Raw genomic sequence first — 144,179 nt, 5'->3', positions numbered from 1 at the left:
AGGTTTCATCTTCCACAATAGGCCACTGGCTACGGGCTGCAATAGCGAAAATGTATCAGATTCAATCATTACAGGTGCCCAGGGGCATAACAGCTCATTCAACAAGGAGTGCTGCAACATCAGCAGCATGGGCCATGCAGGCACCAATAACTGAAATTTGTTGAGCCACAACCTGGGCCTCTCCATCGCCCTTCATTAGGCATTATAAAATGGATGTGTTTGCATCTGCTTAGGCCTCCTTTGGCAGAAGAGTTCTGCAACAGATCCACAGGGACCAGGAGGGGATTCCAAGCCAGACGGAGTCCCTCCCATAGGACAGGCCAAGCTTTGATATGTCCCACTACTGGATGCTCTGAATAGCTCATAGGAGAAAGGGTGTTGGTACTTACCTGATACGCCCATTCTCTTTGAGCTGTGAAGAGCATCCAGCTCCACCCTTTTCTCCATCTGGTGGAGTCCCGTTTCAGCCAACGAATCGTTAATGCATTGAGGACAAGGGTGTTTATTCTCTCATCTTCACCAAAACTTGGGAATGCTGGGAAGGAGTCCCATGGAGGAGGAGGAACATTCCAGAAATTAAGTCCAGCCTAGACGTGCAGAGACTGAAGCACCTCCCACTACTAGATGCTCTTCACAGCTCAAAGAGAACGGGTGGAAAAGGTAAGTACCAACGCCCTTTCTAGCAAATAGGTGCAAACATACCCCTGGGTATGACTAATGCTGTAACCTAGTTTATACTTTCTCCATCTTACTAAAAAGAATGTTATAATCAAAAAATAATAATGGCAGTAACTTTCCTGGCTGGGACTTATAGCAATGAAAATGAACATATTACCCAGGATAAACTTGTACATTTCAAGTAGTACAAATCCATATCCCACACAAAAATCTACAGGATTGGCAAAGAGCAATCAACAGATTTATATGGAGTAGAAAAATACAAAAATAAGATTTGAAAATTTGCAAGACTCAAAAGAGAAATAGAATGTTGGACTAGAATTTCTCAGACTACATTATATAAAAATGTCTAACCTGAAACAGAACAGAACAGATAACATTTCCTAACAGAATAACATTAATTATTGAAGAAGCACGTTAACCAATGGAATTCATAAATATCTATATTGTACAGAAAAAACATAAAAACTTAAAGAGATACAAGAAAAAATGGTTAAAATTTGGAATCCCTTGAAAGTAAGGCTACCTCAAATGATTCACACTAATATTTCCATCAAACCATTTTTTAAAAATTTCAAGGTTAATTATATTATAAAGAAAGAGGTGATCTTAGATGCCAGTATGATGCATTTGGACTTCAGAATAACTAAAGGCACAGTAAGAATTGCTTAATGAAGGTAGGAAACTACCAGGTTAATATAACTGGAAAAATAAAAAGCAATAAAAAAAAGCAATCTGAAATGCTTATTTAGAGCCAAGACCATTTATTATGATATATCATAGGGAGACAGAACAAATCAAACACTTCATGATAAAAAATTGATGGAACATTTTAAGAAGTAATAGTGGAATAATAGAAAAAACTGTGCAAAAAACCAATAATATTTACCTCAAGGCACAATGTGATGGACCAATCATACAGCAATAAATCTGGGGATGCTACATCAAAGAAGGGTATATATCATCATATATAGTGGCTGTGTAAAAGGAATTAAATATTGGAAAGAAGTACACCAAAACACCCAGAAAATTCTGAAAATAAAATTCAAATTGAGACCACAAATATTTTTACGATGAATGATCCTAGGAAGTACCAGTGATAAAAATCACAATTTATTAAGATATTTACAAACAGTGGCATGAATTAATCTGGCATAATGTTTGAGTTTTTGCTTTCATTTAATTAAGAAAAAAGAGGGAGCACAATACATCAAAATAATATAAAAGGCTTCTCTTCCTAACCAAAAATTCTTATTGAGAAAAAAAATCTACTATGAAATGTCCTTAATTACTTTTGCAAAAATCAAATGTTAAGTTGACCTAAAGCTGTTGAAATACTTGCAAGCCAGTTTGGTACTGCTTTTAAATAAATATAGAGAAAGATTATACATATTTTTAGTTCACTAATGACATTTTTGAAGATATTTAGGGAAAAAATGCAGTTCTTTTCTGAATTCTCTGTATGCCCATGACTGCATTCACCAGCAAATTGTCACAGCATGAGAATTCACTCCAAAAGCAATAAACAGTTGACAAGCCATAAAGACATATTGTGACAGTCTATTGAAATATTTTTGAATGGATAGAGCAGGATGATGAATCTACACTGTGTGGAATATTAAATAGTGAAACTTAGATGGTACTGAGTGTGAGGTCAAGGCAAATGCATGAATAATTTGTAATACAAAGAGTCAATGAGAATATTGGAGCAAAGTAAAACCAGATATAACTAACAGTGCTGTAATTTAGCTTTCTTGATTAGATCATTTGTTATAGACTGCAGTGACAGCAAATTTGTGACAAACTTCCTTAGTTTGTGTCCCTCTCATAGCCAAAATAGGCAAGGTGGTTTTTCCAAAGACCCTAGTTAAGGTAAGTATCAGAGATTTGAACCAGGTCCACCCTGTCAAAAGATGATGCTCTAACTACTGCACTATCCAGCTGCTTGAATATAGTACATTTATTCCCACTGCTATTTTACTGATCTTGTAGCTGTTGCACATTCTCTGCTGTCAATCCACCTTTTCTTTTCTTCTTATAAAGATAAAGGTTTGCCCTGTCCAGTAGTGTCCAACTTTAGGGAACGATGTTCATCTCTGTTTCTTAGCCAAGGGAGCCACCATTGTCTGAAGACACTTCCATGGTCATATGGCCAGCACGATTATACACTGAGATGCACGGAATGCTGTTACCTTCCCACTGAAGTGGTACCTATATATCTATCCACTCACATTTGCATGCTTTGAACTGTTAGGTCTTATATAGCAGTTCAACTGCATTTGATTATTTAGATATTTTGTTTGTGTATACATAGAATTGTGTTATTTCTGACAAATATATCACAGTATTAAATGCTGCATCTATGTATAGAAATGCAGAGACCAGCTTCAACAGACTATTTTTGAAGCAGCAAAGACCACATTTCCTACTTTTGAGAACAATTTGAATGGAGGACTTCTTTTCAGAGTTTCAGACACTCCTCTGACAACTCAACAACTCCTCTGACCAGTTGCTGTTCTTGTTGTTTTTAACTGAAAGTGTAAAAAAAAAAAGAATTCCAGGTCAGCTGAGCATATTTGTATTGATTTTTGGTCTGCAACGAGATTTGCAATCCCTTGGAATGTTATTTCCTCTTCTATGTAAGGTTGCATTCGGGGTGGATGACAATATATCCATTTATGCTACATTATCTATATCCCAGATACATTAAAATGCATTATCAGTTTAAAGTATCTTCTCAGCAGGGCCAAGAAGATATTTGCGGGCAGTTAAATGACTATTTTTTTACTATGATATTAATATGTGTCCGTCTTCTTCCTCTTTAGTCATTCAATTCCATTTCATAGTTTCTCTCCTGAGACTGATTCAGTCTGCATCAATAAAGTTTCCCTTTGGAGTTTACTTCTGCAAATTTCAGAATGCTGGTGCTTCCTTTTTGGGCTTGGATAGTGCAATATTGGCTATATTTCCACCACCACAGAATAATAAATCAAATCAGAAGTAACAAACATAACAGACTGTTGTCTAAGAAATATTAAGTCAAATTATTGTTAGAAATCATCTCAATTCTTTTTAGATATTATATGAGATAAGTAAAGGGTAGAAGCTTGTTTTTTCTTTTTTTAAAAAAAATTCAGGATGACATTTGTATTTCAGGAATATTTACAGTATTATTCTAATATTTTAATTAGTCAGATGAATCTACCAATGCTCTTGAATTCCTATCTCCAAATTAGCATAGCTTATTCCCAAGGCAGCCAATCATACAAAGAGGAGTTTATTTCTTTGCATCACTTTCTTGAAGGCATGAATACAAAAGCCTGACCATCCCGTGGGAGCTGTATAGAAATATAACCTTCTACAAATCAAGTTCCTTTTCTACAAAGACTTCTGACTTTGTGTTAGATGTGCACTGTGACTTGCATAGTTATTTTTACACAACAGAAAAGAGACACACTGCACATGTTAACAATTCAACAGCAAGTAGATGCAACCACTGAACATTAACAAACGGGTTCAATTTTTCCTTCAAATTCTCTGATTCTCTGTCTAAGGAGATTACACATTCTGCTACCTCATTGCTTTTGCTTTTAAATTACAATGACTTTTGTTTAGTTCTTGAAGGTCAATTTCAAAGCACGGAGCTATAATTATAAGGAGACACACAAGCCAAAACAGTACATCCCATACCAATTTCTTTGAATTCTGGTGGCCAAAGAATGCCAAGAATATATAATTTCATTTTTAATATTTTTTAAGAAATTAAAGTGACACAAATTGTTTATAGTAGTATACAAATGTAGCAAATAAACAAATCTGCCAATAGAGGTCCTCCCCCCTCTAAAATTAAGCCACAAATTTGTATGCTTCAGTTGTAAGTCAAAATAAACAGACTCCGTTCAAATCAAATCAGTCTACATATCTGTACAACGTATAGTATAGTATAGTATAGTATAGTATTAGTATTAGTATTAGTATTAGTATTAGTATTAGTATTAGTATTAGTATAGTACATTTTCATATATTTAAACTAGTTTACTACCATGGACATATGTACCAAAATAATTTGCTATATATTTTTGTAGAAGCATATTCATAAATTCAAGCTAAAGGAATTGGACTGCACCTGCTAGGCTATGTGCTGATGTTCAGTGAATGTGTATAACTACTTAATGGGAAAGCCATGTCCAGTTGATCAGAAAGAAAGTACTGTACCTCTATATAGCTCAGTTTCATCAGTGCTGAATATGGACTGAAAAGAGATTGGCATTTGTGGAGCATAACTAGAAATACCAATTTTCTTGCCTTCTATGCTGGAAGGTCATATCTGAATGACTGTGTAGTTCTGCTGCAAACAGAGAAAATATATTTATTATTTTCTTGGTATTATGACACATCTTTATTTTGCATTCTTATTTCTAGACAATGAGGCATCTTTGCCTTTAGTATACAAAAGCAAAAAAGCAAACTCTGAATTTCCTGTGTAACAGTTTATTTTCTGAACTGAAAGTGCTAGTAAAAGGCATATAATGCTATTTTAATATACCATCAAATAAAATCTAACAAGGGAATAAAGCAATTCAATTATTTCTGGCAAGTTATTTTGATTCCCAACTCCAATGTGAATAGGCATTTTCTAATTTTGCTAAATGATGAAATTTTAAACTACTTTGGACAGACTGGCAAGCATAACTGAATCAGCATATTCATATTCATTGGCTACTTTAAGGATATAGATGTATTATTAATTGCCTGGCATCAAGCTGTCAGAACAGAAGAAAAACAAACAAAGCTGGATTTCTTGCTGTGGAGTCATTAGTAACATTTTTTTATAGCACTGGGACCAAAAAACTGCCCTTCAGGCTACCAATTTGTGAGTTAAGACAGTTGTGTTAAGGGGGCAGCTGTGACTTTCAAACCTAACAGAAAACTATTAAGCAAACACCCAGACTCCCTAAATTACCCATGTCTTTGGGCCAACAACCTCTCCAATTCAGAATGTTTTTAAATTGATGTCTATACAAATTTGCGAAATTTCTCTGGATTAGAGATGGTGCCCAAGTTATATGTTATACGTTAGATCTTTAATTAGTTGGTAGGACTATAGTGCATGAGTTTACTTTGAAAGATAAATTTTAGTGAAGAAAGTTCCTACTGTTGATTGCAGATGAATTTATATGTTCCTTAACAGATTCCATTGTTTATGTCTGCTCTGGACTGAATAACCAATTCAAATAGAGTCCATAATGATGAAGGAAGCAAAGAATCCAGGATCCTGTTGAGCTTTTAAAAACAGAGAAAATGGATACAATTTTCTATGGACTAAATTTTGTCATCTATCTATATCCATCTCCCTCTTGACTCCTTCAGATGGCTAGATACAGTCTGAGCAACAGGATAATAGAGAAAATCGGCCTGTCTTTGAGGGTGAGCATGGTGCCACTTGCCTTTAAAGTGGAGGTGACAATGCAAATTATCTTGAATAAGTCTTCTTTTGACTCAGTTATATTTAACAACATTTTCCCCAGGGGATGATTATAGACTATGGAAATCAGCTATAGAGATCCTATATAAATGACTTATTGGATACTATTTAGTCAGGATTCAAGTCTGATTGGGACAGAAATATAATTAATCAGTGGTGTTAGGAATAACAAGGTTACCTAACGTAGTTTGGGTAAAATAATATATATAAACTATGATAGTAAGTTTAAGTGTGTGTCACTTTAAACTGCAAAGCATGTAATTTTGGGTGCGGTGTTGAACCGCCATAAGAGGGAGCTAGAGAACCTGTTGGCTTGCTGACGATTGCTGACGATTACTGTTTTGATGGATTGATGGTTTGTTAACTGCATGTTTCCCTACTGCTGAGTTGCTGAACACTGGAAGAAGAAAGGAGGCGTGACTTCTTCATATCTCTGCTGCGAGGAGATATATTCCTGGACTGATATTTGTAAGTTTACTGACCTCTTTTTCGAGACTGGAATTTGCAACTGAATAATCCCTGGACGGACTGAACTAGTGAATGATATATGGACTGTTTGACTATGCTATAATTCTTGCTGGAATAAACTATTTAACTAGAACAGTGTATCTGTTTTACTGAGTGTAAGCTACAAAAACTTTTATCTCACATATTTTGCCTGCCTGCTTGACTGTCGTGAAGATTCTGCTAGGGTGTATCCCTAACAAGTGGCACCCACAGAGAAAGTCTTTTTGGACATGAAAGTCAATATATGTACTGAATCATTCATTCTCTTCAAAAAGTTGTGATGGCATTTTGCCACCCTGCCATCTTGTCTCTTTAATTGCAGATGCCACCAAGTTGGTTGCGCTTTAGATTATCTTTGTTAAAAACTAGTTGGAGGACTGTTCCCCACCCATTTTCTATTAGAACTTTTATTAATGTTCAGTACCATTAACCATATTATCCTGGATCATCTACAAATTCTGAGAGTTGTGAGCACCATTGTCCAATGTTCCTTCTGGTGGTAATGGAGGAGGGCAATGTTGAGCCCTTTGGAGCTTAAATATGGGGTTTCCCAGGCTTGGTTGTCTCTGCTATATTATTTAACAGACACATGAAAAAAGTGGAAGGTTATTCATTGGCTTAGAATGAGGTGTTATCAATATGCTGATAATACCAACTGAATATCACCATGCTAGGCTATGTTGGACATGTTACAGAAATCCTGAAGCATCAAGAAATATCAGATTTCTCATTTTTCTGAGTTATATTATTACTGATACCTTTAAAGTTTTTATAGTACAGTGCCAGGATGTGTCAGACAATATTAAATATTCCTGATATGTGGACCATATTGGCTCCCACTTTATGTAAGAGCTTTTCCAGAAATAAATATGGCTCAAATCCTCCTTGCTATTGTTAGCAAATTAAAATCATACTATTTAACCATGTTTGACTCTTTAATTAAGCTGGACATCCATAAGTAGACTGTATCTTGACATATTGTTGCTACCATGGACATATTGTTGCTTCCATGGATTTGGGCACGGTATAAATATTGTTTAAACAAACAAATCTGATTTTTCTTTGAGAAACAAAGTCTTTCCTTCCTTCTCAGCAAACATAATTAGCAAAGATGATTGTTTAATCTAACAGCCAAGCACAATATCAATTCTCTTAAAGTGATCAGGGCTATTTAGGTTTGCTTTTTTAAAGATTATATTAAAAAATTTTTTTTTTGCGATATCTCCATCCTTGTTGTATATACTAGGAATTCCAAGATCTATGTTTGTAAGTTAGCAGCAGTTTCTATGCTCATCAGATTTAAAAAACAAACAGAACTTGGACTGCATCATCATGACCTTCACTTTCATTTTTTTGACCACACCCTGAGGACTCTCCTGCCTGACAGTTTCCCATAAATATAACACTTTTTTGTATGTTACTTTTTCCATGTTTTCAAAAATAAAAAAATCCTTACCTTTATCAATCTTTTCCTTTCAGCTTGTTTGTTTTTTGTATGCAGTGAATAACTGCTTTGGACTTAGAAAGGATTATTTTTATATATTTTGACAGTAATATAGAGTTACACAATTTTCATTTAGATGTGAGAGGGTCAAAATTTTTACACATCCTGTTTTTCTGCAATTGGACCCTTTGAACCTTTTTAACTTTCCTATTTTCAACCAACAAGCCAAAAACATCAAAACTGCATTATTCAGTTGCCTACTACCAATTTTAGGTATGGTTAAAAGCCCTCTCAAAGTAAATGGGTGATTGCTTTTTGACTGCATGCTGCCAAATTCTTTAATAAGGAGTAGTAGAGACCGTACTTTCCAAATCTCATTACAGAGGCATTTCTAACAACATGCAACACGAAGCAACATAAGATAATATTGTCTATTGGAGTTAGTCCAAGTTAGTGCAATGACTTACTTAAGCAATTTGGGAGGAAAGAAGAAAGGGAAATAAAAGATCTAATTGGCCTTCTCTTTTGTACTGGCCAGCTCTTCTATTAGATGTCTTGTCTTCACTTTATTAGCCCTACATTTATAGCCCTGAAATAGGGCAAAATATTATTTATACAGTGAGACTGTCTGATCTCTTTCAAGTCGGTATGAACACTAGTTCAGTTAATACTCTATAAATTACTTTAACCTAAACATAAAAAGATAGTTGGGTATAATCAACAATATACCTCCCTGCTTCCCAATTCTTCATTATTCTACTTTACAAAAGCAATACCAATGGAAAACAAAGTCCAATATAGCAAGTCCTACCAGAGCAGATTGTACCTGTTCACTTCAAAATAAGTCAATTGAAGCTAGAAATATTCTGAAAAGCTAGATGGTCTCACACTTTTGAGGCATGGTAATATCCAGGTAGATTTGTTGAAAGAGTCAGTTGTTGTGGCTTTTTATTCATGAGAACACCATCTTTTTTCTTAATCAAAATGATTCAAAAATGATTTGAATCAAATATTGAGAGATTTTCACATTTGTAGTTTGTATTGTCTTGACTAAAATCGACACAGGCAAATCTATGTAGTACTCTGGTCATGTCCAAACATACAGTATATATTTCAGTTTATGTTCTTCAACAATACTTCATGTTTTAGAATTCCTGATAATGACCAAGTTTCCATTAGATCAGGGTCCCCAAATCCCAGACTGTGCCCCATTACTTAGTCATGACCCGTTTGGTATCAGGTAATGCAAGTGGCAGGAGAATACACATGTGTGCGCAACCCCACTTGTATGAATGGTGGGCATTTGTGTTTGTATATGCAGTTCCACTCATGTGAGGGGCAGATGTTTGCACTCACATACGGAGCTCCACTCACGCGAGTGTTGGGAGCTTGTGTATGTATGCAAACCTGCGACTCACACAGAACTATCACCCCTCCTCCCCCATGCTGGGCTGCCAAGCCAGAAAGGGGACTGCAGCATTAGATGGTCGACCAATATTGATCAAATTTGACCAAAAGCTCAAATTGTTCTGGATTTGCAGTATATCCAAAATATTTTTCATGTTCATATGTTGATAGTCAATAACTACCAGCTCAATCCAACAAAGAGCAATATGTTATCTACCAGATGTCTTTGAACATGCTATTTGGAGATGATGGGAAATTCCTGATGATACCACACTAAAGAAGTCAGGTATTGGGGCTACTGGGAGAACAAGGAGTAAATGCTAGCTGATGAGTAGGAAAGCAGAAATGACCTGCTGAAGAGTTGTAGTAAAAGAAAAAAGATTTTTTTTTATACTTTTTAGCTTTCTATATGTAATTTTATTCCGTTCTATTTTTATGATTTATAATTATTGTAGCCCACAGTCCTTATGCTCATCTTTGACAATAATAAAGGTTTGATTTGATTATTTTCAGTGTATAATCAGACACTGTATTCTTCTTCTTCACTGTGTTTAATGCACAGTTAAGCTTCAAAGACTGAAGCTTTGATTCAACATTTCTACCCAGTCTGTCCTACTATAAGGGAGAAAACTCATGCTAAGAATTTAGCAAAGGCATTAATGCCTTGAGGGGTTTTTCTTTAGATCTTAGAATTGTACTAATTAGTAGGTAGATGATTGATCTGAACTTCTTTCAGCTCATTGACTTGATTGAATTGTAAATGAGGACATTCTTACTGTGCCATTTGATCTTTTAAAAATCCTAGTTAGTGTGCTGTTGGACAACATAAACGTATTATTTTATGATTAAAAGGATAACATCATTTGTCCTCAAACCAGAGCTCTGCTCAAGATGCTGAACTGTAGGGAAACATCTGCTCAAAATTAACAATGCAGTGAATTAATTAAAGGAAAATAATTAACAAATGTACAAAGCAGTACTAAAGTAACAGTAACAAAACACATATGGCTCAGAGCACAATATATTTCATGGCCAAAATGTCTTTGCAATCTCTCTCTCTCTCTCTCTCTCTCTCTCTCTCTCTCTCTCTCTCTCTCTCACACACACACACAAACACACACACACACACACACACACACCATCTCTTATCTATTTATCTGAAAGTTATGAGTTGTAAGATGATGGACATGAACATCTTGTAGGAATAGTAGGAAAAATAAATAAAATAAATAAAAAATAAATAAAATAAAATAAATTTTGAGTTGGGTTCCTAGAAAACCCTAACATGCTATTCTCCCAAGAACAATCTCATCACCATGATTAAAAAATTTTGGTTTGAGGGATTATCTGAAGTCCTGCAGATTATTTATACTTCCAACCCCTTTTTGACTAATGAATCAAGTGATGTCTTGATTTCAATTACATTTTCAAATGTAGCAATTACTTCATTGCTAATCAGAATGAATAATCAGCTTCTATAGAATGATTTCATACCATTTCATACCATTCTGTCTGGAATGAGAAGAAACTTCAGTTACACGGTCCTTAGTTGCTTTCTTAAAAACATGTAGTGTGTAGTTTTTCCTCTTTCACATGTTAATTTATCTTCTCTAGTGAAAGAATTGTAAATGATTCATAATGGTTCACAAGCATTGATGCAGATGGTTTTGGATCCAATCCCAGGAATCTCTGAGTAAGGACAAAAATTCTCTGCTTGAAATTCTGGAGATTTGGTGCAAATTAATGTTGATAAGACTGGGCTAGAACAGTGTTTGTTGCTTCCTCTATTCACACATTATATTCATAAATAATATAAACAGGTTTGTGTCATAAGTGTAGTATAAGGCGATTATACTAAATAAATCTTGATGACTACAAAAGTTAGTCAGGATTGTATCAGTCCCAAACCTGGTTTAGGCAAGCAATATTGCACTGTTAACTTTGGCCCAGGTTGGTTTGAAAAAGGACTTGTGGTCCCTTGCAAAGTATTATACAAAGTGTTCTGGACTAGCAGGCTCGAAAGCCTGCAACTCTGATTGGCCCGCGAATAGCAAATCGTGATTGGTCACTGCAGACTGATCTGATTGGCTAGTAAACGGGCTGCCATGATTGGCCCAGCCAAGAGCGGCAAACTCAAATCGCCTTCATTGGCTGCCTAGCCGCAGCCAGCCCTACATAAGTTTGGGCTGCTGTGGCTGGGATAGTTCGCTCAGATCTGAAGTCACTAATAAAGAGCTGTTGTTGTTATCTGAGTCTTGCCTCCGTTCTTGAACCATCCTCCCAGACCTAACACTGGCGATGAGGATGGGATGCGGAGGCAACGAAGTCTACTGAATTGAGCTAGCTGAAGGAGCACGTGGCTGACAGAGCGCAACAACAGCGACATGGCCAGCAGCGCTATACCACCTGCCCCATTCGATCCAGCTAGCGAGGACTGGGACTCATATATGGACAGGTTTCAAATGTTCCTAGAGCCCAACAACCTCAAAGATGCCACGCCCAGCAAGAAACGAGCCATTTTTCTAACGCATTGTGGACCTGCCATTTTTAAGATGGCTAAAGCACTAGCAAAACCAGCTGAAGTTAAAATTATGGATTGGGACACCCTTGCTCCCATCCTGCACAACCACTATGCCCCAGCAGTACCAACTCTCATTCGCAGACATGAGTTCTATCAGAGGGACCAGCGTGAAGGTGAGAGCATCGGGGATTTCGTGGCAGACCTGAGAAACCTGGGCGGTTTATGTGGCTTCGCCAATCTCGAAGAAGCTATGAGAGACTGAATCATCCTTGGCCTTAGAGATCCAACTGTCCAGAGCAAGATCATGGCCAAGGGAGACATCTCACTTGCAGATTCCATAGCAGACACCACCGCAGCTGAAGCCACTCGTAAATCAGCAGCACGGATGTGCCGAACCAGCGGGACCAACCGCCAACCCACCAACAATGCTGGCAAACCTTCAGACAAGTACACATCGGCCACCCATCATGAAGATGTCGAGTCATCCTCCGACAGCGAGGAGGAAGAAGTCCACAGACTCCGGTCAGAACGTGAGCAACGGGACCAGCGGGGTCGTAAATCCAACTACCAATGCACCGGATGTGGTGGAAACCATCCTCAATCTGAGTGCAGATTCTTAGACGCCATGTGTCATTTTTGCAAAAAACGTGGGCATATTGTGAAAGTATGCAGAAACAAAAGAAATTCCAGTCCTAGACAGAGAGGGAGCAGCCCGAAAAGAATGATGGCAACCCCACCACACAGAGGGACCGCCCTAGCAACCAGTGGAACCAGAACAGCAGACCCCGAAGGTTTAATGGCACGCCCAGACGAGAAGAGGCTCATCAAACCATCACCATCGGCCACGCTTCATCGTTAGATGCTAAGAAAATCCGTGTAAAGGTCACCATCAAAAATAAACCTTGCATCATGGAAGTAGACTCTGGGTCCTCACTATCCATGGTATCCTGAAAAACCCTCAAGCAACTGATTCCCAACATCCGACGCCAAGACCTCAGCAGTCAGAGACTCATACTGAAAGATTATCAAGGCAACCGGATTCCAGTCGCAGGTACCCGCCATTTCCAGGTCTCTTTCAAAGGACATAATGCAATTCTACCACTCACCATTGTAGACAGAGACCGGCCAAGTCTTCAGTGGTTCGCGCCATTGGGAATCAGAATGGCTGGCATCCATCATACTGAAGACGATGACTGGGAAGCAGCCCTCGTCCACGATTTCCGAGAAGTTTTCAGCGAAAACTTAGGCAAGTACAAGGGGTCCCCTATTTCATTTAATCTTCGCCCTGACATTGCGCCCATTCGCCTAAAGCCACGCCGAGTTCCCTTTGCTCTCAAACCCAAAATTGATGAGCAACTGGACAAATTAATTGCACAAGGCGTGTTAGAGCCCATTGACCATGCCCGACGGGAGACACCAATTGTCACCCCCATAAAGCCTGATGGGTCCTTGAGAATCTGTGGTGACTACAAGGCCACCCTCAATCACGCACTGCAACAGAGCGCCTATCCGGTACCAGTCGTTCAGCATCTCCTACATTCACTTGGGGGTGGCAGAATATTCGCAAAACTAGATCTGGCCCAAGTGTATCAACAGCTGCCAGTTGATACCGAAACTGCAGAAGCCCAAACTATAGTTACACATCGTGGTGCATTCAAATGTAACAGGCTCCAGTTTGGAGTAAGCGTAGCCCCAGGCATTTTTCAAAGCCTGATGGAGAGACTATTACAAGGCATAAAAGGGGTTGTGCCCTATTTTGATGATGTACTGATAGCAGCCCCAACAAAAAGTCAATTAGAGAAACGCCTCAGAACAGTCCTACCAAGGTTCAAAGATGCTGGCCTCAAGGTTAAGAAGGAAAAGTGCCAGTTATGCACAGAAAGGGTGGAGTTTCTTGGCTACCTTCTTGACAAACAAGGAATCTACCCTACAGAAAAGAAATTGGCAGCTATCAAAAATGCCCCAAGACCCAAAAACAAAACTGACCTCCAAGCCTTTCTGGGACTTATTAACTTTTCTAACATTTTCCTACCCCAGAAGGCAACTGTTGCTGAGCCCCTTCATAGACTACTTGATAAAAGGGCCTCCTGGATTTGGGGACGTCGGGAGGAACATGCCTTCCAGCAAGTCAAGGACCTCCTCACCTCTGATGCAGTGCTAATTCAATATAACGAGACACTCCCATTGACTGTTACTTGTGACGCCTCACCATTTGGGGTGGGGGCCATCCTGAGCCACGTCCTACCAAATGGCTCAGAGGCACCAATTGCATTTTTCAAGAACTTTGTCAAAAACAGAAAGAAACTATAGCCACCTAGATAAGGAAGCCCTTGCTATTGTCTCTGCGATTAAAAGGTTTCATGAATATGTATATGGGAGACCATTTTCCATTATCACGGATCATAAGCCATTACTTGGCATTCTGGCGGGCGACAAATTACCCCACACATTCTTTCCCCCAGAATGACGTGATGGTCGGAATTCCTAGCTGCCTATGACTATCAACTAAGATATCGCCCGGGAAAATCTATTCCTCACGCTGATGTCTTGAGCCGCTCGCCACTACCCGAGCCACAGGAAGACCCAGCTCCCACGCTCCCAATACTACAAATCAAGACAATTCCCTCACCTCCACTAACGGCCCAGGACATCGCCTTTGAAACCAAAAGAGACTCGTGTTTGGCATGAGTTCTTGGCTGGGTGGAGAGGGGATGGCCAGAATACGAGCCCAAGGAAACCTTTAAACCATTCAAAAACAGACAGACAGAACTTTTCTCACAAAGAGGGTGCGTTTTATGGGGAGACCGAGTCGTCATACCAACTAAACTACAAAAAAAAGTCCTGCAAATGCTACACGATGGACACCCGGGTAATCGTGTGTATGAAAACGCTGGCAAGAAGCTACACCTGGTGGACAGGTATGGACAAACAAATTGAAACCTGGGTCACCTCCTGTAACAGATGCCAGGAAAACCACTCAACCCCACCAAAAGCTCCACCAGCAGAATGGGAAACACCCAGGGGTCCCTGGTCATGCATTCATATTGACTTTGCGGGACCTACTAGAGGCCACACTTTTCTAATAACTGTAGATGCGTATTCTAACTGGCTCGAGGTCAATAAAATGAAAACAACCACTACAGAGGCAGTCATCAAGAAATTAAACAGACTCTTTGCCACACACGGCCTACCCGATGTCCTGGTTTCCGACAATGGGCCCCAATTTACTGCCTTAGCCTTTGAACAATACCTAGCTGAACGGGGCATCCGACATGCACTCACATCGCCGGCTCATCCAGTGGTGAATGGTAGGGCTGAATGAATGGTTCAGTTCACAAAGAAAACCCTGCAGAAAATGGAACAAGGTAACATCCATGATAAAGTCACTAGAATGCTGATTCTCCAGCACATCACACCCAAAAGCACCACTAACAAGAGCCCAGCTGAACTCCTGATCGCCAGGAAACTCAGATCGCCTCTAGACCGCTTGCACCCTGCCTACACCCTGGAAAAGCCCCTGGGTTCCAGCAGCAAGCATCATGCCTTTAAGGTAGGAGACCTTGTATTTGCAAAAAAAATTTCAGCGGATTCCCTCTGGATTCCTGCTCAAATAACTCAAGTCACGAGTCCCCGTTCCTACCGTCTACTGACCACTGATGGCAGAGCGTGGAAACGCCACATTGACCAGCTGCGCTCCAGACTGACCACAACTTCCATCCCTGACCTCAGCCTCGACACCAGGGGGAGGGAAACCGCAAGCCCGGAAATAGAACCAACACCTGTTTCTTCAGAACTAATCCGAAGATCACCACACCATAGCTTACAACACTCACCAGCCGTAGTTGAACTTGGGCAGATGAACACTTCACCAAGAAGCAGCAGCCAAGCAGGTTCAGCAAGCCCGGAAAATCATAGCGGTAGCAATGAAGCTGAGGACTCAATCACCCCGAGGGCATCAGGAGAGAGTCCCAACTATGGCACCGGTTCACTGTTCCAGCTAGATCCAGTAAGCAGTCCATCTGAACCCGAATTTGACCATGGACAAGTGGAATTACGTAAGTTGGGTAGACAGGTACAAAGACCTGCCTACCTGCGAGACTATATAACTCCACCCCTTAAACGGAACCGAGAGGGGAGGGGTGTTCCGGACTAGCAGGCTCGAAAGCCTGCAACTCTGATTGGCCCGCAAATAGTGGATCGTGATTGGTCACCGCAGACTGATCCGATTGGCTAGTAAACGGGCTGCCGCGATTGGCCCAGCCAAGAGCGGCAAACTCAAATCGCCTTCATTGGCTGCCTAGCCGCAGCCAGCCCTACATAAGTTTGGGCTGCTGTGGCTGGGATAGTTCGCTCAGATCTGAAGTCACTAATAAAGAGCTGTTGTTGTTATCTGAGTCTTGCCTCCGTTCTTGAACCATCCTCCCAGACCTAACACTGGCGATGAGGATGGGATGCGGAGGCAACGAAGTCTACTGAATTGAGCTAGCTGAAGGAGCACGTGGCTGACAGAGCGCAACAACAGCGACATGGCCAGCAGCGCTATACCACCTGCCCCATTCGATCCAGCTAGCGAGGACTGGGACTCATATATGGACAGGTTTCAAATGTTCCTAGAGCCCAACAACCTCAAAGATGCCACGCCCAGCAAGAAACGAGCCATTTTTCTAACGCATTGTGGACCTGCCATTTTAAGATGGCTAAAGCACTAGCAAAACCAGCTGAAGTTAAAATTATGGATTGGGACACCCTTGCTCCCATCCTGCACAACCACTATGCCCCAGCAGTACCAACTCTCATTCGCAGACATGAGTTCTATCAGAGGGACCAGCGTGAAGGTGAGAGCATCGGGATTTCGTGGCAGACCTGAGAAACCTGGGCGGTTTATGTGGCTTCGCCAATCTCGAAGAAGCTATGAGAGACTGAATCATCCTTGGCCTTAGAGATCCAACTGTCCAGAGCAAGATCATGGCCAAGGGAGACATCTCACTTGCAGATTCCATAGCAGACACCACCGCAGCTGAAGCCACTCGTAAATCAGCAGCACGGATGTGCCGAACCAGCGGGACCAACCGCCAACCCACCAACAATGCTGGCAAACCTTCAGACAAGTACACATCGGCCACCCATCATGAAGATGTCGAGTCATCCTCCGACAGCGAGGAGGAAGAAGTCCACAGACTCCGGTCAGAACGTGAGCAACGGGACCAGCGGGTCGTAAATCCAACTACCAATGCACCGGATGTGGTGGAAACCATCCTCAATCTGAGTGCAGATTCTTAGACGCCATGTGTCATTTTTGCAAAAACGTGGGCATATTGTGAAAGTATGCAGAAACAAAAGAAATTCCAGTCCTAGACAGAGAGGAGCAGCCGAAAGAATGATGGCAACCCCACCACACAGAGGGACCGCCTAGCAACCAGTGGAACCAGAACAGCAGACCCCGAAGGTTTAATGGCACGCCCAGACGAGAAGAGGCTCATCAAACCATCACCATCGGCCACGCTTCATCGTTAGATGCTAAGAAAATCCGTGTAAAGGTCACCATCAAAAATAAACCTTGCATCATGGAAGTAGACTCTGGGTCCTCACTATCCATGGTATCCTGAAAAACCCTCAAGCAACTGATTCCCAACATCCGACGCCAAGACCTCAGCAGTCAGAGACTCATACTGAAAGATTATCAAGGCAACCGGATTCCAGTCGCAGGTACCCGCCATTTCCAGGTCTCTTTCAAAGGACATAATGCAATTCTACCACTCACCATTGTAGACAGAGACCGGCCAAGTCTTCAGTGGTTCGCGCCATTGGGAATCAGAATGGCTGGCATCCATCATACTGAAGACGATGACTGGGAAGCAGCCCTCGTCCACGATTTCCGAGAAGTTTTCAGCGAAAACTTAGGCAAGTACAAGGGGTCCCCTATTTCATTTAATCTTCGCCCTGACATTGCGCCCATTCGCCTAAAGCCACGCCGAGTTCCCTTTGCTCTCAAACCCAAAATTGATGAGCAACTGGACAAATTAATTGCACAAGGCGTGTTAGAGCCCATTGACCATGCCCGACGGGAGACACCAATTGTCACCCCCATAAAGCCTGATGGGTCCTTGAGAATCTGTGGTGACTACAAGGCCACCCTCAATCACGCACTGCAACAGAGCGCCTATCCGGTACCAGTCGTTCAGCATCTCCTACATTCACTTGGGGGTGGCAGAATATTCGCAAAACTAGATCTGGCCCAAGTGTATCAACAGCTGCCAGTTGATACCGAAACTGCAGAAGCCCAAACTATAGTTACACATCGTGGTGCATTCAAATGTAACAGGCTCCAGTTTGGAGTAAGCGTAGCCCCAGGCATTTTTCAAAGCCTGATGGAGAGACTATTACAAGGCATAAAGGGGTTGTGCCCTATTTTGATGATGTACTGATAGCAGCCCCAACAAAAAGTCAATTAGAGAAACGCCTCAGAACAGTCCTACCAAGGTTCAAAGATGCTGGCCTCAAGGTTAAGAAGGAAAAGTGCCAGTTATGCACAGAAAGGGTGGAGTTTCTTGGCTACCTTCTTGACAAACAAGGAATCCACCCTACAGAAAAGAAATTGGCAGCTATCAAAAATGCCCCAAGACCCAAAAACAAAACTGACCTCCAAGCCTTTCTGGGACTTATTAACTTTTCTAACATTTTCCTACCCCAGAAGGCAACTGTTGCTGAGCCCCTTCATAGACTACTTGATAAAAGGGCCTCCTGGATTTGGGGACGTCGGGAGGAACATGCCTTCCAGCAAGTCAAGGACCTCCTCACCTCTGATGCAGTGCTAATTCAATATAACGAGACACTCCCATTGACTGTTACTTGTGACGCCTCACCATTTGGGGTGGGGGCCATCCTGAGCCACGTCCCACCAAATGGCTCAGAGGCACCAATTGCATTTTTTCAAGAACTTTGTCAAAAACAGAAAGAAACTATAGCCACCTAGATAAGGAAGCCCTTGCTATTGTCTCTGCGATTAAAAGGTTTCATGAATATGTATATGGGAGACCATTTTCCATTATCACGGATCATAAGCCATTACTTGGCATTCTGGCGGGCGACAAATTACCCCACACATTCTTTCCCCCAGAATGACGTGATGGTCGGAATTCCTAGCTGCCTATGACTATCAACTAAGATATCGCCGGAAAATCTATTCCTCACGCTGATGTCTTGAGCCGCTCGCCACTACCCGAGCCACAGGAAGACCCAGCTCCCACGCTCCCAATACTACAAATCAAGACAATTCCCTCACCTCCACTAACGGCCCAGGACATCGCCTTTGAAACCAAAAAGAGACTCGTGTTTGGCATGAGTTCTTGGCTGGGTGGAGAGGGGATGGCCAGAATACGAGCCCAAGGAAACCTTTAAACCATTCAAAAACAGACAGACAGAACTTTTCTCACAAAGAGGGTGCGTTTTATGGGGAGACCGAGTCGTCATACCAACTAAACTACAAAAAAAGTCCTGCAAATGCTACACGATGGACACCGGTAATCGTGTGTATGAAAACGCTGGCAAGAAGCTACACCTGGTGGACAGGTATGGACAAACAAATTGAAACCTGGGTCACCTCCTGTAACAGATGCCAGGAAAACCACTCAACCCCACCAAAAGCTCCACCAGCAGAATGGGAAACACCCAGGGGTCCCTGGTCATGCATTCATATTGACTTTGCGGGACCTACTAGAGGCCACACTTTTCTAATAACTGTAGATGCGTATTTTAACTGGCTCGAGGTCAATAAAATGAAAACAACCACTACAGAGGCAGTCATCAAGAAATTAAACAGACTCTTTGCCACACACGGCCTACCCGATGTCCTGGTTTCCGACAATGGGCCCCAATTTACTGCCTTAGCCTTTGAACAATACCTAGCTGAACGGGGCATCCGACATGCACTCACATCGCCGGCTCATCCAGTGGTGAATGGTAGGGCTGAATGAATGGTTCAGTTCACAAAGAAAACCCTGCAGAAAATGGAACAAGGTAACATCCATGATAAAGTCACTAGAATGCTGATTCTCCAGCACATCACACCCAAAAGCACCACTAACAAGAGCCCAGCTGAACTCCTGATCGCCAGGAAACTCAGATCGCCTCTAGACCGCTTGCACCCTGCCTACACCCTGGAAAAGCCCCTGGGTTCCAGCAGCAAGCATCATGCCTTTAAGGTAGGAGACCTTGTATTTGCAAAAAAAATTTCAGCGGATTCCCTCTGGATTCCTGCTCAAATAACTCAAGTCACGAGTCCCCGTTCCTACCGTCTACTGACCACTGATGGCAGAGCGTGGAAACGCCACATTGACCAGCTGCGCTCCAGACTGACCACAACTTCCATCCCTGACCTCAGCCTCGACACCAGGGGGGGAGGGGAAACCGCAAGCCCGGAAATAGAACCAACACCTGTTTCTTCAGAACTAATCCGAAGATCACCACACCATAGCTTACAACACTCACCAGCCGTAGTTGAACTTGGGCAGATGAACACTTCACCAAGAAGCAGCAGCCAAGCAGGTTCAGCAAGCCCGGAAAATCATAGCGGTAGCAATGAAGCTGAGGACTCAATCACCCCGAGGGCATCAGGAGAGAGTCCCAACTATGGCACCGGTTCACTGTTCCAGCTAGATCCAGTAAGCAGTCCATTTGAACCCGAATTTGACCATGGACAAGTGGAATTACGTAAGTTGGGTAGACAGGTACAAAGACCTGCCTACCTGCGAGACTATATAACTCCACCCCTTAAACGGAACCGAGAGGGGAGGGGTGTTCCGGACTAGCAGGCTCGAAAGCCTGCAACTCTGATTGGCCCGCAAATAGTGGATCGTGATTGGTCACCGCAGACTGATCCGATTGGCTAGTAAACGGGCTGCCGCGATTGGCCCAGCCAAGAGCGGCAAACTCAAATCGCCTTCATTGGCTGCCTAGCCGCAGCCAGCCCTACATAAGTTTGGGCTGCTGTGGCTGGGATAGTTCGCTCAGATCTGAAGTCACTAATAAAGAGCTGTTGTTGTTATCTGAGTCTTGCCTCCGTTCTTGAACCATCCTCCCAGACCTAACACTGGCGATGAGGATGGGATGCGGAGGCAACGAAGTCTACTGAATTGAGCTAGCTGAAGGAGCACGTGGCTGACAGAGCGCAACAACAGCGACATGGCCAGCAGCGCTATACCACCTGCCCCATTCGATCCAGCTAGCGAGGACTGGGACTCATATATGGACAGGTTTCAAATGTTCCTAGAGCCCAACAACCTCAAAGATGCCACGCCCAGCAAGAAACGAGCCATTTTTCTAACGCATTGTGGACCTGCCATTTTTAAGATGGCTAAAGCACTAGCAAAACCAGCTGAAGTTAAAATTATGGATTGGGACACCCTTGCTCCCATCCTGCACAACCACTATGCCCCAGCAGTACCAACTCTCATTCGCAGACATGAGTTCTATCAGAGGGACCAGCGTGAAGGTGAGAGCATCGGGATTTCGTGGCAGACCTGAGAAACCTGGGTGGTTTATGTGGCTTCGCCAATCTCGAAGAAGCTATGAGAGACTGAATCATCCTTGGCCTTAGAGATCCAACTGTCCAGAGCAAGATCATGGCCAAGGGAGACATCTCACTTGCAGATTCCATAGCAGACACCACCGCAGCTGAAGCCACTCAGAATCAGCAGCACGGATGTGCCGAACCAGCGGGACCAACCGCCAACCCACCAACAATGCTGGCAAACCTTCAGACAAGTACACATCGCCACCCATCATGAAGATGTCGAGTCATCCTCCGACAGCGAGGAGGAAGAAGTCCACAGACTCCGGTCAGAACGTGAGCAACGGGACCAGCGGGTCGTAAATCCAACTACCAATGCACCGGATGTGGTGGAAACCATCCTCAATCTGAGTGCAGATTCTTAGACGCCATGTGTCATTTTTGCAAAAACGTGGGCATATTGTGAAAGTATGCAGAAACAAAAGAAATTCCAGTCCTAGACAGAGAGGGAGCAGCCCGAAAGAATGATGGCAACCCCACCACACAGAGGGACCGCCCTAGCAACCAGTGGAACCAGAACAGCAGACCCCGAAGGTTTAATGGCACGCCCAGACGAGAAGAGGCTCATCAAACCATCACCATCGGCCACGCTTCATCGTTAGATGCTAAGAAAATCCGTGTAAAGGTCACCATCAAAAATAAACCTTGCATCATGGAAGTAGACTCTGGGTCCTCACTATCCATGGTATCCTGAAAAACCCTCAAGCAACTGATTCCCAACATCCGACGCCAAGACCTCAGCAGTCAGAGACTCATACTGAAAGATTATCAAGGCAACCGGATTCCAGTCGCAGGTACCCGCCATTTCCAGGTCTCTTTCAAAGGACATAATGCAATTCTACCACTCACCATTGTAGACAGAGACCGCCAAGTCTTCAGTGGTTCGCGCCATTGGGAATCAGAATGGCTGGCATCCATCATACTGAAGACGATGACTGGGAAGCAGCCCTCGTCCACGATTTCCGAGAAGTTTTCAGCGAAAACTTAGGCAAGTACAAGGGGTCCCCTATTTCATTTAATCTTCGCCTGACATTGCGCCCATTCGCCTAAAGCCACGCCGAGTTCCCTTTGCTCTCAAACCCAAAATTGATGAGCAACTGGACAAATTAATTGCACAAGGCGTGTTAGAGCCCATTGACCATGCCCGACGGGAGACACCAATTGTCACCCCCATAAAGCCTGATGGGTCCTTGAGAATCTGTGGTGACTACAAGGCCACCCTCAATCACGCACTGCAACAGAGCGCCTATCCGGTACCAGTCGCTCAGCATCTCCTACATTCACTTGGGGGTGGCAGAATATTCGCAAAACTAGATCTGGCCCAAGTGTATCAACAGCTGCCAGTTGATACCGAAACTGCAGAAGCCCAAACTATAGTTACACATCGTGGTGCATTCAAATGTAACAGGCTCCAGTTTGGAGTAAGCGTAGCCCCAGGCATTTTTCAAAGCCTGATGGAGAGACTATTACAAGGCATAAAAGGGGTTGTGCCCTATTTTGATGATGTACTGATAGCAGCCCCAACAAAAAGTCAATTAGAGAAACGCCTCAGAACAGTCCTACCAAGGTTCAAAGATGCTGGCCTCAAGGTTAAGAAGGAAAAGTGCCAGTTATGCACAGAAAGGGTGGAGTTTCTTGGCTACCTTCTTGACAAACAAGGAATCCACCCTACAGAAAAGAAATTGGCAGCTATCAAAAATGCCCCAAGACCCAAAAACAAAACTGACCTCCAAGCCTTTCTGGGACTTATTAACTTTTCTAACATTTTCCTACCCCAGAAGGCAACTGTTGCTGAGCCCCTTCATAGACTACTTGATAAAAGGGCCTCCTGGATTTGGGGACGCCGGGAGGAACATGCCTTCCAGCAAGTCAAGGACCTCCTCACCTCTGATGCAGTGCTAATTCAATATAACGAGACACTCCCATTGACTGTTACTTGTGACGCCTCACCATTTGGGGTGGGGGCCATCCTGAGCCACGTCCTACCAAATGGCTCAGAGGCACCAATTGCATTTTTTCAAGAACTTTGTCAAAAACAGAAAGAAACTATAGCCACCTAGATAAGGAAGCCCTTGCTATTGTCTCTGCGATTAAAAGGTTTCATGAATATGTATATGGGAGACCATTTTCCATTATCACGGATCATAAGCCATTACTTGGCATTCTGGCGGGCGACAAATTACCCCACACATTCTTTCCCCCAGAATGACGTGATGGTCGGAATTCCTAGCTGCCTATGACTATCAACTAAGATATCGCCCGGGAAAATCTATTCCTCACGCTGATGTCTTGAGCCGCTCGCCACTACCCGAGCCACAGGAAGACCCAGCTCCCACGCTCCCAATACTACAAATCAAGACAATTCCCTCACCTCCACTAACGGCCCAGGACATCGCCTTTGAAACCAAAAGAGACTCATGTTTGGCATGAGTTCTTGGCTGGGTGGAGAGGGGATGGCCAGAATACGAGCCCAAGGAAACCTTTAAACCATTCAAAAACAGACAGACAGAACTTTTCTCACAAAGAGGGTGCGTTTTATGGGGAGACCGAGTCGTCATACCAACTAAACTACAAAAAAAGTCCTGCAAATGCTACACGATGGACACCCGGGTAATCGTGTGTATGAAAACGCTGGCAAGAAGCTACACCTGGTGGACAGGTATGGACAAACAAATTGAAACCTGGGTCACCTCCTGTAACAGATGCCAGGAAAACCACTCAACCCCACCAAAAGCTCCACCAGCAGAATGGGAAACACCCAGGGGTCCCTGGTCATGCATTCATATTGACTTTGCGGGACCTACTAGAGGCCACACTTTTCTAATAACTGTAGATGCGTATTCTAACTGGCTCGAGGTCAATAAAATGAAAACAACCACTACAGAGGCAGTCATCAAGAAATTAAACAGACTCTTTGCCACACACGGCCTACCCGATGTCCTGGTTTCCGACAATGGGCCCCAATTTACTGCCTTAGCCTTTGAACAATACCTAGCTGAACGGGCATCCGACATGCACTCACATCGCCGGCTCATCCAGTGGTGAATGGTAGGGCTGAATGAATGGTTCAGTTCACAAAGAAAACCCTGCAGAAAATGGAACAAGGTAACATCCATGATAAAGTCACTAGAATGCTGATTCTCCAGCACATCACACCCAAAAGCACCACTAACAAGAGCCCAGCTGAACTCCTGATCGCCAGGAAACTCAGATCGCCTCTAGACCGCTTGCACCCTGCCTACACCCTGGAAAAGCCCCTGGGTTCCAGCAGCAAGCATCATGCCTTTAAGGTAGGAGACCTTGTATTTGCAAAAAAATTTCAGCGGATTCCTCTGGATTCCTGCTCAAATAACTCAAGTCACGAGTCCCCGCTCCTACCGTCTACTGACCACTGATGGCAGAGCGTGGAAATGCCACATTGACCAGCTGCGCTCCAGACTGACCACAACTTCCATCCCTGACCTCAGCCTCGACACCAGGGGGGAGGGGAAACCGCAAGCCCGGAAATAGAACCAACACCTGTTTCTTCAGAACTAATCCGAAGATCACCACACCATAGCTTACAACACTCACCAGCCGTAGTTGAACTTGGGCAGATGAACACTTCACCAAGAAGCAGCAGCCAAGCAGGTTCAGCAAGCCCGGAAAATCATAGCGGTAGCAATGAAGCTGAGGACTCAATCACCCCGAGGGCATCAGGAGAGAGTCCCAACTATGGCACCGGTTCACTGTTCCAGCTAGATCCAGTAAGCAGTCCATCTGAACCCGAATTTGACCATGGACAAGTGGAATTACGTAAGTTGGGTAGACAGGTACAAAGACCTGCCTACCTGCGAGACTATATAACTCCACCCCTTAAACGGAACCGAGAGGGGAGGGGTGTTCCGGACTAGCAGGCTCGAAAGCCTGCAACTCTGATTGGCCCGCAAATAGTGGATCGTGATTGGTCACCGCAGACTGATCCGATTGGCTAGTAAACGGGCTGCCGCGATTGGCCCAGCCAAGAGCGGCAAACTCAAATCGCCTTCATTGGCTGCCTAGCCGCAGCCAGCCCTATATAAGGGGCTGCTGCGGCTGGGATAGTTTGCTCAGATCTGAAGTCACTAATAAAGAGCTGTTGTTGTTATCTGAGTCTTGCCTCCGTTCTTGAACCATCCTCCCAGATCTAACACAAAGGATTTTTTTGTATTACTTTAATTAAAAACATTTAAAAAGAAAATACAAACCACAACTCATACAGAATAAAGAAACAAAAAAAGAAAAGAAGCAAAGAGAAAAAAGTAAAGACTGAGTGGCAAAAAGGGTAAAAAGAAATAAAGAAGCTTCTGATTTATTTGCATACAAATGAAATACAAAGATGATTATAAAATTACCTTTTAATCTATGGTTACCCACCTCACTTTTTCTATTATTTTATTTTTTCCCCATAAAAATCAAAACACCAAGTCAAAAAAGTACCATTTTGTCTGTTGCAGCTCCAGTCTTCCATATATGTAGAAATTGTCTTTAATCTTTTTGTGAGCATAAAGAGATTAGATAAAAGAGAAATAATAATCTTTCTGCAGTTGTTTTACACACACACACACACACACACACACACTCTTCATGGCATTTTTCTAGCTGTCTATCCATTAGTCCCCAAAGAAAAGCCTCTGGATTCAATTGTACATTAGTGCACAGAGGAAATTTTAGAGAATAATTGCAATAAGATCAAGATTACAGTATTTGCAAAATGCCCCAAAGTCCATAGATGGAAACTAAATGGGCATAAGCCACACCATGTCCAATTATTTTAATAATTGAGTATAGTCTTCCATGTAACAGGAAGCCATTTATAGTAAAATGCAAAAAGATCAAGCTTAGATATTCAAGCCCTTTATAAACCTTGAGGAACAGCATGTATTACAATGATGTTAATTTAGCTTTTTAAACTGCTTTTTGCTAAATAATGTGTGAAACTTCTATATGGAATCAGATAGGATGCTGCAAAAATATGTCATTGGTGGTGTGAGGTACTATACATTACATAGTATATTTAAATTCCCAATAAATATCTTTCAGGTAGTTCTGTTTTCAAAAATTATCCTGCTAAAAGATGATGTAAATAAAACTGAAACCATGATGAGGGCTAATACGCTAAATTATTAGCTAAAATAGTTTTCCACGCCATCAGATTAATTTCTTCAATTTCATCACCAGAAAACTACATCTTGAATGCCAATAGGGATCTACTTTGATGTTCAACCTTCTAGTTGTGCAAAACAGATTGAAATAACTAGATACAGATGTGCTCTGATGGCATATTTTAAGATTTAAGCAATTGCAGTATCACTTTTTTGTGGTCTGCCTTTTTTTTTTTTACAGGAATATCCATGTATGCTTTTTAACTCAACAATTAGCAAAATTGAGAGCAACAAATCAGTACAGAGCCAGACTTGACTCATCCAGAAAGTAATTTAGAAGTACCTAACAAAGATTCATGTTATAGAGGCAACATGATTCCTTTCAATGAAACAAGGATGGGATATGACTCACCTTGATGAAGCATGGCTGTTGCGTTTAACTACTTTAGCACCAGCACTAGCACTTAGGCTTATATGCTCCACTCATAGTGCTTTACAACACACTCTAAGCGGTTTACAGAGTCAGCATATTCCCCCCCCCACAAAAAAAATCTGAGTCTTCATTTTACCGATCTCTGAACGATGGAAAGCTGAGTCAGCCTTGAGTTGGTCAGGATTGAACTCCTGGCAATGAGCAGAATTAGCCTGCAATGCTGCAATACTAACTACTGTGCCACAACTTGAGACCAATGCTGTAGATGGCTTCTCATCTGTCTCTCCCAACTCTGATTGAAATGCTTTCAGCTGGACAACTTGGGGACATGCGAGAACTGCAGTTAACACTGTAGCAGTAGGTTCCTTTATCCTTCACTGTAGAACTAGTCTTTCAGTCCTCCTGCATAAGCCAAGTTCTGCAGACGATGTCTTAGAGCAGGGGTGTCAAACTCATGTTGTCACGGTGGTGTCATGTGATGTATTGGGACTTCCCCCCTTTTTGCTAAACCGTGCATGGGTGTGGCCAGCACATGATGTATCTAGACTGTGGGCCAGAAGTTTGACAGCCCTGTCTTAGAGGGTCTGCAAAGCTGAGCAACATAAAATTACATTCCACTCTTAAAAGCAAGATGACCACATTGCTACATAAAGCAGCTTTAAGGAATTATTTTGCTTGAACCATCAGGGTGAAACGGTTCTTTAAAGTATTGCACAGACTTATTAGAAAGCTAGTCAGGTTGGACCTGGGGGGTATAATTTCCATTAAGTGAATTCAGCATTTTTGCCAGGAGCCATCATATGGCCTTCTCTTCTTGCCTAAGCTTTCTTCCATGCTATAGCTTACCCTAAATACATAATGATGTTAAGCAGGGAAAGAGGGAAGAATGAGTTAATGCAGAGACAGTAAGTTAAATAATGAAAGAATAGCTCTAAATGGGTTGAAGCAGCTGTGACAAGAAAATACTATGATTTCCTGACCATCAAACCAAGCAGCAGAGTCTAACAGCTGTCTCTAATGTAGCAAGGCAGCAGGCATGGTTAACTTCTGTTTTTTTATGGCTTTATCATCTTTTCTTGGTTTATAGAAGCATCTTAAAAATTTATCCAGGGGTGGGATTCTCCTGGTTCGGACTGGTTGTTCCAATGACCATCTGGCTCCAAACCAGTTCACTGTGGGTCCGCCCACCCCTGCTCTTTCCTGTACTTTATTTCCTGTTTTTAGAGCACAGTTGATTGGCGTGGCAGAGCAGTTTGCCACGGCTCAGCTGTTTTATTCACAGGGGCTGCAGTTGAAGTAGAAAATGGGCTTTTAAAAATGTGGATTGTACTCAAAGAGGGTGCATTTGGTGCTCAAGTGCGTGAAGCGTGCATGCATGTGTGAAGCACACGCTCACCTGAACCAGTTGTTATACTGGTTGAATTGCACCCCTGAATTTATCTTTGTGGGGAAATGCATAGAATTTGTTTCATGTAGTAAGTAGAGCACAAGCCTAATGTACAAATATAGCTATTTCCTTCAATATTCACTCCTTGGATGTTTTAAAGACTGAAATTCCTAGAATCTGTCATTTAAAAATGGCTTGGCGAAAGTTCAGATAGAAATTTTGGGAGCTGTAGTTCCATCTTATTGAGGGATAATAGGTTGGGAAAACTGTTTGCTATGCATCCATTTCCTTTTATATAAAACTGTTTAATGAATTTTTAAGAGGTTCTGACAGGTTTCTTTATTAGAACATCTCTTACTTGCAAATTATTTCTAGAAGCATAAACCACTCACTAAAATAATAATTGTTTCAAATAGAAGGGAGTAGCTCAGCGTTGAACTATGAACTCTCTGGATTTGTTTACTTGCAGATGCTTTGTTACATAACTTCCGTGCCTGTGAGTGTGAGGTTTGCTCCCTGTTTATAAACAGAGCCTTTCCATGCTACTATCAGTGGGGATGTGGTTTTTTTCCTTATTGGTTCCTGGATTGGAGTTCGTTTTCTGCCTGATCTTTTGTCTATTATTTGATCCCTGCTTATTTCAGTGTTGGCTGTTGGAAGAGCTATGTTATAGTCTTTTTCTTTCTGTTCTTTTTTAATTGTCACTTTTTGCATGGCTTTGTCTGAACGCCAGATTTCCAGGATGTTAGGGATATCAATACCATGCAAACAGACAGACATAAAACAATGTTTGGGAATTCAGATGATCACCTAAACTATATCAAATAGTTTGGTTAATATGTTATTGGTTAATATATATATATATATTTCTTTAGTGTAGTAGAAGCCTAATTCTAATTGAATCCATCAAAACCAAACTTAGCTTCCACCCTTCTTATCTATTTAGTTTTGGAAATCCATGGCAAGTTAAAAATAATTATTTCTGGATCTGTCAACTACATACATACTTCTGTACAGGCTGGAGGGTGTGTGGTGGAATGAAACTTCCATGAAGCAGAGGATTGCAGAGAGATTGAAGCCTCCTCTTTATGTATGGAGTAGCTTTCATTAGATAGGTCAGGACTGTCAGACTCGCGGCCCATGGGCCGGATGCATCGCATACTGGCCCAGCCTCCACCCAGTTTAGTGAAGGGAAAAAAAGTCTGGATACATCATGTGAAAATGTTGTGACATAGGTCCCATGTAATCAAAATCATATAGATCACTAAGTTTTATAGTGATCACCTATAGATCACCTTTGCAGAATTATTACTTCGATATTGGAAAAAGAAGCTATTATGTCATTACTGTCTTTAGGTTTTTCTTTTGAACATCCAGACCAGGAAAAAAAAGCCTGTGGTATTTAGAAGGCAAATTAAGTTCTGCTCAAATAATCTAATCTCCCTCTGCATGCAAGATAGAATGTTTCAAGTTGTGGGAGTGCAAAGTCTAAGCCTTTTTGTTCAGTATTCTCTCATACACATTTCATTTTTAAAGTGACTAGATAAAGTCAAATAAAACAGTGAAACTCTGACTGTAGCTGTACAGCTTCTATTAGCCTGAATATATGCATCCATTACACAAGTAATGGCCAACTCATTATGTTTGAGAAATTATAGCTCTGGCAAAATTGCTGGCATTACATTGTAAGGATGTGCTGAAATTACATGGGACCACTTTCAACAATTAGCTCTGATGTTTCCTGTTAGACATCCAACTTACGTGCTTGGTTACATGCATTTTGTTGTTCTTACCAGATTGCTGACTTTTAATCTGCACCATGGATCAACATTAAACACCAGAATCAAACAGAATGACTGTTCAGTCTTCTATTTTGCAGAAAGAGGCAAAAATGAACAAAAATGTTGAAGACATACAGCATATTCTAGGTTGATTAAATTTGAATTATTGATTTTGTAGAACAGAACTTTAAGCAATGGCTCCTTTGTCAAACTGCAGATTATACCAATAGGCACTAGTGCACATCATTTGAACATAACTATTAAAATGAATCATCTGCTTTTAAGTGGATGCCTGGAGTATGAAAGCACTTATTAGAATTGCCACTAATTTTATTTATATGTACTCTAAGATTCAATACAGATTGGATGTTTACTTACAAAAGCTGATTGTTCATCACTGTGTGAGACATTCCAGAGCAAAAGTAAGTGTGTGTGTGTGTGTGTGTGTGTGTGTGTGTGTGTGAGAGAGAGAGAGAGAGAGAGAGAGAGAGAGAGAGAGAGAGAGAAAGAGAACTTATATCTATCAGGCATCCAATTTGCTAGGAGGCAAGGTGGCTCAATGGCTTAAAGATGCTGAAAATGACCTCTGCTTCAGCAGTTTGAGTCCTAGCACCATGTGGCAGAGCAAGTTTCCATCACTTGTCTCAGCTTCTGCCCACCTAGCAGTTTGAAAGGATGCTACATGCAAGTAGATAAATAGGTACTACTTTAGGGAGAAACATGGTGGTGTTTCATGGAGATGGTCGGACCCCTGTCGGTGTTGGACCTGCTCAGATATGATACTTGACTGCAAGGAGACATCAGTGGTGAAAGAAGCCTCTGGATGATGCCATAGGATGCCACTCATCTTTCTGGTGCAGAGCTAGTTTCCCCCCTGTGGTGCACCCCTGGGTAACTGCGTGAGCACAAACTAAATGGACTAGTACTATTTGGCAGCCAAATAACTACTATGTATTAACATTGTAGTCTCCTTGTTAATTGTACCATTGTCATGTGTTAAATAAATAATGCAATTTGCTGTTCAGTGAGCCTACAAAGATGAAGCTTTTGCAGAAGGGACCAAACTGGTAGGGAAGGGGCAGTTAGAAAATATCCAGTGGTCACCGGTCATACTTGTGTGTTGCTATATCCGAATAACTGATCGCTCAGTAAAATAGGGTGAATGTTTTGCCCTTCACCATGATTCAAATATTCAGATAATTCTCCACTTAAAATCACAACTGATCCCAACATTTCTGTTGTTAAGTGTTAGGTGAGTCATACCCTATTTTGTAACTTTTTTTTTTGCTATAGTTGAATCATGCAATAGTGAAATAAATCATGCATTTGTTAAGTGAACCTGGTTTTCCCATTGACTTTGCTCATCAGAAGCTCCCTAGGAAGGTTTAAAATGACAATTCCAGGACCCTGAAATGCTACAACCATTGTACAAACATGCTGTTTGCCAAGTGCCCAAATTTTGATCGTGTTACTATTGGGAAGCTACAACAATCATCAGTGTGAGAATAGGTCATAAGTCACTTTTTTCAGTGCCATTATAACTTCAAATGGTCACTAAACTAACGGTTGTAAATTGTGGACTATCTGTATTGGCCTACAATAGGAGGAGAAAAAGCAACTGGAAATTGAGGGTGTTATCACTGAGCTGTAAATCCTTCTGTCTTGTAAAGAGTGTTTAGAAGCCATTTAAATTCATTTCCAAACCTTTAAAACCTTCCTTCACTCTGACCTGGTTAGTTATTGGTAAAAAATGCAGACTACATGCAATAAACAGAATGGGAAGAAATAGAGCCATTTATTTCCATGACCTTAATATTTCATGCTCCTCAACCTAAGAGTCAAAGATTCTATAAATTACAGTGAAGACTGATGAATGGAGAGAGAACACAGGATTTTAAATGAGGAAACAAATAATTCAGAAGTTAAAGCAACAATGGAATGTAGTTTGACAAAGGTATATGGCAGTTTGACCGAATGGCAAAGCTATAAGTGAGCTACAGACAACAGCAAAGGTAATCCCACTGTCTTCCAATGTCCTATGTAGCAAGGACATTTTTTTGGTGCTTAATGCACATTTTCAAGACTTTTAATGGAGGCAAAAAGGCATGAAACATTCGTTAATTCACATGCTGAGCTGTTGGTTAGCATTAACAAGGAATTATACAATTACTATGAATAAGATCTACAGGGTTCTTTGCTATTTTACACGGCAGCAATTACACACAGAGCTTTAGAAAACCTTGGAGAAAATTGTTTTTCGATAGAAATTATGGCAGGAATAGGTGCCAGCTTTCTAAACTAGTAGATGTAAAACAGCTACACTTTATTACATGATTAAAAACGTTAAAATTCATTGCCGTGATCCTAATTAGTTAGAATAACATTCATTTTAAGATGAATTTCATTTCATTGTTAACAAACCTCTGTATTCATAAAGATTCATTTATGTGTGAGCCGTCATTGTAGTTACCTCAATTTGTAGACCTAGTCTTAATCATAAAAAAAAAAATTACTAAATTCCATCTGTCCTCCAAGAAGTCAAGATAGCATCCTTACAATTTGCTTCTTCCAATTTTTTTCTAATACAATTCTGTGAGGTGAAATGAATTAACAAATATTAACTGGTCCAGAGTTGAGATTTGATCTGAGAATCATCTAGTCCACTCCCATAGACTAGATTTCGATTTCAGTCTTTCTGTTTCTAGTCAAATACTTTTAACTGCTCCATAAAAATAGGTTAATATGAGAAACCCATCTAGTTAATTGTGTCCTAGCATGCAGTCTATTGATTTTGGACGTTACAGGTTATTTTTTTTAAATGAAAACATTTCATCTTAATATATCAGAAATAGAAACTCGTAGTGCCTTGATAATTGTAGGTTTTAGCTGAAACTTGATATAAATAATATCTGGTAAATAATAATAGGTTAAGTGTCTACTTCTATCTTTCCTTGGGTTGTTTAAATATGTGGAGAGCACCAGTTTAGAAATGTTGTTCTAACTGAATCAATTATAATTGCTTCAGTTTTACAGACATAATATTTAAGATCAATAGGAGTGATACAGTATGTTTCATTTAAGTTCTGTTGCATTGTCTTTCTTCTATATTTTCCCTCTCACTTGCACACTTCTACATTTCTACAGATGGCTTGGTGTCTTACTGATTAAAACATTCAGACAAACATTTAAATGTTGGATATTTTTCAGTTATCAAAACTAGAAAAAAAAGTAGGTATGAGCAACATTTTGGGTGGCGGTTGTGATGGCCTGGAGTTTTGAGAACACTTTAATAAAATGATTGGCATGGTGACACATCTGGTCCTAAACCCTATTGTTTTGATCTGCCCCCACCCCAAACCCTGTTATCATTTTCTGGAACTCCATAGAATGCTCCATCTCAGTCTTTCTTTTGTCTTAAGCAGATCGAAACACTTCAGAAGTATTGGGGTGTATCCACCCACTTTTTATAAAAAAAAATGATGTCTATATGCCTCATAGCATTTAATGAGAACAGATGATAGTAGTGTTGCTCAGTTTTGCAATATTTTGGTTTTAATAATTGTTGAGTCACCCAGGGTTTTTGTTCTAAGATGGGTATCTGTATAATTCTTATAAACAAAGTGGCTCACTTAAAAGCTGAACATCAGCCAATAATCAAGTCTGCCTTTGCAACAACTTTTTTATAACTAAGCCTTACCAGCAGATTTCAGAATTCCACATTGAAAAGCCACATTGAAAAGCCATTAGCTGTTTTTAACATAAAAGAGAACTTGTTGTTTACCACTGAATCTTGGACAGTTGTGAAAATGTGTTCACACAACTCACAATTGTATGTAACCTGTTCTAGATCTTGTTGCATGTGAAAATATTTATTATGAAATGTGATAGTTTCCTGCAAGGACAAGCCTGTTGAAAACAACTGAGACTCCTTGCATTGAGAGCAATAAATGTACATACAGGTAAAATTGGTACATTGCAGTATAAGGATTATTCTCACTTATGTAAAATTCATGGCAAGCATTATGAGGGCCAATAAGAATTTTTCATTTTCCATCAAAAACAATTATTTTTATTAGCTATTTACTTTTTCTTTACTTTAAAAAAAGACTGTTATTTATTAATACCAACCTTTGGATTAATGTTTGAGCATAATCAACTGATTTTGAATTCAATAATGTCAGATGACCATTGGTCTGTTACATCCCTGGTTGCAAACTTACTTTTTAACATACACGTTCGTTTATTTCATCCTTCATCTTGGATAGAAATAAAATAATTATTTTTATTTACTTAAATTAAATTCAAATTTTCTGCTATGATAATTTGTTCAGGTAGATAACCAAATGTTAAAATGCAAGCAGAATATACAACATTTAGCAATACAAATTAAACTTATCCATCGATTAAGTATTAAAATCACCCTAAATCAGGGTTGTCAAACTTGTGTTGCCATGGTATCTTCACAAGACGTATCACGACTTTCCTCCCCTTTGCTAAACTGGGTGTGGGTGTGGCATGTGACAAATGCGGCCTGCGGGCCATGAGTTTGACAGCCCTGCTTTACATCTTATGAAATAAATACATCTTTACAGAGTGGGCAAATCCCAAAGGCAGTACCATATAATCTGACAGCTCTCTCCCACTCACCATAAAAGAAGCTTCTGATAAACGAGGCATCTTCATTCAAGCCTCATCACTGATGATATTTTATTTATTAAATACATATGGCCACTTATCTCACAGATACCGTGTAGAACTGAATGTATAGAACTGGCACTATGATGAAGATGAGTACTTCCATTAGAAGAGCAAACTTGCTCTCAAACTTTAGGACCCATTTACTTTCATTGTCTACTATCAACCAGAGTCACCTTTGAGAGTCACACTACATAAAAATGTATACAAATAAAAGACAATAAACTACTGAGAAACCGAATAATGTTAAATTATATAAACATAAAAATAACAAAACTGAAGATTCAATGCTCGAATACCCTCAGAAAAAGATCTTCTTTGAGCAATTTAAGGAAGGCAGTGAGAGTGATCAACTGTTTACATGGAGGTTGCTCCACAGAACCAGAACAGTTACTGAAAAGTAAATTGACAATATTGAACCCCAAACCATTAAGATGACCTCTCCCACCAAGTTAATATTTAAATATTTAAAAAGGAGAGAAAATAGGATACAATGCGTGACATTCAGAATGATCTCCCCCCTGCCCCCGGAGCACAATGACTGCAATACAATTCCCCAACCTCCAATTCCTGTAGGCAGTTCAGAAGGATGGTTAAGTGGTTAGATTTGTTCATTTGGAAATTGTTGGTGTACTCTTGATACTTTTTTTTTACTGTAAATACCATCTTTGAAATTGGATAGCATGGACATCAGATAAATAAATGAACACACACATTTTTACTGATTGTTACTATAGTAAAATAGTTTAGAAGAGAAATAGAAAGTTAAAAATGTTGTGTATTTACAATAAAAACAAGTGGGATTTCCAAATTTGGAATTAGCCTTCATAAAGAGCTTGTGTTTTTAAATGAAAATTATTTAATTTTATTAAACAAATCCAACACATTTCTAATTCTAATTTGATAAATGATTTTGGAGTGAGCAGAGAGGAACTAGGCTAACTAGAAAATAACAACATGAACGAGAACAACAGTTTTCGTCTTAAAGTTGCTAGGGACAGTTAAGGATGTTTAATAGAACTGCTAAGTGAGACATTGAGAAACTACTTTATCAAGGAATCAATTTATGCATAACCAATGTCAGAGTTCAGCCATCATAGTCTTTTATCTAATATAGTTTATTATAGGCACTGTACATAGAATTATTATGTACAGAGCAAATAGATACTCAATTATCCTAAATGAGATCAATGCAAATTCAACTTTGTTACACCATTGTATTTCCAAGATGTGCCACATTGGGCACGGAGGATAACATGATGATCATCTTAAAATAAACAGAAAAAGGTCTTCTAATTCAGTAGAATTATTTAGTGCTATAAAGAGCCGCTGTGGTGCAGAATGCAGTACTGCAGGCTACTTCTGCTGATCACTGGCTGCCAGGAGTTTGGCAGTTTGGGTCTCACTGGCTCAAGGTTGACTCAGTCTACCAACCTTTCGAGATCGGTAAAATGAGGACCCAGATTGTTGGGGGCAATATGCTGATTTTGTAAACCTCTTAGAAAGGGCTCTAAAGCACCGTGAAGCGGTATATAAGTCTAAGTGCTATTATGATGGAAGCTTATCCAGTAATGTTATTTTTTTAACCAGCACTATTAGTAACTTTTTTAAAAAAAGAAAATTAAATTCATATGGCTGCCCATCTCATATACAGTACATGATTCTGGGCATCTAACAATTAAAACATACTAAAAGCATTAGAACAACCAAAATTAAAAGCAATAGATATAGCATAAAACATCAGCCAAGAAGACTCATAGCAAATTAACAATGAAACAGGCTCACCCACATTTTCAGGGGCCTGAGTTGCCTGTAAAAAGGTCAGCAGGATAGGGTCAAGTTTGATTATGGGGGTTTGGAGTTGGGGAATGATATTCCAGACAGTGGGAAGCACTGATTGCAACAGAGGACTCTCTCTCATGGATGGAATCTGGAATACATCTCCTGCCAGATCTAACAGGATGGATAGCCACCAGTTGTTTGGTAAAAACTGGTGGTTACTGGGCATAATTTTCTGCAGATCATTCTAAGATGCATAATACCCTTGAGTTCAACAATACTTAATGCTTTGCTCATTTTTATAAACAACTTTGTTGTTTAATTTTTAATTTTTCTGTTTGTTTAGTTGATGCATTCTCTAACTTCTACTTCATTGCCCCAAAGCAGCAAACTATACTGAAAAATGACATTTAGTGTTCCTACAATTACATACTAATTAGGAGCATTATTTATTTTAAATATTTATATGCTGTCTATTTAGCTACCAAACCTCCAGGAGAGATTATTATTTTTAAAAGGGCAATAAACATTGTTAAAAGAGTGTTTAAAAGGCAGCAGATTCCACAAGAACAATTGTAAAAGCAAATTCGGAAACATATCCAGAGCATGGCTTTTGAAATTCTTTCTAATCTTTTATCAGCAGTAGACATAGGGGGTGTATTTTTTTTTTTTTTTCTGTTCCACAAGAACAATTGTAAAAGCAAATTCGGGAACATATCCAGAGCATGGCTTTTGAAATTCTTTCTAATCTTTTATCAGCAGTAGCCATAGGGGGTGTATTTATTTTTTTCTTCTGTGTAATGAAATTATGAATTTTGCCCTTTTATTTTACTGCTTTTCCCTTTGGTTGTATCTGAGTATGTGTGCACTGGGAAATATTGGGTGGACTGCAAAAGTTTCATTCTGGGTTTCTTGTCTAGGTGGGCAGAGTGCAGCAATCAACAATATTCCAACAAAAACTTCATTAAGGCCAGGTTTCCCCCCCCCCGCAAAAAAAACCCTGTATCTGGCTAATTTTTTAACCTCCCACAACCGTATCAATTTGAACTTGTCCTGTTCAGTTTTTGGAAGTGTCCTACTGACAGACAGGAGTCCTATGTTCCTTTCCTCCAACTCTTCTTTTAAAAAACATTTCATTGGAATGCAAGTTTAAAAATAAATAGAAGATTGAAGAATTTAAGTGTCAGAGTTGTGATGGATGCCCTAATTAATTCATGAGCTCGAGCCAAGTTTCCAAAGAAATCCAATTATTTATTAGGAGCAACATGTCGGCACATTCCCAAGTGCAATCAGTTCTGCCCCACATAATTTACTACCCACCTACAAACCTATTTCTCCCCTTCTCCCAGTGTGTGTCATAAATCACATTCTCCAATGGAGCACTTTTGTGAACTGTAGAAAACATGCCTCTCGGGCTTGCTCTAGTAACCTGGGATACAATCTGGAGAAAGATATGCATGGAATGTGCTTCTGGTCATAGCAACCAAGCTGCTCCATCAGTTCTCTCCCCTCCTGCCTATCGCAACTCAAGAGCAGTCCAGGAATGCTTTACAAGTTGACATTAAGATTGTTTAAATATGACATAAAAATGAACAGCAACTATGCTTAACAAATGTGTGCAAGCTTTTGTTTCCATATTACCCAAACTCACAAAATTCCATATTATCCAAAGTTAATGCCATATTACCCAATGTTCCAAAAGTATCCATGATTATTTTAACATAAAGTTACAAAATACAGCATCAGTTATAAAATGCATTTTAAATTATTACTACCAGCAACACATTTAATTTCCATAATCTGGTGTGAACTTAATATATATTAGTTCATGTCAGACTGAATTATATCTATCCAAAAACTCAAAGCCATTATGAATGAAGGAGAATATAGGTGTCCCAGGATATTGCAGGATCCAATATGGGTCAGTCACAGAGGTTTTGTCTTCCAAGGTTTTGTACTTATGCTGTATCCCATCTTCAGGGAACTTTTTTTTAGCCTAGCTCAGGGGTCAGCAATCTCAAAGAGCCATTTGGACCAGTTTCCCACAAAAAACTCTGGGAGCCACAAAACCCTTTTGACATATAAAATGAAGATAACACTGCATATGTCATTTTTATCTTTATGCTACGTATAAAAAAATCTATAGAGTTGCATTTATGAAATCCAATTTTTATTTCTGTATGCAACAAAAACATTTTGAACTCTGAAAAAAAAGATGCTGGGTTGAAGGTTACTTTGAAATAAAATACTCAGTGTCTATTCGAGTCCTCGTATTTATGAAATAAAAAGCCGAACTTAAATTATCCACCTTCAACAAACCAAAAATGCCACCTGCTTCTGTGTGCCATCATCCTTTTATCACATATACTGGAGGGTTAATGTGATTTTTGCTTCTGAACCTCAGCGCACAGCATCTGCACATCAGGGCTGTAAGATGTGCAGCCTGTATGAAGATGAAGTGTCTGCACTTCACACAGGAATGTAAGCTGTCGTCTGAGGCTTGAGTGATTGTTTTTAATATAGTAATAGTTCATGTTGGAGAAGACCTGCTCACATAGGTATATAAATCTGAAGATCAACGGGACTCTAAATGCATACTTTTTCATATTCATATAAGTATCAGGATGGCATTCCATGTTTTAAACATGTTTGTTCGGTTTGGGAAGGTTTTCAATATCAGTCCATTTGTGATAATGAGCAAGAATGGGCTTCTGATGGGCAACACCTTCAAGATTAGCTGTCAAGCATTTGAACTTGGACACCCATATATCTTTGTCAACTATGTTGGCCAGTTTCATCTCAAGATCGGGTTGACTTACACCTGCAAATGCAGTCATATTCAATAGGGATGGATCGATGGTCAGGGGAATGACAGGGAAGGATGTATATTTTTTCTCTCTGAACTCACGGAAATCATTTCCCAAATGATATTTGCATTGAGATGATCAAATTTATCTCAATTTATCATGTTGTGAGCTTGTTGGAACATTCTCAAAGAGGGGAAGTGAGACAGTGTACCTCTCTATAAATCTCTGACAAACACTGTCAACTTGTGCTTGAATGCCAAAATCTCGTCCAGCATGTGCAGGGCTGTGCCTCTTTCCCCCCGAAGAATTATGTTCGGCGTATTTAAGTGTGCTGTCATATCTACCATGAAGTGTAGCTTTTCCAGCCACTCTGGCCATTCCAGCTCAGGAGTGAGCCTTTTGCTGCTCAGGTAAGTTTTCACCTCTTCCAGACACATGGCAAAGTGTTTCAGCACCTTCCCCCTGGACAGCCACCGGACTTTGTTGTGCAGTAGATCAGAACACATGCTTTCCACTTCGTCCAATAGCAAATGGAACTGACAGTGATTTGCCATTATTTTATTGACAGCCTGAATGACAACATTCATTACTTCTGTATATTCAGGAGGAAATGTTTGAGCACACGCCTTTTGATGCAGGATAGTGAAATGTCAGCAGCAACTTCTGCAGTAAAGCCACAAAGCCCTTCTGTGCTCCTGTCATACTCAGTGCCCCATCAGTAGCCACTAACACCAGTTGGGTGTGATTATTTCTTTGGTTCTTAGATATTCCAAGACAGCCTCACAGATGTCCTTCCCGTGTTTGGTCTTTTAATGGTATCAACTCAATCAGTTCTTCCTGTGGCCCAGCAGAGTTCACATATCAGCAGAACAGCGCTATTTGTTCAATATCACCTTTTTCTTTGGACTCATTACAGGTAATTGGCACACCAGTTTTACTGGAGTCTTTAATTTGCTGTCTGGTGATATTTTCTGCCATTTTTATGGTTCTGTCTTTGACAGTCTTCGTAGAGACATATCTGATCTTCTACACAATTTCACTCTTGTTTTTGAAGTCTGAAAATAGATGTTCTGAAATCTTAATGATTCTTTTATATAATGTCCATCTGTGAACGGCTTCCCATGCCTATTTCCTGAGCGGCCACAAAACTAGCATATGTACTTGCATTTGCAGACTTCATCCACTTCTTGAAATGGTTTTTGCTCAGATCAACCTTCCACATCAGTTCCGAAATGGCTTTTTTTCTCTCATTTCTATCCAGATATTTTTCAGCAAAGGCTAAGTGTTTATTCTCTAAATGTCTTGCAACATTCAACTTTTTGTTGTTTGCCAATTTCTCACATGTTAAGCACACTGGTAAATCAGTCTCGTCAGCAGTGAAAGCAAATGAATCTGCCCATGTACCATTAAGAATTGTTTTCTTCTGAAACTTTTTTCTGGGATTTATAAATGGTTGGCCTACCAGGGGTCAAAAAGCTCAATAAATTGCGTGCCGGCGATTTATAAATCTACTAGTTGGCACATAAAATCAAGAATTAAATAACCACGTGCCATTCATTTTTTAAAATATTGGGCAATACGTAATTTTGCACATGCAATTCATGTCTTCAATTGAATGTTGTGATAACTGCACTTGCATCCAAAATACCACTGCATTCCTTACTCGATTTACTAGTAGTTACAGGAACATGATAAGGTCAATTTAGCTTTAGGTATTATTATAAATCTTCATTATTCTCATTTTGTTTGACTACAGAAAAAAAGAAAAATGTGAAGGACTGAACTGGTCCATAGAAATAAAGGTCAAAGTTGCATTGGTGAATTGGGAGCATTTCCCAAAACATTTCCAACTTTTCTTTTCCTTCATTTGAGTATAATGAATATCTACTGCAACTATTAATTCAGACCATGCACATTTAGAATAGTTGAATTAAAAAACTCTATCTAAACGTTTTGTCTTGAAATAAATTATATAAATGCAAATACATGTTCTTGATTTAATTCAGAATCCATATTACAGCTTCAGGCTAATAAAATACAAACATATTTTTAGTATTTCAACAGAATGCCAACACTTAACTCCTTTTTTAAAAATGTCAAATTAATGTTTTTCGAAAATGTGCATTATGTTCCAAATTCTCTTATCTTCCTATAACTTTTCTATACATTTTTCCTTAGTCATGTATTTGTACTACAAAATCATATAGGCAAACCTAGTAGATACTATAGTATTGTTCATGCCTTTCCACTATATACCAGTTAAATCATATATTTATGTTATCCTTACATATATGCTAGTACTTGATTTATATTTCAAAGTTATTTTGTAATTTATTCTAGTTATCTTCAGATATACACTCAAAACTGTTCAAAAGCTATTTGCATTTCTATAAACTCCATGAAACAACATCATACAATAAGAAAACCAACAAAAAAGCAGCATAATGTAGGTGTCTGGGTCTATATTTCTGTCATTACCCTGTTACTATCAGCATGAAAAAAACCTTCCCCATTTGTGTTTGTCAATCTATAAGAAGAAAAGGCACACTAGGTGAAGTTAATCTTAAACTATACTGAAGAAGCAAAGTAACTGCTGGATGTTTCTTGCAGTGGGATGTAAACACTGAATGTGGCAGCTTTTTATGCGTATGAGATTATATACTATTGTGTTAGGATTAGCACAGAATAAATTCATATGGAAAACAGAAGAAATGCTGAATGAAATTGGGCTGCCCATTAAACGGTTTCCCACCCTCAATTCAATGACTGCACAAACAAAAACAACTTATACCTGTTATCCTTACATTTTGCATATTTTTTTTCCTGGAACACTTAAAATTTTTCTTTTAATCTCCAACTGTTATTTCCAACATGGGCAACGCATGAGCTTTTAAAAATAATTTATATTACAACTAATTCTAAAAGTTTCAATCCATAGGTTTAAGTAATAGTACTGTATTTTTGAAGATATGACAAGGTATGTTGGCCAGTGTCAACCCTACATTAGCAAAAGGGAACAAGTATAGTTGATATATGAAGTGGGCAGCACTTATCAATATTTGCATGACACACAAACCATTTTTTCCTGAAGCAAATAACTGTAGTCAGGGCTAAAACTAATATCAAAAGAACCCCATGTTCTTACTAAGAATGGGATAGGTCTGTGATGGCGAACCTGTGGCACATGTGTCACACAGAGCCATTTGTGCAGGCACACAAGCGTCAGCTAAACTTACCTGCATTGCGCACGTGCGCATCTCCTAGCTGATTTTTGGCCCATTTGAGGCCGTTTTCGCCCTCCCAGAGGCTCGAGAGAAGCCTCTGCAGTCTCAGGAGGCCAAAAAAACGGCCTTCTGGAAATACCAGAAGCGCTGAAATGGGCCCGTTTTCAGCTTCCTGAGGCTGCAGAGGCTTTCCTTGAGCCTCCGGGAGGGCGAAAACAGCCTCAAATGGGCAGAAAATCAGCTGGGAGGGACACGCGTGCAGTGCAGGTAAGGGGGCAAGGTGGGGGTGTTGCGCACGCATGCACAGGGGGGATGGAACACATTTCATTGGGGGTGCCGTTGTGCGTGCTTGCACTTTTGGCACACCACAACAAAAAGGTTCACCATCACTGGTATAGTTTAACAACTATGCAAGACCAGGAAAACCTATATAGAAGGGAGAAGAATGCTATGCTAATAAATAAGGTTTCAGGTAGAAATAATTCAGGGGAATAGGTAGAAAAGATTCTATCCATTGTTATACGGACATATAATTAACAGATAATAAACTGACATTTCCTAAACTGAATAAAGAATGGTTGATGACATACTTTAAACATTTATATTTTTTCACAAAAAAGCAAACCACTAACTTAAACACAGAGATTATAAAATGTTAGGTAAAATTATGATTAGACAAAGTAATATATCTTTCAACATTAGTTCACAAACAATCATACATAATGTTCCCTGGGATTGATATATATTCTTCCATTGCCTATATTTGGATGTTTCTTATTGATCCAATCTTTGCAATTTGTTTCTTTTGATGCTGGGTACTTTTGTTGATCTCTGTTTTGAGATGCAGGATTTTCATCTTCATAGCTAAATCGGCTGCAATTTATCATTTTCTAGGGGAAAAAGGACAAATGGATATCATAAATCAATCTTTTTTGATCTTTCATGTTTCACTTTCCTTTTTTAGATTTTGTTCCTGCACCACAATAATACTGTTATTGGATTAGGTGGCTTTTAAGAAGCTTAGGAAAACTAATGGCAACTAAGAAACTACTTGTGACAGATACATTTTCCTGGAGAAGACGCATCTGCTTAAAGAAGCTGCAATAAAATGTTGTATGTGAATTCAACATAGCTCTTTGACAATTTTCCGTTTATGATGTTCACTGGTAGACCAAAATCACCATTGAGATTAGGAACGCCATATCAGTTAGATTTCTAATCTAACCATAAGTTATAATTTTTATTTATAACTTATTTTAATACTACTAAGATCATTAATACAGCCTTCCGCCATCACTTTCCAGTAAAGCCCTAAAACTTTTCCCACCCCTCTGGCATGTCTGGGAATCCTCTTATAAGGAGCCCATGCGTTGCATTATGTGTAATATTTTTCCACTATGGTTTTGTTTCCTTTTGTTTATAGTTTTAATTATTTTAATAATTTTGTAGCATGTTTAATAGGTTTTATTGTACACTTCCCAGAATTATTTTGGGTGAAATAGTGACTATATAAATTTGACAAATATTTTTGTTATTAGATGCTAATTTGTGTCTTTATTGAAAGGTCTTTTAAATGAAAAATTTAAAAATGCAGAAATAATTATGGTATATTTTATATATTAGTTCAATAAATGATTACAATTATAGACCATAAACTAAAATAAATACGATTGTTTTTCTTATGTGCAAAATGTTTTAAACTGAAATACCTTGCAACCTTTTTCAAACACAGAACAGGTCTCTTACAGAAAAGCCATTTGAAAATGTCTAATTTCACATAACAAAACTGTACTTTGCACTCAACATTGGAAATTTTGAATTTGAGATGGTTTGATTAAAATATTTTACACACTATTCTTCATGCCTGTTTGGATTTTAGTAAACGTTAACTGTAAAAATGTAAAATTAGCAATATTAAAGTACTAATTTATAACCTTATCAAAGCCTTTAAAAATTAAATGGTTTATTATTAGTACATATACAACGTGAAATCATAGCTGCCAGTTCTTTAGATAGTGCTGGCCTTCATTCCCATCAAGTTCTTCCCAAGAATTTAGGGTGTCCTCATGTATTAGCATAGTATATGTGCAGATATTAAGGTTAGGGTTGCACTTTAAATCATTTGATTTTTTTAAATTCTGACCTTGATTGGATTAATTTGAACAACTTGCTCTTTGGCAGCCAAAATCAAATCTTTCTTCCAGCTGTAAATCATTGTCAAGTTTTATCCTTATCTACTTTCCATTTGTAGAAATTGATCATGTAATGCTTTTCCTTAGTCAGCATTCTATTCATGTTATTATGATGGATCAGTCAGCCTGATATTTAGAGTTGATACTTTTTTTTAGAGTTGATATTTTTATCCATCTATGAAGCCCTTCCAAAGAATCTGCAACACCTGCGAGGTGGGTTGAGCCGAGTCCTAAATCACTCAAGTGACTTCATACCCAAGAAGGCCTAAAACTCAGCCTTCTGGTTTCTAGGCCAGCATTTTAAGTACTACACTAAGCTTGCTCTCTACATATAAGCCCGTCTGCCAATAAGTTGGCCTTCAACTTTTTTACTAAAACATTATGTCCCCACCTGCAGATAAACTGAGCCTTAACAATTGTAATGGTCATAATTGATTTAACCATTTTTCAAGTATTTGCTTAAAAATTGGAGTCAGCTTATCCATGGATACCCAAGGATACCCATGAGTACATGTAGAGTATTATGAGTACGTTAGATAAGTGTTACCATAGAACCTCAATTGTGGTAATATTTTGTCACCTAAAATTCTCTTATTCATGAGCATGATTTTTTTTTTTTGCAAATGTGCCATTTAATAACACATAGGAAAGGTGTTCTAAGTAATAAAAACTTCAAAATAGGATATTGATGCAAAATATTAGTTTGATAACATTTGCTTTAGATGCAAACCTACCTACTGAAAAAGCATGCAACTCCCGTATCTTTTCCTTTCGGCTCCGGTTTTCATTGAGCCAACCGGCTCTTTTCAACGAGCTTGTTTCTTGCACATAGTCCTGTTTGAAGAACTGAATTTGTAAAAAGATGCCTGGGTACTTCAGAGGCCCATGGAGAGGGCTTTTATTCCACTTCAAGACATCCAGGAGTTAGCCTGGCTTACGGTGTCTATGCTATGAATTGCCTGGCATAGCTTGAGTTGAAATGTTACCTCAGCAATGCGGATGGGAGAGAATTAGGCATCTGATGTTGCTGGCTTCTGCTTCTTCCCTTGCTAGTCTGATTCTTGGATAGAAAAGAAGTGAGCCCATTACTGGCCACTGCTTCTGGTGCTGTAGCTATTCAAGGTAAGAAACCCATCTAGAATACCTAAAAGCTACTTCTTCCAATCCTGACCTTCCATGTTTGGTTCAGTTATAAAGAGTTTGTCTGACATGTTAAAGGTCAGTGTTAACAATGTAATTACTGTATATCAGGAGAAAAAGGGAAAAAGATGGTGCTAACTACACTTTATGAACATATCACATCCCTCAATAACAATTCTTCAAATAACTTGGGACAATCCCAGTAAGTCTTTCTTAGTCTAAATTTTTAGTTAATCAGCTACAGACTCATAGAAGATGTAGATGTCATTCAAGTGTTAACTACAAATGAAATTATAAATTCCAAATATGGGATATCGTACACTGCAGGAGTGTACTGAGTCCTTAGAAGTGTGACCTTTAATTAACAACTTACTGCATTGATTATTTCTTTCTGAGAACGAGAAATATTTCTTTTCTCATAGGAAGATGTAGGCTTGTGTGTTGGTGGAAGATCAATCCTAAATTTAAAAATGTATGATTTAGTAATTATCACTGCTTGATAAAAAAAATCAATTCATATTAGAGTTGAAATTGAATAAATACTCCTCTTTTCTAATGTAGTAGTATAATTTTACATTGATGGAATCTTGCAAATTCTGTATTTGATCTTCTTTTAAACTGGCGTAACAAATATCAACCAAAACAACTGAAAACAATGTAAGAAATTAATGAAATTGGAGAAAATGCACTTAGAATTTCATCAGAAATATTCTCATATATTTTCAACAATCATTATGTATGGGTTTTATTTTTAATGCAACTGCCTCACTTAAATAAAGGAAATAATATCTTGGAATGATTCTAATATATTATTTAACAGCAAATATAACAATTTGGCTGAGATTTTCCCTAAATCACCTCAGTAAAGCTACACTTCACTCACTCCTCCATTGTTCTATACAATAGCAAAACGTCATCAAAACTTTTTGAAAAGATTTCTGCAATTCTGCCCTTTATACTCATCTAAGAATTTCTCATTGTGTGAGGTCTCTTTCATTAGCTTTTTATGGATCATAATAATAATGTGCAAAGAAAGAACTATACCAATTCAACATTTTTGCAATGAAATCATTAATTGCCCAATCATTTCCTATCTAATACAGTTGAGTAACATCTGCAAAATTCTGCAGTAAGAAAAGCCTTCAAAAGCCTACTAAGGATTCATGCCTTTACTTCTATGTTGCTCCATCTTTTGATAATTATTTTTAATGTTTTTAACAGTGCATGCTGCTCAAGAGAAATTTTGAATTGGACAACTTTTATAAGCAGTCTAATTCTGATGCCTAGTCATAACTTTACTTTTATAAGAAATTACATGCACATAGCATTGTAGGTCCGTCCCCCCCCCAGCTCTCTTGAACTTTTTTGTAAGAGATATAAAAGGCTAACTTTACATAGAATAGGCAATTACCTTTCACTGCTAATACAATAATTGCCATTTGCTTAAGGAAAACCAAGTAACTGATCTCTACAAAGCAGGTACTGTACTTCAGAGTAAGATAATTTCTACGACAAACAAACCCATTCTGACTTATGCATTACTAATTTTAGTATCTGGGTTTCCGAACCCAATATGAATTCAGGATAAAAGTGAAAGCATGTATTTAAAGCAGAGTTTATACTTTTACAAACAAGAACTTGAATAAAGTTTGGAAAAAAATACCACAAACTTACATTTTGTCCAAATAAGATGATCGCTTTTTTCTGGGAGTCAGTAACACTATTATAAAGATGGTAATGATAAAGAGAGCAAGTACTGCGCCTATTACAGCCCCAGCTACAGCTACTGATGATGACTGCTTATATGGCACATCTGAAATGTAAGTCACCAATTGTTACAAACAATGTGGTTAATGTATCTTAAAAAAAAACTAAATAAAATGTAGTTTTCTGCCTTTAAAAATATTTCACAGAATCTACAATTGTTTTTGTTGCATTTGCATTAAGTCTTGTACTATAAAAAAAATTTGTTTAGGTCAAAAATTTAAAATGCTGAAAATAAAAAAATGGGGGAAAAATTCAGTGCCAAGCCTACAAAACATTGAGAAAATTGCCTTTACAAATTTCTAGTATATTTTAACTTAGCAAAAATTTGGATTTTGATATATATATATATTGCATGAGACACTGAAATATTTGAGAAACCATTATATTAAATTTTATAAACAAAAATATACAAAGCACTAGTTATATTTAACCAACCAATCTTTTTTATTCATTGTCAGCAAAATCATTGTTATTGTATCTGAATTATCTACTTTCTATCATATCTATATGTATATTCTTTATCCATATAACAGATATGGATTTTCACAAATTACCCTATTTCCATAAATATATGAAGATAGTACAGTATTTTGGTAACAAAGTTTGGTGTTGTACTAACTGAAAATATGGATTAACTTTACAGTAATGCATTTACAGGTGAAACTCGAAAAATTAGAATATCGTGCAAAGTTCATTTATTTCAGTAATGCAACTTAAAAGGTGAATATATGAGATAGAATCATTACATGCAAAGCAAGGTAGTTCAAGCCGTGATGTGTCATAATTGAGATGATTATGGCTTACAACTCATGAAAACCCCAAATTCACAATCTCAGAAAATTAGAATATTGTGAAAAGGTTCAATATTCTAGGCTCAAAGTGTCCCACTCTAACCAGCTAATCAAGCCATAACACCTGCAAAGGGTTCCTGAGCCTTTATGGTCTCTCAGTCAGGTTCAAGTAGGAATCACAATCATGGGAAAGACTGCTGACCTGATAGTTGTGCAAAAAACCATTGACACCCTCCATAAGGAGGGAAAGCTTCAAAAAGCAATTGCAAAAGAAGTTGGATGTTCCCAAAGTGCTGCATCAAAGCACATTAATAGAAAGTTATGTGGAAGGGAAAAGTGTGGAAGAAAAAGGTGCACAAGCAGCAGGGATGACTGCAGCCTGGAGAGGATTGTCAGGGAAAGGCCATTCAAAAGTGTTGGGGACTTTCACAAGGAGTGGACTGAGGCTGGAGTCAGTGCATCAAGAGCCACCACACACAGATGGATCCTGGATATGGGCTTCAAATGTCGTATTCCTCTTGTCAAGCTGCTCCTGAACAACAAATGTCAGAAGCAACAGAACTGGTCAGTTGCCTCAGTGGTCCAAAGTCCTCTTTTCTGATGAGAGCAACTTTTGCATCTCATTTGGAAACCAAGGATCCAGTCTGGAGGAAGAATGGAGAGGCACACACTGCAAGATGCTTGAAGCCCAGTGTGAAGTTTCCAGTCTGTGTTGATTTGGGGAGCCATGTCATCTGCTGGTGTTGGTCCACTGTGCTTCATTAAGTCCAGGGTCAACGCAGCCATCTACCAGATTTTGGAGCAGTTCATGCTTCCTTCTGCAGACAAGCTTTATGGGGATGCTGACTTCATTTTCTAGCAGGACTTGGCACCTGCCCATACTGCCAAAAGCACCAAAACCTGTTTCAATGACCGTGGGATTACTGTGCTTGATTGGCCAGCAAACTCGTCTGACCTGAACCCCATAGAGAATCTATGGGTCATTTCCAAGAGAAAGATGAGAGACATGAGACCGAACAATGCAGAAGAGCTGAAGGCCGCTATTGAAGCATCTTGGTCTTCCATAACACCTCAGCAGTACCACAGGCTGATAGCTTCCATTCCACGCTGCACTGAGGCAGTAATTGCTGCAAAGGGGGCCCAAACCAAGTACTGAGTGCATGCTTATACTTTTCAGAGGTCCGATATTGTTCTATGTACAATCCTTGTTTTATTGATTTCATGTAATATTCTAATATTCTAATTTTCTGAGATTGTGGATTTGGGGTTTTCATGAGCCATAAGCCATAATCATCACAATTATGACAAATCACGGCTTGAACTATCTTGCTTTGCATGTAATGAGTCTATCTCATATATTAGTTTCACCTTTTAAGTTGCATTACTGAAATAAATGAATAAAAGTTCAATATTCTAATTTTTTGAGTTTCATCTGTATAAAGGTAAAACATTATTTTTAGAATATAAATATATAAGTATGAAAATTAGAGCCTAAGTAATGTATTAGAGAGCCTTACATTTACTAAATGGGCACACATAATTTGCAATCAAATTTTCCCTATCATTCTTCAGAATATTTTAATATTTGCTCTAATTTTGGATTATGGAAATAGCATATTGTATTAAGTATTATATAGGCAACATTCAAGTAATCTAGTATTTTCAAATTTCAATACTATCATTTATAAAGAATACTTTGATCTTTTAAAAACATCCCATATTATATGAGCATATGCAGAATGCATTTCCTATGTTAAACTACCCAAGCTGATAAATGAACATCTAATGACAATTTTACTACAGAAGCTGAACAGAGATCAGACTGTTTAAAACTATTTGAATAGGATAGTTATGTGCAAGCTTCAAGTTCAGCACTTTTGAGGAATTGGAATATGTGAAATAAATAACTACAGGATTGTTCATTAAGATTCGACAAATTACATATTCCTTCTATGAATTTTTATGTTTTGTAGATAGTTCCTATTGAGCATAAGCTGGCAATTTTGTGTGTTCTTTAAAATGAAACTTCTAGTAGCACTATTTTAATAACGCATTCTGAAAAGGTTACCAACTTACTAAAATATAGGTAATATAGGTTTTATAATAGTCTACTTCCTACATTTTCTGCAAAGACAATTGCCACTTTTGTTTCAAATCCTAGGAGAAACTAAATAAGAATGCCATTATATAAATTCACAGAGGATACATTTAACAATGGCTATTTTTCTATCATAATACTTCTAAAGTACATTTCAACAATTATTGTTGGACAATACAAACAGGAAAAAGCTATTGTGCTCATGTCCTGCTGGTGGTATGTCTGCTCATCTATATAGCCCAAATACAGAACTTGCTTTCTTTTTATGTGTTTGAAGATTGTTAAAATTTTACCCATGGGTGACTTTCTTACATGTTTTCCTCTTCATTTAAAATAGTCAACAAATAATTATACTAAGAATGTTTAACAACAGCATTAAAAAAAAAACACTTCTTCTGTGCAACAGTGTAAATTATGTAAAATTCAACTATATAAGTGGTTTCCAGAATTGTTTAATAACTTCTTCATAATTGCCATATTTAATATATGCCAAAATACTTGAAACTATTTTTCTATATTATTCTATGGTTTTCCATCCTACCCCACTTGCTGAATATAGATGTTTTATTTATATGCATTTCAGTCATTTATGCATATGACCTACATTCAAGAAGTTAATTTAACAAAAGATTTATTTGACACAACTATTCATACTTACAATAAATTTCTCTATTTACACCAAACATACATTAAGAAACACTGCAACATTGAACACTGTAAACCTATTATGAATCTGTTCATATTCAACTGTAAAACTCTTGATAAATTTAACAAATTATAATAAAAAAACAGAGAATATTGGATACTTCTAGATTTTTGTGTTACAAAACAGCATTTAGAGGGCATACAGAGCATATTACAATGGAGATGTTCCTAGGACCACAAGTTATGTTCAAATCCAAAAGGGAAAAAAATCCTTCAAAACAAAATCCAAAACCAAATTACTGCCTCCTCCAACCAAGCAGAGTTTAGAATCTACTGTTAGCTTTAGCATCTGACTAAAGGCTAACTTTAATTAGAAATAAATCACAAAAAACTCACTTGAGTTCACAGAAAATATGGTGTAATAATTTAACTTCCAAAAACACTGAAAAGAGATTTTGGTCAAGTAAAATGTTAACACTTGAATTAGCAATGTGAGAGAGATATGTAGAGAACCAGTTTAATGAATAACTACTAAGCTGCAGTCGCATTTTTAAAGACATAGCAACCAAATCACAGTGTACTGTCAAAACTGCACCTTTATAGATACCATAATTGCTGAAAAGCTCTACAATACTGTGGATCTGTTTGTAATGTGTTCATAATAATCCAAGTATATATTGGAAAACAGTTGCTAAGCAGCGCCATTTTTTCATATATTCATGCTGTCAAATTCAACTAATATTTTAAAGTTACTTCAACTTCTTTAAACACACTCACCTTTTCAGTTTTATAGTAAACAAAAAGAAAAATTCCACTGATTTCAATGGATTTTGCTTCTAAGCACATATGCTTAAAACTACTATTTGATTCTTATTGATTGCACTGCATTATCCTCTGTACAATGAACTAAGTTCTAAATTTATTGATAGAATTTTTAAAACACCAGAGTTACTCTTTTTCAACAGAGATCATATATCCTTTCTGTTATATATCTCTGCTCCTCCCATCTATTCAACTCCTTAGGTAAGCTTCTACAACCTTTTTTTTTTTTTTTCAAACAACATACATTTCCCCAAATATCTCACAGGAAATTTACTTTAGGAAATATTTCTCTTAAGCAATATTTTTTGTCTGTGTTGCCTTTTCATTCTTTTTTCAAATGACCCAAGACTGCAGCTTACCATACACATAAAGTTACTCTTGCATTTAAAGTGGCCCCTGCTCTGTAAGAACTGTTTATATAGCCCATATATGTCTTGAAAAACCACCAAATTCTGTGATAAGTCAAATGTTTATTTCTTAAAATGCACCTTCATAGAATATAGAAGCTGCATTTGAGATTCAATGCATTTATAGGTTTGTGCTTAACAAAATATTCAGTAGAATGGTTAGGGAAACTTAAGTCTTTTCTGAACAATATTTAAGGAAAACGGTTTGATTGAAATAATATATAATAAACCTTATGAAAGGGATTGTTCTGGAAATTTAACTAAAAGATTTGAATTCTCATATTCCAGTGCTTGGAAATAAGATGCAATGTAAAAAAATATAATGTTCCTGTTACATTGCAAGTTCTGTTCACTGAAATGTCCATTGCAGCAGGTTCAGTGCAACAAGTCATCTGTAAAAGGTACAGTATCTAATTATGGCAAGGCTCAAAAATGTGGAGGTATTACATTCTGTGCAGAAAACCTAACAATAAAGCTTTGAAAAAACTGTGCCATCTGATTATTTTATATATATAAGTCATTTCTGTAAACAAAATGTCCCTTAGATCAGCTCTGATTCCGAATCACCATCAGGTTGCCATTAAGTAGAACTATAGTTCAGAAAGTTCTATCAAGGTCATTTTTATCATAAATTTACAATAACAAGACAGCTGTTTCAATTCAAACTTTTTATAAGAATTTCATTTTTTAAACGTAGCAGGTTGTTCTTATCTTGTGCTATACGCCAAATACAGCACTATATTAAATTCATTTTTATGAAAGACAGTAGTACAGCATTGAGAAAAAAAATCATAAAGCAGCTTCAGTACACTTAAATGAGGTTTTTACATTTCAAGTTAGAATATAAAAAGCTTGAAAATCAACTTGGAAAAGCTTTTCCTCAAGAAAAAGTATAAACAATCTGAAAGTGATCAGCTAACGAAGGAACTTTATATATATAGTCAAGACACGAAAGTGGATGTTACCATTACACATACCACTCCTTCCGAGATATTACAGAGCCATCTACATGTGATACTAAGTCATCTTCATTTTCATCATAACATTCATCACCCAAGTATTTCATTCCCAGAGTTCCGCTTTCATAGTAATCCATTGGTCTTTCATACCTGTCCTGGTATCTGTTAATAGTATCTACTTTATTCCAGTCTGTTTTTTCAGTTTCTCCCATGTAGTCTTTATTTAAGAGACTGTTCACAGGATGTTTTATTTCTTTTTTCACACTGTCAGGGTAAGAATCCACATCCTCAACCTGCAGGGTATCTATCTGGGACTCCTTTTGCATATCTGATGGTGGAATGTAGTTCTTAGCGAAGTAGTCACCACGGAACGTCCTCCTTCTCCTATACCAGACAGCTCCAACCAGGACACACACAAGTATCAGGAAAAGAGCCCCGCCCACTGCACTACCGATGATGGTGCCCCAATTGTCTTCCTGTATTTCTGGCCATGATGATGTTGGAAAAAGCTTTAGTTTTGGTTGAGTTGCTAAACCTGTGTTTCCATCAGTTGAAGGAAGCCATGGAATCGTGAATGGTGAAGTGGTAGTAGTGGGAGGATCTAATGAAAGAGCAAAGAGATACACAAGACAGAAAAGGCAGAAAATGTCAATGCAAACTATTTTAAGTTAAGAGCTGATAAGAAAGCACAGTTGATGAGTAAGAAAATGTACTTTAACATAGTTTTTCATTCTTTATTTTATTGTAAAACTGTTTACCATTGGTGGAAAATACAATTATGTACAGCTTCTGGGATATAGATATATATATATAGTATTAAAATAATTTAATCAGGCAATGCTTCCATGCCGTTTTGTAGCAAACATGGAACAATTCCATCCGCTGAGAAGTTAGTCAATTTCTTATTATCCTAGTCAGGGTTCAAAATAAATTAATGAAAGCCCTCATGGATTATATATTCCTTAGAAAATATTAAAGAATGAAAAACTTAAAAATAATAAACTGCATGCTAAGTTAGCTAAACGTAATTTAAACCTTGCCTCCAAAATATAGTATGATTTATAGTTAGGATTTAGAAATCAGTGCATTAATGGTTGGTTGGTTGGTTGGTTGTTCACTGCAATGCTTCTGATATTCTTGCTGTCTGTTTAAATAGTTAATCAAACACAAAAACTAAAACTAAACCTTAGGAACAATTATAAAATTAAAATCATTTTTAAAGTTTATATGAAATGTATATAATGTCTACCTGACATAAAACAAAGGCTTTTCTAGTGTGGGAATGTTGTTTTAAGTCTAAGAAATACATAGAAACAATGTGGAGTATCAGCATTGCTCCGGTTTATCCGCGACTAATTGTGCAAACTGAATGCATACTTAAATTGAAGTATTGGAATTCTTTTCTATGTTTAGATGGTATGTTAAAAGCTAAAGATACAAACTAGAAAGCTATGCACATATGAAGCAATAGCTCTGTTATAAGGCTATATGACAAAAGAATGTTACTTTTATTAGTCTATGACATTACCAGTATATCTAAAAATGGATTAAAATATGCTAAACATGCCAGCAAATTTTGGATCTCTAGTATCTATTGAATATTAACAATTATGATTCATGTAAAACTAAATTGTACATATTATGGAAAGTATTTTGAAGAAAATACAAGTATTAAAAAAGGATGACGGTCATTTAGAGAGGTTTTATAAATAATTTTCTGAGCAGCAGGATATTATTAACTGTAGAAAGCTATTAGTAAGTGTTAAGAATAATGTTTAAACTACATTCAAAGGTATAATGAGCAATGTAGCAAGACAAAATCCAAGCTCAATGTAAGAAACCAAGTTATTTTAATTACTGGGATGATTATAACTGAATTTAACATATACCAAATATTTCACTTAATCCAATTCAATATTTCATTTCATTGAACAGCCTATTGAGCTTATTTTTGTAATGCCTTGCTATAAAGTTAAAAAATTCATAGTAAGTTAAAAATACATTTCATTAAAAATTGTTAGGTCTATCTACACCATATATAACTTAATCATCCTCATTATGTAATTTGTAAATTATGCCCATATTAAACTGTATTAAATGAAAAATAAAACAGATGAATGGAGATACTACAAAAGTGAATGGGTCTATAACATGTTTAATTTTAAAAAATGAATGAAAACAACTGATTCCCATCACCATCTTACAACTGAAAAACAAGCAAAACTCAAAACCTAGCTGTCTGCATTTTCTTCAAACAAAAGTATCTCAAAAGTTGTCTCTTAAAAAAAGTGACAAACATGATCATGATCTTATAAAAATATTCTATTAATCACATGGTTCCATCATTGTTAACAGTCTTTAAACAACCAAATGATACCTCTATACATGGATATAGTACAAATGTAGACTAAATGAAATTGACTATATTATTGGAGTAAGGAGATGGGAAAACTAAGTTATAACAGTCAAGACATGGCCAAGATTGACTGCAGAACAGATTTTGAACTGTTTATATACGTGTTTCAACCAGAAATCCATCATTTTCAAGAAGAATATCAGAAATGGTTTCAAAGTTCTGATTCTCACTGATGGTCTATTAAGGATCAATATGAAAAGAGATTGCCAAAAAGCAAGAAATAAAAGAAGACAACACAGATGTCAGAATACAAAGTGGAAATTACCACGAAGAGGAAGTCAAAGCTAAGTAAGACAAAGAACTCAGAAAGCAACACAGCAAAACATTTCAGAGTGTTGTTAGAAAAAAATAAGGAAAAAAATGGCAATAACATTTGTAAAGACATTGATTATGGGGGAAAATACTAAAAAAAAAAAGAATATTCTTCCAGTGATTGCAAGATTAGGAGAAAATTCCAGCTTCTAATTGGTTTGCATTCCATTCTAAAGGATGCCAATGGACAGTCACTCACTGAAAGAAGAACAAATTGAGATAGTCGTCTACTGAAATTATGTATAGTAGAGATGTCAACATTCAAGATAAGTTAGGAGGTATTTCCTGGTAGTAGAACATGAGGCCAGATAGCATTATCAAGTTGAAGTAGGTAAAACTGATGGAACATCTGAAAAATTACAGAAAATAACACAAGAAGAAGCTATAGTTTCAAAGCATATTAAGTCAGCAAATCTGAAGAATGACAGTGTCCAACAGCCTGAAAGAAGTTGGTCAACATATCAATCCAAAGAGAGATTTAACACTGTGTACAAACTATGAAGGCAAATTAGAGCCAGGCATGGAAATAGAGTGGCCAGAAATTTAGGGTGGGTTTTAATAAGACTAAGGAACATGGTAGATTTTATTGCTGATATACATTAGATAATTAATAAAATCAAAGAATACCAAAAAGAAGTCAAATACATGCTGCATTGATTACACAAAGGCCTTTAACTGTGTGAACCATGTCAAATGTGAAATGTCCTTAGGAAAATGGAATCAAGAAGCTAGACAAAAGGAATACTAACACTTTTGAATTTTGGAGAAAACTTACACCAAAAACAAAAAAGAGTATAGTGACTAGCCAAGGATAGATTTTAGAACATCTAAAATGCAAAGATTTTAAAACATCTAACTACTCCCACTGAAGGCAAAAATAATTAGGCTCGATTATATTTTGTACACATTATGAAGAGACCCGCCCACTGAGAACTTTGTATTGCAAGGAAATAGAAAAAAAAAAGGCCAGCAATAGGATGGACTTGGTTACAATGATAATGAGCGTGTTTTTGGGAAAAGCCAGGTTGGAGAGTCATCATTGTGGAGAATGTCTATCCTATGTGGTTACCTCTTTTGAAAATCTTTCTATATGACCAGTAAGAGTTAACACTGCTCAGGAAGTACATAATTAATCAACCAATTAGGGCATTAATAGATTTAATTTACAAAGCAATAGATACCCTGATACTTTAACAGAAGTCCCATATGTAAAGTATTAAAAGTATATTCTGGATAACTGTAATGGAAAAAAAAATAAGGGAATGGGACAAAAAAGAAAATAACCTATGAAAACGTCTTAAAAGAAAACTGACTTCAGAAAGAAGTTCTAAAGCGGCAATTTATAAATAACGTAAATACACTCTTGAGCTCCTTAAAAATAACATCTATTTGTTACAAGCTTTTATGTTCTGCTATATCTTATAAGCATAAAGCAGTATTCTTATTTGTCAAATTTGCAGATTATACCATTTAAAAGCCACAAAGAAGCATGATGACTAATAAAGTAATAAAATAAAATAAAACATTTTTTTTTGCTTTTTGTCCTCCTATCTTTCAAATTGCTTTCTTTTCCAGGTAAGTCACACTACAGTACATTATCTATTAGGTGTCATAATTCTGTTGCTCTCATCTACCCTCTGATTCTAACAGAAACTGATAAACAATGGCTAACTATCCAGTCTTTCAAATCTGTCTTATAGTTCAAGATATTTAAATATTTAAAAGGCAGAAGTGTTAAACAATGGGAAACAAGGTTACTGAACATTTCTGGATTGTATTTGTATGGTGAGGACTACAGATGAACCGTTAAGACGCAACAGGAACAAGCAGGACCAAGGGACAGATTTACAAAGAAGTTTAACACGTAGAAAGGACTACAATTTTTGGAAAATATTTATGAGAACCCCCCCTCCAAAATATGCCAGAATCCCCAAAGCCCCAAAAGCAATGTTTGCCTCTTCTGCTCCCTTTTCCACCACTATCTATGAGTGACACCCTAAGTAAAAGTACTGAGAGAAATTGCTTGAGTAAGGGAGGAGTGAAACAGAAAAGAGTCTCTGAACAGCTCTAGTTAAAGCTATATAAAACTACTATATAATGGTAGTTTGTTATGTCACTTTATCTATTAAAAACACGTTGTTTACTTAAAAACATCAAAAAAATATCCATTGCAATTTAGAAAACAAGGGGCTAGGTTACCTAATGAACCATCTTCATTCAGTTACATCAACCCAGACAGTGAAGACATGTAGTGGACCCATTAGCTAAATAATTCCAACTAGTGGGGTCCAGGAAGAGAGGTTTCTCAGCCATTGCTCCTGAGCCTGTGGGCGCCATTTCTGCCTTCTTTTGGGTGTCTTCCTGTCCTCTAGCCCACAATTTGTCTAGAGCCTTGTCTCTGCGCCTCTCAACATGCTCTGCTGCCTTGGAGCTCTTTCGAGCTCCTGCATCTCTCTCTCTTGACTTGGGGCTTTCAGAGGAGATTGATCGATCTGGGGCTATAGGGCTAAGAGAGCATGATGGCCTGCAAGCTGTCTTCTCCACTGTCTGATTTGCGCAGCTAACGGTTTGCTGAGAATCCACCATTTTGTCCCCCGATGCTAAATTCGGGCTTTTCTAGGATGTTATAGCCTCAGCTTTTTTACTATGGTGCTGGCCGGAACATCTGGTCAAATTGAGCACTCAAAGCTGTAAAATGCTTTTTACTGTTGTGGCTAGTCTTCTGCCCCCTTTACTGGTAGCTGTGATAATAAAGGCTTCTGAGGCGGCCGTATAAGGCGCCAAAAGCCCTCCCAAGCCAAACGTGGGGTAATGGTGTGGATGGTATTTCTACATACCTCCTGCTGAAATACCTTTACATTGTAGATTAGCCCTCAGCTGATCTGTCATCTGACGGATTGGGCCGAAGCCCCGACCGAGCTGTCTTTGACAGCTGTCAAATGGGTAGACCGGTTCTTAGTGGAAGATAAAATTCAGGATTGGTATTTTTCTCTAATTTTTGAAGTATTTTGGTTTTAAATTTGAATATTTGTAGGAGCAAAATTAACACGTCGTCCAGCTAGCTGACTGAGTCAATTTCTGGGACGTCCCTAGCAACAGGGAGAGTGTCTTCAAAGATTTGACAGATTCAGTCCAATCAGCAAGAGGTGACTGATTACCAAATTCTGAATGCTACCTCCACCACAATGGAAAAGGGCCCCCACTCTCCTGGCCTTCCGTAAAGGCATAAAAACATGACAGATGAGCACACAGCTGTGAGGTTGATACCCTATCTTTTAATCATTTAACAACCATTTCCTTTTAAAAATTTTATATACGCTTTTATATTTTATTGTATATTTCACAGAGTTCCTCTGTGAGGAAGATAGGCAGTTCTCAAATATGACAAATTAATAAATATGCAAATAAATAGTGCATGTTTATGAAAAGTAGCTCTGAACAGGATTCATATATGGGCATAAAACAGAGGTCGGATTATGCAAATAATTTCTGCCATACTTAAAATCTGGAATTAAAAAAGAGAAGAATGCATGCTTAGTAGACAAATGGGTAGCATGCAAATTCAATAAAGTAAATAAATAAATGGGGACCGTAACATACCTAGAGCATACAAATGCTCCTTTTCAAAATCTTTCCTCCTTGAGATTAGCTAGGCTATCTAGAATTCTTCATTATTATGCAAACAGATTTCTGCTTAACAATTGAATTTCCCATTATTCTCCCCTTTCCATTCTAAAAGCACTACAAATCTATTTCAAATAACCCTCTAATTTACTAGACTAGATTGGATATGGTAGGAGTTAAAATGCTGTTTCATAGGTGAAACAGTTAATATTTCCATTCTTTAAAATCTGAATTTAATATCCTATTATTATACACCAAATTTATCTCAGGAATTATCTCAAGATGGGTAACATACCCCAAACTCAGAATTTCATTAAGTGCCATCCAATTAGATTCTAGTCTGGGAGAATTTCAAATTGAAGTTAAGAATAACCAATATACTAGAAAAAAACTATGTTCGCCTTTTATATGTAACATTTCTTTGTTATCACTATCGCATAAATAATATGATTTTTAAAAATTATTTGATTTAGTTGCCAGAATTCCTAAATTAACATATCAGGAACTGAAACAAACATCTTAAAAACAATGTTGAAATAATTTCACACAATTAATTTCTTTGTATTCTGCTGAATTTTTAGAAAAAGATTTGTGTTGCAAACAGTTAAATTTCAATTAAATTGAAACTGATTTTATTATAGATCTGTAAGAATGTGTTATAAATTTAACTAAAAACCTTAATATAAATTTTAATTCTAACAAAAGCTTACAGTTATACAATTATTTCTTCATCATTTCAGGAATTACCTATGAAGACACTAATCCTTCCCTCCAAATAAATTTCCAGGAAAGATTCAAAAGGACATTGTAGTATACAATATAAAAGTAGCAGCAAACAGACAAGACAAAAAGATCATATAAAAATCAAATAGTTGAAAAGTCATAAGAATAGATCTACTGGATTAGGTCAAAGGTTTAAGATATACTGCCTTTGATTCAAGAAGCAGTCATTATAATCAGAATTGTTTAACAGTGAAATGTTACCAAGGTAACCAAATTTCAAATTAATATGGAGGGGTAAAAGAAAGAGGGGGGGAATCCCTTCCCACTCACTGTAAATAAGCAGTCATTTTCTAAATTTAAATGCATATATTGTAGCCTTTTTTTAAAAGTACAGGAAAAGTACCCTTACATTATTTTTATTTCCCACTTCTTTGTGAAAGAATGCTTGCTGATTTTGCAGCTAATACGAGAGAATAATTTTCTCTATTGATACTTTCTGCTCTTGTATCACTAATGTATTATCTCCATATTTTAAATACTAAGGACATTTCCAAGCATGGAACTTGATTCAATCATTATATCAGATGCATTAAGGATGCTTCTGGCTTTCAACATTCAACAGATGTGAAAGCCTTATTTTCATCATCCCAGCAGAGGGGATGCTGTTAAAAGAGCAACGTGGATTAGGCATCCAGGGAAAGATTTATTTGATTCCTTATCATTGCTATGTAAAGAGTGGAACTAGAGCCCAATTATGTTTTTGATGGCATTGTTTGCTACGTGATATTTTTAGGTTTGGCTTAGCAGTAATGGGTCTCTTTTTTGATTTAATATAAAGTGATGTTAGATTACTTTAGTCTGGTGACATATAAAACCCAGAAAAACTCATCCACTCCTACTATTTTATTTGCATTTTGAAATAGTCTATAATTCATTCTCTGGTCTCATGTTTTGCTTATATCTCACTGGGAAACAGAATAGACAAAATAGATGCTGATCTGAACAAGCAGGATTCCTGTCAGAGGAAGAACAACTGATAGGGAAAAAAGCTAACATAGTTCAAGATTTTAAAGGATATTATTGAACACTACATTACATTATATCCACACTTTATGGATGAAAATTCAGCACATAATATTTCTTCGTTTAACTTCCAGCTCATGCACAAAGTTACTAAATAACCTTCCACATAGGCTGAAAAATGGTGGAAGAAACCATGCTGTTTCATATCCTACCTGCCTGGAATCTAAAATAAGTTATTTACTTGAAGATTTAGCACAGGTTTAAAATATTTTGCATATAGTATCTTGTCATATTTTTATAACTTAGTAAAACAGATCAACTGTATATCATTAAATGTGAAAAATATTTTGCTTTTATATGTGCAAAATTCTGCATGTTTGGAAGTTGAAAGTCCTCTTTTTAGTGCAAAAGGCATTCAAATATTGTTTTGAGCGTAGAATAAATCAGTTTGAATCTGAAATGTTTCCATAATATTTGAAATGATCCTTTTCATGTCATGCTCATTTTCACACCCAATTATCCCTATGTTTACTTAAGTAGTGGGGCTGAAACTGAGACAGACTGGCTTGTTAATAATTGAAATAAAGACAGAATTAACTCCTGGTACAAATATTTTCCATTTCATATTTCAAGTAGCCTTATGCTACACTAGTTTTCTACTCAAGAGTGTACACATATTTGTGATCTGCTTTTTGTACCAGTACTGTAATGATAATTACGCCATTTCTGTCATTGTTGTGTAGAGATATACATACTTTTAAAATAATAATTAGGTTGAAGTAAACCTGACGTCATGCAAGAAGAACAAGAGTTCTTGGCATTTAATTTCATTTAATGTATAAACAATTTGAAAGTGTTGTTTTTCAAGTCAATATATAAAATGTTAAGTAATTATCTATGATACAATTTATTATTGATTTGCATTGTTTATCAGCTACTTCCTATAAAACATTTTAAATAAACAAAAAATAATAGTGATATAACAAGGCAATACCAACCATAAAATATAGAATAAAACATTAAGCATATTTAAAATAAAAAAAATCTGAAAAGATTTTTTTTTTTTTTGCCTTTCAATGCTTAGGGCTTAGGTGAAAAAACCCAGGTCTTATGCAGCTAAGTAAATGATGCCGTAGGGACCATATCTTGAAAAATGCTTTTAAAAATCAACTATATTAGACAATACTCTGATATAACATTTAAGAAAAAAATAAAATGTAAGGGAGAGGAGGGGGGAAAATAACCAAAGGGGAGGGGGAAAACTTACCTAATATGTAAATAGTCTTTTGATCACTTTTTTGACCAAGTGAATTGGCCACTTTACAAATGTATGTTCCAGTATAATTGTAAGACAAAGGACTGTTGAAATGCAAAGTATTGTTGGAAGGCTGTAATCCCTCAGGCCAATGTCCATCCAGCCTGAATTGTAAAATATTTAGAGCAATATGAGCATTTTTCAAATAATATTTCATTTGGAATATTGATTGTTCTAAATTTCCAGAACAGAAATATGTTCACTTTCATGAAACCAATGATTATAAATATTGAATTTTATGCTATTAACAAAATAATTCAACAGGATCATTAGTTTGTCATGAAATAATACAGGACAAGCAAGTGCTATTTACAAAGATGTCTAATCACTTCCAGAAGTGTTATCTAGAGTAATAATAGTATCAAAGAAACACCAAAAGTGTACAAAAACATGTATTAAATTTTTTAATGGAAATCAAACTACATATTTTTAAAAGCACCTTTATAGCTACCTTTATTTACAGCATTCATATTCTGAAATCTGTTGCTTGGCATATATGGGTTATGCATGTAAATGCTATATTAGCTAAATGATAGGAAAACATAACAAATATTGAAAAAAAGAAGAAAACATGCTAGCATAGGGGTCGCCAACCTTTTGGGCCTCAGGGACCACCAAACTCATAATTTTAAATCCCACAGGCCACTAATATGAATTTTGACTGATGGTGGCTTTCTGACATTGGTTGGGAAAGTCAATCCCATATTCCAGAGCTGTAGTAGTCACAGGACTGGCCCTTTGGTCATCCCAGAGCAGCTGCTCTTCCACTTGGGTGCACTGGCCTGCCTTGGACTGGAGAAGCTGCTCCGGGATGACCAAAGGACCAGTCTTGTGACTACTGCAGCTCTGGAATATGGGACCAACTTTTCCACCACCATCAGCAAGCCACCCTGGGGCAGATTTCCCTCCCCCGCCATTGGTCTTACCTTCCAGTTCCAGTTCGCATGGCTCTACTCAAGGTAAGGTTTGCACTCGGCCAAAGGGTGGGGGCAGAGGGTGGGCGGGCCATGTGGGCGGCGCAGCTTTGTGTTCCTACTCAACCTGGATTAATTACTTTGGGGGGGAGTGCTTTGGAGGGGACATTTCTTTACGGACCACCAAAATTTTCTTGCGGACCACCAGTGGTCCCCAGCCCACCGGTTGGCAACCACTGTGCTAGCAAGTCTTTCCTAGAAATCTCATATAATTTGGAGCAAGGGGTAGTCATGGTTAGATGGGCTTTTGCACAATTGTGTGCCAACTGAATCCATTCCTGGACCAAGAGCGCTACTTGCAATGTGTTACCAATCTGGGCCCTCAATGGCAGACCTTTTCTGTTGTGATGGCCACATTATAGAACCTCTTTCAAGACCTGTTATGCCAGCAAAGCTGGGGATCCCAGGGGATAGTTAAACTTGTAAAGGGCTGATATTGTTAACATCCATCTATCCATTATTTTTGTTTTTTGATTGTGCTTTTACAGTTCCTAATTTTTCAATAAATTTTGTTAATAGAAACATGCAGATGGATAGATATAGGGGGAGGGGGAAGGAGAGGGAGGGAAGGAGAAGGGGGGAGAGAGAGAGAGAGCAAGAGCAAGACAGATACTCCCTGGCCAGTATCTGTATATAGAACATAATAGATACAAAGATGCTTAAGCCAGGTTTGAATGGACCTATGGAAGAGCTTTGGCTAACTGATAAGAACTTAAAAACCATCATTTGAAGTTCTGAAGTGACACTGTTATTAATTTTAAAATGGCAGGCAACCTGAAGACACAAAACAGGTTTTAGCACTGTAGTTACCAGAAAATATAAGTTTCATAAGTTGCTGGGGTCTACAAACTACTAAATCTGACATTGAAATTTTAGAACTATATATGGTTCACATATGTATATATGGTTACCAATATTTTTTAAGAATACTGTTTTGGAATCCTTAATTAGTTGTATATGAATCATGAACTTTTTTCTATAAAGTATGAACTACTCCAATAAAAACATAATGCATAGTATTTTGTTTTTATTTGTCCTTTAAGTCAAACTTGTGGAATCAGGATGGTGGAATCACCAACTACTATAGAGAAGAGAGAAGAGAAAAGAGTCAGCCTAGCTTGCAGTTGCTCTGTGGGAGAAACTAGCAGAGACCAAAATATCGCAGCCTTTATCTGCCTGTTCACAAGAGAATGTAGTTAAGTCTGGAAAGATTCTTGTAAATAGGAGATCAACAATAAATAAACTATTTTGGCCTACTCTCAAAGTAGTTTCTGCTTCCTTGCACTTGACACAGGGTGGATATAAAATAAACTAATTTACACCATTAATTAGGAAGATTTAGCTTTATGCTTGTTTTAAACAGTGTTTACAGTACACTTAATTATTTAACTTTTTAAAAATAAATTATTCAAATTGTACATATATTTAAGTTATTTAGTATATTATTTATTTATGTCACTAATGTAAGTTATTTAATTATGTCAACTTTGTTGAAAATTACTGTAGCACTTCAACATTGCTATTTGTCACATTTGATTTGCTAGCTCAGAAAATGTGCCTTTTAATCTAGTTTTGTTTTCAATTGTATTTTTGGAAGATTCAAAATGCTTTGCTGTATACAGATAGTCCTCAAATTATGACTACAATTGAGCCCAAAATTTATGTTAAGTGAGATAGCTGTTAAGTGAATTTTGCCCCATTTTATGACCTTTCTTTCCACCTTAAGTGAAACATTGTAGTTGTTAACATGATTAAGTGTATCTGACTTCCGCATTGGCTTTGCTTGTCAGAAGATCACAAAAGATGATCACATGACCCTGGGACACTGCAACAGTCATCTATATGAACCAGTTGCCAAGCATCCTAATTCTGATCACATGATCACGGGGATGCTGCAACAGTTGAAAAATGGTCATAATTCATTTTTTTCAATGATTTTGTAACTTTGAACAGTTACTAAATGAACTGTTGTAAGTTGAGGATTATCTGCACAATATATTCTGATATGAATATACTTTTATATTCATAGTATACTATTATTAAATTGATTTAATTTAGCTAAATGTAATTTATTTTGAGAATGACTTACCGACTCCATGTAAACTCCATTGGTAGTGGATTTGCATCAGCATTACACCTGAGCAAAACATTCTCTCTTCCAATATACCAGTTTCCATCATATCCAGTTACCGTAACCTCAGGAGAATCTACAAACATATATAATTATACGCATTTGCATAAGCAATGAGGGAAGTACTTAAAATCAAGTCCAGAGTAAAATCTAAAGAACTCAATCTGCCTGCCTGCTTTGCCTGCTTTGAGGTAAAAGTTGCTCTTTTTTTAATAAAAAAATCAATATTTACATAAATATTTATAATATTTACATACAAGCCATGTTTACATACCAATAATAAAATACATGTTTAAAAAGTTGCCTCAATTTTTACGTGACCTAAATGTTTGTTTTCAAGGGTCGGTTTCAGAGGTGGTATTCAGCAGGTTCTGACCAGTTCTGGAGAACCGGTAAGGGATATTTTGAGTAGTTCAGAGAACTGGCCAATACCACCTCTGACTGGAGATTTTACAGTATCCTTCCCCTGACACACCCACCAAGCCAAGCCCATAGAACCGATAGTAAAAAAAAAATTGAATCCTACCACTGGTCGGTTTAGCGTAGTAGTTAAGATACTTGGCTAGAAACTGGGAAAATGTTTGTTCTAGTCCCACTTTAGGTACAAAGCAAACTTAGTGACTTTGTGCCAGTTACTCTCTCTTAAGAAGCAGATAATGGCAAACCACTTCCAAAAACTTGTCCAGGCAGTCATCAGGTATCAACATTGATTTAAAAGCATCAAATAACAATAATAATGTTTCAATACCTTTCAGATCCGTTAGATTATGCTAACATTCATAACATGAAATAGTTTTACTGAAAGAAAATTGATAAGCAGGGTTGGGCAAGCTAAGGCCCTAAAATTCAGCCCTCTATTTTACAGTGCTTGAAGCCCTGTCTGAACTACAATTGCTGAAAATCAGAAGAACGGTCATCATCATTCTGATCCATGAATTGTATGAAAGAACAGAGTTTGTATATACATGTGTGCAGTGGTGTGATTGAACTGGTGTAATGATCGGTTTGGTGATCACGTGCTTTGCGCACATGCACACCATTTTAAGAAGCCCATTTTCAACTATAATTCTTACCTTCTACTGCAGCCCTTGTAAGTATAACAGCTGAGTTGCAGCAAAACTGCTCCGCCGCATGAATCAGCTGTGCTCCAAAACAAGGAAATAAAAGCACAGGAAAGAGCAGAGGCAGGTGGGTGGGGCCAAATGATCACCAGAACTACCAGATCGCTCAAACTGGTCCGAACCAGTAGAATCCCACCCCTGCATGTGTGATATATAACTCCAAACCAAGAGAAAAAACGGATTTATTTTTTCATATCCACTTGTGAAACCTGACTCTTATAATATAGTTCAAGTCTGTCCAAAAATGTAGGTGTGCATACCAAAACAAAATATATGCCAACTAATGTATCGTTACTTACATTGAATATCCAGCACATAAAGCATTCTTATCTCTTTTTCTAAAGCTGGGTGTCTCACAATACAAGCTATACGTCTTCCCCTAGCAAAGCGGGTAGGAACAAGCTTGTACTGGCTCTGCACTGTGATTGTTTCATTTGGATATGAAGTTGAAGTAGATTCCATTTCACCAAGATCACCTTCCCAGACAACCTCTGCAGCTGGTTTTCCAGTGGCTGCTGTACAAATGGCTGCAACTGTCTGATTGGCACCATCTATTAAAGGATTTGGTCCCTTTGTTAAGCTCACAGTTGGTTCAACTACAGAAAAAAATCAAAAAAAAAGATCAAAAATCAAATATTTTAACTACTTTAAAACTTTTCAAAATAAAACATCTTGAATGATTTCCAGCTTCCCTTTGACTGTAGTTTCTGTTTACAGAAATGAACCATCTTATAAGTAGATGGCAAAATATTAACATTGGTTACAAGACTATGGAAAGTTATACCATTCATAATAGATCCATCTCTCTGAATTTATATAAAATAGAAAATGTTTCACAATATTCATATGATGATTGGTATTATGGATATAGCTCTGGATACACGAGAATCAAATTTTGTTAGATATTGAAAGAGCTATGTATGAGCCAGACTGATTAATGTTTTTTTTTAAAAAAAATATGGATTTCTCTTATCTTTTGTTCATTAATTACAATCTGGTATCCTCATCCTGTGGCCAGTTATCTATCATCTTTGAATTTGACTCTCCATCCTTCAAATTACATTGGGAAATCTAACAGGGAACGCCCCTATCTCCTTTATTCTTTAATTTGATTCTTGACGTCTCCTGTTAAGGTAAAGGTTCCCCTTGCAAATACATGCTAGTCGTTTCTGGCTCTGGGGGAGGTGCTCATCTCTGTTACAAAGCCAAAGAGCCAGTGCTTTCCAAAGATATCTCCATGGTCATGAGGCTGGCATGATTAAACGCTGAAAGTGCATGAAACGCTGTTACCTTAACACCAAAGTGATCCCTATTTCTCCACTTGCATTTTTATATCCTTTCGAATTGCTAGGTTGGCAGAAGCTGGGACAAGTGACGGGAGCTTATCTGTTACACGGTGCTAGGGATTTGAACTGCTGACCTTTCTGATCGACAAGCTCAGCATCTTAGCCATTGAGTCACTCTGTCTCCCTGTCTTTCTCCCTTCTTCTGTTAGAAGGAGATAAAGAAGGCTTGGTGGCATTTGACATTAAATATAAATTGCACTTATTTGCCAGTGATATCTTGGCTATCCTTGGCAATTATATAATTAAACCTGTTGAAATACAACAATATTATTTATAGTCTGTAAAATACACTACTATTTGGAGTAAATCGTAAATGCCTTTGGGACCAATTCTTTCTATATATCATTGTATATTAGCTTTTACATTTTCTATATATTCTATAAAATTATTGGATTCACTTCTCTTCAGAAGTTTATCACAAAACACTGAGTAAAGTAAATCTAAACGTACTATCATAATTTCAGTGAAATTTCACTTGGTCAATAATTTAACTCCCATTAATTTTTTACAGTAAGATTAACATTAATAAAGTGACTATCATATCAAAATTAATGTACTTTTAAAACATTATTTCAGTGTTAATTTTCATTACATATTTCATTCAGATGAAAAAGTTAATGAAAATATTACAGCAGGCTAATGTCCCCAGAACATCTTTGACTAAATTGCAGTTACTTAATAAGTATAGGAGCTTTAGCTTGTCAGCTTTTCAGGTATATCTTTGCACTTTTTCTTAATAACTCTAACTTTCTGGAATGAGACTTATTTTAATTACTTTCCTCTCTGGGCCTATTTGGAAAATAAACATATAACACCTTTGAAATCATGGCAGCTCTTACCATTTAGATATACACTGCTCAAAAAATACAGGGAACACAAAAATAAGACATCCTAGATCTGAACGAATGAAATATTCTTATCAAATACATTGTTCATTACATAGTTGAACGTGCTGACAACAAAATCACACAAAAATTATCAATGGAAATCAAATTTAGCAACCCATGGAGGTCTGGATGTGGAGGTACACTCAAAATTAAAATGGAAAAAAAGGCTGATCCAACTTTGATGTAATGTCATTAAAACAAGTCAAAATGAGGCTCAGTGGTGGGTTGGCCTCCACGTGCCTGTATGACTTCCCTACAACGCCTGGGCATGCTCCTGATGAGATGGCGGATGGTCTCCTGAGGGATCTCCTCCCACACCTGGACTAAAGCATCCCCCAACTCCTGGACAGTCTATGGTGCAATGTGGCATTGGTGGATGGAGTGAGACATGATGTCCCAGATGTGCTCAATTGGATTCAGGTCGGGGGAATGGGTGGACCAGTCCATAGCATAAATGCCTTCGTCTTGCAGGAACTGCTGACACACTCCAGCCACACAAGGTCTAGCATTGTCTTGCATTAGGAGGAGCCCAGGGCCAACCGCATCAGCATATGGTCTCAAAAGGGGTCTGAGGATCTCATCTTGGTACCTAATGGCAGTCAGGCTACCTCTGGCGAGTACAGGGAGGGCTGTGCGGCCCCCTAAAGAAATGCCACCCCATACCATTACTGACCCACTGCCAAACCAGTCATGCTGGAGGATGCTGCAGTCAGAACGTTCTCCATGGCATCTCCAGACTTTGTCACGTCTGTCACATGTGCTCAGTGTGAACCTGCTTTCATCTGTGAAGAGCACAGGGTGCCAGTAGCGAATTTGCCAATCTTGGTGTTCTCTGGCAAATGCCAAACGTGCTGCACGGTGTTGGGCTGTAAGCATAACCCCCACCTGTGGATGTCGGGCCCTCATACCACCCTCATGGAGTCTGTTTCTGACCGTTTGAGCAGCCACATGAACATTTGTGGCCTGGTGGAGGTAATTTTGCAGGGCTCTGGCAGTGCTCCTCCTGTCCCTCCTTGCACAAAGGCGGAGATAGCAGTCCTGATGCTGGGTTGTTGCCCTCCTACGGCCTTGTCCACGTCTCCTGATGTACTGGCCTGTGTCCTGGTAGTGCCTCCATGCTCTGGACACTACGCTGACAGAAACAGCAAACCTTCTTGCCACAGTTCGCATTGATGTGCCATCCTGGATGAGCTGCACTACCTGAGCCACTTGTGTGGGTTGTAGACTCCGTCTCATTCTACCACTAGAGTGAAAGCACCGCCAGCATTCAAAAGTGACCAAACCATCAGCCAAAAAGCATAGGAACTGAGAAGTGGTCTGTGGTCACCACCTGCAGAACCACTCCTTTATTGGCGATGTCTTGCTGCCTATGCTTTCCACCTGTTGTCTATTCCATTTGCACAACAGCATGTGAAATTGATTGTCAATCAGTATTGCTACCTAAGTGGACAGTTTGATTTCACAGAAGTGTGATTGACTTGGAGTTACATTGTGTTAAGTGTTCCCTTTAATTTTTTGAGTATTAAAATCAGAATTATACTTTCTTGCTTTGAAAACCTGATTATTTAACTATTACAATTTGATTTTGGATCACACGAGAAGTTGAGATTGTGGTATAACCTAAATCAGAAAACAGAGGAGAAATTGTTCTACCAGAATGGTTGGATAAAACAAAAGAATAATACTTTAAATTCACAGATTTTTAATGGGTTTTTTTTTTAAGAGAGGAATTTTAGGTTTAATTTGCCTGCAGCATATGCTTAGCAACACATATAATTAAAATGACAAATGAAAGAGTATGGCCTGGATGTTTTAGCAGCCTCCAAGGGACTTGGAAAGTTATCTTTAATAGATGCAAGCCGAACAATACGGTAATATTTATTCATTCCATGACCAAATTTAAAAGAACAAAAACAGAGTGAAACAAATAAATAGAACAACAGACTAACAACTTGCAGAACAAATCCCAGAATACAGCATTCACTCCTTCATCACTATGTTAACATAATTCTTACTTGGATGAATAATCATAACATTAGTAAGTATAAAATAAAAATGGAAAACTATAAATCCCGATAACCCATTAACCTGATAACCTGTTAAGATCAAAAGTATTATAACTTGTTTTCATCAGTTACACAAAATTTAGCTACTTTATGCTGAACAGATGCTAACAATTCATTTTTTTAAGTAGTAAAAAGTAGAATGAAAGCTAACCAAATCAATCTGTAGAAGAAATAATTGAATACCCAAGTTGGAAAAAGGGCATTGGTACTTACCTGACACGCCCATTCTCTTTGCAAAGAGCTTCCAGTAGTGGGAGGTGCTTTAGTCTATGCTTGTCTAGGCTGGGCTTAATTTGCAGAATGCTCCTCCTCCTCCATGGGACTCCTCCCCAGTGTTCCCCCGTTTTGGCGAAGATGAGAAAAACAAACACCCTCGCCCTTAATATGTGAAAATTTGTTGACCGAAACAGGATCCCACCAGACGGAAAGAGGGTGGGGCTGGATGCTCTTCGCAGCTCAAAGAGAATGGGCGTATCAGGTAAGTACCAACGCCCTTTCTCCTATGAGCTGTTCAGAGCATCCAGTAGTGGGACATACCAAAGCTTGGCCTGTCCTACAGGAGGGACTCTGTCTGTCCTGGAATCCCCTCCTGGTCCCTGTGGACCTGTTGCAGAACCCTTCTGCCAAAGGAGACCTCAGCTGATGCAAACACACCTATTTTAAAATACCTAATGAAAGGCGATGGAAGCCCAGGTTGCGGCTCGACAGATGTCAGTGATTGGTGCCTGAGTGGCCCATGCTGCTGATGTTGCAGCGCTCCTTGTTGAATGAGCTGTTATGCCCCGGGCACCTGTTGTGATTGAGTCTGATAGGTTTTCACTATTGTAGCCCGTAGCCAACAGCCTATTGTGGAGGATGAGACCTTGCATCCTTGAGTGTTGGGCTGAAAGGACACAAATAAAGCTTTTCTGAAAGACGCTGTGCAGTGAATATTTATTTGCAATGCTCACCTCACATCCAGCTGATGCCATTGTTGTTCCAACCCTTGGGCTGGCCTGGGACAAAAATTAGGAAGTATCAGCTCTTGTGCCCTGTGAAAAGCTGAATTAATTTTGGGTATAAACATAGGATCAGGACGAAGGACCACCCAGTCAGAATGGAAGACACAAAGGTCTTTTCTGATCAACAAAGCTGCCAGTTCCGAAATACGACGAGCGGAAGTGATCGCTACAAGGAATACTACTTTATATGCCAGAAATTGGAGACTTGACAATTTCAAGGGTTTGAAAGGGTGCTTAGTGAGTGCAATGAGGACCTTGTTAAGGACCCAAGTGGGATAATGGTGAACTGCTGGCGGGTGTAAATTTGTGGCTCCTCGAAGGAAACTCCGTATGCATGGGTGATGAGAAAGAGACAGTAGACCTTCACAAGTGACAACTGATGCCAAGGCCGCCACCTGTCTTTTCAATGGATTAGGTGATAATCCCTTGTCAAGCCCCTCTTGTAGAAACTCTAGGATTTGAGCCACTGATAGGATCAGTTTGAGACTTATAGGATCAGTTTGAGACTTAGTATACCATTTGCAGAAACTGGACTACATGGCATTGTAGATGCGAGTTGTTGAGGGGCATCTGGCAGCTTGGATGGTGGTGATAACTCTGTTGGAAACCTTTTTGCTCTTCAGACGACTCCGCTCAACTTCCAGACGGTCAGGTGCAACCATTGAGAGTCCGGATATTGAAGGGGTCCCTGGGTTAACAAGTCCCTGTCTGGCAGAATTCTCCATGGTGGTGATACGGATAGACTGCGGAGGTCTGCAAACCATAACTGTCTGGGCCAGTAAGGAGCTACCAGAAGCAGCTCTGCCCTCTCGTCCAGCAGCTTCTGGATGACCTTGGGGATCAGTGGAAGTAGTGGGAATGTGTACAGAAGCCCCAGGGGCCAATGGCAACGGAGCGCATTGAAATTCCCCGCTCCTTGCGAAGGGTATCTGGAAAGAAATCTTGCGAGCTGAGCGTTGAGGGAGGAAGTAAACAGGTCTACCATCCACTGCCCAAATGTCCTGACTGCCTCTTGAAAGAGGGTCGGATGGAGGCACCACTCCAATTGCTCTATCGTGGCCCTGCTTAGCCAATCTGCCTGTGTATTCGACAGGCACGAAATGTGTTCTGCTTTGATGGAAATCAGGTTGCTCTCTACCCAACGACACAAGCGCTCCGCTTCTCACATGAGGTGTTTCGACTGAGTTCCCCCTTGTTTGTTTATGTGAGCTTTCGCGGTCACGTTGTAAGTCAATATTAGTATGTGTTGATTGCGTACCTGTGGAAGGAAGCTGCGGAGAGCCAGGTGTATTGCTTGAAGATCCAGCCAGTTTATGCTGCACGACTGTTGTATGGAGGACCAGCGGCCTTGTACTGTGAGCAATTGAAAGGGAATCCCTATCCAAACAGGCTGGCATCGGTGGTGATGGTAAGTCTGTGGGGCTCTTTGAATATACAACCTCTATTTATGGCTGGTCTGGTCCACCAGAGGAGAGATATGAGGACCTGTGATGGAACCTTGACCTTGTATTTGGAGTTGCTTCGGCCGGATCGCTGGTATGGGAGCAGGAACCACTGGAGGGATCTAGTGTGGAGCTGGGCCCAAGGAATAATAGATATACATGAGATCATCTTGTCTAACAATTTTGATAGTTCAGCTAGGGACACCCTCTTATGAATCCTGATCTACTTAACTAATTGATGAATGCTGTTTTGTCTATCTGGTGACAGGAAAACTTTGCCTTCCACTGTATCTATGACTGCCCCCAGATGGATTCATCGAGTTGTAGGTGTTAAATGACTCTTTTCCCAATTGATTGAGAACCCGTGTAGTCGTAGGGATTGTAATGTAGTCTGAGTATCTATGACTGCTTGATGAACAGAAGATGACAAAATTAAGGCGTCATCAAGGTAACACTGCAGTTGTATGGGGACACCTTGGAGATGAGCAGTGAGGGCTGCGAGAACCTTTGTGAAGGTCCCTGGGGGCAGATGCTAGTCCGAAAGGAAGAGCCACATATTCGAAATGGAGATTATAACAATCGTAAAAATTTATAGTGGGAAGGCCGAATGGGAATATGTAAGTACGCCTCCGTCAGATCTATGGATGTAAGGACGTAACCTTTTCTGATGCCAAGTAAGATAGATTGCAGGGTGTGCATTTTGAATTTGCAATATACTAAAAATTGATTAAGATATTTCAAATCCAAGATTGCTTTCCACTCCCCTGAACTTTTGGGAACAACAAAAAGATGTTAATAGAAACCTTGTCCTCATTGGTTGGTAGCTACTGGTTGGATGGCTCGTATGTCCAATAGATGTTGAATAGCTGTTTCCCTAAGATTTCATTTAACCAGATTTCTGGAAAAAGGGCACGACAAAGAAGTCTGGGGGAGCGGATTGAAACTCCAGCGCAAGGCTGAATCTGATTGTGTCTCTGACCCAGGAATCAGAGAAGTTCCATTGGTCCACGAATAATTTAAGGTGGCCACCAATGGGAGCTGGGTCCATGGGGTTATCTTGGACACTGGAAAGATCTATTTCCCACTCCTTGGAAGGATCTCTTGGATTGGCCACCCCTTTGGTTCCTACCCCCAAAGTCAGACCTCTCTGGCTGTTGCCCTGGTCGGAAGGGTGGGGGTCTCTGGTATCTGGTTGAGAATGGTCCCTGATAAAAGGGTTGAAAGGATCCCCTCTGAAAGGACTGAGGGTTTCTAGGGACTGACTTCCGAAAAAGGGAAGGTAAAATTTTCTTTTTGTTTCGAGTCTCGATAAGTAGCGGATTGAGGGAAGGGCCAGTGTCTCCCGCAAGAGGAGATGAAGTGAGCTTACATTTATGCTTAACATCGGCTTGCCAATTCTTTAACCATAACAAGTGTCGTGCTGTGACATGTGAAGTAATGGCTCTGGCTGAAAACTTAACTGCATGAAAGGTTGTGTCAGCTGAGAATTCAGTGGCTGCTATAAGTTTTGTAATGTCTTGGTGTGCTCTAATGTTAGAATTGGGGACATGCTCCTGTAATAGCCAGAGCCATCTAAGGGAAGAACGGGTAAAGAAGAAAGCAGCCGTGGCCACTCTGATGGCCCACGCATCAGACTCATCAGGGCTAGCTCGGCCCATTTTTCCTCCGGCTTTAATGCCTCCAGAGTCTCACTGGGAATGGAGGACAAGGACGCTAATCCCACAATGGGTTGGTCTACCTCGGGAGTATTCAACAATTTTAAGAAATCTGGGGCCAAATTAAAGTATTTCCTGTTGTAATCCGTGGGGGCCAGGTACACTGCTAAAGTCCACTGTTTCTGTACCAGGTCCGCAAACATGTGAGGGACTGGAATCACATCTGCCTCAACTACAGGTTGGTTGAAGATGAGATCCTCTGGTGCCTCTTCTGATGGAATTGGAATGGTAGAAGGGGCTGACTTGTCCAGGCGCGCAGTTTTTGGCCTTAAACAAGAGTGACTTGAAAAGTTGTGGGCAGAATAAGCCTGTAAATACAGGTTGGTCGGGAACAAGGCCCTCATCATCAGACATCCCCCTTTCTAAGGGGTCCACTTCTGACATGGCCGGGTCAGTATCATGCATTGATTCTGATTCACTCTGTTCCATCTGCTCAATGTGTTCCACCTCTTTCTCCTCCTCCTCCTGTGGCCCCTGGAGGAGCATACTCCCTTGAAACTGTACCTGGGTATAGGTTACTCCGATCTGGCCAATGATCAAACTGATTGTAAATCATACTCAGTGGGTGCAGGATGATCCCTGGTCAGAACCGCATGTTGCAGGCCTGCTGCGATTCCCTGACGAACAGCCATCTCCATCCAGGTCTTCATTCGCTCTGGCACTTCGTCTGGAAGAGACTGTTCCTATCAAAGACTGGCAGCTGTTGGTGTGAACGTCGCTTCAGGTATCCTTCGCATGGTTGGTGATTGAGTTGACTGGGCTTCTTGACTCTGGGGAGCCATGCTGTGCCTGCATGAGAGGGAGAGATCTGGGGGGGAGGAGTGGGGGAAGAGGAGGATGGCTCTGGACTGTGGGATGAGAAAGCTTGAGAGGTCCTGTGTGCCTCCTGTGTGCACTTATTTGTTTTTCCAGTGCCTTGTGGTGCCTGTTGGCGTCTTTTTCTGATGCCTTAGAAGTCCTTTTTTTTTTTTTGCTTAGGATTGTGTTGAGATTTAGACTTGCCTCTTGAAGTTGAGGTATGTGAACCACTACCCCCTGCCATTTCGATTATAGAATTTACAGTACACTCATTATTTAATGCTATATTGTGTAGGTGGTTGGCGCGCCCAGGGACCTGACCAAGGATGGACAGGTTGCCCTGAGATCGAATCCCTTTCTTTTTTTATATATAAATATGAACATGTTTCAAAATTGAGTCATATCTCAACAATAATTTATTATTGTTATATTACTAGTATTGATTACATTAATATTATTATAGTTATTATTAATATTATCAGTGCATATATGTATGCAAACGTATATCAATATTGGATGTCCCAATCAGCCAAATGGAGAACACCTAGCAAGCCAAAGTATCACCCACAGGTCTTCAACAGCTTCCCTGCACAGGTGGACACTGGCCTAGGTGCTCGCTGTTGTGCTGCTGGATAGGGAGAACTGTGAGGGTTAAGCCAACGACAAGAATTAACAATGGCCTCGAATATGGTTAGAAACGAGGTTGTGATGATTTCTCGGGGGATTTTGAGTAAAAAAAAAACCCCCTGAATCTGGAATAAGGATTACCTCACAGTCTATTGAATTCGCACTCAGCATGGCCACGCGTTCCCCTTACAGCAAAAATGGTGACCGGTCGTTATTTGTGGTGCGTGCGCCGGCAGCAATCTCCCGCCGTGAAAAAGGGATTAGCTCCAAACAGCTTTCCCTTAGGACTAAACCGGCTGGGAGGGGTGAAAATAACCAAGAGATTACACCTCCACCCCAAATGGTGTTTTGGGGGGAAAATCTTTGATATGACTTGGGAGAGAGCGAGAGAAAAGCCACGCCGTTTGTATGTTAAAACGGCGTGGCTATCACTATGGCAAGGGTAGGGCTAGCGGGGGGCAGAACGGTCCGAAGCTTCCCTCCACTTAGGAGTGCAAGAAGTGCTTCCTGATAATGCGATCCCCAATGGCCAGGTGGCAAAGGTAGCATCGGTAAATCGATGAGCAATTGTTAGAAGAACCTGAAAGATGAAATTGACTGTCTCCAAACCTGAACGAGAATTCTCCTGTTTCGGCCAAGGAGTAACGAAAAAGCACTGCCTATCTCTCACGAGGCTGAACCAAAACTGGGGAACACTGGGGAGGAGTCCCGTGGAGGAGGAGCCTTCCGCAAATTAAGCCCAGCCTAGACAAGCAGAGAATGAAGCACCCCCCACTACTGAATGCTCTGAGCAGCTCGTGGGAGAATAATGGTTTTAGGTATCTAAAAACTGAAATATACTAACGTTTGAAAATTGCAATTCATTTGAATAGAAAATGTAATTCCAGGTCTATTGAACCCCCTCAAAGTGTGTTGGTGATTAATATGGAAAGGTGGCTGGTTTGAAAATAAATAAAGATAAGACAAAGATCTTGACAAAGAATATGCTATTAAGACAAAAGGAAGAACTGGCAGATCTATTGAAAATTCAGGTCACAAATAAGATCAAGTACTTGGGAATACATTTTGACAGCAAGATGCAGTACGCTAAAAGATAATAATTATATCAAACTTAAGCAGAAGATAGCGCTAGATTTGGCGAAATGGGAGAATTTACTACTGTCATTAATAGGGAGAATATCAACAATCAAGATGAATATATTACCCAGAATTTTATACTTGTTCCAAACAATTCCAATTAGGCTTGGAAAAGATTACTTTGAAGATTTAAATAAAATTGTGTTGAAATATATACGGCAAGGTAAGAAAGCAAGAATAAAGTTAAAACTTTTGCAAGATGCCAGAATAAGAGGAGGATTTGGTTTGCCTAATTGGGAGTTGTATTACCAAGCTACAAATTTGATGTGGGTTAAGGAATGTATCCATTAAAAAATACATTAAAAAATACTAGATTGTTGACATTAGAAGGACATGATCTGTTGTTGGGGTGGCATGCTTTTCTATGGTATAAAGGAACTAAAACACAGGGGTACTTTAGAAGACATTATATATGGGAGTCTCTGTGGTTAAACTGGGAGAAGACTAAAAGACAATGTTATTTGAAAACTCCGGTTTGGCTATCGTCTATTGAAGCATTTTCTTATCCTATAATATATAAAAAGGAACGAACAGTTAGATATGGTGAAATACTGAATGAAAAGGGTGAACTTAAATCTATACAAAAATTAGAGGAACAAGGTATAAAGATGAATTCGTTTTCATATGCGCAAATACATTCAAGGTATGATAAAGACTCTAAAACAGAAGGTTTCTTTGATAAACTGACTGATTTTGACAGGTACTGATGAAAAGGTGATTAAAAAATTGTATGGATATTTATTAGAAATTAAACTAGAAGAATAAGTTAAAGAAACAATGATTACTTGGGGGAAGAATTTTGGATATGGGATTGATCTAGAGAAATGGCAAAAATTGTGGTCTCAAAATTATAAAATGACAATGTCAACAGCCATATAAAGAAAAGTTGTATAAGATGTTTTACAGGTGGCATTTCCCCCTGACAAGAATAGCAAGAATGTTCAAGAAGAAATCTGAAAAATGTTGGAAATGTCATCAGACACCTGGCTCATATTACCATATGTCGTGGACTTCTGCAGATGCTAAAAAATATTGGACTAAAATCCACACGTGGTTGGAAAAAATGACAAAAAAGCATATAGATTTGAATCCAGAGATATTTTTATTGGGAATTTTACCTGAAATATATAGTAAAGAATTGAAATACCTGACTGTAAATGTATTAACAACGGCTAGGATTGTATTTGCTAAAAACTGGAAAAATGAGAAAATACCATCACAGGAGGAAATCATTAAGAAAATATTGGAATGTGCTGAAATGAGTAGATTGACAAGATACAATTTTATAAAATTTGGGATCTATTCTATCAATGGTTAGACAATAAAACATGGTAATTAAATATGTAGATTCTTAAAAAATAATAAATATATAAAGATGTATTCTTTTCTTATTATATCTACAAAATGATTGTAGGATAGATTTGAGATGATAATATGAATTGTCATGAAACAAATTAAGTAAAATATGATTATTTCATAAAACATGAATGAATAAAAGTATAATCAAATGATCGATTAACAATGATATTAATATATTTAATACTTGATTGAAAATATGAGAATATATACAATGTAATTGTAATTGAAGGCTACAAAATGAAAGCACAAAACAATTTGTAAACCAACCGGCACACTGTATGTATATATATATATATGGAAGATGGCTTGATGTTTTTATGTTTTGTTTGTCTATGTTCATCTTAAAAATCAATAAAAAAAAAATTTTTTAAAGTGTTGGTGATTAAGAAACTTGAATTTGAATTGACCAGTCAATTCTGGTGAAAAATCGTAAAATGAAGACAGCTTGGCTAAAAGCAGAGCCAACAATCATGGTAGCTGAAATTGTCTTCCTCAAATAGTTTGAAAGATGGTTTGGAATAGTTCTGGATAATTTTTATTTATTGTATATGTAGCATTTCTGTTAAGTAAAATATATGACTGTCTAATAATATCATATATGCCTTTGTTAATATCCCTCCAAAAAGATGGCTATATTGATGTAGACAGTAAAAAATGCTGAGATTATTGATGGAGATATGCAGGAACTAGCTTTCATATTATGTCTTTGTATAGTTGACATTCTCAAATCAGATATTGTTTAATGCTCATTTATTTGTTGTGATATTTCTTTAGTCAGTAAAGACATTGGGCCTTTGCTACCGCAAATGTATAAATTAGTACTCCAACAAATGAAATGAATCCTGAAAGAAGCATAACTGCGCATCAGGATAGCAGCCATCCTTTCTGTAATCACCTATGTTTTGCAATATGTACACATGAGAAGTATTTGAAAATAAATGTACTTAATTTTTTTATTGTTATTACAAATAAAGCATAAGGACTGGTCATAAAGTTACCTTTTCATCACCTTAGTGACTGTGAATGGTCACTACATGAGGTAGTCACTGGACAAAGAGTACCTGTACATTTCTTCATCCAAAAGGCAATGACATTTAACAAGAAAATAATTTCGGATTTTTTTCCACCCAGGTCTTTATTTTCTTTTACTGACTATCTAGGAGTTTACAGATCTAAGTCTGTCCTCACTATGCCCCACAGCATTAGCACAGAGGCAGACATAGCAAAAACACTCAATTATTACAGAAAACCATACCTTCATGAACAAACCAATTCACATATGGTATATTTCCTGGAGGAAGAAATATATTGATATTTGAAAGGTAAGTTGAAAAATTACTGCATATATTTTATTTCCTCTTCAAAAAAAAGCCCAGGAAGGTTGAAAAATTATAGTCACAGCCACCCAAAGGGGGATCCTTGCCGCATTTTTTATTGTTTTCGTATTTCCAAAAAAATGTGTATCTGTTGGTAATTCTCTTAAATGAAAAAATAAACCAGAGCCTTCCTTCTCCAGATAAAGTACATATTAATCATTCTGCTCATTCACTAAAAGATCCAAATTGTGTGATGAACTGAATACTCCTGCTGAAGTAATTATTTCTAAATGTTCCTGCCCTCTTATCTACACCCTTGAATATCTGCTTTCGAAGGAAGATATTTGAATCTGCAATAATTGTTCTACACCTTTCCTTCAAGAGGATATTTCCACTGGAACTCCACTGTACGTAAATCAAATCTACATTTATAGTAAGCTTTGGCTTTTGTTCATGGTAATCTTTTTTTTTAATTTGTGCTAATCCTTGACCAAATAAATGTTATTGATTCATGGTATGGTTATCAATTTTAATTTTGGTTTTTCAAACATTTTGGATAAAAGTTGTAAAATAAATATAAAATACTTACCCAATACAGCTACAATTGTTGATGATTGGGAATTTCCTAGAGGAAATGTAGCTGCTTTGCATACATATTCACCAGAATCAGAAAAGGTAACATTAATTAAGGTGATAGATGAATCAGTTAGTGAGGTGTTTTTTAATAATACTCTTCCTACGTATTCTTCTTGAACAGAAAATCCATACACAGGATGATGAACAGCAATATTTTGAATAGTTTTCCCATGTATCTTTTCCCACGCAATCTGTGTTAATGTTTCATTGATATCAATTATGCACTTCAAAGTAACATTCTTTCCCCAAACTGCTTTCACATGAGGATCAACTCTTGGTCCAGCTAAGGCACCTAAAAAGGAGGGAAAAAATAAAGACAAATATTAGTTAAGTTACATGTTCCATGGTATTTTTGTAGGATTTTTGTAGTATTTTTAGTTGGTAATCCTGTTTCAGTCTTATGTGCCAATTTGCTTAGATAATAGAAATGCATTAAATATTTTTCTTTCCTTTGTGAGAATTAGAAGGCCATTCAAAAATCTATGCACATCAAGAAATAAGGGGAAAAAATCCTTATGCACAGCTAGAAAAAAAAAAAGCAAGATTGATAGAAGTTCAGCAATGATCATAACCAGAAGAACAGCCAGGTCTTCTGAGACTCCTTGAAGATTATCAGGGTGGCAGCTATACAAAGCTCTGCAAAGATGCTATTCTAGAGGCAGGCATTTTGTCAGAGGAACACTTCCTAGATTCCAATAGAGACATTGTTTAATAAAAGGAACCCATATATCTTCTGCCTGATCATATGATGTGGGCATAAGCTCATGCCCTATGCTATGAAGTGATTTACAGGTGATAACGAATCTGTCTGATCTAGTGGTTAAGGCACCAGGATAATTGGATGACCTTTGGGCTATTCTCAAGCCATGACATTACGCTTGTATGACAAGCTGGATGGTCAATTCCTATTTTAACCAATGAATCAATACTTGGTTGATCCCAAAAAATTTAATTATGCATTTTTGGAAAATGCTAGGATGTATGTATGCACATGCATCAGGGTTGTATTTGATCTCAGGGGGCCAAGGTGGGCATGGCCAGGGGACATGGCCAGCTTGATGTCACTCATGTCAGGGCGACTTTGGTGGCCCAAGCGCTCTGTCAGTGAAAATGGGCTCTCAAGCTCCATTTTTGTCTGCGACAGCCTCCTGCAACCCTCTGCCAGGGGAAACTGAACCCGGGAGGGCTGCAGGCAGCCCTCACGAGCTCCGTTTTCGCTGTCAAGAGGTACCGTGGGCTGGTCCTTTGCTATTTCCAAGGTGGCCCCATGGGCCAGATCTAAGTACCCCGCAGGGTGGATCTGGTCCCAGGGCCTTAAATTTGACACTCCTGGATTAGACAAAGGCTATATTCATTCATCTGTGTTAGCATTTAATATAACTTCACTATATTATATCAGATTACATAACACTTTAATGAAATCCTACTGTAGAAGACGACAAACATTCCAATATTCTACTATAATATTGGAATAAATTCATGCAAATAAGTTCAATCATTTTTAATTTGGATTTTACTACTGTTTCCTACCTTTTTGTTGAAAGTTGGTTAAAGACACAATAAAGATCTAATGGACATTGAATTTAGAGTTTCTACTATTCCTCAGTAATAAGATGAATCCTGAAGCAAGTCCTCCAGAGCTCCCACTGCCCTTTTTCAGATTAATTCCAGCCATTTATCAGAGGTGTTAAGGAGAATGTATGCCCTAGTTCTTGTTCCAAGTTCTTGGAGTTCTAATTTGAATATTTAAAACAACAAAATTCCTTCTAAGAGAGGAAAGATTTGAGGTGAATGTGAATACTACTTGCATGCAAATATCCATTCCTAAGTGAACATGTTTACTTGGTATTCCTGAGCTTCACAGGAGAATCTCGCATGAGAGGATCTGACTGTTAGGCTTGAAATATGCTTATCATATATGTAAGCATAGAAAGATTTATCTTTAAACCATGTATTTAGTGAACATTCAAAGTTAGAATAGCACTGAAAAAAGTGATGTTTCACTATTTTTCACTTACAACTGTTGCAACATCCCCATAGTCACATGATCAAAACTTTGATACCTGGCAACTAGTTTATGACATTTGCTTGTCATGAGGTCACCTTTTGTGATCTTCTGATAAGCAATCAATAGAGAAGCCAGATTCACTTAACAACAGTGTTACTATTTTAATAATTGCAGTGATTCACTTAACTGTAGCAAGAAAGGTTGTAAAAAGGTGCAAAATTCACTTAACAAATGTCTTGCTTAACACCAGAAATTTTGGGCTCAATTATGGTCATAGGTTAAGGCATGTACTGCAATGTGTTTTACAGAGCCACACTCAAAGAATACTCAGAAATGATAAGTGGTTTAGATAGAATGCAGTCCCTCAAGTACTGATGTTCACAGCAGATTGATTTTTCAGCCCCCCCACAATGATTATAAATTGTACAGTTAGTAGAATTTAAGATGCAGTATTGACATATAATGCAGCTTGGCATTTAGATACCTACAGAACTATCTGTTCTAATTAATATCAACAGATAAGGAGAAATCTCTTGTAGTCCCACATTTCCAAGAGATTTGGGGAGCTATGACAGAGCTGATTTTCCGTGGCACTACCACTATTTTTGAACAAGTTGCCTCCACCCCCAAGTTGGCTTTTAGGAAACTTCAAAAATTGAGTTATTTCAGACAGTATTTCAATTTTTATTAATAGTTCCAAACTATGCAGTTCTGTAAATTGTCAAAAGCTAATACCACTCATCTTCCTCACAGATGGATTCTAGGTGTATAAATAAAATATTAAAAACATAAAAAATTTAAAAAGAAGTTATATTAATTATTAATTAAAAGGCAGCAGGAGGGCTTATAGGGAACTAACCAGCCCCATGGCTGCATGCTCCTCTGTGAGTCCCAAACAATGCCACAGAGCCATGTTTTCATGCCCTTCTAAAGACCAGGAGAGTGGGGGTCCACATCACCTCCAGGAAAACATTCCATATGGTGGGATCAATGGCAGAGAAAGGTCTCTCTCTGGACTCCGCTGGTCAGAATTCTTTGGCTAAAGGGGTCTGGAACATTCCTTTCCTGCCTGGCCTGCAAACAAACAAAGCCCCATCTGCAGGATGCAGGCAATGCATGAAACTACGCCCCTTCCGGTCCATAGAAAAACCTCTCTCCACGAAACTGATCCCTGATGCCCAAAAGGTTGGGGGCCACTGCCTTATGGCATTTTAAATTGTGTTCAGTAATTAAGTAGTACCTAAAGCTGATCTTTTCATATTATGTGATCAAGGATTCCTAAAAATGGTAGGAAACAGACTGTGAACATTTGTTATGAAGCTACTACATCAATAAGACCACTGCCAATCACTCCCCCAAACCGTTAATGGTACAGGGGGAAACACATTATGAAATTAAAAATTTCTCGATTCTAGATTACACCATGGCCAATTACAATATTTGGTCTTATGGAAAGGATACCACCTCTCAGATGCTAGTTGGGTAAAGAGTTGGGATGTTCATGCTAATCAATTGGTTAACCAATTCCATGAGGATTTTCCCAACAAACCGAAGGGTCCTCGTGGAGGGAGGAGAGGGGGTTAAGGACAATGTATTAACCCCTGTTATGTGTTTTTTTTTCCTTTTCTTTTAGGAGGAGTTTTCAAGGGGGGACCCCGTCAGCTTTGAAATTCAGCTGCCACATTTAAATGGAAGGGTGGTGGTGGAGTTGAAAGTTCAAGGTTATTCTGTATGTCTTATTAAGAAATTCCAGTTGCAGTTAATTGGTTATCGTGATTTATGAAGTATAGAAGTAAGAGGAAACAAGGGAGGAGAGAAGGTGGATTCTGTGTAACATGCGAAAATACTTTCACTTTGGGAAATTGCCATAGACATACCAGATCTGTTTCTAAATAAATCAATTGGAGAAAAAATGTCTCAGAGTGATTGATATCATGGATACTTTCTGGATGCCTTAAAGTCTGACAGGCTCAGGAAGGTACATAGTTTTCCCTCTGTTGACAGCAGCACCAGGCAAAAAGGTAGAACTGTACAGGGTACGTTATTAGTAGATTCATCACATTAAAATTCAAAATGACTTCTACTAGCATTCTATGTAGATGTTAAACAGAACAAAGTAGTTTATAAAGCAGTCTTTCCCCAATACCATCATGATATATTTGGCAGGAAAGACAAATAATGCAAAATAGCTTTCCTGAAATTCAATCTATCAGATAGGGCAAAAGTGTATATGATTTATGGCACAGAAAATCTCTGTAGACCTTCCTTCCCCCCTCACGGTCCCTTTGCCAGCTATGGCAGGGCCAGGAGAGTGCACAAGCACAGGAAGACCCTCCTCAAGCAAGCAGCAAAGGTGTGCATGGGGCGGGCCGGAGCTCACTTAAGGGGGGGTCATAACAGGACACAGCTTCTCCTGCACTAAGGCTCTGGCTATCGCCTTGGAGTGTTGTTGTTCCCCCATGTGCAAGGAGACCCTCAAGTGATCAGCCAGACTCAGCCAAACCACAACAAAGACATACGCAGGGTGGCCAGCTGCTCATTTAAGGATGTCCCTGCGTGTGCGCACCTTCCCGGCCCCACCGTAGCCTGCCAGGGGGTTGCGAGAAGAGAACATAGAGGGAGGAGGGTCGCCTGAAGGGAAGCCTCTGCTGCGGCTGGTGATTGTTCCTCAGCCAGCCAGGATTTCCAAAAAGAAGAAATAAAAGGAGTAGAAATTTTAAACGAACTGAATCTATGATTCATTTAACTCAAATATTTGTGAGGTGCATTTTATGGTTGCTTGTTACTGTTATAGTGGATGAAGTCCAGTCTGTGTATGCTGTTTTATATTTTTAATTGTTTTTCCTGGGGAGGAGGAGTTGGTGTTGGGAGAATTTGATAAGCCAAACAGATAAAAATATACTTGAAATTGTTAAACTACCAAGCAACTTCTTGATTGATACATAGGATTGATACATAGGAATGGAGTATCTGAGACTGGCCTGGCCTATAAGATTTCTAAAAGACTTTTCAAGAAAGGCTTTAAATTTTACTCTAGCTTCCTTGCCACCTGCTCCTGCCTTTACAACTCATTTTGCCAGAATTCTAATTAGGATCCCCCCACCACTCCCAAACTTGTATCTTGGTAATCTGCTTGCAATCTTAAAAGATTAAACTCTCTCTTTATAAAGTTTCATTTGTTTCTTGACAGCAACGTAATTTATCATCAGTGTAACTTGCCTGCTTAATGCCTGTTAAAGGAAGCTAAATTTAATTTGTCTCTTAGCTTAAAGTGGATATTCTACCATAAAAAAGGCAACATGTGGTAGGAGACTTTCCAACGTCTGTAAGTGAATTTAACTGCTGTATTGAATGGACAGATTGCAAATTATTGAGCAAAATGTTAGTCTAATCAAACCCAAAAAGGACTAATACAGAAACTGAGATCAGACATATTCCCCAAAAAGGGATCCAAAGCCTTAGGGATCGAGATGTAGTTTGAGAAAATATCACTAATGGCTTATTACATCAGGAGTGATTGAGTCTGTGTATACTGGAAGTTCAGTCAAACCATTATATATTCCCTACACTTAAGTAGAATTAATAATAAAGTTCAGGTAGTCTTCATTTGGTGACTGCCTCAGACAGCGTTCAGTTACAACTGTACTGAAAAAGTAACTTTGCAACCACATGTTCACAGCGACTCTGTCATGTGTGGCCATGGTAGGCAATGCATTTTGTCCTATGTAAAACTGTGAATATATTTTTCACTTAATGACCATTTTGTTTAATAATTGAATTGCTATTTCTAACAACAATTGCTAAATGAGAATGGGTGTTGGTATAATTACCTGAAAACGCCCTATCTATGCTGCAAGAGAGTCCAGGAATGGGATATAACTCCTCCCTCTGACGTCATAGAGCTGAGTCTGCCACTATAAAAAAAGTCAACCCCTTTTAGGCAAAGATGCCTGACAGATGTAACATGTCTTTGGAAAATAAACAGTGAAATTAGATTCATACACCCCCTCAATCAGGACCAGAGGTGTAAGGGTGGGGCTGGACTCTCTTGCAGCATAGATAGAACGGGCATTCTCAGGTAATTATACCAACGCTCATTCTCATCCATGCTGTGAAGAGAGTCCAGGAATGGGGCATACCAAAGCTTGCATGTCCACAGGATGGCCAACATCTGTGTCAGTCACTCTGACTGTGGTACCACCCTCTGAAGCACCCTCCTTCCAAATGAAGCCTCAGCCAAAGCGAAGGAATCCAGGCGATAATGCTGTATAAACGGGAAGGGAGATGCCCAGGTAGCTGCTCTGCAGATTTCCTCCAGCAATGCCTGAGTAGACCAGGTGGCAGGAGTAGCAGTACTCCTAGTGGGGTGGACCGTGACGTTCTTGGGAACCGGCAGGAACAAAGTTTGGTAGGCCTTAGAGATGCCTGTTCTAATCCACCTACCTATTGTTGATGAAGCCACCTTGGCCCCCAAGGATGTGGGATGAAATGACACAAACATGGCCTCAGATTTTCAAAAAGCAGCTGTCCGCTTGATGTAGATCTGGAGCCTTACATCCAGCATATGCCACTTGTGCTCCAACTCATGTTGTGGCCTGGGATAAAAATCTGGTAACACTATGTCTTGCACCCAGTGGAAGCAAGAGTTTATTTTAGGAACAAACGTACGATCTAGCCTTAGAACCACCCTGTTCTCAGGGAAAACACATACTGTCTGAGGGAGAGAGCCGCTAGTTCTGATATTCTCCTGGACGATGTAATGGCTAATAAAAAAAACTACCTTAATGGTCATCAATTGGAAAGACACTGATCTAAGGGGCTCAAAGGGAAACCCATAAGGGCCTGCAAAACTTTAGAGAGGTCCCATGTTGGAAACCTATGTACAACTGGAGAGTGAAGGTTAGCAACCCCTCAAGAACCTGCGCACTGAAGGATGATGGGATAAGGAAGCATAACCTTCCCAGGACAGAACTGAAGACAACACTGCTACCTAACGGCAAAGAGTGTTAAGTGTGAGTCCCTGATCGAGCCTTGAAGAAACATTAACACCTCAGTGACAGATGCCGAAGAGGGGTCTCATGCCGATTTAGTGCACCAGGAACAGAAGACCTTCCAGGTAGCATTGTAGATGCGCGTGGTGGAAGGTTTTTGCAAAGCCTGTATAGTATCAATCACCCTGTCAGGGAAGTTGGAATTCCTCATAGATTGCCACTCAAGTGCAAAATGGCTAAGCAGAACCTCTGAGGATCCGAGTGGAGCAAAGCTCCCTGATGCAGAAAGATCCTGTTGGCCAAAAGATCCATGGCTGAGTTACAGACAGGTTCACCAGATCTGTGAACCAGGGTCTCCTGGGCCAATATGGTGCCAGGAGAATTAGCTTTGCTTTTTCCTCTAACTACTTCTGAATTATGGCCAGAATGATCAGAAGAGGGGGAAAGGCATAGAGGAGCCCTGGAGGCCAGTTGCTCCAAAGCGCATTGGTCCCCTCTGTTCCTGGGTCAGAAATCTGGTGAAGAATCTGCTTACCTGAGCGTTCTGAGGAGTGGCAAACAGATCTACTGCTGGAGTTTCGAATCTGTGGGACAAAGCCAGAAACAATGAAGGGTGGAGACTCCACTCTGATTGATCAACTCTGGACCGACTCAACCAGTTGGCCTGAATATAGTTGACCCCCGAAATGTGATCCACCCTGATGGATAGAAGGTGTCTCTCTGCCCACTTCCCCAGACACTCTGCCTCTCTCATCAAAGTCCTGGACCTGGTCCCCACTTGCCTGTTGACATGGGCTTTTGCAGCCACATTGTCCGTCATGACCAAAACATGGCAATCCGCCACCCTGTTCTGGAAGTGTTTCAGGGCTAGGAAGATGGTTGAGTTCTGGCTAATTTATGGGGCATGCCTTGTCTACCTGAGACCAACTACCTTGAGCTATCTCGCCAGACCGATGGGCTCCCCAGCTGTAAAGACTGGCATCTGTGGTAAGCAGGATTCTGTTTGGTTCCTTGAAGAGATGACCCCACCAAACTGCCTGAGATTGCCACCACTTGAAGGACCTGGGTGGGACCTGAAACCTGATGGAAGTGTAGCTGGTTGCTGCCCATTGAAATGGCAGCAGGAACCACTGAAACACCCTGGCATAGAGGCAGGCCCATGGGATGATGCCAATGCATGAAATCCTCTTCCCCAGGAGTTGAGACAGGAGAGACAAGGGAATGTTATGCTGCCACTAAATCTGGAGGATGAACTCATTGAGGCTCTCCCTGCGCTCCGGGGAAAGGAAAACCTCACAGCATGATGTATCGATGATTGCACTGAGATGAAGCAGCCTGGTCATTGGGAAACAGTGACTTTTCTTGAGGTTGATAGAAAAACCGTGGTCTCATAGACATTGCAATGTGATATGAAGGTCGTGATGGGCGGAGTGGACCAAATGTGACTGGATCAGGATGTCATCCAGATAACACTGGACCCTTACTGGTAGAGCTTGAAGAGAAGCCGCCAATACTGCCAGGATTTTTGTGAAGACCCTGGGGACTGATGAAGGACTGAAGGGGAGAGCCCGGTACTGGAAATACTCGTTCTGGTAACAGAAACGGAGAAACTGGCAGTGATGAAGCCAGATAGGGATATGGAGGTAAGCCTCCGTGAGGTCAATGGAGGAGGGGAGGTCACCCTCCTAAATGCTCTCTAGTAGGGAATGCAGGGTGTCTGAGGGAGTGAAGGTGGCTTCAGGCCTAGATTGAGAAGAGGTTCGACGCCTGGAGGGAGGGGGAGGAGCATAGGGCCCAGATCTGCTTAGATCCTGAGGATCATTGTACTGCAAAAGCCTCAGGAGACAGGCTCATAGATAACTTCTCCCCTGGGAGGGCTTGGCTGGGGCCCACAGGTATCACCTGAAACATGCTGCAGTTGCACTCCTTTCTGTTGAATCATTCTGTTGAACTGCCTCTCTAGGGCTGCATGTCTGCGCTTTTCTGCCCTCAACTCAGCCTGAGTTGCCTTCTTAGGGGCTAAAGCCTTAGCTCTGATTTTAGCAGCCACCTCCCTCTAGACTGATTGGGTGCATTGCCTACAACTTTTTCTCTTATTGGCTTAAGAGACTGTTCCACTGGGGGGGGGGGACTCTGCCTGACCCTTATCTTGCTCCATTTGAAGAATAAAGGCTCTTATGATGGAAAGAAACTGTTTGTAAATTTTTTGTATTAAGCCCCTTAGGGTATAAATTGGCCCCCAGGCTTACAAAATGGCCACTCACCTCATGGTGGAAGGCTTCAATCCAAGATGGCCACTGACTATGGGAAACAGGCTCTGAGATCGAAGAATTTCTCCTTAGGCTATAAAGAGCCCCGAGTGAAGTCAGCAAAGGAAAGGGCAGCCTCTGGCCACACGATCAGCTGGCTGACACTGGTATCGGCTTGCCGATCACTTTTTATAACTGCTCAAACCGCAAGCGTGGGGTAGATTGGGCGTTGGTCTTACCTGACATGCCATTTCTAGTCGAGCTGCGAGGATCATCCAGAGAGTGGGAGGTGCTCCAGTCTGCGTCTGTGTAGGCTGGGCTTAATCATTAGGGAACGCTCCGCCCTCTGTCACATGGTCCCTTGTAGCCTCCCAGTTTATGCGAAGTCGAGAGAGGAGGAAAGTTGTCTAACTCTCATCTAACTAGACCTAAAGTATCATTGGCTGAAACAAGGTTCCCCCAGACGGAAAAAAATAAAAAGGGGTGGGGCTGGATGATCCTCGCAGCTCGACTAGAAATGGCGTGTCAGGTAAGACCAACGCCCATTCTCCCTCGAGCTGCTCGGATCATCCAGAGAGTGGGACATACCAAAGCTTGGCTGTCCTACGGGAGGGAATCCGTCTGGGGTGGAAGCTCCCCTGAGTCCTCGATGACCCGCTGGAGGACTCGTCTACCAAACGAGGCCTCAGCTGACGCAAAGATGTCAATCTTATAGTGCCTAATGAAAGGGGAGGGGGAAGCCCAAGTGGCGGCCCGACAGATGTCTGAGATTGGAGCCTGGGTGGCCCAGGCCACAGAGGTGGCCGCACTCCTGGTGGAATGCGCCGTAACCCCACTGGGAACTGGCAAGGCCTGAGATGAATAAGCCTTGGCGATGGTGGCTCTGATCCATCGCCCGATGGTGGAAGGGGACACCTTGTGGCCTAAGGACTTGGGCTGGAAGGAGAGAAATAAAGACTCTGACCTTCTAAAGGGTTGTGTGCGGTTAATGTATATGCGTAGGGCCCGCCTGACATCTAGGGTGTGCCATTGTTTCTCCCTTTCCCGCGAAGGATTGGGACAAAAGTTCGGGAGTGTAAGCTCCTGAGCCCTGTGGAAGGCTGAATTGACCTTGGGCAAGAAGGTCGGGTCGGGGCGTAGAACCACCCGATCGGAATGGAAGATACAGAGGTCCTTTCTCACCGAAAGGGCAGCGATCTCCGAAATTCGGCAAGCCGAGGTAATTGCCACCAGGAATACTACCTTAAAGGTCAAAATTTGGAGAGAGGATTCTCTAATGGGTTCGAAAGGAGGTCTGGTGAGGGCCACCAGGACCTTGTTAAGGTCCCAAGTGGGGTACCGGTGCACAACAGGGGGACGGAGGTTAGTAGCCCCCCTTAGGAAGGCCCTGATACGGGGATGGTGAGAGAGGGGACCCAGATTGTCGCCGGAGACAACAGTTGAGAGGGCTGCTACCTGGCGTCTCAGGGTATTAGGTGAGAGACCTTTTTTGAGCCCATCCTGGAGAAAATTCAGAATCTCGGCCACCGAAGGCAAGAGCGGGTTGACCATGGATGAATGGCACCACCTGCAGAAGCTGACCCAGGTGGCATCGTATATTCGATTGGTTGAAGGCCGTCTGGCGGCCAGGATCGTGTTAATGACCTGGTCAGATAAATTCTCCTTCCTCAACTTCTCCCGCTCAACCTCCACACGGTTAGTTGGAGCCATTGGGGCTCCGGATGTTGAATGGGCCCCTGAGATAGGGAGATCCTGTCCGGAGGGATTCTCCACGGGGAGACACCGAGAGGTTGCGGAGGTCTGCAAACCATGGTCGCCTGGGCCAGTAGGGGGCCACCAAAATCAGATCTGCCTTCTCCTGGATCAGTTTCTGAATGACCCTGGGAAGCAAAGCTAACGGGGAAGGCATACAGGAGTCCGGGGGCCACGGACAGCGAAGTGAGTCGTGATTCTCGGCCCCGGGGAAGGGAATCTGGAGAAGAACCGAGGAGCTGGGTGTTGCAGGGGATGCAAAGAGGTCCACTAACGGGAGACCGAAGATCATGGTCGCCTCCCTGAAAAGGGATGGATGAATGCGCCACTCGGACTGGTCCACGGTGGCCCTGCTTAACCAGTCCGCTCGGGTGTTTGAGGCCCCGAAATGTGTTCTGCTTTGATCGAGAGGAGGTGACGCTCTGCCCAACGGCAGAGTCTCTCGGCCTCTCTCATCAACCGAATAGACTGGGTCCCGCCTTGCCTGTTGACATGGGCCTTGGCGGTAACATTGTCTGTGAGAATAAGGACGTGCCGCCCGCGTACCTGAGGCAGGAAGTGGCGGATGGCCAGGTGGATGGCGTGGAGCTCCAGCCAGTTTATGCTGCAGGCCCGCTCTGCATGGGACCATTTGCCCTGTGTTGTAAGGGACTGGAAGTGAGCGCCCAGCCGCTCAGGCTGGCGTCTGTGGTGATGACGAGACGCTGGGGATCTTTGAAGAGATGACCCCTGTTGATGGCAGGGTTGGTCCACCAGAGGAGAGACGAGAGGACCTTTGGAGGTACCTTGATGGAGGATTTTGAGTTGCTTCTGCCGGACCTTTGAAACGGAAGCAGGAGCCACTGCAGGGACCTGGTATGAAGACAGGCCCAAGGAATAATAGAGATGCATGAAACCATTTTTCCCAGTAATTTAGATAAATCTAACAGAGAAGCCCTCCTTGATCGGCGAATAACCTGAATTGAATTTCGAATACTCTGGAGCCTTTCCGGGGAAAGGAACACTTTTTCCTGCACCGTGTCAATGATAGCCCCCAAGTGGGCAATTCGGGTAGAAGGGACCAGTTGGCTCTTTTTTTGGTTGACCAGGAAACCATGGGCGTGGAGGGCGGAGAGAGTAGTCTTGGTGTCCAGCTCTGCTTGGGATTGTGAATGGGACAGGATGAGGATATCATCCAGATAGCAGTGGAGACGGACTGGGCAGTCCCTTAAGCGAGCTGCCAGGGCCGCGAGGATCTTAGTGAAAACTCTGGGAGCTGAGGCTAACCCAAAGGGAAGGGCCACATACTGAAAATGTTGGTGATTGTAACAGAATCTAAGGAATTTAGAGTGTGAAGGCCGAATTGGGATGTGGAGGTATGCCTCAGAGAGATCTATAGAAGATAGCCAATCTCCTTGCCTGGTACCCTGCAAAATGGATTGGAGGGTGTGCATTTTGAATTTGCGGGGGTTTAGGAAGCGGTTGAGCCGTTTGAGGTCCAGGATAGCCCTCCATCCCCCCGAGGACTTGGGAACCACGAAGAGGTGGGAATAGAAACCCTGCCCTCGCTGAGAGGGGGGAACTGGCTGGATGGCCTGGATGGAGAGTAAGTGATGGATGGCCGCATCCATTAATTTGCGTTTGGAGGGGTCCCTAGAGGGGGGAGATGACATGAAGAACTCGGGAGGTTGAGAGTTGAACTCCAGAGCGAGTCCAAACCTGATGGAGTCCCTGACCCATTTGTCAGAAGTGGTAGAATCCCACAGGTCGGCGAAATGCCTCAGCCGACCGCCAATGGGGGGAAAAAGACAGGATTCATTTGGAGCGCCGGAAGGGTCTCCCCCCGGAACCCCTGAAGGGACGCTTAAATCCTCCGCCCCTCCTATTTCGATCGCTCGGGTCGGAACGATCCTGGGAATATGATGCTCTATACGAGGGAGGTCTCGGGTACCTGGGGGGGAAGGGGGACTGGTAGAAGGACCGGGAGGGTCCTCTTCGAAAGGGCTGAGGGGCTCGGGAGTCAGGCCTCCGAAAAAGAGGAGGAAGGAATTTCTTCTTTCCCCTAGTTTCGGCCAAGAGAGGGTCCAGGGCCAGCCCAAAGAGCTTCTCCCCTTTAATGGGGGCGGATGCCAGCTTGACCTTGTTCTTCACGTCCGCCTGCCATGGTTTGAGCCAGAGCAGGCGACGGGCAGTGACCTGGGATGCTAACGCCCGGGAGGCGAATTTAACCGAATGGTACGTGGCGTCCGCTGAGAACTCTGCCGCCGCTGTGATTTTGGCAATGTCCTGCAGCGCCCGTGTATTGGATGGAGGGATGTGGGCCTTCAGTTGACGGAGCCACCGGATAGAGGACCTGGTAAAGAAGGAGGCTGCGGTGGCCGATCTAATTGCCCAGGCGTTGGCTAGGTGAGCCCGCCGCAAGGCCAATTCAGACCTCCTATCCTCGGGTTTGAGGGCCTCCAGTGGGTCACTCGGGAGGAGGAAGAGGCGAGACCAACAATGGGCTCGTCCACCTCCGGGGTATTGAGGAGGGAGCAGAAATCCGGTTCGAGGTTAAAGAACCTCTTATCCTGTGTGGATGGGGCCGGAGGAGCCCCCGTAAAACCCAGTTGGTTGGAAACCAGATCGTGGAAAATGGGAGAAGCAGGAATCACATCCTCGGCCACCACGGGCTGTTTGAACATTGCGTCCTCCGGTTCCTCCCCAGAGGAGTGGGGGACAGGGGGAAGTTGAGTGGCCAGGCCCGAGGTGTTCTTGGCCTTAAACAAGATGGATTTAAACATGTGGGGCTTGAATAACCCCACAAAGGAAGGCTGGACGGGGGTAAGGCCCTCGTCCTCCGACAACTCTGCCTCCATCGGGTCTAAATCTGAAAAGGGTTCCCCATGGAAGGTGGATCCCCATTCAAGGTGCTCCTCCTCCTCCCTGTATTGGTCTAAAATTTCCATTCCCTCCTCCGGTTCCCTTTCTGGAAGAGGGCTGGCCCCGGGAGGGTACCTGACCAGGAGCAGGGTCCAGGGCGGGCATGGACCTAGTTGGCACCGGTTCTTGCACGGGAACCGTCTGAGGAAGGCTTGATCCGGCCATCTGCTGCATGCCTTGAGCTATCCCCTGTTGAATAGCCTGCTCCATCCAAGTTCTCATGTACTCAGGCATCTCGATCATGGGTGGGTCCTCCTGTCTCAGGCCAGCGGCCGTGGGAGTGAAGGTTGCTTCAGGCATCCGGCTGGTAGCTGGTCCAGGGTTGTGAGACTCCTGGGATGAGCTGTGCCTGGAGAGAGGGGAACAAACTGGAGGGGGGGGGTGCCTAGAAGTAGAAGGGGCGGCTGGGGGTGATGGTTGAGTCACCCTAGAGCGCCTATCGAACTCCCTCTCTAGTGCCTTATGACGCCTTAAAGCGTCCCTTTGAGAGGCCTTAGAGGTCTCCTGAGAGGTTTCCTTAGCCTGTCTGCGCACATGATGGGACTTAGATTTCGCCTTCAAAGAATGGCGGGAGTTAGGGTTATCATCTGCCATGGCAAAACAACAGAAATATCAAAATGAATATATAGAAATATATATATATATCTATGTGTGTGTGTACAGGCGGTTGGCACGCCTAGGATACGACCTGGGTAAGGCCGGGTATCCAGAAACTGGCCCGCGCCCCCTTTTGGAATTTGCAATGAATAATCTGAAAATATGACCAAAAGTTTTTTTTTTTTAAACTGCCACAGATATAAACTTTTAATGTACAATTATATCCCACCAGGATAAGGATCCAGGAAAACACACTGCATCGACAGTGATGGAAGCTAGGTCTCTCTAAGCAAATCTGAGAGAGAAAAAAAAATGCCAGTTGAATGAGATTGGATTACCAATGTAAGGAAATATGAAGATATTCTGTATTAGACTGAATAACAACCTGGCAGTTGGTAAAAGGAAGAGAAGCCAATCAGCCAAATCAACGCCAGCAATACAAGGCCTCAGGCAGCTTGCCCCCTCAGGGAGGGAGTGGCTGCTTTTCTAATTCCCCACCCTGAGATCTGCTGCGGAAGCCAACACTTACACCAACCATTAACAGAGTAAAGAGTAAAAAACAGCTTTCTTTTTCCCTCTGGGAGAGGGAGATAGAGAAATCAGCCCTACTAGGCCTGGGAGCCTAAGCCTAGGGCCAGCAGAATGTCGCAGCAATAGGAGGCCTGCAAAATGTCGCCCGGCCACGAGGCAGCACCCAAAATGGCGGCCGCCTGGAAATCGAAAGTGAAAGGCAAAGCGGGCGGCTCAGGGTGGGTGCATCCTGCAAGCCACGAGGGCGAGGACGCTGAAATTGGCGTTAGTGGGGGGAAAACCAGAATAAACAAAGGCTCCAGACCTTAGAAAGGCACCAGGACAGCAAGGCAGGAAAAGAAAAAAGAAATAAAACGGCAGAGAGCGGGGGTGGGGGGTGGGTGTTAGCACTAAGTGCTGCTAAGCTGCCCGCCCAGCCCCCTGGGGGCGAAAAACGCACACCCCTAAGTCTCAAGACACCCCCAGATGTGCAGAGGCTAAGGAAATAATAAGCTTAAATCAAACCTGAACTGAAATATTATCCTGCTTGAATCAGCCAAAGAGTGGGAAGCACAATCAAAACACACAGCCTAACACTGCAAAGGCTGGGCATAAACTGGGAGGCTACAAGGGACCATGTGACAGAGGGCGGAGCGTTCCCTAATGATTAAGCCCAGCCTACACAGACGCAGACTGGAGCACCTCCCACTCTCTGGATGATCCGAGCAGCTCGAGGGAGAACAACAGACGCTGCCCAACTTGCCTGAACAGCACTCTGGCAATGCTGCTCCAAATGCTGCAGGAGAGAGAGAGCCCTGCTCTCCTGGAAGAGTAGCTGTCCAGATCCTGGGAGCTGCTGAAGCGAGGAAAAAAGGTACTGAAGATCGCTGGTGAGTGCTGTCTACAGAACCTCAGCTGGCTGAAGCTGTTATTGGTTTACCGATCGCTTTTTACGACCGCTCCAACCGACAGACACTGCCCAACTTGCCTGAACAGTGCTCTGGCAACGCTGCTCCCAACCTTGCTTGAAATGAGGAAAAACGGCACTGAAGATCGCTGGTGAGTGTTATCTAACAGAAGTTTTCAGAGCCACAGCTACTGACTGAAAGGAGCTGAGTCAAAAGCTGGGGTCTCTTCTGGGGGCTGGCTTTTATATCTTAGTACAGACTCAGCTAAATGACATCATAGGAAGGAGTCAACCTATCCTGGGCTCTCGATGCAGCATGGAGGAGAAAGAAACCTCTTCCCTAAACAACAATGGCGGAGATTTCCCTCCTTAGCATTTCAAGCAATGTCCTCCAGCCAAGCCAAGATGCCCCAAATTAAAATTGACTACTCTGTCCCAAGTAGCCAAAAACCTGACTCACTTTTTCAATAAATTTGTAACAAGATAGAGCAATGACTTATTCTTACAAATTCCGAAGAAGACTGTCAAGAAATTATGTCTCTTAATTTCTGGAAGTTCTAGATGTTACATGCACATACTCAGAGACAAAGTTTAGCAAACACATACATAGTTTGGACCCAGATTCTAAAGGTTAGTGTTGGAGCTGAGGTGGAAGGCGATTAGAAAACTGAATAAAATTATTAAATATTTTATTTTAGAATGAATAAAAAGACAGGGATATTGCTTATAAAAATTATTTAAATTTAGTTGGGTCTACAAAAGGCATTGCTATTTTCAACATAGATGGGGAAAAATCAAGTTTCCTTATTCTTGTGGTCGCTCCTGCTCATTTTTATATAGCTACAAACTTTCCATAGTCTATATTTTAGTCCATTCTGCTGTTTTAACCGACTTTTCTTTTTTAAGTTTTTCCAAGCCACAGAAGTTTGGAGAGCGTAAACAAATAAACTTCATGTTCCATCTCTCATTAGACAGCTAGCTGAAGAGAGGAGGAGCAATTGAGAAGAAATCAGTTCAGCATAAAGACTACAAAATACTTTGGATGGCAATTTTGAGAGTGATACAAGTTGGTAGCCACCCAGATGATTTGGAAAAAAGACTTATAATGGAGTTACCTACTTTAAGCAAGATAGTAACAAGTTAAGATAATACTTTTTGTCTCTGCGTTTTAATTATTTTAAATTAAATGCTTATAAGTACTGCGAAAGAGAATACTATATAGGTAGTTCTTGGCTGCCCTGTTTAATGACCATTCAAAATTACAAGGGCATTGAAAAATTAACTTAACTAATCATTGCATTTACATTGGGCACTGACTGTATACCATTGCAAACAAAGGAAACTAAAGTGGAATGTTTTTTTAAAATGTGTCTGCACAATCAATCATAGTACTGCTCAGCAGTGGAGCAACAGAAACTGGTTTCAAGTGACCTAGATTACATCTCTTGGTTTTGCACCATACCATAACTATATATCTTGGTTTTCTCCAGGCACCTCGCCTTTATGCAAAATTTAGTTTACTCAGAAGAAAACAACCTAGCTAGATACGCTTCTTTATTGCAGACAAGAATAAAACTATATATACAAAGATGATTTGCCTACATTACTTAGAAGTTAAGAGCTTTTATACATTCAAACTTGAGACTAAGTGTCTTCCATCTTGCAAACTGAATGGCTATATGGCTTTTTCCTTGATAGCCTTCAAGCCACCTTATATGTTGATATGTATATGTTGATATGTATATGTTGATATGTGGATGTCTAGTCTACTGGTTTCTGTTTCATTAGCTACAGTATTTACAACTCCTCAGTTTCTTAAAGCACTCTGCTCCTCAGAATTCAAGTAGACTTGGTAATGGGCAGAACTTGGCTCAGTAAATTTGTCATATTAGAGCAAAAAAAAATAAAGCCTCAGATACGATTTCTATACTTTCTGTTTGAAACATCACAAGTTTTCTCTATCTTGCCATGTTGCATACTCTTTGTTACCTCTTAGTAATGAAGTTGCTGAAGCAAGAGGTAGGTGGAATAACACTCTACATAATTAAGTGTTGAGGAAGTCCACATTTGATCATTTTAGTAACTTGCATGTTATCTTCAAATTATCTTGCAATCTTAAAGTACTTCTCCATACACTCAAGGCAGAAAATCACATTTCCTCCCAGAAGTGACCTTAATGCTAATTCCTGACTGCTAGCTATTAAATATGCAACATTTCTACTATCATGTAGTAGAAATGCATAACTTCAAAGTGGAGCAGCACTCATGCATGCTTGTACCTACTGTGTTTCCCTGAAAATATGACATATCCCAAAAATAAGGCCAAGCCTATTTTTTGGGGGGTGGGCCTAAATATATGCCCTCCCCCCAAAAGAAGCCATAGTGAAGGGGTGGGCTTGGCCAGCACAGGAGACAGCCCTTCCTTTCCCTGGTCACCTCAAGGCTGCTGGGTCCCTTAATCACGGCCCACTGATCAAGCGAGGGCCGGGAATTCTGTCTCTCTGGGTGCCTGGAGATATTTCCAATGCACTCTTGCTAGCTCCTGCCCTGCTCACAGTGCGAGGCACCCTTGCAGTAGAGGGCCCCTCTGTTCTGCAGCTCACCCTGCAAGCGGCAACCACACATGAATGGTAGCATTGCCACAAGCTTCACCATGAGGTTTGACATACGACCTAATTGGGTGTTCATGGGAGACGCAAAGAGGTGTATTATTGGAATGCTGAAGTGAACAGATCTGGGTGCAAGCGCCACTTGAACTGGTCCACCGTGGACCTGCTCAGCCAGTCTGCTCACACATTCTGCACTCCTGAGATGTGCTCTGCCTTAATCAATACGAGGTTCCTTTCCGCCCAATGACAGTCACTCCGCCTCCTTCATAAATGGTTGGGATACTGAGCTACTTCGTCTTGACAATGTGCTCCCCATCCCCAGAAGGCTGGAATCCGTTGTTATCATCAGCTGATCCTGCTCTCTGAATAGAGACTCTCTGGAGACTGAGGATGTCTACCACAGAAGAGATTAAGACTTTTGGGGGGACTCGAACTCTTGTTGGAGAATTGCTCCGTCCTGCTCTCTGAAATGGGAGCAGAAACCATTGCAATGCTCTTGCATGCAGGCGCACCCAGGGGACGATTGCAATGTAAGAAATCCACTTGCCCAAGAGTTGACAGAGCAATTTTAGGGGAGCAACTCTCCTCTTTCAGATCTGTGCTGCCAGCCCTTGATGTCCTTCAGTCAATCCGGTGAGAGGTATACCATGCCCTCTGAAAAGTCTATGACTGCCCCAAGGTGCAGTGTACTGAGTTGACGGTGTTAGATGATTCTTGAAGTTTATAGCAAAACCGTGAGTTCTCAGCACCTGCACGGTGATTTGCAGATCCTCCTCAGTTCGACTGAGGGATGCTGATTGCACCAAGGTGTTGTCCAGATAACATTGTATCTGGACCAGTACAGTTCTGAGATGGGCAGACAGTGGAGCAAGGTTCTGGGAGCAGACACCAGTCCAAATGGCAGTGCTTGGTATTGCAGATGCCTGCCATTGTAGAAGAACCTCAGGAACAGATGGTAGTTTGGGTGAATAAGGACATGCAAGTACTCCTCCGTGAGGTCAATGGATGTTAAATAAAATCCCCCTCCCTGACACTCTCTAATATGGATTACAGCATGTGCATCTTGAATCTGTGATAGATTAAATAGTGATTCAGGTCCCTGATATTGAGAATGGCTCTCCAACTCCCCGAGCTCTTTGGGATGACAAATAGGATTGAATAAAATCTGTGTCCCTTTTGCTGTTTCAGAACTGTCTTTATGGCTTTTATAGTCAGTAGATGTTGAATGGTCTCCTCCATGAATATTGGCTTGTCATGCGGCAATGGATGAAAAATCTTGGGGGTGAATTGCAGCTCCAGAGAGGCCACATCTTGCCATGCTTCGCACCAACGTGTCCGTCATGCTGTTCCCATTGGTCTGTGAAAAGTTGTAGTCAGCCACCAATGGGAACTTCGGTAATGTAGTCATCTGGACTGACAAAATGGCCTGAGGCCTGACCCTCAAAAGGGGGTCAGGGGCTTGCTTTTGTCTCAAGAGCCCTGGGCTGACTGGAAGTCCTGCCTTTGCCAAAATGGACCCTGAGTCCGTTGGAAGCTCAGCCTATAGTAGGGCCCCCGAAAAGACCAACAAAAGGATGCTACAAATCTATTCTTGCCCCTTCAGGGAATGGAAGAATCCTAGACCTGTCTCTGGGTTCCACAAGCACTGGTTTCAAAGAATCCACGAATAGCTTGCCTCCCTTATATGGAGCGGAGGCGAGCTTCCATCTGTGTTTGGTGTCTGCCAGCCAATGCTTGAGCCACAGAAGATGACACATTGTCACTGTTGATGCGATGGTTTGAGAGGCGAACTTCGCTGAAGTGAGTGTGGTGTTGGATGTTCACCTAGAAAATAGGACCCCCTCAAAAATAAGGCCAAGCACTTATTTCGGGGTTCAAAAAAATATATAAGACAGGGTCTTATTTTCGGGGAAACATGGTAGTAATTTGAAATGTGATGCCAACTGCAGCACTAGTTGTTGCCTTATTCCATTCAGACTACAGAAACATAGTAGTAGTAAGAAGCAAGTGTGACAGCTCTTTGGATTGAATCATTGTTAAGGTACATAGCGCTATTGGATCTTGTGTCTGGGACTAGTCAAAAATTATACAGTGTGAGGATTTGAAGGAATCTTTGAGGCAATCTAGTCTAATCTGTTGCTCAAAGTAACAGTATATTGGAATGACCTCAGGTGGGACAGCAGCAGCTGGAACAAATGGCATACCGAAGGGGTGTGTGTGTGGAAAACATTTCAGAAGAAACCTTTCATGGTTTTCCAGAGAGTAAAAGAAACGGAGGAAAGAAATTCTTGGAATATACTGTTAATGTAACCTACCAATAGAAGTAATGCTTCTGGTTATACTTAATCTCTGAACTACTTCACAGGACTAATTTTAGTAAGTAAAAAAATCTACTACACCATCTCTGGCAGACTGCTGTCCAATCCTTATTTTCGTAGGAAGTCTGATAAATAGAGAGAGGAATCTGGGCTTTTCTTGATCTGAAATCCCCATGTTTTTGCTTTGTGTATCCGACTGAAGGAGACCATTTGTCTACTGAAAGTTATATACACTGCTCAAAAAAATAAAGGGAACACAAAAATAAGACATCCTAGAATTGAATGAATGAAATATTCTTATTAAGTACTTTGTTCATTACATAGTTGAATGTGCTGACAACACAATCACACAAAAATTATCAATGGAAATCAAATTTAGCAACCCATGGAGGTCTGGATGTGGAGGTACACTCAAAATTAAAGTGGAAAAAAACACTATAGGATGATCCAACTTTGATGTAATGTCCTTAAAAGAAGTCAAAATGAGGCTCAGTGGTGGGTGTGGCCTCCACGTGCCTGTATGACTTCTCTACAACACCTGGGCATGCTCCTGATGAGGTGGCGGATGGTCTCCTGAGGGATCTCCTCCCACACTTGGACTAAAGCATCCGTCAACTCCTGGACAGTCTGGGGTGCAACGTGGCATTGGTGGATGGAGCGAGACATGATGTCCCAGGCAGCAGAACGTCCAGACTCTGTGACATCTGTCACATGTGCTCAGTGTGAACCTGCTTTCATCTGTGAAGAGCACAGGGTGCCAGTGGTGAATTTGCCAATCTTGGTGTTCTCTGGCAAATGCCAAACATCCTGCACAGTGTTAGGCTGTAAGCATAACCCCTACCTGTGGACGTCGGGCCCTCATACCACCCTCATGGAGTCTGTTTCTGACCGTTTGAGCAGCCACATGCACATTTGTGGCCCGCTGGAGGTCATTTTGTGGGGCTCTGGCAGTGCTCCTCCTGTCCTTCCTTGCACAAAGGCGGAGGTGATGCTGGGCTGTTGCCCTCCTACGGTCTCCTCCACATCTCCTGATGTACTGGCCTGTCTCCTGGTAGTGCCTCCATGATCTGGACACTACGCTGACAGACACAGCAAACCTTCTTGCCACAGCTTGCATTGATGTGCCATCCTGGATTAACTGCACTACCTGAGCCACTTGTGTGGGTTGTAGACTCTGTCTTATGCTACCACTAGAGTGAAAGCAGTGCCAGCATTCAAAAGTGACCAAACCATCAGCCAGAAAGCATAGGAACTGAGAAGTGGTCTGTGGTCACCACTTGCAGAACCACTCCTTTATTGGGGATGTCTTGCTAACTGCCTATGCCTTCCACCTGTTGTCTATTCCATTTGCACAACAGCATGTGCAATTGATTGTCAATCAGTGTTCCTATCTAAGTGGACAGTTTGATTTCACAGAAGTGTGATTGACTTGGAGTTACATTGTATTGTTTAAGTGTTCCCTTTTATTTTTTTGAGCAGTGTATAACAAAACATTAGGAAGCCCCAAAAGACTGGAAACTACTAACTTCCACCATGCAAAAATAGCTGATTATCTAAAGTTATTCTGTGATTGATTACTAATGTGCACTATTTCATTAATCATATCCAGAATCTCCCAAGTCCTTCTGCAAGCTTTCTTTTTACTATCAGCTGCTATTTTGTTGTTTTGGAATCTTTCTTTGGTTCAGACCATACATTTCATCCTGCTCTTAGTTGATAACAGTTTGCTATTGCAGAAAGAACTTTAATTGATTTTTATCCTGCCCTTCTTCCTTTATAAGTAACTCAAGGCCGCAAACATACATAATATTCCTTCCTCCTCCTTCCCCCCCCAACATACCAATGAGGTGGGTTGGGTTGAGAGTGTGTGATTGGCCAAGGCCACCCAACCAGATTTCATGACTAAGAAGGGACTAGAACCAGTCTCCTGATTTGTAAGCCAGCACATTAGCCATTATGCCAAACTAGCTCTTTAGGTTATAAGATTATTGGTGCTGTACAAATGTGGCAGTATTCCTGATGTTGAAAATGTCTCCAATATAGATAAAGCTTGTTTTATCACCTACAATTGGAGCCAGCAACTGCATTACTAAATGATTTGATCATTAAACAACACTTTATGTGACCTGCAATGGCTCCACTTCCCATCTAATTGTTAACAAAATCATCTTATGATCATGACTTGTGATTTTAGTGCCATTTTCTCAGAAGCCAGCCATGACGTTCTCAAATGGCAATCAACTGACTATAGGATACTGTAACGTTCATAACTATCTGCTGGTTGTAAGGTACCCAAATAATGATCAGCCTAAACATTCCAAATTATATATAATTCTGAAGCAAGTAATTTATTAAACTTAAAGAGATAAAGATGCACCGAACAGAATAAAAAAATTAACTTTCAGACATCGCTCAGCTAACAGACTCAGACACAATTAGATAACTTGACATGTGGAGAAACAACAAACATCTTCCCATATTCTGTCACAATATTAATTTATTCAACTGATTTCCAAGAACTACTTTCACGAAGAACAGGCATAATTCTAATGTACATTAATAACATATTCAATGTGTATGGCTACCCATCTCGTCTAAGTGATTCTGGGTGGCTCATGACAATTAAACCAACAATCCAATAAAAACTAGCTAAAAATCAATATACAACATAAAATGCCAACAACCAGTTTAAAACAAAAATAACAACTGTAAAAGTCAATAACCATTACTGATCCCCCAAGCACAGTGGCAGAGCCATATCTTCATGACATTACTAAATTTTGATAGGATCAAGGACAATTCAAGTTCTGGGGAGATGATCCATACTTTTTACGGTGGAACTAAAGAGCAGCTTCATGGTTAATTGTGGACTTTCTGGGAATGTTATTCCACTTTCTCTCTCTCCTCTTTATAGTTTGTATGAAGCCAGGATAAAAGGTTATGTGGGGATTAAGACTGGTCTCATTACTATGCTGGCTCATCTCCATCTTTATATTCTAGAGAAAAAGTGGAAGTCCAGAATTCATGAGAATTCATGCATTAGAAGCCAGTGGACCTGCATAATGGAAATATAAAATTATGCAGGCAATTAAATAATAGACTACAAGTCTTCTAAAGATAAAGAACTTGCTTTGTATGTAAGAAGGAAAATAGCAGAGAAAGAAATGGAGAGAATCATGACATTTTTTGACTGTAAATCATGAAATATATAGACCTGCAAACAGAAAAAGAACAACTGTGGCAAAAGAAAGCAAAGTCGGTACCAATAACAATAGATGCCTTGGATACAATCCCATAACTGGAATACCACTTGAACACCAAGGGCATTGACAAAATAACTATCAGTCAATAACAAGAAGCAGCCTTAATATCCACAATGATGTTTTAACACCATCAAAATCAGCAACTGCCTATCCCAGGTCCTTGGGTTAGGCTCAATCCGTGAATAAAAATGGCAAATCCAGTAAACCCCTGGCTAAATGTACAACTAATCATAATAATATGCCACTCAACTTATTTAATGATCTCAAAGCATTCTCTCCTTCTATTTCCTAGGCTGGAATGCCCTCTTGTGGACAGAAGTATCTCCTTTAATCAATTCAATGCCTTCTCCTTCTGCAGACTCTTTTCTAGTTTGACTACTTTAATTATATCATATCTTGACTAAACAAAGGAAGAAGAAACAAATCAGACATCTTCATGAAAAATAGTTTAATTCCTTCTTTACATCAGCATTGTGATCATCAGATAACTAGGGAGACTGGAGCACCTATACCATATTATTTCAGGTCTGGCAATATTTCCATCTAGCCAAATCCATCTGATCCTGCTTAAATAAGTTCCTAATAGTGACCATTTAAAGTGTGCTTCCAGATATATTGATGGTGAGGAATTCTGCTGTCAGATATAAGAAGCTTATTGTTCCTCATACAGGAAGATGTCCGGAATTGCCAGGATCGTTGTCCCCCCCCCCCCCATTCATCCTTCACTAGGCCAATAATAATGGCTACCAAGAGAAGACTGAACATAGTTCTTAATCATGTACATTTAGACTGAATAATTCTTTAGTTAAAAATTACAGTTGATTTAAAATATAGCTAACTGTTGATATGAATTAGGTAAATGATTTCTTAAACTGATATATATATACAGTAGATGAGATTTTAAAAAACCTTGATTATTCATACTTACTATGGATTATAAATATAACAAAAACCTCTAAACACATTCTTATTGGAAAAAGTGGTTCCCACTCACCACACAATAAGACTCGGGCTTTTTGATGAAACTTACGACATAAAAGATTGATAACCAGAAAACCAGATTGTACACTACAAAAAATTTAGTTCTCCCAGTAACAAATATAAGGATCTCAAACACTCCTTTCCCAAGCAGCAGCAAAGGCACCTCCCATCGACTCGATTATTTTTCTACAGAATCAGCTATATGTAACACTTTCCACAGTGGAATGTGGATATAACTTTGAAGAAGACATAAGAATGTTAGGTGAAAATAAGAGAAACTCAGTCCTGAGAAAGGAGAAGGCATGAGAAAGATATTCAAAATAATGACTTTAAACAATGAATGTATAGAATAAACCAATCATACTTTGTATCAGTTCCTATAAAGGAGGCTCAGTAAAAATTTGTTAAATTCTATTATTAAAGCCTACAACAATAAAACAAAATTCTTATATCCCTTGTATTGTGTATTTTCTAACCTATCCTATCTTGAAGACCTGACACTTTCTTATAACTATAGCAATCATAAAATTATCTTCTGTGAGAAGGAATTTCTTTTTTCTCCATTATAGATAAATAATGAAAGCATTTCTATTTCAGCATTTCCATACCTAATCCTTCTTTTTAAATAAATTCTTCTATTTTAATCGGACAGTTTTTCTCCCAAATTTAGATACTGCTCAGTCTTAATTTAATATACTATATGTTTTAGAATGATTTATTATGTTATACACGTTAGTAAGACAGGCAACAGAAATAAAACAAGACAGAAGTAATGTACTCTGATCACAGCAAACAAAGCAGCTATATTCATTCACTACACTGATGATTGCCTACCCATACATAGAAAAAAATTATCCAAAATAATCTTCACAGAATATTTTATGTTATATTCTGTACCTATTTACGATAAGCCATGTATCAACTTGCAGATAATAGAACTACATTAATAATAAAAGTCTTCCATTACAGGTTAATGGACATGGCATTTTTAAGCAAGATGTGACTGTGGAGACGTACTTTTATGTATGTAGAGAAACTAATCTCCATGCTTTGTCTGTCTTCCATATGATTTTTTTTCCTTCCAAATATAGCTTTTTGCATTCACACTCATTTTTTCTTTGCCTTTTTCATGGGGCTCTACCAATATGATAGGAGTAACTATCTCCAAATGCCAGTTGGAAAGAAAAACAAGAAATGAGTGATGGTGATGGTTCTGTTATTGTAGAAATGACAAGAAAACTGGCTATGTAAAGGGTAGGGGGGGGAAATGGCTGGTGGAGAAAATGCTACAACTACAGATGCAAGTTGGAAATAGTGAAGGTGCCAAAATATGAAAAATAGAAGTACCAAGAATATGCCCAACAGAACCAACTGCTCCGCCCCCCAGGTTGCATAAAATCTTAATGGCAATTTTTAAAAAGGTTTTTAATGCTCACTTCTAAAAACAGCTTCATAAGAGCAGACCCGACACACGTGGCAGACAGAGAGGTGTGGAAGCAGTACTCAAGGACATTAGCGGACCTCGCCCGAGCGCGAGACAAACGCTGAAGAAAAAGAAGAAGAAGAGAAGAAGAGACTAAACAGAAAACTGCTATGGGGGATGAGTATCACATCTGGTTTGCAGAATCTTTCAAGTATATAGTGTTGAGCCAAGCCTTACCAAAAAAAGAGGAAGACTAATGGATGTTGAAGAAAACAAAACAAATTATCAAATTTGTAAATTCTATTATCAAATGCTATGCTCTAGAAATAAAATTGACCTTCAAGTGTGTAATATATCAGACTCTGTGAAGAACAAAAATTGACATTACTTGTATAAGAACCAATAGATAGAATGCAATTAAAGCATACAGAATGAAGTCTTAAATATGTTTGAAGATTTAAGTCACAGGTCTGCTATCAGAAATGTTAAGATTGCAAAAAATGTTTGCAGAAGGGGCATTGGTCCTACCTGACACGCCACTTTTCAGGGAATTGAAGGGAGAATCCAGACTGGGTTGTCTCAAACCTCATAGCTCTACAGACTAAGTTGAAAAACTGAGGACACTCTCCCCCCAGTAACAGTCCCCAGTTCTGAACAAAGCGAAGCTAAATCCGCTGTCCATCGTCCTCTGATAATCCTCACGATGAAAATCCCTCTCCTGAGTCTGACCAGACAGACTTCGGGGGGGGACGGGGACGGGGGGGGGACTGGATTCTCTCTTTGACTCCCTGAGAAGCATTGTGTCAGGTAGGACTAAAGTCCCTTGTCCACTGAGCCGAAAGGAGAATCCAGGCTGGGACATACCAAAGCTGGCTGTTGGCTGTCCTACGGGCAGGAATTTGTCTCGTCTGAGGTCCCCGCCACTACATGTATGCCCTGCAAGACTCGCCTGCCAAAGGCCGCCTCCACCAAGGCAAAAGAGTCAATCCAATAATGTCTGATAAACGGGGTCACAGACGACCATATTGCAGTTTAACAAATGTCTAGAACGTTACCCAGGCCGCAGTAGTCACTGCACTTCTGGTTGAAGTGGTGATTCTCCTGGGCACAGGAAGAGCCTGCAGCTCATAGGATTTTGCAATACAAGCTGAGCCAGTGACCCACGGTGGAAGGTGTCACCTTGTGACCCAAAGTTGACGGCTGAAAGGAGACGAACAGGGACTCAGTCTTCCTGAAGGAAGAGGTTCACTTGATGTAAATGTGGAGGGCCCTCCTGACGTCCAAGGTGTGCCATTTCCCTTCCAGAGCATGTTTAGTTTCTGGATGAAGGTCAGACAAAATCAACTCCTGTGAACTATGGAATAAGGAGTCCACCTTGGGCAGAAAGGTGGGGTCCAACCGCAGAACCACCCTGTCCGCATGAAAACACAAAGGTCCTTTCTAACTGATAAGGCCACCAACTCTGATACGTCTGGCCGATTAATGGCCACTAGGAATGACATCTTGCATGTAAGTAGTGGCAGGCTGGCTTCACGCAAAGGTTCAAATGGAGAAGTCAGAGCCTGCAAGTCGTTTAGCAAGTCCCAAATGGGGCAACGGTGAACCACCAGTGGCTTCAAATTTGTGGCTCTGCAAAAGAAGGCTCTCACCCTGGTATGTTGGGCAACAGTGCTTGAGTCCTTCAATGAAAGCATCGAGGCCAAAACTGCCACCTATCTCTTTAAGGTATTGGGGGAAAAGACCTCTGTCCAAACTGTCTTGCAGAAACTCGAGCACATCTGCCACCAACACCAAAGTGGGATCCAATCGGTGACTGGCCCACCAACCGCAGAAAAACTTCCATGTGGCATAGTATATTCTGGTCATGGAAGGTCATCTGGCCACCTGGATCATCTGGATGACCTTTTTTGGAAAACTTCTCCCATTTCAGGAGCCCCCACTCAAGTGCCAGATGGTCAGCCAGAACCATTCTGGCTCCAGATGTTTGATTGGACTCTGGCTGAGTGAGACTCAGTCCGGAGGAATTCTCTAAGGCCTGGCGATCGACAGGCCTACCAGATCAGCGAACCAAGGTTGCCTGGGCCATTAAGGGGCTACCAACAAAACCTCTGCCCTCTCCATTAGTACCTTTCTGATTGTCCCTGGGATCAGGGGAACGGGGGCATACATTATCTCCTGGGACCACCTGCATCAGAGAGTGTACCCCCGATGCTGGAAATCTTGCAAAAAACCTCAGGAGTTGCAAGTTCTCTGGAGAGGCAAAGAGGTCTAGAATCGGTTGGCCGAACCGTTCCAACATCTCCTGGCACAGACTGGGATGCAGGTGCCACTCTGTCTGGTCGACTGTGGCCCTGCTCAACCAGTCTGCTTGCACATTGGAAACCCCCAAGATGTGTTTTGCTCATATTGATGACATGTGTCTCTCCGCCCACAAGCAGAATTGAGTTGCCTCCTGCATCAGGGATCTGGAGCGAGTGCCCTCCTGGTGTTTTATGTGGGCCTTGGTGGCCACGTTGTCCATGAGAAGGACATGCCTCCCATCACCTCCTCCCTTAGTCTCCTGAGAGCTAAGCAGACCGTACTGAGCTCTGGCCAGTTTATGCTATGGGAGAGCTCCTACTGTAACCACTGCCCCTGAGTAACGTGGGTTCCTAGGTAAGACTCCCTGCCGGACAGATTGGCATTGGTGGTGATGGAAATTCTCTGGCGCTCCCTGTACAAACACCCCTGATCCATGGCCCAGGACTGCCACCAATGGAACGAGCATAGTACCGCCAGGGGTACTCAAAGCCTCATCGCTGAGTTGCCCTCGCCTGCCCTCTGATAGGAGAGCACGAACCACTGCGGAGTCCAGGCATGGAAGCGGACCCAGGGAACAATATCAATGCGGGAGATCATCTTCCCCAGAAGTTGAGACAAGAAGATGATGGGTGCTTCTCTGGAAGTCAGGATCTGTGCTGTCAGCCTTTATGCTGTCCCGACGCTCTTGGGAGAGGAAGATTTGTCCCGCCAATATGTCTATGATTATGAAATTCCAGGGAGAGCCCTGATCGTATAGTGGCCAGAATCCAAGCGTCCGTTGTGGTCTCCTCCCACTTCTGCCAGAAGAGACCCAGACAGCCCCCTATGAGATGTCTCTGGCATCACTTGTTGCATCTAAATGGCCTACCGGATCCTCTGAAGGACCTCTTTTCCTCTGGCCTGACAGCCTCTGACAGCAAAGGCCGGTCTATCGGCCTGAGGGGAAGAACCTGGAAGAATGGCCTATTCTGATGGAGAAAGCTTGCCCCAACCTAAAGCTCCCCGTCTAAAGTAGGGCCTCCTGAAATAGGGCGAAGGGCAGTAACCAAAACACCTCCCCCGAGAAGGATCTTTCATTTGTCTCTGTGTTTTCCATTAAAAAGGGGTCCAGAGACTCCCAAAAAAGCCTCTCCCCCTTAAAGGGCGCTTACACCAGCTTCCATTTGTTCCTGGAGTCCATTTGCCAATTTTGTAATCAAACAAGTCTACGTGCTATTACAGAAGATGCAATGGCCCTGGACGGAAATTTGGCGGCAGTGTGCATGGTGTTTGCTGTCAATTGAGCTGCAGCTATTATTTAAATCCTGATGCACCCTAAGGTCCTCAGATGGAATTCTGCCCTGCAACTGCCTCAGACACCACGGAGAGGCCTGTGTGAAAAATGACGCAGTCATGGATCCTCTGATGGCCCAAGTGTCATCCTGATACGCGTTCAATGCATCCTCCACGTCCAGTGGTATGACCGATGAGGTGACCAGGCTGTCAAATACTATTATCTGCCAATTGGTCTTGCTGCATGCTTTCATGGGGAATCTGAGGAAAAATGCTGTCAGCCATCTTGGATCCCCTCAGAGCCTTGTCAAATAGTTTATCCAAGGCCTTCTATCTGTGCCTGGCCTGTCTCTCCGCTGCCCTAGAAGATCTTTTAGGGGCTAGGACCCTGGCTCTAATTCTGGTTGCTGCCTCTAAACCAGCAGATCTGGGCTTTGCAGATCCTCTGGCAGCTCTCTCTATGCTCTGCTGGGAAGCTGACAATTTCTGATCAGCTCCTCTGGCCACCATTTTGAGCACCAAAGGCAACTGTCAGTAAGTAATAGAGTGAGAAAAAAAGTTCAAAACTTAAATTGAAAAATATTTAGCCCAAGGCTAGCTGTTCTGGCTAAAGCAGTTGTCCACCACTTCAGGAGGCAAATGCGACCAAATGCTTAGCATAGCTCCACAATTTAGGCAGTTTAACAGTTAAAAGGAAAAAAGTGGACCTTTTAAAATGCAACAAGACCTTACGGATCAGGGACTTGTGAGTTGAAGTGCTGGCTGCACCGCAATTAACTCCAGGCAGGCTTAAGCTTCTCGCAGCTGTCACGGTGCTCTGGTCACTAGTAAAGGGAGTCTGGATCTAATATCCAGGTGGCAGATACCCCCAACCAGGACACACAGAGCGAACTGCAGGATTGTCCTGATGGTCGGAAATAGCCACTCACGCAAAAGGCAGTCTGAAGTACCTCACAGCTGCTGTGGCTGTCAAAATAAAGGGAAAACAGCTTTGGAGACAGACCGAATTATTGGTGCTGACTCCAGCTCACCCTGGGCCACACAGGCTCTCAGGAGCACTTTCTGCCCTCAATCTGACCAGAAACCAACAATAACCCAGTAACCAGCCAAAAAACAAGTCAAGAATAAAAAGAAAATTAAAAGGCACGAAAGGAAAAAGTGTGTGAAAAACAAAAAAAAATGGCTAAACTGGAAAGCCTGATAGCTGTCAAACCTCTCTTAACGACAACGAAAAACCTAGAATCCAGGGAGTAGAAATATTCTTCAAAACTTCCAACAATTTCTTCAACAATTTAAATCATTCAGAGCCCTGTAAAGGTGGTCTCATTGAACTGAGATCAAGTGAAGAACTGGGGACCATTGCGGGTGTGTGTGTGTGTGTGTGTGTTATCCTCAGTTTTACAACTCGGTCTGTAGAGCTACAAGGCTTGAGATAACCCAGCCTGGATTCTCCCCTTCGGCTCATTGGAGAATAAGAGGTTTGTGCAGAAAAACATTCTATTAAGACATTGCAGTGTCCAGATTATTTTTAAAAATGATGAAGATGCTGAAGGCTAGTATTCTGCATAAGTATTATTCATTTAATTGGTTTTAAAATTCAAGTCAGGTAGGTAGCACAGAAAGCCTATTGAATTTCATTCAAAACAGTAGCAATAGTTTTGATTCAAAATTGTTGTGAGGTGCATTTTGTATCAGGTAATTTTTCAAATACAGGTAGTCCTTGAGTTACATCCACAATGGAGCCCAAAATTTATGTTGCTAAGTGAAACGTTTAAGTGAATTTGCCACATTTTATGACTCTTCTTGCCACAGTTATTAACTGAAATATTGCATTTGTTAAGTTAGTGACACGGTTGGTAAATGAAACTGGTTTCCCCATTGACTTTGCTTGTCAGAAGATCACAAAAGGTAATCGCATGATCTTGGGACACTGCAACCATCATAAATATGAACCAGTTGCCAAGCATTTGAATTTTGATCGTGTGACCATGGGGATGATGCAATGGTTGTAAGTGTGAAAAATGTTCATAGGTCACTTTTTTCAGTGTCATAACTTTGAATGTTCACTAAACGAACAGTTGTAAGTTGAGGACTCCCTGTACAATTTTAGAACAAATGTATTGTTTCCATATTATAAAAATATTTACATGTATAATTATCAGAAATATTTACAAGATAGTTGAAAAATTAAGTTTTATTATTCTCACAATACAGTTCATTCATTCATCAAGATTTGGAGTTGTCTGCCTAAAGTCATTTATTAAACACGCGGGACAAAGCCTAAATCATAGATTTTCTGTTTCCCAGATTACTTCTAGGTTTAATTTTGTATTAACATAAACCTTAATGAATCAGTACTTTTTTTCTTTAAAATGGTCAGTTTTATTGCTAGTATTTCACTAAATATAACTTCGCAGCACTTCAAATTTAAGACAAAAAGTGTATGCTGGGGCAGGAATGTGACACATGTCTTACTCCTTAAAGCAGATGCATCTTCTTTGGGATCATGCAGTAGTTACCAAATAACTAAAAGAAATATACATTTGCTATATGGAGTTGCAGAAAAGTTTCCCTCTGTACTATAGCCACACCGTTTGAAGCATCTTTTAGTTTTTGAATGTGAAACACAGCACATACAACAATATCTATACAAGTACTTCCCAGCTTAAAACCATTTGTTTAGCAACCATTCAAAGTTACAAAGCACCAAAAAAGTGATTTACTCACACTTACCACCTTGGCAGTATCCCCATGGTCCAGTGATCAAAATTCAGGTGCTTGGCAACCAACATGTATTTATGACAGCGGAAGCATCCCAGGGTCATGTGATTGCCATTCTGCAACCTTCCCAAGGGGACAAGCAAAATCAATGGAAGAAGCCCAATTAGCTTAATGATTGTGTGATTTGCTTAACAAATGCAGTGATTTGCATTGTAAAATCAGGCACAATTGAGGTCTTAAGGATTACATGCAAATAAATTCTTTTTTTGTGCCACTGCAAAAGACTTCAGCTTCAGTTTTTGTTTATACATACAAAGTATTACAGTAATCAGTGCACAAGGTGATTATTGTAATATTGTAATACAAGGAGCTTAGTTCCAAAAATCTTTACTCAGAAAATAGCAGAGAAAGATATGTAAACAGATGCAGACACTAGTGTATAATTCAAGATATAATTAGACTGATCATGACCACCATCTTCTGATAAAGGTAAAGATGTCCCAGTGGATTTTACTCTGCTAGTCATTGCTAACTATAGGAATGGATGCTCATCTCCGTTTCAGGGGCCATTAAGCCAGCGCTGTCCAAAGATATTTCCACAGTAATGTGGCCAGCAAGACATCATGGAGCACTCTTCCCTTCCTATCAAAAGTGGTACCTATTTATCTATTTGCATGCTTTTGAACTTCCAATTTCTATCCTCCCTCCAATACTAAACTCACATTTGGAAGTTTGGAGCATTTATTCTTCATTTGCATTACCTCGGTTCTATTGATATTCAGACTTGGATGGACTTTCAGCCTGCATAATCATAATACTGTTTTTTCCTTCAGTATAGAAGAAACATTCAAAAATGAAAAGATACAAAATAATACAATGATGATTATTAGGAGCCTGGAACCACAACTTTACAAATGAGGAAACTGGTATATCTGACCCTGAGAAAAGAATAAATGTATTTAAAGGAGATAGCATATCATAGATGGTTTGTTCCTTGTCATCTTCACAAACACAATATATAATAATGGTCCTAAATTACAGGAAGGCAGACATCAACTGAATATTAGGGAAGATTTCTTAATGATAAATATGTAGCTAATTACATAAGGATTAATTCTTCTATTCTTTCCTGGTCACATTAAAGTATCACCTCTTGCAAATACTTTAGATTGAGTGTCCCTGCATGTAAAAGAAGATCTAATAGATTATATGATGCCTTCTAACTTTATAATCGTAAGTATATTTATTAATGTGTAAGTTCACTATGCCATTCAAACTCACCTTGAAGCCAGCTTGAATACTCTGCAGATAGATGGGTGGGATTTAAATTGAAATTGTAGTAATTGTGAATACCTCCACTTCTAGTTTTATCCCTATACATTAATTTTTTGAAAAATGGGAATACAATCTGATAAGTATGGTCATTTAACTATTCAATTTCCAAGGAATTCATTCCAATACATTCAAGTCACACCACACTTCCTGACACAATTAATTCTCACTTCTATATAGGAAAATGGGCAAAAGTTTTTATTCACAGACTTTTTAGATTCTTTCAACAAACATTCTGTGCAACGGAACACGTACCATTAACTTTATGTCAGAATTTGAAACCTTAAAAAGTTCTCCAATCACTTTCTCATTTTTAGAAATCTTTCTGGAAAAGTATACAAATTTACTTTTTGTTCTGTAGATTTTCACAATGTATGCATAATTACAACAATTCTTTCAATTTGCTTTTTAAAGAAGAGGTATGCCAGTCTTTGTATATTTTCAAATCCATATACTTTACTGAACCATATACACTGTTTGTTATATAACAGGTTGGATTTTCAGCCAGCAAAAGCTCACCAACAGACAGAAATCCTCACATATCCATATTCTCGATCAAGATATCTCTGACATCATAACAAGCATCCTTGTATGTGTATCTATACATATATGAAATGATTAGGGTATTATGGATTGTTTACTCTTGTTCAGTGTTAAGCCTTTAACATAGCTTTCTATTTTCAAGCATACTTTATTTTCATTATATGCTCTTATCACATTCAGCAAATAACTTGCATTATCACCTTTGCACAAAACGTAATTCTATCTATCCATTTTGAAATAAATTTTCAAAATTTTCTCTAAATCAAACATGCCATACATTTTCTATAAAGTGTATGCACAGATTGTCAAGTATTTCAATTGGAATAGAAGGTCAACTGCAATTTAACTTGACTATTTAAGAGAAGGAGCAATGACTTATATAAATAGTAGTGTATAATCCTCTAATTGCACATAACTATTAAAGTATGCATGTGAATAAAGGTCAATTATCCCAATACAACAAATTCTTACCTTTTGGAAGATTTACTGCATTCTGGAATTATCAGGAGCCAAGAAACCCAATAATCAGAAACCTAAGTCACAATCCCTGGTAGCGCCTAAATTCCCTTACATTATGAGGCATCCTATAAACTGAAGTACAGATATTACTTCAAGCTTAGATAACTCATCAGCAGCAAGGACTGTATAGGTCAGCTGTCCTAAGGATAGCACAACATGCTAAAGAATTTTCTCTATGTTTATTCAAATCTAATGGTAAAGAAGCATATCATAATGTTCACACACTCCAACTTAATCCTTGATTAGACAAATCACTTTATATAAATTTCATTTTGAGTAAGAATTCTGCAACAAATTTAGCTCAAATTCATTTCAGTCTCTTGGTGGCATGAAAATTTTGTTTTAGTTGATAAAATAATTAGTGTAACATTATTTGGAGTTCAACAAGTGTTTTGATCCAGTCTCATATAACTCTTGTAGAAAAAAAACATGAATAGAGCTGAGAAATATGTCAGCTTTATACTTTTTCAAGCTAAGTTCAATAAGAGAGAATGTGAATTCATAATAAATGGTTTTCTATGGTGAATAGCTTGTAAGCTAGTTATAATATGCACTTTTTTTAAAAAAAGCACAACTGACTGCCAATTTACTGCTTGTATTATAAACCTTACTAGAATAAAGCAAAAAGCTAAAAAAATCATTTCCAGAAACTGAGGCAAATTTCAGGATAATTCAGGATAGCCTTCAAACAAGTTCGAAACATTTAATAAAAGCTAATAACTGTACTAAATGTTGAAAGACATCTCACGTTCTGAAGAAAACTACAAAATAACTGTGGGATTAGCTATTCATTACAAACACAATGTTAAGGATATCTTTGCTTTCCTACAGATGTCCAACTCCTATAACTTGTCAACATTTTAAAATTTTATCCAAATGTATTTTAAATGAAGTTCTACTGAATTCATTCTGCAAAGTGGAGGTGGCATTAACTTTGTAAATCACATGTTGAGTTCAGCTGGTATTGATCTCCACCTACACAAAATAACAAGCCATGAAATGGATTAAAACCTGTTTGAGTATTGCATACAAAGGCACAGTAAATTACATTTTTTTCTTTTCCCCCAACTTCAAATTATTTAAATTCAAGAAAAGCTTTCTTATGCTCATAAATGCATTGTAAATTTGTATACAATGACAATCTTCTAAGGATGCATTTCAGCTTGATTCTTCTTCAGTCTCTTCCAATATCAAATCATCCTGTCAAACTTCAACATATTTTAACTAGTAAAACTTACTCCTGGAAAAATCAAGAGGCATAATGAGCAAGCTACGCTTTTAAAAAAACCCAACAAATTAGCTTTCTATCATATAGAGGACTACTTTATTTCCATTCAAAATCTGTGCTTCAGATCACAAATCACAATCATTATTACATTAATGTGAAATCAGTATGCTCACTATTCTCACCTTTTGAACTAGAACAATGCAGCCATTTAACTCTTCTGATAGGTACTCTTCCTTATGCCCAGGTTTACCCAAAATATTTCACCATAGGATATGTTATCTCCCTTTCATATTACAACTCTATGGCAGAGCAGAACTAACACAGACAACTAAGAACTATCCTCTGTCCTTCATATTCCAGCTACAAACGGCTAGAAAATTAGGTTGCAACGCCATTCTTGCTTGCCTGAAACAAACTCAGCAGTATTTACTTTTGATTAAGCTCCCAGAAGATCAGATAAGACAGCATTAGTACTGCACAAGTTCAATAATCTTTACATGCTGTTTTCTGCAATCACTTCACACAAATCCACCTTTAATCCTTCCAAAGTAGATTTATGGTATTTATGTTTATTGTTTTCACTCCCTTTTGAGTTCACGGAAGTACCAATACCTCCCTTTTATAGTCTGTCTAACTGGCAGCGCTGGAAAAAAAAATTGTTTAAGGAGTATACTTAAGACCAAAAAAGATTCTGAAAGAAAGAACTCGAACGTCCTACACAGCCGCGATCATTTCAGCACCTGCTAATAAACGTCAGGCTCCTTCTTTGCCAATCCTAATCAGTTAGTGGGCTTTTTTTTTCCTGTCTCCCGCCCAATCCCGAGAAAGGTAGAGAATCCGGAATGGAATGTATTGAAAAGGGCGGAGTCCAGCTATATAATGACATCCGCCTGTCCTCCACCCCCCTCCCCACAATTTGAGCAACCCCTCATCAGCCGTGGCAGCAAATGCAGCTTCCAGCCAGCCCTGCCCGACATGGTTCTCCCAGAATGCTGGACGCGTAACGGTCTCGGCGGCGGCTCCAAGTGACAAGTGGAATCCCCTACAAGCTCTTAACTCCCAGCAACAGCGCCGACAACAAACCATAACAAGGCAGCGGGACACCGCACTTCGTCCCCCCGCCCGCCCGCACGGAGGCGCGCTTATAGAAACGCAAACCTGAGGCAGACACACACACACACAACACACACACACACACACACACACACACGTGTTTCTAAAAGAATGAATTGCAGGCTTCGACGCTCTCGTCAGCTCCTACCAAATCGCCGCCGGAAAGAGACGCCTACCGGGAGAGACGCTTCAGGGCGCGACGGTCACAAATGTTTATCCCTAACAGCTCGGATCCCGGTTAGTCCGAGCAAAGAGTTTCGCAGCTAAGGCTTGGGAGCCCCGCGAATGAGAAAGGCCGAGCAAGGCAACTCTTTATTCTCACCCACCTGGTTTCTCCGCCCCCCCGCCCCCCCTGCCCGCTCCCTGCTGGATTCCCGACCTCCCTCCGCCTGCACTCGCGAATGCCATGACCGGTCCGTAGCCCAGAAGCGGCCGCTCCGCCCGAGCCCCCCCGCCCCCCCACCTCTCCGCCGCTGCATTTACATGTGGGTGAAATATTAACGCGGGAATGAAATGCTTTCGGGAACGGGAGGGGTGAGGCGTTTTCTTCTCGCCTCACCGCCGCCCCCTTTTCCGACCGAAACTTCGCTGGCAGAGCGGTCGAAGAAAAGTTTCCCCGAAGTCCCCGCCCGCCACTCCGCTCCCAGCAGCGGCCCACTTCGAGCTCCACGTCGGGACGGACTCTGGAAAGAAACTGGTTTGGTCCGGCGAACCGCCGCCGCCCCCTTCCCGGGAAAAAAAAAAGTTTCTGCACTACTCACCGCAGCAGACGCGGGAGAGGAGCAAACCCAACGATAGCAAGCCGGGTAAGGCAGGCATGGTTCGGCGGCGGCAGCAGCAACAATGCTGGGCCGATGGAGAAGAAGAGGCTAACTCGCGGCCGGGCGGAACGGCCGTCTCTGTGGACCCGGCCATGCTGGAGGCTAGGAGCTACTCCCAACCGCCGCCGCTACGACTCCCAAGCGCTCCCGCTACAGCCTCCTTCTCCTCTTCCCTGCGCCGGGTCCGTGTGTCACTGTGAGGGAAGGCACCGCCCCCGCCGCCCCTCCCTCCAAAGGAACGGGACACACCACCCCGCCTGCCAGAGGAGGGGGGAGGAAAGGCGGACTTTCCCCCATGCGGGCTGAGCTGCGGCGCCCGAAGCGTCTCCCTTCTTCAAGACCATTCCCTAAGGAGCTGTCCCCAGTCTGGATGACGTAGCACCTCCTGGGAAGCTGGACATCTCGGAGATGTCACAATGTCTTCTTCGTCCCCTATAAATGTTATTGGTACGTTCCATTCCTTCCCCCTACTCACTTGTACCAACCCAAAGGGGGAGGGGAGGGTGGAATCATTGCTTTTCTTTTCTCTCGCTTTTTTTTGCTGCTTCCACATTTTTTTCCTTTATCCGTAGAGTGTTTCTGTGCGTTCTTTGTTTCTAGCCGGTGATATAGTTCTTGGCCATAATTTCCTCCTTCCATCTTTTTCTTTGCTTCCCAGTCCTTAATTTTTTCCATCCTTTTCATTTACTCTTGGCATTGTTACTGCAAATCTCTCACGATGCTGGAAAACTTGGCTTGCTCACAAATGCCTTTGCGAACTCACTCTTTCGCTTTAACCCCTGGGATCATTGTGTTCTCCGACCAGCTAAAAGAGCCGTGAACAGAGTACTTACAAACACACATCAAGAAGGAGAAAGGAAATGAAGATCGGGGTTTTTCTCTCTGTCTCGATGCAAATCATCATCAGCTTTCCCACTCCAAACCCAGCAATTCCTCGCCACCAGTATCATGTAGCCGTGACACGACTTCCCATATTTGCCTGCGCCGGGAGTGGTTCACCACGCTAACGCCAGTGGGATTCCTTCCCGCCCCATCCAGCCGCTTCATGGGGACGATTTTGCACGAACCTGGCGAGAAGTGTTTTGAACTGGAGTTTTACACTGTTGTGGCTGATAATGGACAACAAATTGGAGGAGAGGGAAAAGAAACAGTCTGGCTGACAAAGTTAGGATGAGGCACTCTTATTACCAAATAATTAAATACGTTGTCTGCCAAGTTAATTGCCAGTGAAATAGATCACGTTCTGTGTTTGTAATTTTGCAGCTTTATATCCATTCAACAGAAGCAAGTAGAAAAAGGAGAGGAGGAAAACAGGAGACAATGACAATGCAAACTTTAGAAGAGTCTTTATTTTCGAGGTGTGGGTGTGGATTTGTTTTCCTTGCTTACCTATCTGTAACAAATGTCTTTTCTTAGGATCATTTTTGGTGGTGGTGTTGTGGATACTTGCTTTGTACTGGTAAGGTAGCCCCAAAGCTCATTTTCACAGTCCATTAAAGACATGAGATGGTGAGCTGTTGCACTGTGGAAAGAGATTAGAATTGGCAGGATTGAAAAGCAGCATATCATGTTCCCAATCCTCTTAGCCAATCAGATCTCTTTAGAAATAATGGGGTTTGGAAATGAGGAGATGATGGAAGAATGTTTATGAACATGTCATGTGTGGTGGCTTTGAGAAATTGGCACATACTGAGACCCTGATTCTGTCATACTTAGTCCTTCCAGAGAGTGTAATGATTTGTTCTTTATTCTGCACCTTTTGAAAAGAAAAATCATGTAACACAGCTAATGACAGCCTTATTTTGAATATGAACATCTAAATTCATATAGAAGGAACTCTGCATATAGAAAGATTCAAATTAAATGATTTCATATCATACATTGCATTGTTTTATTTATCACACTATGTACAATTCCTAATTAAGAGTTTCACTATGCTAAATTAACATAAGCTTCAAATTTGGGGAAAAAATGCCAAGTTTTTAATTTTATGTGTATGAAACTCAATGCTGTGGGTTTTACATATGTAGCTTAAATATATAAGTGTTTCTTTTGAAACTTGAGCCTTCAAACTTTTCACCACATGTTAGAAAGTAAATATCTCTTTTTTTTATCCTTATTTTATGCCATATACACACACCTAATCCTTACATATATCTGTGTATCACTACTATGGATTGAGTTATTTATAAACAATAAAAGGCAGGATAAAAATAAGATAAATAAATATACCAGATATATTTTCAAAACTAGGACCTATTTTTTGGTAAGATAACCAGATATTATAATTGAATATATCTGAAGAGCACTAGGTTATAGAAAGCTAGTGTTAAATAGTCTATATTTAACGGTTTGGACAGGCAGTGGAGGGATAGGGGGATATTGTTTTTAATAACCTTATTTTTCCTAGAGGTTAGTTGCTATCCCTACTAGAAACAAGATTAAACTGGGTACAGTATATTTGATGCTGCAAGGGTTGGGTTTTATCTGTGTGTGTTTCTGTGTTATGCATGCAAATTTTCACTTGGAGCTGTGAGCAGCCAAGGCAGGGAAGCCCCTAACAGAAACAATTTAATCCAAAGTGCATCAATTCCTTCTGCTTACTTGGAACATGCTGTGCTTGAAGGGCAAAAGTGTGCAGAGTCAAAAGCAAAATCTGTAGTGTGAAGTGCAAAGGAGATTCCTAGTATCATCACCTAAATTATAGACTCTGGTAGCCATAAATTGGAGTATTATGCAGCTACTAGATTTTTTTATGTTCAGGATTCCATCACGAAGTTCATATAGTTAAAAATCCAATAACTGTGTTTATAATCTAATTTATTAGCTGATAAAGTGATCTCATCCCCATTCTTTTGATACTGTTATTGCATTAATGTAATATATTGGGATTATTCCTAGTTCAGATTTATGATTGGCACTGCATGTTTGTGCTGTCAGCACTGAGTAAATGTGCTTATTTATGGCCAAGGTCTCAGTTTTTCTTCCTAATATGCTACTTTGTAGGAGAAAAAGAGAAGATTATTTTATAGGAAAGTATTATAATAAAAGGTTTTTCATCTGCATGCTGGAGTTGTATGGAGCTGTATGGAACTGTTCCTTCATTCTTCTAAAGCAGGGCTGTCAAACTCCTGAACCGTGGGCCAGTTGTATCAGGGACTGGTCACGTCCGGTTTAACAAAAGAGGGGAAAGTCACAATATGTCACGTAACACCCACCATGACGATGTGAATTTGACACCCCTGTTCTAAAGAATCCTAATTTATTTAGAGGTGTTTTAAAATGTATTTATTTTAAGTTGTAAGCTGCCACAACTGAAAATTTCTGGACATATCCCAGTATTCTAGTACATAGGCATCACAAAGTAATATTCTATGAAACATTCCTATGGGAAAAATATTCTTAAATTTAATTAAGCATTTTATATAAAGTGCATAAATCAATATGAACGGGTTTAATTCTGCAGTGCTTGTGAATTTAAGTAGTGGACAAATTTTAGTTACCAGCTAAATTTATTTTTAATAATGCTCTGCTTATCAAAATCCAGTTATGTATTAAAGATATTTGCTAACAAACAGTCCATAGCAATTTAGGAGTTTAGGAAAATATTACAAGGTATGTTACTAGAGATAGTTTTCTGTTTTCACAATTGCCTTAATCTACAAATTATTTGCAACCTAACTTTTGGTGGGTTTGCACTATACCATTTTTGAGAAGTGAGTCTGCTGTAAGAAAAACATTTATGCAAAGTTTTTTTTAGGGATTAAAGTCTCTGTGTTTTCACATACCAAAATAGTAAAATATGCCACCAGTTTTGAGCCACCTTATTAAATGATAAAGTCTGAGAGGAGTGTGATAGGTGAAAAAGAAATACTAGAATGTTAATTATGTCATCAGATCAAGTAGTATATGTAAGAACTTATCACAGTGGAAGAGTAGACACTTTATTCTGTTAAATCATGCTCTGATATCAATGACAAATATGTTGTAGTGATAGAATCTCAAGCTGAAGAAATGTCAGAGCTTCTTGTGTTGACATTAATATAGTCTACTGAAAGATTGATAAGGGATTTTTATTCTGATTGTACAATCCTAGTCATGTTTCTTTGGAAGTACCACTGATTGCATTAACACAACATACTTAACTCAGAAATTCATTTACTTGCCCAGTAATCTTACTGTTGAATTCGACAGCTTGTTTGGAGGTTCTAATGGGAGCGCATCTATTGTATATTGTTGACAAACCTTGGTATAGTCTTTCTGGGATGGTCATCCTCTTCTGCTGCTGTACATGGATGCACATGGAACAATAACGGAGAAAAGGGTTCCTGTCTAACCGGATCGGTCATATCAATCCGTTTGATCAATGGGATGAGAGATGATGCAGCCAGATGGCCTCCCACATCCATGCTGAAAAACCTGGTAAGAATTTGGCTAATCATTTAATGCAAAAGAAACATAGGGCAATTCCAATTATTAGAGTTGAAAAGGATGAAATATATAAAACTTCAATGCATCAAAACTCACTTTTTAAATTTTATTCAGAATTCTATTGTAGATCAGAGAATGAAGATATAAAAGCTTGTTTAAATAAAATTAATCTATTATATGATACACAAAACTTAACTTGCTTTTCTATTTGAGGTAGATATATCAAAAAATAATTTTAAAAATGGCAAGTGGTGAAATACCAGACTTAGATGAATTCTCCATTGAGTGGTATAGAACATTTATAAATTTGTTGGTGCCTCAACTTTGTCGCTATATGATGAAATATTTGATAAGGGAATCTTATCAGTGGCATTTAATAAGATTTATACTAGTTATATCAAAAGTAGGTTAAAAACCAGACTGTGTGCTAATTAATGCCCATAACTCAGTTGAATACAAAATGGGTTTTCCAGTTGACATGTTTATTTCCAAACTTTATACTACTATTCCAGTGTTGGTGCAAATGTTAGATGTTTTGAGACTAATATGCATTATTATATATATAAAAACAGGGAGACTGAGTTCTAGTCTTGCCTTAGGCACAAAACCAGCTGAGTGACCTTGGACCAATCTAAGCCCTTGGAGGGAGGCAATAGCAAACCCTTTCTGAAAAACTTTGGGCAAAAATCTGCAGGGACTTCTCCAGACAGTCATCAAGAATTGGATTGAATGGGGGGAAAACCTGAGCATAAAACTGGCTGAAAATTTGAGCCTTCTGGTAACATGATCTTTGGGAAGGACATGGATAGTTTCTAAATTTGACATAAATATCCAAACATATCCATGTTATTGAAAAACCATCTTGTCAGTAGGTAAAGAGATTGTGTTAGAAGTGATATCCCAACTTAAATGGTGCAATACACAGTTCAAACAATTGTGATTCATTCAATAATAAACATGGTAAACCACCATATCTTAGTGTGATACATGAACTACACTGCTCAAAAAAATAAAGGGAACACAAAAATAAGACATCCTAGATCTGAATGAATGAAATATTCTTATTAAATATTTTGTTCATTACATAGTTGAATGTGCTGACAACAAAAGCACACAAAAATTATCAATGGAAATCAAATTTAGCAACCGATTTGGTCTGGATTTGGAGTTACACTCAAAATTAAGGTGGAAAAAAACACTATAGGCTGATCCAACTTTGATGTAATGTCCTTAAAACAAGTCAAAATGAGGCTCAGTAATGTGTGTGGCCTCCACGTGCCTGTATGATCTCCCTACAATGCCTGAGCATGCTCCTGATGAGGTAGAAGATGGTCTCCTGAGGGATGTCCTCCAACACCTGGACTAAAGCATCCCCCAACTCCTGGACAGTCTGTGGTGCAATGTGGGATTGGTGGATGGAGCGAGACATGATGTCCCAGATGTGCTCAATTGGATTCAGGTCTGGGGAACGGGCGGGCCAGTCCATAGCATAAATGCCTTCGTCTTGCAGGAACTGCTGACACACTCTAGCCACATGAGGTCTAGCGTTGTTTATTAGGAGGAACCCAGAGCCAACCGCACCAGCATATGGTCTCACAGGGGGTCTGAGGATCTCATCTCGGTACCTAATGACAGTCAGGCTACTTCTGGCAAGCACATGGAGGGCTGTGCGGCCCCCTAAAGAAATGCCACCCCACACCATTACTGACCCACTGCCAAACCAGTCATGCTGGAAGATGTTGCAGGCAGCAGAATGTTCTCCATGGCATCTCCAGACCCTGTCACATCTGTCACGTGCTCAGTGTGAACCTGCTTTCATCTGTGAAGAGCACAGGGCGCCAGTGGTGAATTTGTCAATCTTGGTGTTCTCTGGCAAATGCCCAACGTCCTGCACAGTGTTGGGCTGTAAGCACAACCCCCACCTGTGGACCTTGGGCCCTCATATCACCCTCATGGAGTCTGTTTCTGACCATTTGAGCAGCCACATGCACATTTATGGCCCGCTGGAGGTCATTTTGTGGGGCTCTGGCAGTGTTCCTGTCCCTCCTTCCACAAAGGCAGAGGTAGAGGTCCTGATGCTGGGTTGTTGTCCTCCACGTCTCCTGATGTACTGACCTGTCTCCTGGTAGCACCTCCATGCTCTGGTCACTACATTGACAAACATAGCAAACCTTCTTGCCACAGCTCACATTGATGTGCCATCCTGGATGAGCTGCACTACCTGAGCCACTTGTGTGGGTTGTAGACTCCGTCTCATGCTACCACTAGAGTGACAGTACTGCCAGCATTCAAAAGTGACCAAACCATCAGCCAGAAAGTATAGGAACTGAGAAGTGATCTGTGGTCACCACCTGCAGAACCACTCCTTTATTGGGGATGTCTTGCTAATTGCCTATGCTTTTCACCTGTTGTCTATTCCATTTTGCACAACAGCATGTGAAATTGATTGTCAATCAGTGTTGCTACCTAAGTGGACAGTTTGATTTCACAGAAGTGTGATTGACTTGGGGTTACATTGGGTTGTTTAAATGTTCCTTTATTTTTTTGAGCAGTGTATATTAATAAAATAGTTCAGGTTTGAGATTAACAATATCCTAATTGAACCATTAATTATAAAAATAACAAAGGAATGTTATTTGAAATAAAGGATGCATTTTACTATGCTCTTTTATGATACAGCATACACATATCTATTTAGCAGTTTTCTTATATAAATGTCTACAAGCTACTAATATAGTATGAAGTTTGCATTCCTAATAATTCCTTTGGATATATAAGTATGTACACTGGATAATTGTAGGTGTTATCTTCCATTTTATATCTAACAAATGTCAAATGGGGTGTATTTCTGTCCATCATTGAGAAGAAATAAATAAAAGATAAACAAGTAGACCAAAACAAGTTTGATTTTTTTCCTAATGCATTGCCCTATATAATAATAACACAACTTTTTTTGCTCAAGCCCAAAGAACAGTAATGTTTCATTGGGTGCACTGCAGTTTTTATTGCTATGTGAAAATCTTGCTCCCAAATATTTTCAGATATTCAAAAGGTGAGCTTGATATGCAAACACTTGCTCTGGATGCTCTGCTGCAGGAATAAGCTCAGACAATCTAGCAGACACCAGGCTTTAACTCATACCTCTAGGAAGAAGTGGCTTATATGCCTTCAAACTGAGACAGAGTAATCCAGGATCCTCAGAGGCTGTGTGGAGATAGGATTAAATCCCCAAATGACAAGAATCTTATGTCTGATTCATAGGATGGGATCTTAGAAAGACTCAATTCTAAAGACCTGAGCTGGAGTTTTGTGACCTTTTTAGTTGACTTCCTGACAGCTCTTTTTTCTTTCATTTGCCTGCAAATTATCTAAAGCAAAACTTGCTTCCCACCCACCCACCTGGCTCAAATTGTTCTGTTTCAATAAATCCCTATGTGATCAGAATCTGGCAGTCTCTACATAATACAAGGTAAAGCACAATATATCTCTGCAAATTTCAAGTTCAGTTATTTATAGATTCAAAATAAGAAAATAGTGAATATGGAAAGTGAATTTTGAATGTCATTCTAGTTGATTGAGATTGCTTTTTAATGAAAATTAATAAAACCACAAAGATTAGGTTTGCTATTATCCAGATGAACACAGTTCCACAGAGGAACAAATACTAGCTCTTCTAGCTCTCACATTGTGATTGTTGTTCTGCCTACTTTTAATAGCCATGGGCTCCTCTAAGCAGATGTCTGATCATTTGAACGTGAAGATAATTCACACTTATAAAGCACAGTAGGGCTATAAAAGATCTCTAAACACTTCCAGCTATCCATTTCAAGTATGAAAAATATTGTTAAGAAATGGAAGTTACACAACATTATTGAAATCAAAGCAGGAACTGGAAGACTAAAGACAGATAATTCATAGAATTTCTGAAAATTGGCCAGATTTGCAAAAAAAAAAAAAAACAAACAAACCCCGAAGATCATTACAAATCAGCTTCTGAAAAGTTTTAGCTGACGCTGTTGTGGTTGTCCACAGTCCACGTGCAGCATTGCTCATACAAGAGAAAGTTGTCAGAAGGGCATTTTTTTCCTGTGACTTCATCACAAAAGACATCACCTAAAGTATGCAAAATAAAACCTTGATAAGTCTGAAATATTTTGGAACAAAGTGTTTTAGACTGATAAAACAAAAAGTAAACTTGTTTAGCCACAACCACACAAAATAAAATTTTAATTATTAAATATTTATTAAGGACAGCTGTGACGTTGTGGGACAGCCTGTGGCAAGAAAATGATGTGCTGCTGGAAGAAATAATAGCTTGTTCTCTAATAATAATGTTGAGGTTGTGTCCTGATTCTTCAAAGTACAACTTCAGCTTTCCTAAATTGCCATAGGAAAGACCTGTGCCTGCAGCCATTGCTTGAACATTTCTGATCTTTGTAAGTATTGATTCTACCCAGCTTTATAACTACTTTGTTCTGTACTCAGGATTTACTATAGTGACAGGGTTTAACACTCATAGACCACTAATACTTGTTCTGTCTCATTCTGTCCAAATTGAGAGTTCAATATCTACCCCAATTCTATGTACGTTAGAGGTTTGGGGTTTCAGGTCTCTTAATTCCTCAACCATCCTGAACTTTACTTGGATGCACATTGAAAATCAACAGATATGAAGGGCATTAAGGCAACGAGGCTATATTGTTCTCTAGATGAATCAGAAAAGAATCTTGTCTTTTTTCTGTGCTTTGGCCAGAACATCTCTGCTCATGGAAATACGTTTATTTATATATAAGACTTATATAGCTACTCATCAAGACATACAATTCTGGGCAGTTCACACACACACACACACACACACACACACACACACACACACACACACACACCAAAAAACCAACCTCTACCAATACAATCAAAATTGGTGCCTCAAGCATCCTTCACCCAAGCAACCAACAATACCTTTGCCAGGTCCAAAATTGTCCTATTTTTATATTTGGCAGAGCAGCCAGGACTTTATATTTTTCTACCAGTCTGAAAGATGGGAGCCTGCCTGATGCCAGGGGGACAGATATTTCATGGCACAGGGCTGCTATGGAAAAGGCACACTTCCTACAGTACGTCCCACTAGATGGCATCAGTTAAGGGAATTGATGAGATATTAAGGTCTAGATGAGATACCAACCTTTGTCCTAGGCCTGATTGTGGTAGATTTACAGAAGGAATTGATAGAATAGGCAAGAGCCCAATTAATGATAAAAAGAGTTTCTGAATAGCAAAACCTCTGAATAGTTTGGTAAGTTGGAAAAGATGTGTCCAATAGATTGTGCATGCCCATGATTGTGAGTCTGTTTTGATTCTAAATTTGGTAGAGAAACCACTTACAAAATCTGATTCCTTCCAGAATATGACGGCAGTTTATCAATTTCATGAGTATGAGTTTTGATTATATAGTTACATAGCTTTCTGGGTTTCTCATCAAACTTGAAATTGCAGCCTGATGATCAGTATTGAAAAAATATATTGATATGATCAAATTTACCAATCATTTCTCTAGAGCCTCAGTTTTAATAAAACAAATGGAGAGTTGGATTCCAGTCCTTCAACTGCATAGGGTTTTCCCCAAAAGTCTACTATTGCAATTATAAACCTTTAAAAAAAAATCACTATTATGCGCATGACACTAGCGTTCTCCTGCTGCTACTGATTATGGAGTCTGAGTAACTCCCCTTACAAATTACCATAGGCATTTTCTCTATGTTTTAAACTTCTATTTAAAAGCCCCAATTGCCTTCGTGCACGATCATTAAAACATAGAAATATCTAATAAGGCAAGTATAATAGTAATTGGGCTTTCACAGGAACAGCTGCCTCAAAGAGATTAGCTTAGCAAGGGGTCATTTTATGTTAGATATTGATATTACAGCAGTGAAAGGAATGTATGTAAAGCAGAAATACATTATTTCAATTCAAAGCAGATATTTTCACATATTGCATTGAATGAAATTAGTTGGTAAAAGCTGGTTCCTGTTTATATCTACTAGTCTCTTTGCCTCTGGCTATTCCTATAGGTAAGGGCTTATCTGCCTAAGCCACTTTTCTGAACCTAGTCCCTCAACACACATTGGATAACAACTTCCATTCATCCCAATAACTTTCACCATCCCAAATCAGCTCTTTGTTTCTTTATTTAAAATCTGTAAGAATGTATATATTGAAAGAAGACATTTGAAAAGCTCCACAGCTTTTCTACTGTTTTGTTTTTTTAAATTGCTGTCCTATTATTTGTCAAAAGAAAATATATAATTATATTCTAATTTATTAAATTGCTAAATTCTTTAGCAGTGAAATTATTCACTATGCAATGTGCAGTGCCTTTCCATTTTAGAAGTACTCCCAGCAGTGATGAATCTGAGTAATATGTCATAACCCCCAGAAACATATGTACTCTTTGACTGGGTATGCATCAACCTTCCTCTTTTCCCTCCCACATCCACACAGAGAGGCTGGCTGGTCAAATCATATTTCCTTCCACATACAGAAACATAATGTAAATGCTTGGACTTGAAGTGACCACTACTGCTGAGGGTTTCTAATGACAAGGCAGCTATGTGGCCTGATGGCAGAATGTTCCATTCAATTCATGTGGATTCATGAGTAATGAACTATGATAGTTGTTAACAGGGGTGGAATTCAGCTGGTTCAGGCCAGTTCAGGTCAACCAGATGTTAAATTTACATCTGGTTCACCAAACCAGTAGTTGAACTGACTGGCTGGCCATGGCCACCCTGCCCCTCCCAGGAGTCTCCATGCAGCCTGTTTTGGATGCAGGTAAGTGCAGGGTCCGCATGGAGGCTCTGGGGGGCAAAAATGGCCCTCCTGGAAATTCAGGAAGTCCAGAAACGGGCCTGTTTCTGGCTTCCAGAGGGCCTCTGGATCCCGGGGGAGGCCATTTTTGCCCTCCCAGAAGCCCAAGGGAAGCCTCCAGACTCTGGGGAAGGTGAAAAATGTTTTTGTAGGCCATGCCCACCATAACCACGCCCACCCAGCAACCGGGCAGAGAACCATTGTTGGGATTTTTGAATCCGACCCCTGATTGGGAACCTCGACAGGAGTCTTTTTGTTGTTGTATATTGACCAATGGAGCAGTGCATCGTCTGCTCTCCAGATCATAATTATACTATTGTCTCTTATATTTTCCGTTTACTGATACTATACTATAAGTGAATTAATGACCTCCTTTCCCATCATGCCACCATGCCCCTCTACTTCATCAATAGCTGCTGGTGATGTCATAAGTTTTTGAAGTGCATTGGACAAAAAAGGCAACATGCATATCTAAAGCTAAAGAAAGGACAAATTATATCCACTGGGAAGATGATGTGATATGCTCAGTTCATAAGTCAACTGCAAAAGCTATACTGAGTTGCAAAAACTCTATTCAACTGCAAAAAAAATATTGCAGTCTACACATGAGGGATGGCTGCAGAAGTGCACTTGGGCAATGTCATAATCTCTCTTTTCTCGACAAGAGATTTTGCTGATCACATTCCAACATTCTGCTGTGATCTCTACTGTAAACATTGTTCTGCTCAGACAGGGATTTCTAGCTCACCATGGTCTCACTGGACTTCCATTATCATGAATAGTATGAGTTCAATTTTAATTTACTACAAAGACCAGTCAATGTTGTATAAAGGATAATTAATGTTAGCATTATCTTTGACCATACGTATTTTCTAAATTGGTTTAATTGCCAATTAAAAAAAATGCTTTTAAAGAATACATACGCACGCACGCGCGCACACACACACACACACACACACACGTGTGTTTGTCTTACAGAAGCTAAATGAAAGAACATGTTAGACATAGTTGTTGATATTAATGAACTTGCCCCAAGCAAAGTAAAGTTGATAAAGTCGTTCCACAGAAAATGTTCTTTCTAATACAGTTCAAAGTTTTCCAATAAGCATTGAATTAAACCTTTAAACTCCTTGGAATGAGGTGTGGTTTTCTGTTCAGCTTATCTTTTCTTAGCTTTGTCTGGTAGATTTTTTTCCTTACTTTTAGTTTTACCTTCTATGCCTTTTTCTATGTTCTATATTGTTCTATGACCTAATGTAAAATGCAGTTAGACAAATTGCCAAAGGATGGTCAGGCTGTGATACATGACCATGATCTTCCATACTGCTTTTTTTTCTTTAAATGACCATAGGAAATTCCTTTGATCAGTATTATAAAGTTTGGCTCTGTAATCTTCCCATAGAGTTTTAAAAGAACTTATGTTTAGCTAAAAGAAGAGAACACAAAACTGAACTAAATAGCTAATATTTAGAAAACAGAAATAAATCTTTCTTGATAAGTTAGAGAAATGGGCTGAAATAATAGTATTAAATTTAAAAGAACTCAAATTTAAAAGTTCCTCACCCAGAAAGCACAAATCAAATGTAAAAGCAGTTCAGTATTTATGATTAAAAAGTAGAAGTTGTAAAAAAGATCTTGGTATAGTAGCTGATTGCATACTGAATAGGAATAGATAGTATGTAGCTGGAAAAAAAATACAATTTTAAGCTGCATCACTGCAGTATTGGTTCCAACCATAGCAAATAATGTAGATCAAGTTCTTGAAATTCTGGAAGCCTTTTAACACCCATTTATTGGTCAGAATAACTTGATGTACTGTGCTTTGATTACTTTGAACATTGCAAATAAGTAGAGATGTCAAGTCCCTGACTATTTGATGCATGCCTCTTGTGATTGGCTTGTGTACATGGGAGTTAATGAAAAATTAAAGTTTCCAAAAGTAGTTATCCCTACCACAGTATCCTGGGCAAAAGAGAAATGCAGCAGGAATAGGAAGGAGATTATAAGAACACTTTACTAATAATAATGTGGAAAGAAGATTGAAGAATTATTTTGGGCTTATTTTATTTAGCATATGGCACGTGTTAAGCCAGGGATCACCGAGATGGCTGGCTGCCTTTATGAAAGGAATTTTTGGGGCAGTGTTATCTTTACCTGTGGGATGCCTGAATGCTGGTAGGCAGTCAGGGGTGGCTCCTTTCTTGTCCCTCTGCTGTTTATTTGCTCACAGGAATTGAGCTGCCAACCTGTCGACCTAAGTGATGCGCAGGCCCAGCATCTTACCACGTGAGCCACCACAGCCCCCTATTTTGGACTAACAGATGATTTTTGATAGAAAGAATATAAGTAATTGAACTGTATATTAAGTGCTTAGATTTGATATTCTTTCATTTTAAAACATTAGCAAAAACAAATTGTATATTATAAAATTCAGGTTGCAAAATGAAAAATTCTTTTGTTGATACCTTGATGTTTTTAGTACTGTGTTTCTCCAACAATATGGCCTCCACCAATAGGAAGGCCCAGCATGACTTCTAGGCATAAGATGAAATTAAGCCCCCCCCCCCCAAATTTAGGTCTATTTAAACAATGCGTTTCCCTGCCATTTCTCACATCATTCATTAGCACTACATGAGGTGAAGAGAAATGGGGGGAAGGGTGGGGGGGTGGGGAGAAAACTTGCCTTTAGGAGTGCCCTGCAGGTAGCCTAGGCTATTATACCCCAATCTACTACCGATAGAACATCAGCCAATAGAAGCTCCCCGAAGGCAGAGTAACCAGCTGCTTCGATCGGCCAGTAGAAGTGGGCTCGGGGTAAGCACCCACACACACTCCCCTCACCACGAGGCCGTTTCTATCGGCCGATGATAGCTCCCTGAAGGCAGAGTCACCAGCCGCTTTGGGGCGAGGCGTGGCTGCCCATGTCCCCTCACCATTAGACAGTGTCTTTGGGGCGATGGGAGCTCCCCAAGGGCAGTCACCAGCCACTTTGATCGGCCGGTAGAAGTGGCCTCGGGGTGAGCACCCATGCACACTCCCCTCGCCATGAGGCAGTGTCTTTTGGGCGATGGAGCACCCCGCGGGCAGCCATGCCTCGCCCGAAAGCGGCTGGTGACTCTGCCTTTGGGGAGCTTTTGTCAGCTGATAAAAATGGCCTCGTGGAGAGGTACATGCTCATGGGGTGCTCTAGGTGGGGGAGGAAATTAAGTCCTGAAAAGACGGCCTAGCCATTTTTTCGGGGATCAAAAACAAAAATAAGGCCTGGCCTTATTTTGTGAGAAACATCGTAAATTGACAATAAACCAAACTTACCCACCGGTATACTACATTTTTAAATATGTTTATATACTGTCATCTTTGGGTCTTCCAAATAAGGATTTATGAGGTTGTCTAGTCCAAGGTATCTAAGAAGATTGTGAGTTTAAAATATTCATTCAGAGCTTGAAAATTATCAAGTCTATGTTCATTTCTTTTCAGATAGATTTGGCCTGGTAACTATAGAATGCCAATGAATCACTTCATTGTAAAGTTGCAGAGGCCTATTTATAGTGATTTTATGAGTTATTGTTGATATATTTTTTATGTTCCTGGCTTTGAATATGGTCATAATTGCCACTTAAGTATATGACATGGCTTTGAACTTTGATACAAGTTTGTTACATTTTTCTTATTACCAGAATTTCCTTATTACCAATGTGTAGAATAGTTTTCAAACAGAGTAGCAATTTTGTGCCAGCTTTTAAGAGAAAGAGTAATTTAACTCAATGTCTTCAACTTATTTATTTATTTAGCATATGGCAAAGACATGGACTTATAGTGGTTCAAAAGTTAATGTCCAGTCCCTCCAGCAATTCAAGGACAGGATGGTCTATGTTGAAAAAATCAGACATTGGGCTGGTGTAAGTTCTTGATGGACATTCAGACACCATGTGATAGATATTTTGTCACACTGAGGGGTAGAGACAAGACCCGACTTAAACAATGAGTCCTGGCAGACACCATGTTTGGGTACAGATCCTATTCAGAGTTAACCAATGCTGATGAGGAAGGTCAAAACCTGGCATCTTTTGTGTAGGGTCCTCCATGTAATTGCCTGGATCTGGGCGTTCTGCAGCCCATTTGGTTTTCCATTGTGTGTTGATGTCAAAGTTGTTAGAGAACTGTTGAGTGAGTGCCAGAGAGGCCTTCCTGGATTTAAGCCTGCCAATTGATAGATGAGGAAGATCAGCGTGCACAGGAAGAAGTGGATTTCTCATAATTTTGTTGTACTTCTTCACTGAGGCTTCCTGCCTTCGTAGAGCTGGTGGTGCAGTGTGGCTCAAGACCGGGAGCCAGCAGGTAGGAGTAGATTTTATGCAGTCCTTTATGATCCTCATTGTATCATTTAGTCTAGCATTGATCTTGCTAGTGTGGAATCTATTAAGCCAAACGGGCACAATATTCAACTGTGTAGTAGACCAATCCTAGGGCTGATATTCTGAGAGTAAAGGCTGATGCTCCCCATCTTGATCCCCTTAGTTTCTGGAGTAAATTGTTCCTGGTATTGTTTTTAGCAGACATTTTCTAGGTGTTTCTTATAGGAGAGAGTCTGATCCAAGGTTACTCTGAGGTATTTGGAGTGAGGGTCATAAGGGAGTAGGTTGTTATTCAGGTAGGCCTTCAGGGTGGCATTAGCAAGTTTGTTATTGAGATGGAAACAGGTGGTCACCATTTTGCTGACACTGGGTATGAGTCTCCAGTCAGCGAATAATTTTCCCAGCGACTTCAGGTCCTCAGAGAGGAGGCAGTCCAATATTTCCAAGTTTTTATCTTGTGCTGCTAGGACCAGGTCATCTGCATACCCAAATTTGTATCCCCTTGTAGCTAACATGTCTGAAATATAAAGATTGAACCTTGTGGGTGCCAGTACAGAACCTTGTGGAAAGCCGTAGTTGAGTCTTCTTAACTTGCTAATATAGTGATCTGAAAGGATCTATTGCTGAGCATGTTGTTTATTAGGTGATAGAGGATTTTACAGGGGATGATGTGAGTCAGTTTGTAAAGCAGACCCTTCTTCCACATGGTATCATATGCTGCAGTAAAGTCGATAAATACAGCTGTAGTTTTTAGGCCTTGCTAGAAACCAGCCTCGATATGTCCAATTAGGCTCAGCACCTGATCAACACAACTGCGATTCTGATGAAAGCAGGCTTTTTCCACAGGCAGAAATATATCTATTGTGGGTCCAATTCTGTTTATGATAAGTTTTTCCAGAAATTTGTAATAACAACTCAGAGAGCAATGGGACGGTAGCTTTCTACTCTGTCTTGTAGTTTGCCAGGAGCAATATTACTTTGGCTTTTTTGAATTCCAGTGGGAGGTGTCCGCTAGAAAGTATATTTGAAAAGAATTTGTCGAGCCAATTCCTTATTAGACTCCCAGAATGAATTAGCCATTGCCCCAGTTCAGCTCTGCTGCATAGCCAGCTGGTCTTCGGGTCTCCGCCACGCATGCATGGGGCAGGGTTCATGCATGGGGCAGGGTGCATGCATACAAGGGGGTGGGACAAATGCACAGGGGTGTACGCATGGGGGATACACATTGTTGAGGTAATTCCCTGTTAGGAGAATGAGTGCATACAGGGAGACGTATTTGAGAAAAGTGTTTGAATAATTCACACACAGAACACAGATACACTGTACAGTAAATGTAGGTTTTTACTTCAAGAAACGTTAAGCAAAGTCCAAAATAGGCAGTCCAAAATCATTCACAGGTAAATCAGTCAGTTTTTCAATCCAGGGATAATCCAGTAACAAAGTCCAGTGTCAATAACAGTTCAGTATCAGATTTACATCAAATCCAGTAATATCAGTCAATTAGAAGAAATGGAGGAACAGCAATACTTTCCAACAGAAGGAAACAGAGATACACTCTCTTCTGAGACTCAGACTAAACAACCCAGGTTTCTGGCTCCATCTTATGGCCATTTGAGAAACCACACCTAATTACAGTTTTGCATTTTCTTAAAGATACAGTTTTAAAATGTTCATCCTGGTTTATATATTTCTAACCCAAATAGCTGTTAGGTGACTCATATTCCTAACACACATGCATTACATTTTGGGAAGGCATGCATGCGCACTTTGGGCACTCAGTGCCCAAAAGGTAAGCCATCACTGCCATAGGGTAACTGGCCAGCTTTCAGTTACATCTAAGTTAAAACATAAAAAGTTAAAATCAAACATTAAAGCCAAAGGCACATGGGGAGGATGGGGGCGGAGTGGGAGGGGAGATGTCATCATCCTGTCTTCTTACAAGGCCAGTTAAAAATATAGAAGACTTAATTTAGTGTTTGGAGACTGTTAGGGGCTTCAGAAAGAAACTAGCCTAGAATAAACTATACTAAGATATAAATGTTGCCTGCATATAAATATATTAACCCTCAGTAACTATTAGCTTTGGTTAATTGCTGTAAAAAGGCTTGCAACTCTCCTCCAAGGGCAAATCTGTGACTGGGAGGGCCTTTTGGTATCGTGGATCCTGTTCTGACCCAGGCCCATTCAACAGCCTACTCATGAGGAGAAACTCCTTTTTATTTAGAAAAGGAGGAATAACATGGCATTCACTGACAAAGCTCCAGAAACTAGAGCACTATGGAATTATAAAATGGCTCACTTTTTCTCATTGTCATTTATCTCCAAATGTCAGCAACTGTCCACAAAGAGTTTCCAGAATTAAAATGGTTATTTTAATTCTGGTCAAACAAGTCAACTTTATATTCCTTTTAAAAATTCTAATAGTCTTAATCTTAAATTCATCAAATTGCTAATGTAGAATTGAATCTTCATTCAAACTTTGTCCCATCTGAAATACTTCTTCAGATAATCCTCATTTGTAAATCACAAAATAACCTTGCTCAAGTTCTTTTTTCATCTCCTGATTTGTCAGTTATATTTCCGCTCTGTTTTGTAATTCTCAATTCTTTATTAGTGTTTCTCCATTAGATAGAATATATATCTGCTCTTCATCTTGTCTATTCCAAATTCTTCTATATTGTTTTCTGTTACATTTTTCACTTCTTTACAATTTTCTTCAAAAAATACATTTGCAGATGTAGAGACTGTTGTTGTTGAATCAGTTATAAATTTCTGTCCCAACTCTTCATAAAACCTTTGAAACATTTTAAGCATCTTAACTTTGCCTGTCACTTTATAGATTTCACTTTTCTTGTTGCTTACTGGAACTTTAGTTCCCTCTAGTACCCGTTTCTATTTTCATGAAGTCTCAGGTTTTGTTTCTATTATTATTTTGTTGCCATCTTTCAGCCAGTCATTACTTTCCTGATAAGCAATTTCTATTTCCACAGAAATGCTGTTTCTTTACTGAAGTTTTTAAAAATCTTAGCAAAATTCTAATATTCTAAATTGGTCTGGTTCTTTAATCCATTTTAAAATTTCCTGGACTTCCAGTTGTTCTTCCGTCACATCAGAGTGGAATCTGCAATTGTGCACGTTTTCGTTCTGTGCTCACTTGTTGGAGGGTCTGGATTGAGACCAGAACCACCTTGGAAGGGTGGTGAAGAAAGGAGGGATTGCTTGGAGAGCCACATCTTCCTTCCTTGACAAGATAAACCCCTTCTGAAGACAAATTGCAGCAGTGGTCTAAAATGACCACCATGAAGACAGGAGGCAGCAAGGGGGAAGGGTCTGATCTGAGGGGCCTTGGGGCAACTGCCGCTGGGAAAAGCAGAGGCAGAAAGGGGGCTTTGCTCTCCATGGGGGGGGCAGAGCCCCTCAGCTACCCCTCCAGGGGCTTCTCAGCAGAGAAGGACTGCTGCCCTCAGTGATTAATTGGCAGAGGGGGAGAAAGTGGGGGCTGCAGGACAGGGATGCCAGGGCTCTTCCAGCCTCACCTGGAGATAGGCAAGGAAAGGGGAGGAGGTTGACACCTTCACCCCCCTCAAGAGGAGAGTTGCTTTCCTCCATCAGCCTTCCATTCACCACTTCTGCTGTTCCTCACCATTCCTGCCCCGGGAGGGGAGCCGGGCACATTTTCTCCCCACCCAATGGCTGCACCCTCAGCAGGAGAGAAACCCCAGAGCCTGGCAGGGGCCAATCTGCTCTTCCCAAGTGCTGCTTGCCTGCCTGCCTCACAGAGCAGGGGATGAGAGAGGTTCCCCCTCCAGCCAAGCTATCAGGCGCTCCTTGAGAGAGACTGAAGTCACTCTCGTCTCTCGAGAGCCCGGCCGGTTTCTTGCACCGCTTCAGCTACACAGACAACAGTTTTCAGGGGGCCAATTTAGCATATGCAGAGCTAGGGTTGACTCTTGCTGCTTCTCTCTGCTGCACTACAGACATGGCAGGACATGAGGGGCTGCCTTGGCACCACCAGCTGCCGTAAATATACCGCAGCGAAGGGAGATGCAAATGTGAGTACTGCTTCTTCCAGCCACCATTGCTTCAGCCCTCACCCCCCCCCCCCATTGAACAGCACCATTACCTCATTCCAGCCACCACGGGCTGGTCCCATATTTCAGAGCTGTAGTCATCCCAATGGAGGAACTGCTCCAGGATGGCCAAATGGCCAGTCCTGTGACTACTACAGCTCTGAAATATGGGACCAACTTTCCCATCAATATTAGCAAGTCACCCCAGGGTGGATTTCTCTACCCGCTCCATTGGTCTTATCTTCCAGTTGCAGCTCACGTGAGACTCTTCTCAGTCTCAAGGTTTGTGCTTGGCCGAAGGGTAGGAGTCAGCAGGTGGGCGGGCCATGTGGGCGGAGCAGCCTTGTTTTCCCATGTGATCCAGATTAATTGCTTTCAGGGGCTATTTCTCTGCCATTTCTCTGTGGACCACCAAAATTTTGCCACAGACTACCAGTGGACTGCAGCCCACCAGTTGGCGTCTGTTGATCTAGAGTGCAAGAGGGCAAACTCTCGACCTCTTTTTGTGCAGAGGAGTTCTGTTGGATTGGGCTTACTATCAGTTGTCCATCAGTTGTCAACTCAACAGCATCTCCGCTCTTTTGGAGACATTTAGTTTTCCATTTTTCTTCACCTTGAATCCCTCTCAAATAGAAAACTTTTTATAGGATTTTTTTTTTTAAACAGCAATAATGGTAAATGTCAATTAATCTGTCTAGGCTTTGAAATTCTTTGCAATTTCAGGTTGCAAACTTGCTATTTCATGGCTGGAACAATTCTCTTTCTATTATATATTGTAGTTGATCATCTTCTCTCTCTGTCAATTTTTCAACATTGTTTCACTAACAAATGTGATATAACAATATAATATGATACTTCTCAGTAATATTTCATTTCATCTCAATTTCACTGTTGTTTTCAAGAGGACATTTGATTCAATAGGCAAACAGCTGGCAGATTGTGAAAACCATAATACTACATTAGATAAATTCTTAATCTATTCCACTATGATTCTTTGTGAACCATGTGCAGATTATACCAATGCTTACCACCTTTTGTCATTTTTCAGTGCAAGCATAAGAAAATCATTTTTACAAGCACTTTTCAAAATAAGTTTAAGATTTGTTGATTTATTTTTAATTTAAAAGGGTAAGCAAACAAAAGGATAGTTTTAATTAAATATAGAATAAATATATATAAGGAATTTACTTTATCTAGGTTACTTAACATTGCTCTTCTGAGTTCTTGAAATGGAAAAATGGATATAGAAATATTAATTAAATATAGGATCTCTGTCACGCTAATTTGTTTATGATAAATTTATTGGAGAGACTTAACAAGTAAACATGGAATATTACCTTTTTTCAGGTCATGATTCAGGCATAATGGTAGATAGTGTGAAAAAAATAATTTATTGTTATAGTATTGTACTTGATCTCTGATTACAAGGGTGATTAATTTCAGTGGCTTTGGAAAAGACAGTTTTGCTATCATTTCTTTCTTCTCTTATACATGCATGTGCATGTATTTTTTTCATATAAAAATATAGTTAAGACCCCTAGAAGGAGTGGAGAGGAGGGAGGGGGAAGGGGGCGCAGGGAAAGGAGAAATGAGATTACTTTCTAAAATGAAATCTTAATGCACTTCTGTCAGGGATGACTATTAGGAAATTATAATAGTGATATCATTTATGAAGTTCCAGTGAAAATGGAATAAAGAGAACCAAGCAAAACTGTTCACCTAGAAGAAGATAGCATTCATCAGAAATCAGCTGCGAGGTTTTTTTCCTCATAATGCCTATTTCTATACCCTGACATCAGTCTGATTTGTAATTTCCTGCTCTTGCACTTGGTAAACAATAATGTGGAGCAAAGCATGGTTTGGTGAAATCTGGCTACCTACCTGCCCACAATTAAAATTCATTTTTTGGAAAGTGAAAAAAAAATAGGGGAAAACAATATTAGGTGGACTGTTGCTTCGCCATTAAACAGCAGTTCACTCATGGAAGAGTTTGTCCAAAAGTAGAAGGCAATAGACAAAAGAAACAATATTTCCTGGTCTAAGATCAGAACTTGGCTTTGAAGGTATGCAATCCAAAGTAAAATGGGGTCAGCTAGGAGATAAAGTAAGTCTGACCAAACTTCATCATTTGTACATGAACATATGCAACCACATGTACATACATATCCACATATGCATGCATTTATTTATATACACCATCTCTCAAATTGTGTAATAAATACACTTTCCTTTCTGTTGCATTAATAATTACTGTTTTGATAATGGTTTTCAGATAATTTAGAGATGGAAGGCTTAGATTACTGCATGCTATCCCATAATCCCTGTTAATTCCCCTTTCCTCTTTACCACTTTCTTTCATATTAGAAAAAATAGGAAGAGGACAAACATTCCACTAATTCATAAAAATTAGGCTGTCTTTTGTTTGATTTTAATGATCGTTAACAATGCCGGATATAAATTAGTAGCCTTTAAATCCAAAGTATTTTATCCAGTATCTTGGGATGAACGTAGGATGTGCATGCTTTGAAAGTGATGAAGAAGAAGTGCTTTGAACTGTGCGTGCAAGCACCGCACCTCTCTGCTCTTCATTAAAACAGCTAGACTTTCTTCAGGATTTTGTGTGATCCTGAAAAATACTGTAGGTGTTTTAAGATTTAAATTAACTTGGATTAATTTTATTAACTTGACTTGTTATAGCAGTTGCAGCAGCCTCATAATTGAAGCCCAAAGAATATTAAGATCTTAAAATACCAGTAACATGTTGTGTTTGTACTTGCACATCTCCCAAATAATTTCTGAAATATACACATTGGACTCAATAACTTTAAAGTTAATTTGATTCTGCTTTGGAATGCTTTCAAAGTTCTTGTACCAATCACTATTTTAGCAGAACTTAAAATAGACAAAGAAAATATATTTAATGCTATAAGTCTGTTATATTTTACTCTTATAGTATTGCAATTAGTGGAACAAGTGAAGGCCAACAGAAAATAAAGCCTATTAAGTTCAGCAAGGCTGAACTGCATATATGTCAGTATTCCTGATATAGCTCCTAGTTGTGGTGGAATATGGCCACAAATACGTTGGCTTACAAGAATACCAACTTGCACAAAGTATTATCGAGTATTAGTCAGTATAATTGGACTTGCTCTTATGTAAACCTTAACTGGTACTATCTTTTCATCAGTCAAAAATGTTGCTATATGGTAAAAATATGACTCTAGTAAATTGGAGTACTTCTTTTCTTTCTTTCTAAAGAATATTATGTGAAATCTTCAATTGAGTGAAGCTAGAATGGACAGTGGAGACTAGTATCCATGAATCTATATGTTTAGCCATGATCCCTTTTTTATTCTCCTTATCTCATAAGTTTATTTTCTTTTGGCTAACTATTTCTTCTTTTCTGCACCCTGCTTAAAATTGTTTACTATGAAAAGAAATATCACAATAGGTTTGCCAGTATATCTGGAGATATCTAGAACAGTTTAGAAGAAAGTAATAAATAGCCAGATTGTAAAGGAATTAAACTGACCAAAGTTTTTTGTTTGATATAGTTATTTCTAAAAACATTGTTGAAAACATGTTGTATATATATACAATACCCCTCCTTAAGTTTGATACTAGTTCTACTAAACTGCAACATGTACATCACAGCAGAAAATAAATAATGTTGTTGACATATTTTGAAATTTAAAAGATTGATTACTAGGATATTTCTTCATGTCTTGCCCTGAAAATAAAATCCATAACTTACAGCCAACCCATAAAATTAATGCTGTAAATGCCCATTATTTTATGAAGTTTTTTTTTAGCTTGGTGGAAGGATTTTCTCATAATAATGCTTTAATTTATTTAAGGAATGAATTGTGCTTTTTAAACATTTTACTATTGAAAATATAGACTAATTGCTACAAAACATTTTGTTTAAAGGTGCTGTGCAAAAAGCTCCTTAAGTCTAATATTTAGACAAAATCAGACACAAGTATTTATGATTTGCTAACATATAATTTAATGTTGTGAGGGTGAAAATTTGGCTTAGAACCATTTGCCATGCTACTGCTATGCTCTATAGTATACTGAGTCAGCAGAAAATTTCATCTGTCTAGCCATTGCTTTCAAATTTAATTGGCAGTAGCTTTTTCAGATATACCTTAGGTAGGCAACAATTAGATAGGTGGAAAGATTTGAATTTTAAAACACATTATAGACAAACCCACAAAGCAGTTACCTTAAAGAACTAATTCTTTAAAATGGCTACCTAGGAGAGCATAGCTGCAATGGCTACCTAGGAGAGCATAGCTGCTGGTATTGCTACTCTCTCTAATAGGACTATTAGATATTGGCTGCAAAAATTTGGGCACCCATTAGATGAGAGCAATATGCTAGACTTTCTATATCTCTATTATCATTCTTTTTTTTTTGTAGGCCAGATCAGGTAACTCAACCACTAGCAGCTAGATGCTCCCTAATT

General features: G+C 39.9%; 1 protein-coding gene across 2 annotated transcripts; it reads right to left on the bottom strand.

Moving 5' to 3' along the window:
- Positions 1-41,594: 41,594 nt before the first annotated feature.
- Positions 41,595-121,860, bottom strand: NECTIN3 (nectin cell adhesion molecule 3). 2 transcript variants are annotated; one of them, XM_026700785.2, is made up of 9 exons: positions 119,929-121,860; positions 81,583-81,921; positions 67,599-67,895; positions 66,137-66,254; positions 63,026-63,177; positions 47,846-47,984; positions 46,545-46,629; positions 45,766-45,865; positions 41,595-43,729 (listed from the first exon to the last, which is right to left on the bottom strand). In XM_026700785.2, the coding sequence occupies exons 1-9, from the start codon at positions 120,080-120,082 to the stop codon at positions 43,704-43,706; spliced, it is 1,410 nt and encodes a 469-aa protein (XP_026556570.1). In that variant the 5' UTR covers positions 120,083-121,860; the 3' UTR covers positions 41,595-43,703. The 2 variants fall into 2 exon arrangements, with proteins under 2 accessions (XP_026556570.1, XP_026556569.1); XM_026700784.2 differs by lacking the exons at positions 41,595-43,729; positions 45,766-45,865; positions 46,545-46,629; positions 47,846-47,984 and adding an exon at positions 52,751-54,261.
- Positions 121,861-144,179: the final 22,319 nt, after the last annotated feature.

This window comes from Pseudonaja textilis, chromosome 7 (genome assembly GCF_049901715.1).
Source record: "Pseudonaja textilis isolate UNSWEBS1 chromosome 7, rPseTex1.2, whole genome shotgun sequence".
NCBI lineage: Eukaryota > Metazoa > Chordata > Lepidosauria > Squamata > Elapidae > Pseudonaja > Pseudonaja textilis.
Note: the sequence above shows the minus strand (reverse complement) of the source record. Positions and strands in the feature narration are given on the sequence as shown.

Bases quoted from the DNA above. Each gene is read 5' to 3' on its own strand.
- NECTIN3 (XM_026700784.2), bottom strand. From the start codon at position 120,082: ATGGCCGGGTCCACAGAGACGGCCGTTCCGCCCGGCCGCGAGTTAGCC. The intron at 66,255-67,598 runs GTAAGTAACGAT...ATATGTTTGTAG, and splicing joins TTATGTGCTGGATATTCAAT to ATTCTCCTGAGGTTACGGTA. The intron at 63,178-66,136 runs GTAAGTCATTCT...TTTACAATTCAG, and splicing joins ATGGAGTTTACATGGAGTCG to GCTGGATGGACATTGGCCTG.